The following is a 109419-nucleotide window of genomic DNA, read 5'->3' as shown; positions in this document are numbered from 1 at the left end:
TTCCACATGTATGACTGACGAGGGAGGGTGAGATAGCAGCATGGGTGAAGTACTCGAGAGGCACGCGGAAGGCCCGGCCAGTCTGGGGCTGAGGACGAGCTCGCAGTGGCAGGCGACAGCAACATTATCGCCGACATGCACTTGCATCTGGATGCTCGTCATTGGAGGTACAGTGTTCACACCTTGCCCATTCGACGCTGTGAGCGAGGCTGTGGCTGCAGTACAACCGGCGCGTTGCCCAAGCAATCGACGTGTGGCTTGGCATAAAGACAAATTTGAGTCGACGGTCACACATGGCAGTTTGGGTGTGTTGCATCGGGTGGTCGGTCCATCACATTTGAAGAATTGCGGTGAGAACTGACGCGGTGGCAGGGCGAGTGGCATGCCATGGCATGACATGACTCTCCTTGGTGAGTAGAACCAGCACATGTGTGTAGGATTGCATGGACAGGTACAAGAGACAACTGCGTAGAGAGATTTGATACGCCTCATGCCAGATGCTGTGGATATTCTGGCTTGTGCTAGATGCAGTGTGTGCGCTCTGGTTGTCGACTGTCCGACTACACAAGCGCCTTCTATTTCCATGTGCATTTCTACAGCCCCAGAAGCGGCCTCAAGGCGAGCCCAGGGGCCGGCCCACAGCCGAGCCGCGAGAGGAGCGGCCTGGCAAGGATACTTTGGCCGTTGGGTCGGCAAGATGACGGAGGGATGGTCAACAAGACTTGACTCGGGCGTACGAGGCGAATGGATCAAAGCCTGCAGCAAGCCTGCAGGTTGATGCACCTTTTGATGATGGTTCGTGTCGTGCACCCAGGGTAAGCAATAAATCGAGTCGGGTTGAGCAAGAGAAAGGCGACGAATGATGATGCGATCCTTCTGCTGCAGTGGTCTGGTTTAGGCGTCTTCCTCGGTGGCCCTCAGCCGGCCCGCAGCCGGCCCTGCCGGATTTAGAACGCCGTGGGGGAGGCTACATCCTGCGATGGTCGCTGTCGCCCTGTGGATACTGACCTCGCCCCAGAAATCAAGGGTCCTCCTGTAGGTACTGTGCCATTCGTTGTTTTCATCAGCACGAAATGCACCTGCGGGTTACAGGTGTTCTGTATGGCAGAGACATGCGCACTTTCTACACTTTCTACCTAGGTACATCATTGATGGCTGCGACACAGTTTGGTTGAGTGTGGCTGCTGACTGGCTGTCCCTGCCCTTGTAGCAGCCAACCAGTGATTGACTTGACTGACTGACTGGATTTGGTCGACCTGAGCTTACCTTACATCAGTGCTCTTGTCTGATCCCCCTTTGCCCCGCCCTGGCCTCTGTCCTTGGCCTTCAGTGTTTGACCGTTTCCGTTAATATAGATATGGATTCCGTACATCGTCGCCTCGTTCTCTTCCCCAGTGCCTTGTGCTGCATTCTATTCTCGCGGGTCCTTCCATATCATGTCCCCTAAATGCCACCACTAGGCTCTGAGCCGCCCCGCCCACGGCCAACGGCTCCAATCCCAAGTCTCGGCTCCATTGCAGCTGCAACCATTCCTGCCGCAAGTGGCACACCAGCCAGGCCTGCCGGGGTGTATTTTTTCCAGGGACCTTTACAGGTACCTGATCTGCAATGCAGCCATCTCCAGGGTCCATTTTCTCGCCTGAGTGGACAGCAGCCATGCGTATGTCCCGGTCAAGATGCTACAATCTCAGTCATGTACCAACCACACCCGTCACGTTGCTTCCAGACACGCCCGGATACTCTGCAATCTATGGTGCAACATCTTTCAGCCCATGCCTCATTCTCTCCGCACCTGCATCTGCGTGACTATCTCACTGCCTGACTGACTAATTGACCGTCGCCTGCCGACGTGCTTGGTGCCCATCGACGTTTGCCTTACCATAGGTCAGGGGCGGGGCCTGGCCGCCCGGCCTTCTCTGTCACCTCTATTTATACAACCATCCAGCTAGCCACTTGCTTACGCGCCGCGTGCCATTGTAGGAATTCATCAAGCTCATACTTATCGGCCCCAGTAATGGACCTTAGGAGTAAACGGTGCTTCATACCACCCTCCTCCGTTGATTTCAGCCCCATATGCGTGTTTCGCCTTATCTGACGACCGCTTTGTATCATTAAAAACCATCTCACGACTGTAGCATTTTCTTCCCATCGCCAACCTGGGTCTGATGAATTTCTTGACAGCCGAAATTTTCCTCTACTGCATATAGAATCCGGATCGGCTTTTCATTCTCTTTTCTTCAACTTAAGCGTTATCGTTGTCTTGCTATTTGTCGGGAAACAACCACATCGAGTCTCTACGCCGCTGGAAAGCTGCCGAGACTCACAATCGTCATCACCACGCTATAGACTCCTTATCGACAACAAAACTTCATTGGTCTTGCCGTACAAAAACTCTACAATGGGCAGGAAGAACAATTTCGACAATATGTCCTCCTCGGATTCGGATTCCGAGTCCTCCTCCACGCCTTCGCCCCGCCGCAATCGTCGTGAGCGGCGATCCCACAAGAGGACGCCCAGTTCCGCAGCTCGACAGCTTCAGGCTCCCGCACTGCAGGCCGCCGCCGGAGGTGCTTCGGAAGACAAGAAAAAAAAGTCAAAAGTTCCACCACAGGAGAGCATAGACGAGATCTGGGAGAAGTTCTCGCAAAAGAAATTCAGTAAAGCCTTGGCAGTGCTTCCCTTCTCTCCCGCTCCGGCGTCGACCGCCACCGAGCGTGGTAATGAGCTTCTATGCGCCGGATATGAGCGTGCCGCCGAGGAGTGCAGACGCAGAGTGCGCAAGATCATTGCAGAATGCAGGAGGATCAACAGCCGGTATCGCGACCCAGGTTGGGACATCGTAAGTACACGCGCAATCAGCCACTGGATGCGTAAACAACGGACGACGCCCCTCAGTCGTCCGAGGTTCTGCGCCTGCACCAAAATCCCACGTGTTCAAGCCGTAGCTGACACATCTTCATCATAGGATTGGGACTTTAAATGGGAAAAGGGCCACTGCTTGAACAGCCTCGGGTCAACCAAGTTCGACATCTGTTCTTCCAACCTCGTAAATCCTGCGGCGAACATACCAAAGGCCGTCAAGCGCGTACACGAAATCTTCAAGAAGCCTACTTTTATGGAGAGCGTGCTCCCCGGCGACATCAAACAAGGTAACCTTGGCAACTGCTGGCTCATCGCAAGCTTGACAGGCTTGGCGAACGTACAAGATGCGATCAAGCGTATTTGCGTGGAATATGACACCAGTAAGTGCCTTTCCCGGTTCATGCCCCATCGCCCCATTTGGAGGGTTGCAAATGTTGACACCTGCCTCTCACCCCACAGAGATAGGAATCTATGGCTTCGTCTTTCACCGTGATGGCGAGTGGATTTACTCCATCATAGACGACAAGCTCTTCCTCAAGTCACCATGCTGGGACTCGCCGTCCATGCAGCGCGTCCTGCTGAAGCAGATTGACCGAGAGGATGTCGAAAGTGTCTACCGCGAGACTTACCAGACCGGATCGAAGGCGCTTTTCTTCGGTCAGAACAAGGAGCAGAACGAGACATGGGTCCCGCTTCTGGAAAAGGCCTACGCAAAGGCACACGGCGACTACGCTTGTCTTGCCGGAGGCTGGATTGGTGAGGCACTGGAGGACTTGTCCGGCGGCGTCACCACCGAGCTTCTCGCCAGTGACATTTTCGACACAGATGCCTTCTGGGAAAACGAGATTAGCAAGGTCAACCAGGAATTTCTCTTTGGCTGCTCTACTGGTTTGCTTGATGGTGGCTATGGTGAACGAGATGGTATCTCTGAGGGCCATGCTTATGTTCTTATGGAAGCGAGAACACTCAAGGACGGAACACGCCTCTGCAAGCTCAGGTAAGTATTGCTTTGTAGTGGTACAGCTTCATGCGGTATCGCTGACATCCTCGCAGGAACCCATGGGGCCAAGTCAAGAAGGGCAACTGGGAGGGCGCCTGGTCCGATGGATCCAAAGAGTGGACCACGGAGGTGAAGCAAGAACTTGACCACACCTTCGGCAGCGATTCGACCTTTTGGATCTCCTACGACGACCTCCTGCACAAGTATCAGCACTTTGACCGCACTCGTCTGTTTCGGGACCCAGACTGGCGATCGTGTCAGCGCTGGGCCGGGGTCGAAGTCCCCTGGAAGCCACAGTACAACGAGAAATTCCACATCAAGCTGACCAGAGAATCTCCGATTGTTCTCGTTCTCTCCCAGCTGGATATACGGTACTTCCGTGGCTTACAGGGCCAGTACAACTTCCGCCTCCAATTCCGACTGCATGAGGAGGGCAGCCCCGGGGCAGAAGACTACATAGTCCGCAGCCATGGCAACTACCTCATGGACCGCAGCGTCTCGGTCGGCTGCCGAGCATGCTTCCCGGGAATTACGTGGTATTCATCTCCGTCATCGGCGAGCGTGACAACGACATCTGTAGCACGGAGGAAGTCATCAAACGCGAGTGCAAGGACCGCACGGAGAACGAGAAGCTCGCCCAGGTCGGCGAGGCGTACGATCTCGCCCATGCCAAGGCCTCCAAGCACCTGAAAAAGCTGGGCGAGGTCCGAAACAAGGCAGAGGGAACGAAGGCCAGCGAGTCTCGGAGAAAAGAGCGGAGGAAGAACTGGGAGAGAAGGCAGGCCGGGCGAGATGTCAAGGCGAAGCAAGCAAAGAAGAACGAGGAAAAGAAGAAAAAGCTGAAAGCCGAGAAGAAGGCCAAGGCTGAAGCTGAGAAGAAGGCGGCAGAAGAGAAAGCTGCAAAGCAGGCTGCCGAAAAGAAAAAGCTGGAGGAGGAAATAGCAGCGACCAAAGCTGCAGAACAGAGGCTCGCGGAGCAAGCGAAGCGCGCCCAGGCGGAAGCCATGGAGGCTGACAACGCTTCGGTTGCCTCAAGCTCGTCCAGCTCGGGCACAGCACAGTACACGCCCCAGGATAGCCCGAGGATTGAGCCTGCCCAGCCTGTGCCAAATGGACAAGACAAGGTCGAGATTCCCCGAGCCACCAGCACTGCCACTGCTGCTCCAAGCTCATATTCAAGCAAGCCTTCTGTTGCGGGAGAACAGTCGCAGGCTACCTCTGGAAACAAGCCAATGGAGCTCAAGATATCCTGCTGCTCCTGCAGCCACGAGACCAAGAAGGCGCCCGAGGCGGCGGCCGACTCGGACGGCTACTCCTCGGACTCGCCCGTGGAGGATTATGAGAACCTCTACGACCCGGACGACACAACCAGCGCCCTGTTATCGCCCTCCCCAACCACACCCACGTCCAAGGCCAAGGACACCAAGTCTGAGGATGAAGACGCGGACACGCCCGACCCGTGGAACGCCATCGCCGTTGTCGGTTTCAGGGTATACTCCAAGGACAAGGACTTGGAACTGCGCGTCATCATGGAGGGCGGGCTCCTGGAACAAGACGGGATGGGCACCCTCGGCGAGGCCGATCTTGACAACGGGGTTGCCAATGCCGGTGGCCAGCGCGGGAAGCAGGAGGAAGGCAGTGGAGGCAAGGACCCCATGACACCCGACGGGGCCCGGGGAGATGAGCCTGCGAAGGGCAAGGTCGCGGACAACGGCGGCGGTGACAAGAAAGAAGCTGATGGAGATGAGGAAGGCGACGATTCGTCTGTTGATGGGGACCGTGTGGCTCACTACCGGACCATCATCGAGAGGAAGACGAGCGAGTACGGCCGTGTGGTGGAAGATAAGGGCGAGGGCGACAGTGGCTCAGTTGAGCCTGTCGACAAAGCCTGAGTCTCTGAAGATATGGGCAAGAATGACAGGCACATGATGACGACAGATTCTACCAACGACTCTTCTTGTAGTTTTTAGAAGTTGAATTGATTTTGAGAAGAACAACGTCGATTGATATTAGACTTTTGCAGTGACACGGAATAGCGGGACTGAAACCACGCCTTGACGACTTTGAGATTGAAGCCTTGGGCTACACCATCGTGAACTTTTCAAGGTTTTGTCTATCATCAGACGACAGTAATGTCTTCGTTAGACCATGAGCCCAAGGTTCCGTGTTTGGGCTGGTCGCTGCGCCGCGTATGAGGTAGTCATTGTTGTGGGGCGTAGTGGGTTACATTCGCTTTTCCAGGGGTACAGGTATAAAGCCCACCACATGGCCGTTGCTTTAGACATTGTCCGCTCAGAATCCAATCCACACTTTTCTCTTAATCTATGCAGTATCTGCTGGACTTATTTCTCAAGAATCTTCTCGACTGTGCACTGTACGCCCCCTCCTATTCCTCTTATTTCTTCTCTCGCGCTGGAGCGCCCTCCATCTCTCGTAAAAGAGATCAGCAGAACGTGCACTCTATTCCATATGGGTGGCCCGTTTTCATCACCTAATCAGATACTCCGCTTTGCAGACAAGTGTATTCTGGAACACTAGCACGTCGATCACCGCTAATCACGAGGTCCATACGCAAAAGGACACGGATTTCACTTCAACTATCTTACACTTCTGGCGTCTTTATACCCTCAAGAGCCCCAGGCCACCCTGTTCGAGCTTTTTCAGGTTTTGGCTTAGTCTCTTCAGATACAATGAGCGTCACAAAATTTTCCCACGGCCAAAGTTGCCCCGACTTAGCTGGAGAGGCTCGTTCGTCCATTTGGGGGGGGGGGGGGGGGAATCTGGTTCCTCGTCGTTGTGATACATTGATTTGACGCCTGATTTTAGGGTGTCCTAACAAGCCCATCGCACTTCCAAGTGCTCTATCATTCATCTGCCCTCATATTCTGGTGAGAGAGGAAGTTTGGATGATCCAGGCCCTGCGATTCCGAGACGCAATTTTCACAGAGCACAGCTACAGCCTCCAGAAGATTCGTCTTTGTTACACCGGCTGCAACCATAATCTGAAGCTGCGGGTAATAGCGGGTTCCTCGGATTGTTGAATTGAAGGTCGGGCGCAGACAAAGGCACCGTGAGGCCATGCTGTATCGACAGTTCCGCAGCACCGTTTCCGGAAAGCACATTTGAGGTGGCCACAAAGGAGGAACCCCGGTCAAGGAGAAGTATAATTCATGACTGACCCAGTATCGCGACGACCCCGGCATTGTATGTCCCAAAGTACTGTGTGATGGAAGCTGCCGGGAGTATCTCCGATTTGTGCCCACCTTTGTAGAAAACGCTCCGAAATCCCCAAAGAGCTCGCTCTGTGACGCTCGACAAAATGTAGGATTCTGTCCCCCGGCTTCAATTTTTTGGCTGCCTTTGCCTATCTGACATGTGCATTACAGGTGCATCCTTATTAAACGTTATTACCAAGCATGCAGCCATGATCTCGAGAGGATTGTCCGTTGCGTAGGTCTACCATCCTAAGCTCCGGAGGGGGGCACAGGGTCATTGGCAGCTTGGCGACATGTTGCCTGTTATCATTGGGCTCCGGGGCATGCATCTGGTTGAGCAGAAACTAACAAAGTATTAAAACAGGCCTTGCCATTCTATTGGAAACAGGGTCGGGTAGATTCGAACCCAGATCAACCGTTTTTTGGCTGCTTCGACTGTCTCGATGAGTTTCAAGAAGAGTACTCGATTGCCTGCTCGGAATGGTGCGTCGCGATGAGGAATGAACTGGGCCCCGTCACAAATCTTACACACGTCTGCTGACTTGAAGGCAATTCACACAGCACGGGCGACGGCAGCGTCCACAGCAATGCAGACCTTGTATCGCGAAGCTACGTCAAAGAAGGCAGCCAGAACGCAGCAGCCTATGAATTGGCAAAGCAAAATTATCACCGATACCTTTCTGGGTTCCTGGTGTGGTATGTGTACCACAGAAGAAATCGTAAGTGTGCATCTGCCCTAGCCGCAGGGCCTGGTGGAGTACAAGCGGCCGAAAATACGTGTTTGCTAACGCACGCCCGGCTTTAGTATATCGGGTGCAGGAGATGACGTCCCGAGAATTAGCTGCCCGAGGCGTCTGGAATTTCGACGCGGACGTATACAAATTGATGATGGATGCATACGCACCCCTCTTGTGGGGTCCTCCAGGCTACTTGGGCCCGGTGCTTAAGTCCATCATGGAAAAGACTCTCGCTGAGCTTAAATGCCGGCTCAATAAGGATCACATACCTCAGGACCGCTTCGGACAGTGGCAAGAGAAAGAAACCCACCTGGCTGAGCATCGTCCGTTCCTCAACAATGTCACGACGTCCCTTAAGAGAGCCATCTCCAATGGTACTCTAGATGACATGTCGAATGATCTGAATGTTCTATTCGACTCTGTTGAGGGTAATGACATGGATGAAAATGGCGATTCGGAGGAATACAATAACCAGACCTTTATTGACGAGATGGGCACCTACGACGAGATCATGGATTATCTCGGATCCGACAACATTCGAGGCCCTACGAAGCCGGACGGACTTCCGTACGAAATATTGGAATTTGTCCCGCAGATGCCCGGAACCAACTTCAACTCTCGTATCGACCGACTTAGAATGGATTTGATAACTGAGGAAACACAGTGCGAGATCATAGCCCCCAAAGGCGACGACTCAATCCTCGGAGGGCGTAACCTCCAAGAATACTTGAGGAATGAGCAGTTTATCAAGGAGACGCTGGAATTCATCTTCGAGTTGCTGGCCCTCGACCCGGGGCTCTCGAGGACCCGCATGCTCGACATTGGGAAATTGTTCCACTCCCTCCTCCTGGAGCCCTGGTATTTTAATCATGGACACGGGGACAGGCAGGCTGGCGAGTCCGCCGAGGAAAACGAGCAGTTCAACATGGAGCTCCGAGGGGCCGTCATAGATCTGGACAACGTGACGTTTAGAATGCGACTTCACGAGAATGGTTTCGCCAGCAAGTGGTGGGGCGAAAACTGCTTCCACGTTGTGATCGACAACCCGAATGTTGTCAGACCTGGAACAATCGACCACGTCCATTCCTCAGCTTGGAACCACTGGAGCCGCTTCTACAGCAATTGGCTCCAGATACTCGCCAACGTCGAGCTGAGCCATTCGAAGCTGACCCAGGAGCAACTGGACGCCGAGGACAATAAATCCTGCCCCATATGCATGGAGGACTACGTGGTCGGCAATCCGAACAGCTGTGCGGTCTGGATTGAATGCGGAAACAACCATACATTGTGTAAAAAGTGCTACACACAGCTCAGCCTCACGCCGACGAGGCCCTACAACGAGTTGATGACGACCAGGTACTGCCCACAATGCCGACAAGAGTTGCAATATGAAGAAGACATGAATGATCTCACGGACGGTCTCAACTTGATGCCCTCGCTCAACACCGACTTTCCGTATCACAACTAGCCGAGCAAGCTTGATGTTGATGGAGTGGGCAATGATACAGCTTGGGGCTTCGAAGATCTAGTAGAGGGGAGTTGAGTGCACTCTCTCAAATCGTGCAATGTACTTTCTTTTGTTTCCCCACAACCATGCAGTGCTGCGAGTCTAAACTCTGAGGGAACGTACTGCTTGTGCCAATGCTATACATATATGTCCTGAGCACATATCAGACATTGGTATCCTTGAGACTACAAACATGGCCACGTGTGCAATATTTGCAACCCGTTTGGCTGCCATGAATAACTTGAATATCATTGTGCACGGCAAATTTGGCAAATACCTAGGTGGCATTGGTCGCGCAAAGACACACTTCATATGACATCAATCGATTGCTCTTGCAGGATGTCAAATCCAGCTACATTCCATGAAGTATTCCTACGTCCAAAATTACAAAGTTACATATTATCTGATCTGCATGATCTCAGTCTTTACGGTCATTGTTGCCAGGACGCACAGTTTTGTATTCGACGAATGCCCCACTCCGAGTAACCCTTCTCGACCCAACGTTGTCAACAACCCTCTAAGGGAATGTGGAGCCTCTGTTCCGATGCTTGGTGTCGAACAAAACATGCCGTCTCCCCACATGCGCTGGAAGCGTTGAATCATGATTACGGTCACTCGCGTGATCTTTCTCACGCCCACTTCCCTGGCCACCACATCCTGGAGACTGTGCCTCAACAACCCAAATAAATTCCCGTGCATTGGCAATAGTACTCCGCAGCACCTGATTTGGCCCGACAACAAATGCGTTGTGGTCAAAGGGGGGAGCCTCCCGAGGTGCAGCGACTGTGGCTGAGTCGCGCAGGTGCGCACTATTGATATGTATTAAGATTCGATTCTCGCCGAGTCATTACCTGTCCGGGCCGGACTTGGAGCGGTCAAAGATATCAATTTCGGGTGCCAGGCTTGCCTCGTGCCCTCCCCCATCACCTGGGGCTGTTGGCCATCTAGCCTCATCCCAGATCTCTGGGATAAACATTGAATCTCCCCCAAGAACCCCCCCCCCCCCCCAAAGAGACACCACGCGTTTACTCCTAGCAATAACCCCGAGGTCACCCTGTTTGTGCGCTGCCCACTCCAACCATGAACCGGGACCTTTTTCACCTCGATAGATAGTACCCATCCCACACACCTAAAGTAAGGAAGCCTCGCCCCCCCTGGGGGATGGAAACAAAATACACACAAAAATTGTAAGAGTGCGATAACAGCCGGGAACCCCTATCCCCAATTCCGCGCGCCCAAATCCCTCATGATAAAGATGTCATTATATCAGTTTATTGCCGGCGTGGCCGATGAATGGTTTCGGACAGGGTGGAGCGGCCCCACCCGTACCCACGCTTCCCTGACACTTGTGCCAAGAGACATGTCATGGCAGCCCGTCTCGGCTTTTCTCCACGGGGAAAGGAAAAATCCGCCGTCAAATCTTGTTCAGGAACGGGGGACCGGGGGAGGGGGGAGGGGAGTCAGTCGTTCGCCCCCAGGGTGCCAAGCGGATCCCCCTCAGCGAAGAAAAAAAAAAAATGGCCAGGGGATGGTTTTGGAAACGGTGGGTTCCTTCCTCCTTCCTTCTCCTCTTCATACTGTCACTGGCAGACGCTGCAAGAGTCTTTCGCAGCACCGTGGAATTTCGCAACCGGTGGTATCATCCGCTCCATCGTGAATGAGTCGTGCCATCGTCGATGTTTTGCTTGGCTGGCCTCAATGCCCTGCTTTCCAGGGAATGCCCAGTGTCCTCCCCTCCCAGCCTCTGCGTCTTGCTTGCATGCGAGCCAGTCAAGTCGTTCGAGACTGCATTGCAGTCATGATCATGTGTTGAGATTTGTGTTACTTCGCCATGCCTGGCACGTGTCTTGAGGCATACTCTTTAGACACCTTGGATTCTGCTTTTGATTTGGCGCTGGTCAGCATCGTGTCGGGTTTCTATATCGGGAAACAGTTCACGTGACGGGCGGCTCCTGCTGGAACTTGGTGCGTGGTTCGGAGCACCAGAAGTGGGGATGGCGTGAAGTGATGTACGTGTGCGTGTCGAAATGATTGCCCGGAACGGACCACCGGAAGGACCCGTCGGCCTGGCCGATCGGCGTGCCACCACGATCACGATGGAGATCACGATGGGGACAAGATCCGTGGGTAGATCTCGCGGGAAAATGGGGAAAGAGGCGCCCACAGCGCAGAGAGGAGAGGGAGAAGTGAGAGGGCTGTGTGTGTGGAACTTACCTAGACTGGTAGGCGACGACAAGGGCGTGCCGTTGCTGGGGGTCAGATACCCACACACCGAGTCGAGCTTCATCTCGCCGACGCTGTACAGCTCGCACTTGACGCGCTTGCTGTCGACGCCCAGGTCGATGAGCTGCTGCATCATGGTCTTCATGAAGACCTCGGGCCCGCAGATGTAGTACTCGGTGCCGCTGTGGCCGAGGTGCAGCAGCGAGGCCGACACCTTTGGCAGGTCGATGCGGCTGTTGTAGTCGTACGTGACGCCCTGGATGTCGCCCCTCTGGCAGACCGTCTTGAAGATGGTGGTGTTGAGGTTGGGGCAGCGGCGCTTGAGCACCGTCAGGCGCGTGTTGAAGGGCACGTCCTCGCGGCAGCCGTGGATCCACGAGATGTGCCGCGTGGGCTGCTCCTCGGTGACGGCGTTGAGGATCGAGACGAGGGGGCCGACGCCGCCCCCTGCCGAGATCAGCACGATGGGCACGCTGCTGGGCACTGTGGTGTCGAGGAAGAAGTCGCCGGACGGGTGGCTGCACTCGATGTCGTCGCCCGTCTTGACGCGGTCGATGAGGATGTTGGAGAGCATGCCCGGGTCGTGGTATGCCGTGTGGGCCTTGGCCCTCTTGACTGTGATGCGGTAGTAGTCGCCGCCCCGTGGCGAGTCCGACATGGAGTACTGTCTTGTCTGGTAGTAGCCGATCTCAGGCACGAACAGCCTGATGCTGATGTACTGGCCCGGCAGGAACTTGGGCAGCTGCATGCCGTCCTTGGGCACGAGGTAGAAGCTGAAGAGGTCGTCCGACTCGCAGACCTTGCGGTCCAGCCTGAACTTGCGCCACGACCCCCACTTGTATCTTTCAAAGTCCTTGTAGATGATCTTCTCCCTGCCAATCATCATATTCGAGAGGATCCGGTAGGCCTTGAGCCAGGCGGCCTTTGTGTCCGGGGTCAGGGCCGGGCCCATGACATCCTCAAAGGTCTCGATGAGCAGGCCGCCGAGGATCTCATAGTGTTCAGGTTTTATGCCGAGGGTGCAGTGCTTGTTGCAGATTCGCTCGAGCTTCGGGATGAGCTCCGAGATGTTGTTGACGCTGCTTGCGAAGCGCAGGATGACGACGGTCAGTGCCCTTGCCAGGCGGCCGTCCTTGAGGTGGATGACATTGAGGGTGTTGTTGAGCTCGGGATGCCTCTTGACGAGGGTGCTGTAGACGATGTCTGAGACGGACTCGCCGTGCTCCTTGAGGAAGGGTATGGTCCCCTTGACCAGCTGGGCCTCCTTATATGTCAACGCCATGGCTTTTCTCCTGTTGCTAGTGTAGTGCCAGCCTCCGGGTGGCCGTGGACTGGACCGTGGACTGGGACTGGACCGGGGCAGATGTCGGGGATGGTGGAGGAAAGTGGGAAAGAGAAACGGACTAATGCAGATGTGAAGATTTAGGATAGAGATTTGGCATGTTCTGGTTTATATCGTACGATTACACGTAGATTAGAAAACGTGGGAGCCACGTTGTAACCCACGCCCGCGGGCGATGCTTGTGCTTGTCAGCCCGGATGTAATGCTACCCCTGGACCCCCTATTCAGCGCGAAAGAGGTGACCGCCTCCCCCGGCCTGTGTTCCTGTCCCCCCGTCCCGTCCAATCCTCCTCCTCCTCCTCCTCCTCCTCCTCCTCCCTTCAACCCCGTCCCCTCGACGGCATGGCATCTCATCTCTGATCATCTCTTTTTTCTTTTCCTTGTTGCAATGTACTGTACCTTCTCTACGTACTACTCGCTCCCACCCCCTTCAGCTCAAATTACTTTTCCTGGCTCAATGCGTCTTTTGCGTGGCGTGGGGCTGCTGCCAGTCATGTCCGCCCATCTGAACGCGTACCGGCCCTGTTCCAGGTATGTTCGGGGAATTCTGACCGCGCACAGCCGAGGATGTCCCTGGAGGCGGAATGAATGATTGAATTTGTGGTGGCAGTGCGGCCCAGTCAGTCGCTCAATCAGTCAGTCCGTCTGGGCCAAAAAGCCGTTGGAAAATGGACCCTTGCCTGTCACAACATGACGTCGGGGCTTGGGGTGGATCCCTTTCGGAAACGAGGTCCTCTGCCCGGAGCATTGGGTTGCTTGAGGCCCAGCTCTGCCGCAAGCGAGTGTTACTTTGCACCTGAAGCGAGTGGCACTTTGGCGTCCAACGGGGTGCGATTGAAGCAAGACCATGCGACAGGTCATTTAAACATGCTTTGACCACCAGCCCCTCTCGATGCACACGTGGACGGAGGCTTGAAGCATTGACCTCTGTTGTGCGTGTGCATGTGTGCATGTGTGTGGACGTGTGTGTTTGTCTGTCTGAACGCATGCGTCTCTCTCTGTCCCTCTCTCCCTCGCCCCTCCCGCACACGACCAAAAAAAAAGAGGAGCGGGATTGACAGGCCCTCTCTCTTGGGTTCCCACTCCTCCCTTGTGAAACCGCGAGCCCGTCAATCCGTCTCCACGAGGATCGTCTTGACGACCACTGGGATGCAGGGTATTTGGTGGAATTCAGGAGCTGCTTGTCTCCATTGCCGCCGCTCCACAAGTGTCTGCAGATTACCGGGTTGACGTCCCATGCGAGTCATACAGACGCGCTGTCGGACGGGGTCGCTGCATTCTCCGCGTACCTCGTAGGGATCAGATCTGGAGTACCACTTGCACTTTACACTTTCGGTCCGGCTTTGGACCTGGTTCTGCCGGGTCGCTTTGATTTTTTTTTTATGATTTTTTTTTTTCTTGTTGTCCTTTCTCTTGTTCTGCCCTACAGTACGGCTGCTGCCCTCCGACGATCAACGGAGATGGCGGTCTTCGTGTTTGCCCTCGCTGTTACTGGCCGAGTCATTTTTTCCTTGGTGACATGAAGAGCCGCAAATCCGCAAGTCCCCCAGAATTCTTGAGACTTGGACACACCTTGGCCGGCCTTTCCGGCTCAACGGTGGCCATCCGCTAAGATTGCGACGAGAGTACAGGATAGTTTGTACTTGGGCAGGCCCTGCAGCTTCAAGGTTTGGGGCCATTTGTTCCTTCAGCGTGGCGTCGCGCACCGTGCCGAAGCGCCATCTCTTTGATTGACCCGGACGCTTGTCTCCTGCTGCCGGTCTCGAAGCTTGAGACGAATGCAGCGAAACGAGAGCCCTGAGCTCGACTCCTGCAGGCTATCAACCAAGCTCAGGCGCTACACATGCAGCGCACAGCGGTGTCTGGCCAACCACGTCAAGCACAGAGGGCTGTCGACGGGGATGACCAATCGAGCCAAGAAAGATCAACCTTGAGCCTCAGGGATGCCGGGTGCGGCTCCCTTGCCGAACCGAGATCTTCCCACCGAGGCACTCCCTTTAACGCGGCAGCTGCGCGGTACTCCTCTGTCCGGCAGCGCAGTTTTGAGAAGGTGGTGTGCCCGCTGGTGCCCAGTGCCTGGCTGCAGAGGTGCTGGAAATCACGGGGCGTTCCCCATTTCCGCCCCTCCCAGCCCAGTTCAGCCCTCCCACTCCCACGTCCCGTTCCCCATACGCATCAGACTATATAAGCGTGGCCGCACAACGGTTGGCCCCAGGGGCTCCGCGGCTCTGGGGTGCCGTGTGCTCCGGGCGAAGGAGGGGCGGGGCACACGGGATTTCCAAGCCGGAGGCTGAACAATAATTGCAGCGACAAAACGTCAGCGAATCTTCCGCCATATTGTTATTGATCCCATTTTTCCCCTCTCTGGAGGTCTGACCGTCCGAGCGGTCGACGCTCAAGCTCAGAACCTTGGGGAAAACCGCCGAACTACTGGTCCCCACGCCAAAATGTACCAAGTACTTGTACACAATCATTTGCCCCACTCGCCAGGCACACGCATGCGAGATCTCTCCCGGGTTCGTTACTAGTCACTTTGAGCATCGTGATTGGATTTTGGCTCCAACACCGGTCTTCACTGCGGTGCGGCCCAATCTTGGCGCTAGGTGCGCATGCACCCTGAAAATCAACACGTATCGTGAAGCCGTTGTGTCTGTCTGTTTCTGTCTTCAGAGAGGTGACCGAGATTTGCCACAAATCATCCCAAGCAGTGATGTGATTGAACAATCAATGCTGTAATGCTATCAGGCTCACCGAGCCATCACACTGGAGCTGAGGACTGCCAAAAACTCGCTTTTTTTCTTCGTCCTCAGTCAGCTGTGGAGACTGGTTGGTCACCTCGGCTATTGCATGGTAACGCTCACACTCGGAAGCGGCCAGCATGCTTCCTATGCTGCCGAAGTCAAAGAGCCAGAGCACGGTGCTGCTCCTTGAGAGCGATCCTGAGTGGTTGTTCAGCAGTTGAAAATTCTCTGAATCGCTTTCACAGCTTTTAGCCGACACCCCCGGCTCCACATCTTGACCCACGAAACTGGCAGACGTATAGCGAGCATAGGTGCGATGTCCGAGCGATATGGTTGGTTCCACTATCTCATCACATGACATTTGACCTCAACATTTGGGGGGGGGGGCAGCTCCGACCGTATTTATTCTTGGATTAACCCCCATTATGGAGACTGACTGACCCCACGCAGCAGGGCCGGCAGTTGTGAGAGTCAAGCTTTGGTCAGCGAGACTCGTGTTGCCCGACCATGCTTCACTGCACAGGACAATTATTCGTTTAGCCTGCTGTAGATTCGCGAAACTCGCTACCAGATGAACTTGGGCCTAATTTGTCAGCTCGTGGCCTGCAGATTTCAAGGGAACCGCGCACCTCAGAATAGCAACTGATCTCGGTGCGAGAGACGTGCTCCGAGGTGTGATCCCGTAAGGGAGCCGAGCCTTATCCTCCCCAGCTGAATACGATGACGTTACAACATATACCACAGCACAAGACTGCTGCCCAACGAAGCCCGTCTGGACTAGCCGGCACCTGTCAAAACATGGAATGAAACCTGATGCCATACTATATGGCAACTCATAAGTAGATCCGGTGATCGGCCCTGATTGCTTGTATATCGCCATGCTGGGGACTTCTTGAGACGAGCACACGATCCGTCACGATCCCCCGATGCTCACATGTGCCGGAATGCCGTGTGCTCCTCAACGCTGGCACGTCCCTTGGGTATCCACAAACTTTGGAGTCCCTGTGAAGAATTCTTCTTATGAAGCGCCTGTATGTCTGTGCTGCACACCACGAGAGGTGGAATTGTACCCGTGTTATCAGGTTGCGTTGGGTTTAGCATGACGCATGGGCCATTGTCCTGCGAGGGGACTCTCATCCATACTTCTCCTCCAATGTTCTATACTAATAGGATCTTCCATAGAAAGTTTCAACTTGATCCTACTCCGCTGCATCGGTGAGAAAAGACTGGCTTTGCTCACCATCCCCCTCTCAAACGTCCGCTTTTCTACACTATGAATACGACGCCGATCGTCCAATGCGGACGCCGATCAATGCCCGATCGATCAAGCTCTGTAAACCTTAATCGTGGAGGCTTTTGCTGTGTCCCGCAAGTGCATCCCTAAAAACCATGCTCCCCTCCAAGGTTTGCCCGCCGAACGTCAAGCCGTCCCCTCCCGGGGACGTCATCTCCTGAGTCTGTGCGGATGAACAGACGGGATGCGTGCTCGCGGCATGCCCACAAGTCAGCGCTGACTTGGGCGTGGGCGAACAGGAGCATCCCTAACGCATCTCGCTTCCGCTGCGACTTGTCTTCACACGTCCGCGGGCGGAGATTTGTAATCCCACTCGAGGGCACTGCCATGTGTCGGCCGAGGACGTGGCAGAGTGGGTGCTCCGTCATCGCCGAAGTACTCCGTACTGCGTACAGCAACATGACTACCCCATGCTTGGCCCCTTGCCTGGCACTCCCGACCTATTCCCTGCATCTTTCGTAGCTCATGTCATGATCAATGCACATTCTATCTTGGGCGCTGGTTTACAAAAGGAACTGGCACCGAATAACTGGGGCCCGGTGACGGCTTTGGGTTCACATCGACTTCACGATCAAAGTACTAGTTGACGGTTCTGCTCGCTGCTCGGAGCCCGCAAGTATTATTTCATCTCACGGATGCGCCCTGCAGCGCTAATTGGCCGAGGAGAAGAAGAAGAAAGAAGAAGACTTCGCTCTATTGTTCCGTGAGACGATGGCGATATGACGTCCACGAAACAGCCCGACCTGCCAGCGGCGAGTGGCCTCACTGGTCTCACCACCGATCTGCCAACGCCAGGCGAATATCCAGACCTCGATGCCCAGACGCAGAGGCCGGCCATAATCACTATCGCGGTCGTTCTTGTGGTCTTTTCAGCAACCTTGGTCCTCCTCCGGCTACACACGCGCTACAGGCTGATCAAAGCCGCGGGGTTGGACGACATATCGATAGCAGTCGCTCAAGTATGTCTTGGACTCGGCCGAAGACCTCACGTCCTGGGAAAGTAACTGACGCTATCGTCTCCAGGTATTATCCGTCGGCCTCTCAATTATCACAATACTGCGTGAGTACTTGGTCTACCCGGCCCGCATTCACTTTAAAACTAACCATGCATTCAGAGGCGGTATTTGGCCTAGGATTACACATATGGATGGTGCCAATAAGTGATCGCACCAAACAACTACAGGTAGGATCGTCCATTCATTTGCGATACCATCTGCTGACCCGCCTCAAGCTGTTGCTTGCCAACGAGATCATGTTCAATGTGTCCAAGACGGTCGCCAAGATTTCTTTACTACTTCAGTACCGTCGAATCTTCAGAGGCACCCACACAGCCGCCCTCTGTCGTTGGCTGATGGCCTTCGTACCAGTCTGGTGCATCGTCTCAATCTTCCTCGTTTCATTTGCATGCACGCCCATGGCACAGCTGAACACGAACCTTGAAGATATATGTCTGCCAAGCCTCACCATCTGGCTGCTTACGACCTCAGTCAGTCTTGTCACGGACTTTGCAGTAGTCGTCCTGCCCATACCTGCCACATGGGCGCTTCAGCTGGATAGGAGGCAGCGGACTGTTCTGATTGTTTTATTCGGTGTTGGGTTTTGGTAAGTACCTGTTCATCCCGATGCTATCGCCTCTCTCATGTCTAATCTCATACTTCGCAGCACTGGTGTCGTCGCGTTCGTACGAATATTTACACTCAAGACGACTCTGCTCAACCTGGACACATCCTGGAACGAAGCTCCAATCACATATCTTGGCGTCATCGAAGTCAACGTCGCCATCGCATGTGCCTGTGTCATCACATTGCGTCCCCTACTCGCCACGTGGTTCCCTACCGTGTTCAAGAGCTCATACGGGAACATGGACCGCTACTTCGCGCCCGAGAACAACAACGCCTACTTCGGGACGAAGAAGTCGTCGCGGGACACCGGCTCGCAGATCGCGCCCTCGGTCGAGATATACGGCCTAGCCGACCTGGAGGTGGCTCAGGTTGTTGGGATTACAAGCAGCCAGGAGGAGCTGACGAGCCCGGCATACTTCGAGCCCGCGCACCTCGCAAGCCACCGAAACACCCTACAGGCTGCCAACCCTCCTGCACAGCGCGCGCCTTCACGGGTCATCACCGGCGGCCCCTCCCCAGCAGGAAAGCTGCAAAACCCCCACGACATCATGGTCACGACCGAGACGACGGTCAAGGTGGAGACGATAGACGAGGGCAGCAGGCTCAGGCGGGACCACCAGAGTTGGCTCACCGAGTCGTCTCACGGGGGCGACGAGCGCTGATTGTCACGGATATACTGGTAGCGAATGTACGTATGCCCAGGTTTTTTCCCCGGTATCATTGGCAGGAAATGGCGGCTTGCCTGCGTCGAGGCTCAAGGAGCGACCTCTTCTGCGCTTAGAGAGATACCCAGATGAGCTTTTTTGTTAGCGTCTGCAGGGTCCCGAACGTACGACCGAAGGAGCGAACGGTTTGGTTTGCGCATGGGGGTAATTGTAATATCAGACGGATGGCCCGCGCAGGATCTAGTCCACCAGTGCAGGGCGCCTAGTCAACGCTAACATGACCGGTGTGAGGCACACCTCGGTGTATTGCATTGATTACCATTTTCCAATTTCCAATCGCACCTCCCGTCCGCTGCAGCGAGTGCGACGAGGTCCGTACTGGCCACTTATTGGGGCATCTGATGCGTGCCAGGGTTCCAAAAAAGCAAGGCCCTGCGACCGTGTTAACAGGCATTATTATGCTCTCGTGGGGCGGTCCGAATGTGTTACATCTACACCCCAACCCCTGAATTTTTTAAATTAAGTGACTTTTAAGGCGTTGGCGAAGAGTCCCCTATGTAGATTTTAATGAATTGCATGGCGTTCTCGGTCTTAGCGGTTAATGCATATTAATAATATCAATACCGGCTTATAAGGTAAAAAGATTGGTATTTAAAGGTTATTTAATTATAGCGTTATATATTGATAAACCCCCTATTTGCTATAATTACGGCCTTTAGCCATTTCAACATGCTTAAATAAAGGCGTTGCAGCATATTAAAGGGGATTACTTCCCAAGCTAAATTAACTACTACCTATAAATTTTTGCCCATAAGCCGTATTAAGTATCTTTCAATCCACTTCTTTATCCACGCTTAAATATGCTTAATAGGGTTGAGATTTGGCAAATAAGGTGGCTAATTAGCAATATAGGCTTTATAAAAGTACTATGCCATATACGCCTTTATTAACTTTAAGGCGTGTACTAAGGCGTTGTTTTGCTAAATTATAAAGAAAGGGTTTAATCGCCAAAAGGCTTTAAGCAATAATAATACCCTTTATTAATATAAGAGTAAGTTAATCTTTCCCTAAGACTTTTCCTAAATTAGGCACAATTCCTTCTTTTCCCTAGCAAAATAAGCCCAAAATATCTACCCATTGGATTTAAATTAAGTAAAGGCAAACTCTTAAATATCCTCCTTAGGGCTAATAGTTCTAAATTACCAATTAAAGCATAAATTATTTATTTACGTTTTATTAAATTAAATCCAAGCTAATTAATTAAAGAGCAGAAGGTATAATTATTGCAAAGCAAATTAAAGATAAGCCTGCTTTATTTTAAGTATAAGTAGCAAGCTAAAAGGCTAAATTATATATTAAAAGCTAGCTATTTTTATAGCATTATATAATGCCTTATAATTATAAGGGAATAATAATGGATTAACATTATGCAATATTGCATATATTAGCAGTCTTTTTATCTTTCTTAATATGTTAATTATATTATAAAGAAGAGTAATAATATCATTAAGTATGTTAAAGGAATGCCTATGGTGCTTATAAGGTTTGGTAATAAGGAGGGCATATTGCATTTAGGCTAGGGTTAACCCTATATACTAAGTAATAGCAATAAGGTTTTAATTAGCTTTTTCGCATAAGGTATATATAATGCTTCTCTTAATAATCATAATATTAGCAGCATGTTAATAGGGGCATGGCATGGTATATATAGCATTAAGTAATCTGCTTAGTTTAATTATTTCTACCTTAAGCAAAACTTTATTATTAAGAATTATAATAGGGTTTTCTTAAGATAAGTTAAGCTATAGAAAAGAGGGTAATTAAGATATATTATAAGGGATGATTAAGGCATTTTAAAGGGCAACATGGCGCTTAAAAGCTTATTAGGAACATTAAAGTTAGGTATATAAAAAGGCAGGTTTATTAAATATAAATAAGCTTAAGGGAACCTAAGCAAAATAGCTAAATTAATATAAAATTATATAAGAAAATAAGCTTAAGAGCAATTAGCAAACTAAGGGGCGCTATAATGTAAAAGCTGGCAAGGGCATTAACGCTATTAATATAGCCATAAACTGCCTTATAATCTTCTTAATTAATTACTTATTAATATTATTACCGTTATTATTAAAATTATTAAAATTATTAGGAAAAGCATTAATACTATAATGAATAATATTAATAAAGAAAGAAAGGGCTGGTAGGGTTGCTAGGTTGATCCCGCTAATAGTAAAAAGGATTTAAAGTAAAGTATATATTATTATAATAATATAATTATGCAAAAAGGAATGGGTAATTATAAAATGGGTTTAAAATGCAAAAGGAGCTTAATTTAGGTATATTTTTAACCTTACCTTTATTATAAAGCCTTTCCCTTCTTATAAATAGCGATGGCAATGATAAGGGTATTGCTAATTAGCTTTTAAGAGCCCTTAAGAGCCCTTAAGAGTTTTTTTTAACTATTTAATTAAAAGGGTAATTAATAAAGATTTTGCATTAATTGCTAATTCTTAAAGGAGTATTATAAAGTTGCTAGGCATTATGGCAATAAGTTAATTAAAATTTAATGGCTAAAGGGTAATATAATGATAAAAAGGGGCTAATTTAGTGCATAGTTACTAATTTAAGGTAATAAAAAGGGCTTATTTACTTATTTATTACTTTTTCTTAAGTTTTTTAATTGTAAGGATATCATGCCACTTACTATTACGGCTTTTAACCTATTTATTGCCATTTAGCCGCAGCTAATAACGATTTTAAGAGCATTTTTCTTATATATAAGCTTACTAAGAGAGTTATCCCTATAATTAAAAGGCAATTAAGAAAAGTTTTTTAATACCTAGAAAGTTAAATATGTAATTAAGAGTTTTATATTAGTAATAAATCTAAGTTAAACTTGCAACCTTAAACTTTTAATAAGGATTTAAGTAAAGGGCTGGCTAACCATAAGATTTATTAAATTTAAAGCTAATCTGCCCTATTATTAATTATAAGCACTAGCTAATTAAAAGAGTTAAAAGGGTTACTTAGCAAAAAACTACTTAAAAAAACGTAATGCTTATTAATTCTTATTAAAAAAAGATAATAACAAGGGTAAATAAAGGCAATAATTATAGATATTAATGCAAAATAGTGAAATAATGATGCATTGTGATATTATGCAATGTAATTGCTATTTATTACGTAATAAAGGGTATATAAGTTAATTAAGTGCTTTGCAGCTTATAGCTGCAAGGCTTAGGTGCTATAATTATCGCCCTTAACCTTTGGATTATAGGGGGGAAGGGGGGGTTAATAGCCAAAACTTACCCAGGGCTTAAGGGCATAAGAAAATGCCTTAACGGGGCAGTTAGCCCTCTAAATGCGTTTAGAAGAGTAAAAATAAAGAATTCTAATTAATCAAAATAGCGTTATATCGTTAGTGGGGGTAGTATTAACATGGATAAAAATTAAGGATGTGCACTGTACATGCATGCATGGCTGCCGACATATTAGTTCCCCTTTCCCTGCCCGGGGTGTGGTGTTTGTCCCATTGGGCACTTGCCTCCCAGCGCAGCGATTAGTGCGAACGGCATTAGCAAGACCTGTTGCTCTGTCCCTGCTCAGCCAGCCTCCATAACATCGTCTCTTGTCGCGCTCTTTACCGATACGGTAACACCGACATGTGGCGTGTGAAAGGCTTGCATTGGTGAGGAGGGGGTTGCAGCTGCCCATCACAGAAGTGAATGCGAATTAGGCATGCCTATATCCCGGGAGGTTGCCGCGAGCTATCGGGCCAGGCCTGGCCGCAGCTGTGTTGACGTTGCATGTGAGGGTGGCGATCAGCGGGGGTTCGAAGCTTTGCATCAACAAGCTACTAAAGGCAAGAAAAGTCTATTTGGGCCAGACGGAAGGACTCCCTTATTAGCTTCTGGCCACACATCATCCACCAGCTTGCATCACCCCGCAGAGTGGGTGAGTTGATCTTGATTTAGCCGTGACAGAGTTTTGCCCTCGTGGACGTGCACGAGCTCACTCCCTGGCATCTGCCCTGTGGTCAGCCCTCACTAAAGGTACCAAGTACATGATTCTATTCCACACTAGGCGGCAGTCGTTTTTTTGATGCCCAGAGGCTGGCGTACACCGCTGGGAGCAGGTCGTGCACGGTCAAGAGATTCTCCTCACCGAGGCCGGTGCCGGAATAGACAGTGTTGAACCAATCATAGTCATCGTCTTTTTTCAACAACAACTACCACTATTTAGCTACAAATTTTTGTTCGCCTCCCTCAAGTGTCACCTTTCTACTAAGGTATGTGACGGAGCTTAGCTGTTCTGTCTTAGGTATATCCAGTGCAAAATCGGCTGCATCCTTAATTCACACCAAGGGTTCTATAGTGTAGATGGTTATCACATCGGATTCTGACTTCACAATCATTATTCCGGGAACTTGAGTTCGAGTCTCAATAGAACCTACTTTTTGTGGACTTTCCCTTTTGCTTTTTCGCGTCTCTGATACTTGCATGAGCTTTATATGTTGTTCCGCGGTGGATGTAATTATTTTTCATTTTTTCCCGGCTCGTCCGGGACTACTTGAAAACAAACAAGACTCGCGCAATAGTTGAGCCTCCAGCAGCACATCCCGGGCTGTCTATACGCAAAACAAGCGGCCCAGTTAAGATCTAGAACTGGGCTACTCGGAATTTTGTAAGCAGCTCCTTCCATTGCATCACGCTCCACCAAAAAAAGCCTGGCCTAACCCTGCGGCGTCGTTGATGTTCCGAAGGCTGGCCGGGGATTCCGAACAATCCTTGCCCTGCCTCACTCTGCAGGCGGGCCTGGCAGCTGTCTTCCCAGAGAACCGGGACAACTGCCACGGATCCATTAATGGAGGTCTGCATGCGGGTCCGGTCGTTGGGTCTAGATCCGGAGAAGCCTATTTCAACCTCATGCCATCGACGTCGTCGTTGTTGTTGGTCTTTTTCTTCTTACTGCTCCGCCTGCTCGTCCTCGCGGTCCTGGGAAGGAGGTGAGATAGAAATGGTGTGCTGTACAGAGCTCTATCATGATCTATTCAATCCGGACCTAAGTGAGACGTATTCGCTCTCGATTGGTGCGTGAAAATGTGAACCAATGACTATTAAACGGATGTGAACTTGTTCATGCGAGCCTAAGCACTATGGTCACTACATCCGATCTTCTATAGATTTTTGATCAGAATCCTCGTTCTCAAAATTTATATGAATACGGCTTGCGGATCACGCATGATTCACGAAATGAGGACGGTAATTGGCAAGTCTTGTCTCCCATACTGGAATTTGCTAGATGATAGGTTTGCTACCAGGCCTCAAGTGCTCTTCAACAAGAGACACTTGGGCAAGCGCTCGTCCACTTTTGTTCTTGAATTTTACGCCACTACGTGAGTACATACCCTCCCGTCTTCGTCTTTCTATCCACGAGTTCTGTCCATCGCGCCAGGACGCCTCTATTTACTTCAGAGGGATCGGCAGATCGGTGTGCCAACACTATTCTATTTTGTGTTTGGGGGGGGGGGGGGGCTGGGTGCCCGTTTTCACAATCTCTTCGCTATTTATCAAAATTCCAGCTGATGCTCAGGAGCAGTACTATTGTAACCATCGTTCAGATTCCGTATGATAACCCAGAGGATCTTCCTTATACCCTCCTCCTCCTTGTCGTCTTTCCGCTTATCTTTCTCAACAGACCTCATCTCTTTCTCGTATTCTTTTCGCACTTTATGCCTTTCCTTCTCCACCTTTCTCAGTTCGGAGTCCAATTTCTTCCCTTTCTTCTTTCTTTCTTTGAAAAGTTCACGTGTCTTCTTGTCAAGTTCATATTGCGCTTTCTTTGAGTCCTTGTCGTAGTCTTCGTGAGCCTTATTTCGATCTTTGAGCAACTTCTTCTCCTCTTTACCCCGTTGCCTCTCGCTTGCCTTGGCATGCAGCTTGCTCCATATATTATCTGGCGCATTCACTTCTGGCAGTGGGGAGACGTCCAGAGGTTGAATCCACGGTACCATGACCTCAATCCGCCTCTGCTGCACACTGACCGGTTCTGCCTCGCAGCCTTCCGTTTCCACGATTGGTGCGAGTAAGCTAAGGTTCTTCTCCGCTTTACCCGAAGCATTCAGGATTGGCATTCCCGTCAATTTTGCCACTGCATCGAGCCTTGCCACTCCCACTTTCAGGCCATGAGGAGCGAAAAGAGTCTCGTTCGCGTTTCGGAGAAGTATCTCCGTCTGACCTTTGCTCATGGCGTACGTAGATAGATTTGCGGCGGCGTTGACCGCGCCACCGACTATTTGGGCTGTATGGAGGGGGACAAAAGACACTAGACTCCTCGCCAGCCCAAGGACTTGCACTGGTGGTGAGGCAACCGAGACACGGTTTAGTTTGTCGAGGAATTCGAGGAAAGTGTCTTGGGACATATTGTATGTTGCCAGAACTGAAGGGTATGCTCGCAAAAAAGGAGAGCCAAGTTTGTGCGAAGGGGCTGGTATTGCGATTGGTTTAAGAAGGCCCCTCGGCTGTTCTTCCATAATGAGGCCATGTGACTGCGATGCCGGAGATATAAGCTGTTCTGGCTGCTGCGAGACTCGAGACGGCTGGTGTGGTCGATCCTGAAAGTTGGATTCCATTGTGACGAACAGTACACGAAGTTTTGAGAAGGAGTGTATTACTTGTGCAATAGCGACCTGTTTAATCGTACGTAAATTAGTGGTCGTGGAGATAGTGCGTGCGATGGTAAATTGATAGAATTTGTTGCATCTTTCGCCCTCTTAGCCATCATGTGTATAAGTATCTCATTCTGCGCAGATCTTGCGCGTGTTTGGGTTCGCGCCCACAGCCTCAGCACATCATATAGACTATACGGAACATTTCTAGCATGGCCAAATTATCACTTCATTGTTCTAGTGCTGCATAGCATAGATCCGGCCATGATAAGTGCGTAAGACGTCTGTGGCGAAGCGGGTGGAGGTGCGCACTAAATCCATATCCGTTCTCGCGTCAATGACAATATCCTTGCGCTTCGTCAAACAAGCTTGCCGAAAGCTTGTGTTCCAAACGCTAGTGTTACGAAAAAGTTACCATGCATGGGCTCCATCGACGTGTTTTTAGGAAGGTCTGAGTTCGTCTGTGTGGAGGAAACGCTGTAGTGATCAATCAGGAGACTGGAAAGCGCTCCCTTAAACAATTAGGAGACGCTCCTGCTATTGCAATCTACCTTCATCGAGAAGCCTCAATTAGTAATCATTAATTTCAACATTAGATATCGGTCAGGAGGAGACACCCGAGAACCTATCGCCGGCTCCTCCTTTGTACCCATCAGACTCTCTTCCCAGCCCGGCGCCCGCCCTCGACGGGACAGCCAACTCCCAGGATCACGCGCCAGTGGTGGAAAAGAGTAAGTATTACTTTCAAGATTACACGCGATATTGGACAATCTATTACAATAGACAGGCATATAATTGACCAGATGTCTCCACTATAGATGCCTACACAGGTAGCCTCGTACTTCTGGGTTGCCATGGGATATCCCGCCTCCGACTTTTGGGCGGAACGTCACATTAACTAAGTCTGTTGACGACGTGTCTGCTATGGTCCAGACATTATGAAAGCGGATGTATAGCAACCGCAGGGACGCCGAATGCGCACTTCATTTAGTGTTGGCGCGAATATATACTAGGCCGCCAGTCTACTGAGATCGAAATTCTAATAACGACTAGGCTTGTAACCATTAAATTCGATATAGAGCTGGTAGGATGGACAGAACTCGATGGCTTAACTTCAGCTCGGGCGGTTGAGAGTGATGCTCGATACTTTGGATCTGGACTATGCCTCCTGGTCGAGACATGGTAATCAGATGGGAGCGCATCGCCCGAGTATAAGTCGCAGCGATACAGGTGTGCGTATTTTAAAGGACGTCATGAAAATACTGGGACAAAACAATGGGAGTTAAGTCAGCCAGTCAAGATGCAAAGTAATTTGTCAAAAGACTGCAGAATGTAGAAGTAGATATCCGTTCCCTGTAGAGCAGATACTTTGCAGAGAACCGTCTCTGTGACGCAAACCACCGAGATACCATCTGAATTACTGTAGTTTATCGAGTGGTACCCTTGTGGGTGAGGAAATGGGAGTGGTGCGAGCCTCAACGGCGGTGAAGAAGCCTTAGCAGCCTACTCCAAATTCGAAGGGCTGTATGACTTCGATGCGCCTGCTGCAGCTGCTATCCGCTTCCTTTTCCCAGAGGACGGGCGAAGTTTCAAGTGGAAGACTTTCCAGTACCAACACCTGTGAGACGCTGATAGTTTCAGGGAAAGGTGCTGGCTGCTTCAGCGTGCCCAAGACTACAAACATTGGTGCCGTGATCATGTTCATTTAGAAAACAAGTAAACCCCCAGTCCCTCTCTCGTCACAATTTCATTGTCTCGCTGACGACAGGTGGTGATCTTAGCATGTGGGTATATCTCTCTACCTCTTTCAAACTCTGTTTTATCTTTCGCAATCAATTGTGTGGTTCGGCGGCGACACGAGGCAGGCGGTTGGAGACAGGTTGTCCCGAAGCCTAACGTCAAGAAAGCAACAAGAAGAACAGTAAATCCAGAGCAGATAAGCTAATAGCACCACCACTTTCCGACCTTTAAAACTATCTGGATAACGGATATTCGCACAGAAAGAAATGGATGGTATACAGATACATTACACGCGTAGTACATTCACACCCAACACACCCATACCCAATACACCCACACCTAATTCACACATACCCAAGCCCAATCCACATACCAACTCGTTCTGCAGCCGCTGTGACATACGGCTCTTGGCGGTCGCGACCAACAGGAAAAGTCGCTCCTCAATGAGGCAATACAATGGTCTATCTTGTACCGCATATCACGGTAAAGGGTTTGCGAATCAGAGCTATGGCCATTCAAGAGGGACGGCAGATGTCATGCCTTTGACTTGCGCTTTACTGTAGTGCTGTAAGGATTGCTTGGCTGCGGCCATAACCACAACACCTCGCCTAAAAGCATTTAAATAACTATCAAGGCAACTATTTGTCTGGCTGTTTGCTCAGCCACTACACCAATATCGACACTCTTCTTGCGTTCTGAAAGCATACCATAGGGCTGCTACATTACCTCACGAATAATCGGCGTAATAGGAATAGGGGAACAGCAATAAGGGAACTCGGCTCATCCATCACTGGGACCGTGACATTAGCCTAAGAGCAAAAAGGTTAACGATCATGGATCGCGATGGTCACGGTGGAGAGATACGAACTTCCCTACGAAATGTTTCGCAATTTATGAACACTGGCTCTGTGGCGGCTCCCTGAACATTAGGGGCAGAATCTGTTTCTCGATTATATTAAAGGGTAAATACTTCGAAGGCGAGAGGAGTTGAATCCGTTCTCAACAAATGTACACGAACTCATCATTCTGCTTGTCGGTCAGATCCGCAAACGCGAAATTCCCTACATGGTGCTCATTATCCACCGTAATATCCACATATTTCTCTCTCATCGAGTGATCGTGGAGTGTCGCTGGCTTCTCGTGTGCGAGCCTCCGTTTCTCCTGCGCCCCGTTCAGGAGTACGAGATTGACCACCTGCACAATTACCGCCCAGGAAATTCCAATGTACACGCCGAGCGTAATCTTGAGCGCAGTATCATATCGTGGCGCATCGCTGGACTTGAATAGTAAAGGCCCAAGAGCGATGCCGGTCGACGAAGCAGCGCTGTAGAGGGACAGGGTGATTGACTTCTTGGTCTGGCCCGCTGTATTTGCCATTATCCAGGACAGTATTAGACTGTTGCATCCGAATATGAATGCGAAAAGGTGGTAGCCGATCAGAAGCACTGCGGTATTCGTACTCCCTTGCGGGAGAACAAACAGAATGACGAGCCCTATGATGACCGGTACCAAGGAGCTGCCCAGCGTCAGGGACTTCCATCGGAATTTCACGGCCAACCAGGAGACTCCGAGAATAACAATGTACTGTAGCGCACCGAATGGCATGTTCAGAAGTAGTGTGGTATAGTTGTCGTAACCAAGACGTTTGAGGATCAACGGGCCGAATGTACGAGGGACCTGGGAACCGAGGCTATTTCCGAGTGACATGATGAAAAAGAGACAAGTCTTGACGTCTTTGACTGCCTCTTTGACCTGGCCCCATCGCACCTCTCGTGCGTCGGAGGCTGCTTGGTTGGCTCGCAGCCGTTCGATCGCCATGAATTGTTCGTCTTGTGCGAGGAACGATGCAGTCTGTACATCGTTTTCGAGCTTGCCGTAAACAAATGGAACCGTCAGAATAGTCACCAGGCCAGTCGATAGAAACATACTCAAGTGCAATGTTAGCGACCCCCGCAAGACACAGCTATGTCACTATTGACTCACATTCTCCAAGGAGCTAACTGTGGCGATTGGATTTTCCCGAACCCATACGCGAGCAAAGATGCAATGATTGTTGCCAGACCATTCGTTCCATACCAGGCCGCAATCCGTAATGGCTGTTCTGCTCGACGGTACCATGCTCCGGTCATGATGGCGAAGAGAGGGAGGCAGCCGGCCTCAAATATTCCCAGCGCGGCCCGGGCGGCCATGAGTCCTCCAAAGCTGTGAGCAGCCGATGAGCAAGTTTGTGCAATGCCGCATCCAAGTATCATGGCTGGCAACAAGGTCCTCGGCGGGGATTTTACAATCAGGAACGCGGAAAAAGGCAACGCAACCAACTGTGCGATGAGGGCGATAGTGACCACCCAGTAGAAGCGGTTGCCCATTAGAGCCAGGTCTGCCTGGAGCCCAAGAATCGCACCATGGCCCACGACCATTTTGTCCAGGACCTGTAGGCTAGGTCAGTCACTGCACTCAAGTGTGACCCGGATTCTGGGGATATTACTTGGAGAAAATAGACCCATACCAGGATAACAAGGATCCTCTTGTCGATTCTGCGGCATATCCTACGGCTGTCCTCATTTGTGAGCAGGACTCGGCTCTCCGAGACATGACCTTGATATCGAGGACCCTGAATCCAGGACGATTTCTTCCCCTTGGACTTGTCGGACGCACTCCATACCGAAGTTGTCCAATGTATATCCGAGTTCCCTTGAGCTGCGATTTCGTCTTCCGCCTCTTTCTTTGGCATCTCTTCCCTCCCCCAGGTGTCATCTGGAAGGATTGGTAATGCCATGCAGGAAAGACGGTCGGAGAATTGAGATCATGAAACGATCATGAGATGGACAAGGATAAGTGTCAGGCCAAGAATTCAACGTCGCTCGTAGCCACAGGGCCGAAAGGTTCCGTCTATATCAGGACGTCCTCGCGTGAAGCTTACGCGCGAAGTCTGTGCACGGAAGACCATCCGCTGTCACCGAACGGCAGGCAGCACATGGAGGGCATCATGAGAGCTTAAGCGGTGTCTGTGCAAAGTGACATGGGCGCATTGATAGCCATAGTGTTGGGTGACAATGCGGGGTCAAGAAAGTGAACATTGGTGACCATTTCAATTCGACGATACCGTACATCTTGATTTCAACGCTGCCGGCTCAAATTGCCGATCTTCCGATGCAAACTTGCTCCTTGGAATGTGTTCCAGAAGAAAGAATCTTACAAACTCCGAAAGGTTGCAGAATCATCCAATCCACCTGTAGTGGGTTTGCTCGTAGAATAATAGCTTTCAAAATGCAAGAAAATATTAGTAATGTATGCATCATATGTTGGAGTCTGCGAACACGAACGCCGTGGAGGCAGGGGTCTGAGAGAATTCGCCGCATTGTTCAATAGTTTCGCTGGAAATCAATGAGGTAGGGTGGTATCAAACCCAGTGAGATTCGCGTGTCATCATAACTCAATCTTGTCCAATGCTCGCAGCACCTAGGTTCATCCTAACCACAACGCACAAGCCGTCTTTGCAAACTTAGACAAAGGTCAACACAGGTTGTCATGATTCGGTGCGTGGAGATCCCCAAATCTTTGGCCGTCACTTGTGCTTTGACCCAGCCTAACTGTTGGGATCCTGATGTCGCTGTCGGCACAAGATCTAAACACTTCATCGGCGATTCTTCCAGACTGAGGAATATAGGCCGATCAGTCCATTGATGGCTGTTCTCTGAAGTCATGCTCAGGAGCCTGGTGATAACACTTCATGACCCAAAGCTTTCGAATTTAACGCTGGATGCCTGAATGGAATCTGCCCAGGCCCTCCCTTTCCCACAACGCAAGGCGTTTTACTCGTCGACCATTTTTCTTGGTACTATGATGAGTGTCGCGTAAGTGACGGGAAGGCACCCGGTGTTCTGGGCGTTTCCCGTTGCATCTGTGACAATTGGTCCGGAAACGCTGACAAGCAGAATGGCAGTGTCACTCTTGTCTGCAATCACGTCTCATTTAATAGACCAGGCACATCTGTCAACTCAGATGTTGATCTACACCTGCGCAACAGCCTTCCTACATGGGGGTGTCATTTGCATTGGTTTTTCAGCATGTCGGATTTCCGATATGTCACACAGGCACGGATCTGTATCATCGACGGGGCTTGGTACTTCTCATCAGAAGTGACCACGATTTGGAGAGCTGTCAGTTAAAGTTTGGGCATTGCCAGATCTGAGCTCAGCTGTCACATTCCAATGTGACATCGCGATGGTGCATCTAAATTCGAATGCTCACTGGCAACGCACGGGACTGCGAGAGGGGGCGATGGCAGGGTTGGCCTTGCCGTCTCTGCCACAAGAAGGAAATTGATGCAATCGCACCTCAATATTCAGCCGCTCGAGGCACCCCCTATAGCAGCTACTTACTATTACAGATCTGAACCCTGACCCCTTCGCTGACCTGAGCCTCCTCATCTGCCATCCGTATGGGACTTTGAGGTTCTAGAATTTGTACGCATAGGAATTGTGAGCACAGCGCTGGACAACGAGAAAGAGGCTTGAGCATAATGATATGATTATCTCGTAGCTGCTGGGCTTCAACCGAAGCCGGTGGTCAGACAGTTCCTCAATAACAAAGTACAGAGACAGGAAGCTATGGACTGGCGGCTGGAAATATGGTATGTGACATGGGGTTTTACGAAATAAATCAAGTAGTAAAGAGCGTGAGTTCTACCAAGGGGGCAGGCGAGCCTTTTCACGGCCTCTGAGATGTCGTCGCGGAAGAAACCGCACTAATAAGCGACAGAAAAACGGTACTTTGTTATCAACACATGCCCTCAGCGTGGTCGTAATAGTACATGCGTTCGTCTTATACGGATCATCAAGACAGATCGAATAGCACAGCACAGGCTACCCCGATATCAGCAGTAACTAAGCCATTTGTGGCGCATTCATGGGGCAAAATAGAATGTTATCATATGCATGCTGACTCTGCATTCGCAAGTCTAGATGGAAGATATTGTGATTGTAGCTGCACAATCATCGTGACCAACATGCCATCATTGAGGAGCGAGTGGATCCGTAGCAACCCCGTGATCTTCCTCACATAGAAATCGATCGGACTAAAACAAGGGTGACCCACCAAGGTCCTACAGTTGCCCCGATTGCCCGTTGCGAGTGGCCTGGTAGCCCAGCCACTGCCAAATGCGAGATCGGGAGACCACACGCGGCCCAGCTGGCTCTGCTGGGTTGTGAGCTGTTCGGCAGAATGCATCCTCAGCCACCGATTCGTCCGATTTCACTGGGGCTGTCGTCTCGGGAGGCGCAGTCTTGGCAGGGTCGATTGGATCCCGGCCGCCTCGGGACCTGTTTGAAGCCGTCCCGCCATGCCTGTCCTCAAAGTTTCCCCTGAAAATATGGGCCCTCCCGCCACAAACCGGGTTGTGTACTGCTGAACATCAAGGCAATCTGGCCGAGCTGTTTGAGACTCAGGGGCTCATTTGCTGACAAGTCCTTGTGAGGTCTCCCATATTCCCTGCGATTGCCGCTGTCATCGCCAGTGCCGTGTCCGAGGCGCTGGGTAAGCTGTCTAACTGCGGCATCAAAAGTGGGCCGGCCACCACCGGTTTGGTCGTCATGTCTGCCAGACAATCATTCAAGTTGTTCGATTAATTCGCCGTCTGGAGCTCAACGCGTGGTTTGTTTCGTTTCGTTTGCCTGTTTTCCAAGTGAATGCGTGCATCGGATACCTAAATGCTTTTCGAATCGTGACTCCACCCTCTTTTGCTTCCTGTCTCCTACACTTTCCTTGACTTCCATACTTCCACCACAAGGACACCCTCATACGCCCTCTTTATATCCAGCAAGATGCACTCTGCTTGCCTCATTACCGCTGGTCTCTCCCTGTTGTCCGCAGTAGCGGCGCAGACTTCGACGGAATGCAACCCTACAGAGAGTGAGTCTATGCTCTCCCTGATTAGCACCGACTGACTACAAACAACATGCTAACATGATCAAACAGAGACTTGTGGTGCAGACCAAGGCCTGAGTCAGGCGTCGTACAGCGTCGACTTCACCAAGGGCGCCAGCGACGACTGGAACATCACCTACGGCGCTCTGACCTACGATGACACCAACGGCGCCGTCTACACCATTTCCAAACCGGGTGATGCGCCTACGGTCCAGTCCAACTTCTATGTCTTCTTCGGTGTCGTCTCTGTTGTGATGAAGGCCGCGCCAGGAACCGGAATCGTGTCCTCGGCCATTCTCGAGTCCGACGATCTCGATGAGATCGACTGGGAGTGGCTTGGAGGCACCGCAACCGAGGTGGAGACAAACTACTCGGAAAGGGAAACACATCCACGTACGACCGCGAGACATACGTCCAGATGGCCGACTCCCAGGCCGACTTCCACAACTACACCATCGTGTGGACTAAGGAGAGCACAATCTGGATGATCGACGGCCAGTCCGTCCGCACCCTGGCTTACGCAGACGCCAACGGCGGCTCCAACTACCCGCAGACGCCCATGCGCGTCAAGCTGGGCACCTGGGCCGGAGGCGACCCGAGCAACCCGGAGGGCACGATCCAGTGGGCCGGCGGCGAGACCAACTACGACGACGGCCCCTTCACGGCCTACATCCAGAGCGTCTCCATCACCAACTACAACCCGGCCAACTCGTACACCTACGGCGACCTGACCGGCTCGTACGAGTCCATCGTGCTGGGCGACACCGACGTCAACACCACCACCAGCTCGGGCTCCACCGGGTCCGACTCGTCCGCCGACGACGGCTCGGCTCCCACCTCGCCCGTCGCGGCCTCGAATGCCTCCGGTACCGCGACTGTCCGCCCTTCGGCGACGGGCGGTGCGTCCGGCATTTCGGGCTCGGCCCCGTACAGCAACGGCTCCAGCTCGACCCGGCCTGGCGCATCATCCGCCACAAACGGCACAGGCTCATCGTCACCGACCTCCCCCTCTTCAGGGGGCTCGGATGGCTCGGATGGCTCGTCCAGCTCGTCGTCTTCATCGTCGTCAGCCTCGGGCTCATCTACGGCCGCGGCCGAGGCCAGCGCTGCGAAGCTGACTGCCAGTAAGGCTGGTAGTTCGGTCCTCCTGGGTGTTGTTGGTTGTGCCTTGGCCCTCATCTAGTAAACACAGGAAGTCTTTACTATAGACCGCAACTTGTCGGCGACGGGACTCTGACATCTTCAATTCATGGCTGGGTGGACCTCAGATGCTTTTGGGATCCTTTCAATTTCACTTCACGGCGTTGGGAGCCTTGATACCTCTATAGACGTATGATGAGACCTTTATAAATAAAAGAGCCTCTACAGTATCACGTGCCACCTGCTCGCCTGCCTTCCACACTCTATGCTTCCATGACCACGCAAACACGGTGTGATCATTCACAATTGGGGTCTGAATGCTACAATTTGTTGATTGGATGTATAGAATCATTGTTGCCTCCTCACCTACCGATCAAGGGATGCAGGCCCCCACGTTTTATCTCGACACTCTTGTGCAACACCAGAAACTCAGATGCCTTGTCATAGGGGCGATACCTATGTGAGCCCAGCCGTTGTACATCCCATTACCGTGTCTTCACTCAGTCATCCAGATGTTTTCTTCCACACAAGATCTGTTCTTTATGATCCAGACAAAGGAACAACTGTAACTATGACCAACCAAATCCCACCAGCTGAGAATGACAGTCATATCAGTCCCTCAAGCATTTCACACGAAGCTGAATATCTTGCCTCAAGGCATGCGTTGATTTTCACGATGTTCCCAGCGGTCTCACCGGATACCTCAATATATCTCACTACCACCAGGTCTTCGCCTACACATTATGCTGCTCCCGACTGCGGTGCCGTGCACAGCCTAGATGGGGGGATACAGCTGGTACTTCGCACTTTTCAGGACTGACAAACTCGGGCCGCAAGCTGTCGCAAGAAAGCACTTCTGAAGGCCAATCTTCTATTTGCAGTGCAAAAAGAACAATGTTCCGCTCGTGGTGGCGGGAAATTGTTGCAACCATCTTCAGGACCACGAGCATGGCCTTGGTTCTGCTACTTGTCCTTAAAATCAACAACACGGCGTTAGGGTCTTGGAACTTTCGTGTGGGAACTCTAGAAATCCAGCCGAATACACTCATCTCTGTCTTGACTACCATCGGGCAAACCCTGATGATGTTCCCAGTCACAGCCTGCATCGGCCAGCTGAAGTGGAGATATTTCCGGCGTGCTCGTCACCTTCACCACATGCAGCTGATGGATGACGCTTCTCACGGCCCCTGGGGTTCCCTGTTGCTGCTCTTTCACTTGGCATCCACAAAGGCCGCTACAGCATCCCTCCTTTCCCTGGTGACAATCGTGGCACTGGGCATCGGCCCCAGCGCCCAACAGATCTTGGAATTCAGACCCGCACAAGTACTGCTCAAGAACGCCACGGCTGAGATCGGACTGGCAACTAATGACTCCTCGAAATCATATGTGTCGGGGTTCGGCGGCGGGCGCGCTTATTTCACGACGTCCTATAACTCGGACATATTCAAGCTTCAGTCGAGCGTCATCGACGGGATTGCGGGCTCTGTCTTTGCCCCCAACTCTGTCTGCCCAGGAGATACATGCACCTGGCCAGATTTCACTAGCCTTGGGGTTTGCGGCAGCTACTATAACCTTACGGACAGTATTGAGGCCGACTGCACCGGGGACAGGATTCTACTCAATTGCACATATGAAGTGCCACAAGCGCTGACATCGGTGGGGGCCACAGAAACCGTGACAGTGACCTTTTCTGATCAGACAAGCCCAATGTGCCCCCCCCCCCCAACAACGATTTTCCAGTCAAATTCGTTCGGTATTTTCTACGAGCCCGATTCGGTCGGGATCTTTGCGCTCAAAGTTCCGAACGCGAATGAGCGCCCTACTTACAAGCCTCCGGCGACCGAGGTTTCATTCAGCAAATGGAACTGGTGTGCGAAGACATACAAAAATGCCCCCGCGTCACCAGCGGGTATCACAGGTGGGACAGTCGAGTCCGAGAAGCTAGCCCCGATTGGATTCTTGAGAAATGAGACGGGAGACTCTGGATCCGGCTCAACTATCTGCACGACTCAATCCGGCTTGGAGTTCTACGTCGACAGCAATTCACAGCTTCAGCTATTCGCTTGGCCGGGCTCGCTCCTCGAACGATCTATTCAAGACTATTATCCCCACGCGGGAACGCAGAGGGACAAAGACTCCTTCAATCTCGGATTCTTCCTCCACGCATCAGACCTGAGCGTGGTAACGCAGGACCTGGCCAACACCTTGACGAGCCAGATTCGGAGTGCAGGCCCAGGAGATAATCTCAACGCAACCAGACTGGCAGGGCAGGCATATGTCACAGAGACGTATATTCGTGTCCGGTGGCAGTGGATAGTCGTACCGTTAGCAGAGACGGTGCTTACATGTGGCTTGTTGGCAGTTTCCATTGTGACCACTCGCTCTGAGCTCCTTCTCAAATCGTCGGCGCTTGCTTTTCTATTCCATCCGCTAGAGGCTTGAGGATAGAGAATCTGAAAACGAATGAGATCAACACTTCGAGTAAGCTGGAAGAGGTGTCGAAGACAATGATGGCAAAGCTCGAGACAGGTAAAGATGGCCGTGTCAGGTTTTGTACTGTTTGATCGAAGAATCATTGTCTGCGAATGTTATCTAGCCAGATCTTGTCAGCTTTCTTTGATTTGTCCGGCAGGTTTCTGCTCCATGAAGTTCCCAGCCTGCCGTGACCGATTTATTGCGAGCTTGTCGGGTCCTGGCGTGAGAATGCGCTGAAGTCGAAGGACGCTGTTGAGGAGAACTGAGACTTGCCTTGCGCAGACCTAGAGGTAAGCTAATATAAGAAGCTTATCTGAAAACAGGCACAGGCAAATATCGAAATTGGTGTATAGTTCATCAAATTCTGCAATCGAAAACAACTCAAAAGAGTATGTCTTCATCATGCACATCACAGCATAACATATACTAGGTACAACCCCTCATGGATCTCATCATGTGGTCATTGCAACATCTCTTTCCTGATCCCATCATCCTCCAGAAACGGCCGTGGGAGATATTTAGGCGATGGTGACAGTGTTGTCAGGGCACTTCTTGTTCCACGTGCCGCCAATCAGCTGCCTGCCAGCGGCGTCGCCGCACACGGTGGTGCCGCCGACGACGTTCTCGACGGCGGACTTCAGGTCCTTGTTGGGGCACCAGCAGGCGGTGTCTGTTTCCAATTGTACGTGTTAGCCAATTATCCAGTCCAGGGTCCCAAAAGCCGGCGGGGCCACCAATGAAAGTGTGTGGTGTTTGTGTGCACGAATGGGCTACTGATTGGGTATCAACGAACCTGTCTGGGAGGTGCAGCCGGTGGCCTCGAAGGCGGTAGTGAGCTTGCTCTTGGCGCACTCAGGGAGCAGGGAGAGGGGGTCGTCCTGGGCGATGGCTCCGACGATGGCGACAGAGATGGAGAGGAGGGTCTTGAACTGCATTTTGGCGGTTGGAACTTGAAGGTTTGGTGTCTGGTTGTACTGGTGGTGATGTTGTTGTTTGTTAGGTTGATTGAGTAGATGAGTGAATGTGCTGATGGATGAGCCAGAGAAATGATGGATGTGGTCGAGAGTGTGAGCTCATTATATATAGTTTTCATGTTCACCTTCTCTCGAACTCCCGTCCCTCTAAAATGCCAACTTTGGTTGATAGACTTGGCCCCCATCCCCACAAGGAGAGGGATGCTTTCGAAATCCACTCCAGGAAGCCCCGTGTGGTGGTGCTTGATCGTCGTGCAAGTGCGTAAACCCTACCCACGTACCGCGCAGGTATTCTGATGGGTCCAGATGCCAGCGGCCCCATCATGACGACGCCGCGAGATGAACCACCCCCTGGGGACCACCGACTGCCGAAGAGGACCCTGGCCACCCTTTCCCACCACAGTGAACTGACAAGCCGACAAGCGAATCTGGAGTGATTGATTAATTGGCATCTGCAGGTAGCCTTATCTGTATCCAAAGTCTATTCCGATGGGTCGCAACCCGAACCTTCAATTACAACCTACACGATGACACACACACACATTATCACCCATTCATAAGTGCACATTCTTGCCGCATAGCTAGTTCGACTTGCCTTGGCTTGAGATGCAACAAGTGTAAATGTGAGGACATTGAGGATAGCATCAACTATTACGGAACCCTAACCTCGTCTAACTCGCCGTTTACCAGCCTTTCCCCACACCATGCGTCGCAATCTATCTCAGGGTCTAGATTCACCGGGAGCCACCTCCTGAGGGAACCCGTCGATAATCAGGGGCGGAACTTAAAAACTGCCCGCGAGATCCAGGGCGCTCCCTCCGAAGAACCCCATCGTGCCTGTGCCATCAACAGCTCATCCCTGCTGATAATGCTCTGGAAAGCCTGCACGTGCGGGTATCAAGGCCCTCCTGCGGGCCGTGGGCGGTGTAGCGAGGGACACTGCTCAGAGAATGAGATGGTCCGTGTAGGCGTTCAATTCCCACTTGACCTGGTTTTCAATTGCGTAACCACGTCGACCACATGTACCGGGGTTCAATGGAGTGGGAATTTGGACTCTGGCATGTTTGTACAGCAAGTGCCTCGAGCGTGGCATATGAGTGGGTCGCGGGTACGGGGAGTTTCCGGGAGCAGTCATTGAGGGCTTCGCCGACGTCAATCAAAGACTCCAGTCTTGTTGAGAAACATGATCAACGATGCCATTACAATGGGACTCCCCAATGTCAGCTGATCCGTCCAGGAATGCCGGTGTCGAGTGTTGATCTTACCAACTGAGTCACGCCAGGGACATCCATGAGTCTCTTTTTCCAGCGACAGCAGTGAAAAGGGGTTGAATAGTCAAGTTCCACTTCTTGCTGGCTGGCATCTGAAGGGAAGGGCCAATTTGTCTTGGTACATCCAGGACTTTCGAATTCTCACCGACATCATACAATGCTTAGTTATCAGTAATGGCTCTGGCAGGAGGGGAACCCAGGGGTTATTCCAGTAGAGAAGAACGGACGCACCCACACCTCATATCGTCCATGCAGCCAAAGATTCCAACTCTCCCCTTCAGGTCGTCGTAAAATGTTGAGCTGGACATAGGATAGCCCTGAATAAGATGCCCTCTTTCTCTGAAGCTCTTCTTGCCCTTGCTCTTTCTCTCTAATGTAAGCCTTCTCCTGGTCTGATACTGGCTCCTAGAAAGTGTTTTAAGTTTGACAGCCGCTACAGAGGAAAATGGATGTACCTATACCTCCGAGTATGGGTTCACACTTATGCCCAGAGACTCCAGCTGTGCTGTGGCAGTTTGTGGGATCAGCAGCTTTGCTAGATTGAGACAACGACCAATAATCCTGTCACTTGGGTGAAAGATTGTTCTGGATCGTGTTGATAGGGCTGGAGATTGGCGATTTGAGAGCCCAGGATGGAAAATTTGACCTAGAAGGTCTTGTTTGTAAGTGCAAAGATCCGTCTTCGCAGTCGTCAAAGCTGAGACACCTAGTTGCCGCTCCCGGTGTTGAAGCGACATCGTGCTCGGCAGAACCACATCAACTTCATCGCTGCAAGACACTTGCAGATTGCCTGCATGTCTCTCACCAACACGACAGATGTTCATGGCGGCCGGCAGCAAGGCCCCCGACTTGACCGATCATGTGAACACCGAAATGAAAGATGAAATATGAGCTCTCATCACAAGACCTCAATTACTTCCAGCAGGTGATGCAGATCCTCGTTGCTGTGCTAGAGCATCGAGGAGGCTACACTCACACTGAGGACCGGGATGTCGTGCAGCCGCTGCACAAGGCAGCTGAGGCCGAAGTGTGGTGACAGGGTTGCCCCTGGCTGGACTCACGGCAAAATCCTCGGCTGCCAAGCTGGGCATGGCGCGACATTCGGACCTCGCAACCTACACTCGCCTACACATCTCATGTTGAAAGACACGTGAATCTTACGCGGCCAGAGTTACTTCCTCTTTCTCTCGAGATGAGAACAGAGATATCGTTGCTCCTTGGATGAGAGAGGCGTGTCCTCGAACCTAATGGCGCGTGCCTCGCCCAGAGAGGATGGCGCGGGGCGTGAAGCACCGACGAGCCCAATGGAAGCGCCACCCGCAAAGCCCATAGAGGGGGGCCGGCTGGCAGTCTGGATACCAAGAGCAGCTACTATAGGGTGCATGGGTATGGCTTACTGGCTTGCCTCCCGCAATGAGGGCCTACGAGGAGTGCACGCGTTGGTGTTCCCCTTCTTCGGTGACGATGTAACCAGTCGCTCGCAGGCGACGTACCTTGTCTCCAACCTGATATCGCCCGTCTTGATCTGGACGGTCGAGGCAAACCGCGAGGGTACCTCGATGGCCAAGCTGGCATTGTGAGTGTGTTATGAAGGGTGTCAAGGGCGCATTTGCTGACATGGGTCATCTTCGTCAGGCAATCGCTCGCCGGAGCAGCTGTGCAGATCAGTGGCATTGAAAGAATTGCACCAATGTATTATCTCTTCAGCATGGCTACTTGGGGCTCTGGATCTTCCGTAGAAGGTCAAAATATCCCCCCAGAAGTGGCCAAGGCCGTTCTGCCAGCAACCCTACTTGGCTACGTTCTCCCGGCCGCTCTCACCAGCCTTGTGCCATTGACAGCGACTGGAGTATCCCAGTCCCATTTCAACATTCAGTCCTCCGTGGTCTACTCCTTTTTCTTAGCCCCAGTAACGGTGCCGGTTTTGACGACACTGATATCAAGGGTACTGTCTTATGTTCACCGCAAGGTTGACCTGGTTGGACAGGTGGACAAGGCAACGCCTGAGGCGAGAAGATCATCTCAGAGTCGGGACAGCGTCGACGTCCTACGCTCCTTGAGACTGGCCTATGCCGTGTCATTCGCCATTCAAGCTGTGCAGCACATTTATACCATTACGCGCAATGTCATCCAGACACCGGGAGGCCGGCGGTCTCTTAGTGCTGCTGTGGGCAGCCTGTTGACTTATCCAATGGTTCCGGGACAGAAGTATTCCAGTCTCTCCCTCTATGCAAACGCCACTCTGAGCTTCTGCCTGTACACAGTGATGGATCTTCGCAGGCGCGGCATGGTAACGAAGACAGACACAAGGAAATTGTCGATCGGGGTTCTGGCCGGGCAGGTACTATTTGGGCCGGGGGCTACGTATGCTGGGCTGTGGTGGTGGCGGGAGGGCGTGTTGGCTAAAAATGCCACATGGGGCATGAGGTCCATTTGAACCTTTTACCAGTCATTCGGATTACCTCGTCCCAATATATCGCCTGGCTACGCAACCTGTTGGCCCGTCTGGTCTCCCTCGCCTTCTGGTGCCCTGGTGTCACTCGCACCAGCGTCAAACGCCGCATCAGGCGGAGCGTTCAACAGTGCTCCTCGGTCTACCCTCCTCCTCCAGGGTCGGTACACTATCACCGAGCCCAAACCGACAATGAGGAACAGCCCACAGATACTGCCACCAATAATTTCGAAGTTGTCTCCGACGGCCCCGACACCGTCCCAGAAGCTGCCTTCCGGCTCAGCAACGTTCAGCACCAGCGTCAGAACCTGAATGACTCCAATGAAGGCCGAAACGACAATGGTGATCCCTGTGAGAACAATCGAGTAATACAGGATCGCGATATGGTCCCTTGAGAAGGCCTTGGAGGTATACAGGGCCATCATCAGAGCTCCGTCTGTCGTGTCGAGGAGACACATGCCAGCTGAGAACAGGATTAGAAGCTGCGATGCAGTGACGAGGAGCCATATACACTCACCAGTAAACAGGACCGGGAACACCAAGATCAGCCACAAGCTTGTGCCAGCGGCCCCTTGGATGCTGGCAATCCCAAGTATGGCGATCTCAGAGCTGGTATCAAAGCCCAGACCAAACATGACGCCAAGGGGGTACATCTTCCACGGGCGGTCCACAATGCGGAATAGCTTCCGGAAGACGTTCGACAGGAAGCCGACGCCCTCGAGCGACAGCTGCGCGGCCGCGGTGTCCTCCTCCCCCGGGCCCTGCGCCTCCTCGCCGTCCCGGATCTGCCGGCGCTGGCCCTCAAGGAGCGTCCTGAGCCTCTTGACCAGACGGAATAGGACCCAGGCGTTGCCGGCGCAGAGGATGAGCAGGAATGCGGCGCTGACGCTGGTGCCCACGATGTTGCCGACTCTTTGGAAGCCGTCGAAGCGGTCCCTCAGTGCGCCGCTCGTGGCGGCGACGACCACGCAGGTGATGATCACGATGGTTGAATGGCCCAGGCTAAACCATGTGCCGACGCTCACGGGACGCTGGCCGGCCGCGATGAGGCGGCGGGTCATGAGGTCGATGGCGCTGATGTGGTCGGCATCGAGGGCATGGCGCAGACCGAGGGTGTATGATAGGACGGCAGAGGAGATGAGCACCGGGTAGAAGTGCAGGATGATACCGATGACCACCCATACGATGATGTTCACGGAAATCAGGAGCAGAATCTGCCATACCACGGCCGGAGGAAGAGCACGGAGGGGCTTCGGCAGAGGCAGGTGGATGTCCGGCCGGGACAGGGCGAAGCGGGGCATGGCGGGCCGGTATCCGCGGGCGGGCGTCCGGGGTGTTTCCGACCCTGAAAGAATTTGGTCCAGGCAGAGGGAGGTTAATCAAATATGGGATGAAACAGGATGAATTGAAATGTGCACGGAGACCGGGCTCTGGGATTAACTCCGGCCTCTATATGACGGGGTTCGTTGAAATATGCACGGGAAAAGCCCTCAAGCTGGCGTTATCGGAGGCACACACAATTTTTCCAACGTTTGCTGGTGACCATGTGCGAGTGAGGGGTTCTGCATCCAACATTCTGCCGCTGATAAGCCTACTAGTACTCCCACGCCTTACGTGACCGACTGACTAACTCATAACCGAGGGCCATCATGTGTGGAGAGCTGCCTGCAGGCGTTAATCAGATTACACGATTTTCAACAAGAGCCAGCCGCCAATCTAGTCTCGAGAGTAAATCGTCCCGTAGAGCGGCCGTAGAGCGGCCTCTGTTCTTAAAAGATCTCCACGACATTGTGATATTTCAGGGATGGAAATGCACAGCAAAACCCGGCAGGCCATTCCATCCCCACCCCACTGCATTGCAGCCAACCAACACCAGGTGACGCTCAGTGTTCAGTGGACTGGAAACAGCTTAGTTCTGTCACTTGTACGGGATTAATATCAACTACTCACCGTCGTATATCCCAGGCACTGTAGGTGCCCCGTTTCACGGTGCTCACCTGACTCCCGTGTCCCTTCATAACGGCAGTCATCCTCCGAATCATATTCAGCCGCTGTCTTAGCGCTGAGCCAGCTTCAGACCCCTGGACCTCTCCAAACAACATCCCTGGAGAGCCATCAAGGCGCCAGATTAACACGGCTGTCATTTGTCGATCGCTGCGGCAGATCAGCCGAAGCCCTCGACCTGCAGGCTTGATCATGAAGCCGTTAGCGACGAAGACAGCGCATTCAGCAAATACTGGCCGTCTTAACGTTTCGGCATAAAGATTTTACTCATGAGCACCAATTCGAGAGGCCACAAGGGAAGATTTCCCTTGCGACAGAGTGAGACACAAAGGGCCTCCTCGAATGACACTGCCCTTGGCCCGGGTCAATCACAGGGATTACTCCATATTGTTTGCTTGAAACGCCCATACCCAGACACTCGTTCTTCCTCCGCATCGCAAACATGGAAAGATCGACGCCGCGTTCAGGACATCCCGTTTGTCATAGCTTGGCTGCTGGTCATCTACCTCCAGCACGGCTGCATGGAATCCATGGAATCCCTGGGCGATGCCTGCAACCTGCTTTGACGGCAGGGCAGTCTTCCTGAGGTATCATATGGGCCTATTCCTGTACAAGACCTGATATATCCTGGATTGCTCACAGGAGTTTCCTTTGATTGTTCACACGCCAGCTGCTCCAACTCGCCAGCCGGCATGCAACTTGTCACCGGCGCGATGACTTCCCTCCCCTCCTATTTCTTCGTCGCTGTGCTTCTGGTGACCACGGTGGCAGCACACTCTCACATCGACTATGTCACTGTTAACGGCCTCATGTATCCCGGTTTCATCCCCAGGCTGGGGGCAGACAACGCACCCGAGACCGTAGGCTGGTCCCAGACCGCCCTGGACGACGGATTCGTGCCTCCCTCCAACTACACCTCACCCGACATAATCTGCCACAAGGACGGCTCTCCAGCAAGAGCACACGTCCCAGTCTCCCCCGGCGACGTAATCCACATGCAGTGGAACGGCTGGCCGGCATCCCACGTCGGGCCCATCCTCTCATACCTAGCGCCCTGCGACTCGACCAACACCAACAACAGCGACGGCTGCGCGAGTGTCGACAAGACAAAGCTGGAGTTCACAAAGATCGACGACGCTGCGCCCGTCTTCTTCAACGAAAGTGGGGGCCCGCCCGGGTTCTGGTCCACCAACACGCTCATCGCCAGCAACAACAGCTGGCTGGTCGGGCTGCCGACCACGCTGAGCCCGGGGGCATATGTGCTGCGCCACGAGCTGATTGCCCTGCACTACGCGAACAGGACGGATGGGGCGCAGAACTACCCCCAGTGTGTGAATCTATGGGTGACGGCAGCCGGGGCAGGGAAGGGCGCTGCCGTCAGGTCACCGCGCAAAAGAGGGACAGTGGGCAACGCTTTGGACAGGAGGGGAAAGGGACGCCTCGCGACTGAGATGTACCACGCGGACGACCCGGGCATCAAAATTGACATCTACAGAAATTTGACGACGTACCAGATCCCAGGCCCTACACTTGCCAGCAACGCGAAGCCTGTCCCTGTGGCGAGCCAGTCAAATATGTTGGCGCAGGCAGCGGGAACACCTGTGTTGGTGTCGGGAACCACGGCCGTTCCTTTCCCAAAGGCTACAGGGAGGTCTTGATAAGATAATAGTGACAAGCGTGGCCAACAGAAAGACTGTGTATATACCTCACTTCGAGATCTTGATCAAATTGCCCACGTAGCAAAGATTCAGGCTAATGTACATACGACAATTAATGGCAAGTTAGTTAGACCGGACCATGAATGATTGAAGAGCACCGAAAGACATCATTGACACCTATAGTATGGTCCAAGGTGTACGTGCTTATCCATTTCCGTCGTACGCTGTCGTCGAATTGTGTCTGCCAGTCCCTGTCGACAGCCAGCCATGCTCGCAGTCAGAGTGCAGGCTCAGAAGTGATGACATGCTGGCGGTTCGCATCTGCTCTCCAGATAGTTGCTCTTCTGAGACTGTTACTTATCCTCGCCAGGATCTTGTTGGGTGTTCTTGTCTGCGGTCGATAGCTGGTGCAGATAGACTGCATGCCCTTGGCTTCCTAGTGTCGATCTTGGTTGGTATCTCCTCTGCCGCTATCGCAATGCCTTTTGTCTCTTGTTCGACTTGAACGATGCTGCCTTTAGTTGTGCTCGCCGGAAGTCCCCCCACAGGCGTCAGAGGAACTCGACCGACGCCGTCCGTTTGTCCTCTGAGCGAGACCTCGTCACAAGTGCCAGTCCTTCCAGTTGCAGACGAAAGCTTACGAACCAGCCATCCCCAAAGGTGGAGTAGGCCGCAGCCCAGAAGGCACAGAATCCCAACAGCCAGCACGACGAGCCACAGAAAAGCCGGAAAGTAGAGAACAGCCTGGTACAAAGAGCCAGATCGGTTGTTGAACCAGGCGGGTGGCCAAAGAGGTTTGTTGCTGAATTTCAGCAGCCCAGAGCAATGTCATTGAGGCCAGGACCCCAAAGGCGTAGAAGGCTAGGAAGGGGATGCACCATGTGACCGATTCAGTGTCGGCCGCCGAAGACGGCTCTTGATTTGCAATGGCCGTCGTTTGTGGAGCCATCTCAAGAAATGGGGGTGAAAAAGTTTCCTTGGGATGTTTGGGGATCTGATGAGATGGTTGGAAGAGTTCTTGGGCAAAGAAGAATGGGCCGTTGACTGGAGAGCCACTGATAGATGCTGGCTGTTATTTACAGAGTTGGTTTCGGGCATGGGACAGGAGGTGTTGTTGCCCTTGCGGTGGGTTGTCTTAAGTGAAGGCTGCCAAAGGCGGCGAGATGTTGTTTGTATAACCTCAGATGAGTTAATACAGTGACAGACTGGTACATAAATGAAGCATGCATACCATTCAATGTCACAAGCTTCCCTTCCAGGTAAACGAGTCTTATGATAGCTACGCCGATATCCACCGCACGGTTATACATATGCACAACGACATACCTACGTATATAACCTTTCGAATATCAAGCTTTCCTTTCAAGCCATCGAGCAATCTCCAAGGTCACTCGCTCGGGTTGATCGAGCATGATGAGATGACCAGCCTCCGGGACTGTAACAAACCCTTTGAGCCTGTCTCCCAACAGCCTTGCAATGCTCTGCATCTTTTCGTACGGGATCCATGCGTCTTTTTCGCCCCAAAGAACCTTGATGTCGCAGCGGACCTTCGGATATAGTCCGTTGTCGAGGAGCTCAGCCGTGTGACTGTCATCAGATTGCTTGATCTGCCTGACAAAGTTCTTCTGTGGATCATACTGCAGACTGGAGTCAGATGCAGACCCTCCAGTCAGCCACGGCCGTGCGAGAACATCCTCCCATTCTAGGCCCAGCCCATTCCCTTTGACCCGGGCGCTCTGGATGATTGCCCTCAGGCAGCCCTCGAACACGACAGCCGGGAGCTCCTCATAGACGGCTGCATTGGACCGTATTGAATTGTAAAGTTTGTCGCCCCACGGTAGCACGCAGTTCGTATCCAAGAGGCACAAACTACGATATTCGCAACCATGCAACAGGTGAGCTCTCAGGGATATCACCCCAGCGATGTCGTGAGCAACGACGTGGGCGCTCGTGTTTCCGTCCTTGCCGTCGAGACCGAGATGTTGCAGTAATGCCGCAAGAGACTCTGACTGGGCCTTCACGGAGGTGTCTGGCTGTGAGTCGGCCTGAGAATTGTTGAATGTTTGTGACTGTCCGTATCCGGGGAGGTCGTAGAGAACAACGTTGAAGCTACCACCCGCCGACAAGGCATTTGCCAGAGGCCGGAAGACGTCTGAGGACCATGGGGTACCATGCACGAAAACGACCCAGGGACTTGCTGCTGCAAACGAGTCCACGTACTTGGCCCGGCGTGCTAGGTATCTGATGGACCAGCCGTTGTGATGAAACGTCTCCGGAAGATCGAACATATCTGCAGTTGGCATTTTGGTTGTGGTAAATCAAAGAAGCAATAGGAATTTCTCAGGGTCTGGGGTTGGAATCCTCGCGATGTTGGTGGTGATATCTCTGGCTCTCACTCAAAAGTTGAATGAGCACCGAGGGGAGCAATGATGCGAAAAGGCGAGCAGGACAGGAAACTGCATCGACGTAGGGAGTTGAAGAGTTCTTAGAATGGTTGAAATAAGGACCTCGACATTTATAACTAAAGGACGATAGCGTTGAACTGCGGGCTGTCTGGGCGCGCCCTGCGCTAACTGATGTCTGTCTTGTGGAGTCGATAGGGCGCATTCGAGGTCAACGCAGTAGGATTATCCGATCGACATGATGTCGTCACTCGCCGCCCAGACGAACAGCCATAGTCATAGTACAGTTGAGTGGAGATAGATTTTGAAAAAAAAAAAAAAAATTGATAAGATGATGGAGATAAACACACTTTAACACTCATGACAATCACAGCATAAGCTACGACCATTTCTTCCGGCAGGCCACTATGCAGCAACTGAATATCATGCTCAACACCGCCCTCCGACATGGCACCTGGGCCATTCTAAACAACACTGGCGGGTGACCCTGGAAATCAGATTTCGAAAAAGGAAGGAGGGGGATAATGAATCGCTCAAAGCGCGACGGTCGCTTCTCGCCAATCTTCCCAACCCAATACGTACGAGGGCAAATAGCACTGCCAATTCTGGTGCTAATTTTCAGGGAAATAACCGTGTCCCAAAAAAGTAGCTCAACGCCGACTTCTTCAGGTACTCCGACGTAGCTGCTGCCCTCGGCTTGCTCAACCCGTGCTTCGAAGGCTGCCACCAGCTTTTGCAGCAACAAAAACAAGATCATTCTCATGATAGGATCCAGAACGATCTGGTTCGAAGGCGTGACTTCTCGGTTGTCGCTTTCATTGCCTGTGCCAATGGACTCATGGGAGGATGTCGAGGTCCCCCTGTTCGGGCCAACGTTGAACTCTGCGTGGACGGCCACCCACGACCTCCACTTCCCTAGCTTACTCCTTTGGACCGAGTACCGCAAGCTGTGCGGACCAAGGATTTTGAGGCTGCATGCGGAAAGGCCTTTCTCGAGAAAAGCGAGGAGCTCATCCATGTCTATCCCCCTCTCGAAGGTGCCCTTGAGATCTACCCGAGATCCGTTGTTCCTGCCATGGAAATATATACCTGAACACCTCATTATGCCTTAATGAGTACATGAAGTCACACCAACCAAGTTCACAGGTTGAACAAGTGTCGTCCCTTACATTGTTGACTACGGATCTCTTTACTGATAGCCACATGATCTCCAAAAAGATATAGTCCCATAAAATTGGTGGCCTCCGTACTGCATACGGCAATGGAAAGGACTTGGTATAGGTCGTGCCGCGATATACATAGAAAATGCCTTTGGACCATCGTGCAGTGACTCTTTGGATGTTCGTCAGCCGACGAGCACAGTCAACTTGAGTGGTGACGAACACGAGATTGACTGCAACCCTGCACGTCCACCCACATATGTACGTACGGTTCACGTCCCTAGGAAAGATTTCCTCTTGGATTCTTCCTTCTGCACCCTTTCAAGTCAACGCTGATAGCACCTGTGTTAACTACTGCTGGAGAATCATTCATCGGAGCTGATCGAGGAAACGTGATCACTCTAACCACACTCTACTCATAAGAAGCCATGAAATCCCCTTCGACTCTCATATTCCTACTGGCTCTGATATCAGCAAGGTGAGCATAAATAAGAGACGTGCCTTGAGGTCGTGTATATCCGCTGACGTGAAAACAACCTGGTCAGAGCCACTCGCGCCAGCATTATCACCAGACACTGCGAATGCCAGTCCCCTCTCAGCAAACTGAAGGATCTTTCGGAGGCGGACATCGACGCTATGCTCAGCGGCACGCTTGCCTTTCCAAAGGATAACTCTACCACTGCCACCTGCTGTAGTGAGGTCGATCCGGCAGGTAGCGTCAACGGACCCGGCGATAAATTCGAGGTACGTTATTATCTTTGTAAACGGTCTTTGGCGGCGAGTTCTGACTTCTCTTTCTCCAAGAGTGTGTGTTCAGTTCAGAAAGACCTCATGGCGGGCACCAGCAACGCCGCGGTTCAGTTCTTGATCTGCTGCTATTTTAGGAAGGGCATGATTGGGGATTGCTACGATTGATACGCATGCGTCTGCCGGGACGAGAGGGCCAGTGCTTTAGTGCTCGCGGTATCTGGAAACGGACGGTTTCGCGGGGCAGGCTGGCTACTGGTTGGAGATATTCAAAATCTACAGATCACTTGAATACGAATTTTCAAAATTGTCCAAAATATGTAGTGAGTGACGAGGAAACTTTCGTACAGTTTGGGGTGGACAAGACCTCTACTGCCCCAAGGGCAGGTACCTCGGTACCTCCTTATCGATAAGTGCTGGTGGCGGGGTGCTAGACATCCCGCCAAAAAAGTCGGCCGGAGTGACGCATACCACAATTCTTTTCTGTGACAACACAATTTCCTCAGTCCACGCCGTACGCAGCCATCATGGCCCAAGAACCAGTATCAGATGCTCACAAAGAGCCCATAAGTCAAACGACAACCGCAGAGGAGGTGGACAACGAAGAAGACGACCTTGAAGACATTTTCGAAGAAGACGATTTCGACCTCGATGGCGCCGAGGGCAGGTCATTCGAGGGCAGGTCATTCAACAGACAAGCGGCCAACGGGCCAGCAGGCGCCGTGTCAAGATCGAGCAAACCATCTGCGAACACACAGGCGAACGTGGACGATCAAATATCCGCACTCTCGAAGCATGCCGCCAAGATCCGTCTCGACGATGTCAAGCAAACGCAGGATCGCGACAAGGACAAGGCCGACCGCGCCACGAGCGAACTGGTGCTGGACCAGCGCACGCGCATGATCCTGCTGCAAATGATCAACCGCGGCGTCGTCTCCGAGATCCACGGCGCGATCAGCACGGGCAAGGAGGCGAACGTCTACGGCGCCGTGCTGCACCCAGAAGATGGCTCCGAGCCCGCACAAAAGGCGATCAAGATCTACAAGACGGCGATTTTGGTCTTCAAGGACCGCGAGAGGTACATCACTGGCGAGCACCGCTTCAAGGGCGGCTCGGAGAAGGGGAACAACAGGAAGATGGTCAAGCTATGGGCTGAGAAAGAGTTCCGGAATCTCAGGAGGATACACTCCGCCGGCATACCGTGCCCAGAGCCGATCTCTCTCAAGCTACACGTACTTGTTATGGACTTCCTTGGCGACAAGAAGGGGTGGGCGTACCCAAGGCTACGAGATGCGCAGGTCTCGAGCGACGACGAGTGGAGGGATCTCTACATTCAACTGCTCGGTCTTATGAGGCGCATGTACCAGGTCTGTAGGCTTGTGCACGCCGATCTGAGCGAGTACAACATTCTTTACCACGACCAGACACTATACATCATCGATGTGTCCCAGAGTGTCGAACACGACCACCCTCGATCGCTCGAGTTCTTGCGCATGGATATTAAGAATGTAGGCGATTTCTTCAGGCGGAAGGGGGTCGACACTCTGGCAGATCGCACAGTGTTTGACTTCATCATCGAATCACAAGGACCGGTTGAGGGAGCCGAGATGAAGAAGAGCGTCGAGTTGCTTTATGAAAGTAGGTCGGCGGTTGGCGAGGACGATCAAGCCATCGCAAACCAAGAAGTCGACAACGAGGTGTTCCGGAACCAATACATCCCACAGACACTCGAGCAAGTGTACGATATTGAGGCAGATGGACAGAAGCTTGGCACAGGGGAGGGCGACTCGCTGGTCTACCGAAATCTCCTCGCTGATCAGGTTGTACCATCCAAGGACGACAAGGCAGGTGCAGACGGAGCTGCTCAAGGGAGCGCCGATTCAGTTGACGAGTCTGACGACGGCGCATCGCTGAACGAGAGCGGAAGCGAGTCTGACGAGGGTGATGGTCGACCACGTGGAAAGAGGTTCCTAGACAAGGACGAGAAAAGGGTAGGCTACTTCGGGCTCCGGCACTTCCCAGCGATTATCGGATCTTTGCTAATTTGATATGCAGGCCCACAAACAAGCAGTCAAAGAGTCCAAGCGGGAGAAGAGGAAAGAGAAGATGCCAAAATCTGTCAAGAAGAAATTGGTAAACTCGACATCTAGAAAGAAGAAATAAACAAATCGGCCTGTGCCAGGCAGTTTGCCTGTCTCTCGGCAACAACGAACATTTCTCTACAATTTACCATTGTCTGCATCAGCCATTGCCGGCGGGGAAGGAATTGCAGCACTCGGATGAAGAAGCTAAATCAGCTGGGACAAGCTTGTGTAGGAGCGTTTCGACTCCGAGTTGGAGCATCCACACTTGTTTGATCCTTGGTCTGACGGCCTGACGGCCTGCTTGATGATCAAAGAGAGCCCTGACGATGTGCTGATTCCCTTGGATTGCCCCCCCCCAACTACTTGCTTCTGCTCCGTCAACAGTTTTAAGAGCACTCACAAATTGTGAGTGTTTTTCTTTTGTTTGTTTTCTGGTTCTTTATAATTGTCACTATGGCTACAGGAATTTTCATTTTCGTTCCCTCTCTTTTCCCCTCTTCTTTTTGAATCAGAGGAAAAGGTCGATGACAAATGAGAAGCTGTCTGGACTTCCTGTGATACACTGTGTCGCAACGCTCAAACTCATGTTTGGGGTATTAGGTATGAGCGATGCCATTACATTCGCAAGCGATCATCCCTTCACTATCACGGCCTACAAAAGAAACTTGGCTGTTCGATGATAAAACTCTCAAATCCCTATCACTCCTACCCAAGAGACGGATTTCGAGAGATACTTTTCCTCCAATAACAATCCTCTGCTTAGAGGTTTCAAAAGACCTCTGCCCATCCAAATCATCACTCAGGCACTGGTCACACCAGCCTCTTGGGTCTTCTCCTGCTGAGCGGGCTCGGCCGGCGCAGCAGCAGGGGCGGTGGGCGCATCCGGCGCGGGATACGTCATGCCGCCCTGCATCTGGTACCCCTGCGGCACGCCGCCGGCGAGGCTGATGAGGGGCTCGCGGTGCTCGGACTCCTTCTCCTGCTGGACGAGGTCACACAGCACGCAGCAGCACGCGGTGGCGATGTCGGTCGCGCAGTTGCCGCGGAGGTGGTATTTGTCGCGCATGTTCGCTCGCTGCATGGACATGGGGATCCAGTGCAGGCCGAAGCAGCCCGACGCGCAGAATAGGAGGCACTGTTGTGTGTTTGTGCATCATCAGATCACGAGCCCCGAGCGAGGATCTGGTGGCTTTGGCTTAAGCTAGTCGTTACTTACAGATGTGTTGATGGGCTCGTAGCCCTCCATCTTGCCGTTCTTGCGCAGCCTGTGGTGCGTCTTGCCAAAGGTGATGCACGGCAGGCAGTACGTGATGAGGCACAGGTCGATGGGGCTGCAGCAGCCGAACAGGGAGTTGTGCCATGCCTGGGCGGTCGGGGGCGAGGCGCTCTTGACGTGCTCCGAGGGCTTGGCGAGCACGGTGTTGAGGCGCTGCTTCCAGTCCTCAATGTCATGGTTGTCGATCGGGCCGGAGGAGGCCGGCTGCTGTGCGGTCTGGGAGTAAGCTGGGGCTGCCATCTTCAAGGTGTGTGGGTCTGTGATTGACGATGGTTTGTGTGGGCTGTGCTCAATTGGGGCATGAGTTGCATAGATTGAGAAGATGAGCGGGCCTGGAGCTGAAATTTAGGAGCTAAAGAGCCGGGAGGCAGGCCTTCTAGAGGTTATCGCAGGTTCAAGAATGCCAAGGAGATGAGACACACAAGCAGACGGCTCGTTTCTCGAGTGACATGTCCCTCATTTAAACACTTTTGTTGCCAAGGAGATGGAAGCCATGGACTTCATGCCAGTCGCTCTCCATCAGGCGTCAAACCCTTTCACGTGCAAGATTTTGTGCGGATTCGTTCACTTTCCATCCTCGTTGACGCCTCTCGACGAGCCCCCGGCTGCGGTCGCACGTGCAGTGCACAGATCCAAGAAACAATGGAGGCGCCCTTTATCTTTCAGCCGCGGAACGCTACAGCTGCTTGGGATCCGAGATCGGTGATAGCGAGTCCAAGCATCGACGCCACGATCTGGTTTGTTGCGGATTGGTAAATTTTGGCTGCATTCCTTCCTGTTCGAAGTCCTGGGTGACCAGAGGACGCCCAGCGCCGCTCTCTATTCAAACCCCGTTTCCAAGTGCCACCAATCCGCGAGCAAGGGCTTTCCACTACGCCTACTGGAAATTGTAAAGCGTTGCTCTGTTTGGATGGTTCAATAAGTGTGGCTTTGACAAGTGAAGTCATCTAGCAAAGGCTGGAGCTAAAGTAGCCGCACCCCAAGATTAGAATTCGCTCCAAGATCTATCTGTTCTGCTTTGGCAACCCGCGGCAGCTTGTTGTTAGATCACATGAGTATGTCCGTCTACTTCGGTGAAGTCTCCCAAGACCCCGGCACGACATGATCACGACCGGTGCAGCCACCAACGGCTCGACATGGAGAAACTCATCAAAGCCGCTTTCCCTTTCTCGAGATGGCTGCTCTGTCCCTCATCTCTTGCATCGTTTCTTTTGCCAAGAGCCTGTCGGTCGTGACAACTGATACAAAACATGACCTTGTCTTTCCTTCACCCTGGTGTGACAGGCGGCGGGTTCCAGATTACGTCCGCAACCACGTTCCTTCGTTTACCTCTTGAAAAGAGCCTGGCATCAGGGCGTCAAGCTTGTCTGCTCATGTGATTGACAAACAGGCTCAGCAGTAAGCAACGAGTCCATGTCAATGCCTTCGTCGCTGCCACAAGCGTCATCAACGCCCACAAATCCCGCGTCCAGGCCGTTTTGAAACCTGACCCTCATCCGACTTGCTAGCTCATCCAACTGATCCAAGTCCACCACAGGTTGGGGTTCTTCCGTGTCCAATGACAAAGATCTAACATCGATTCCATAGAAGATCAAAGGTAACACTGAACTTTTCCAGACTGGCTGTCTGTGTTCCCTGAGATTCTGAAGCACGGTCAAAATAAGCAGGACAGCCGTCGTGGCTACTAAGGATAGGGGCAGTAACAGCCATTGCCAGTCGAAAGCCGTGCAGATGGTCATTCTGGTCACCACACCCAACGCCTCGTCCTTCTGGGAAATGTCGTAATTGGTACTGCCGGAAGTGCGGAACTTGTTGGTGATGACCTCTGCGAACTGGTCCATGGCATCGGAAATCGTCTCAAAAGTTGCATTGAGGGAGTTGTAAAGAGGTGAGAGCCACCAGGCCTCGCACATTGCCTCCATTGCAGCACCTGCTGCGACGCAGGTGCCTTTGAAGAGTACACTCTCCATAAAATTTTGCATATCCAATCCGTAATCCCAGTCAAGCTTATATAAACATTCCTCTGGGGCTGTATAGTTCACGCCGTCGATGCTGATGTTGGTAAAGGTGCGGCCAGCCGTCCGTGGCACATTGACGAGGCTCGCTGCATTATACTCGACGTCGGAGATGACGCAAGGATCTCTGAGTACTGTGAAGTTTGTTGACATGCTTTGAGAGTACCGGAATCCACCATTGAGCAGGGTCGGGGCGGTCGAAACGACCTGTTCGTTCAGTACCCCTTGTTGCACGGTAGCTTGGTAGTTTTTAAGGCAGGGATACAATGTACAGGATGTCGCCACGTAGTCCAATTCCCATACATACACTTGATGTGGAAACTCTAGAACGACTGTAGTGACATTATGCGGGCATGACACGACGCCCGAGACGTTGGTACAAGGTGCCCGGGTGAAAGTGAGGAAGCTGGTGTTGAGAATACTGTTCGTCACAACCCCCTTGTAAAAGTCAGTAAAGGCCGATGCGGCCCAAGACATATCCCGACTAGGCGTGGCCATGAGGAATGGTTCGTTGGGGACGAAGGCCCGGATGGTGGCGCCCGAGCCTTGGGGTAGGGTGTAGTTCGGTAGATTGTATAGCAGAGGAAGTTTATCATCGGTGCTAATGATCTGTACCAAAGGCGTTGTATCGACACATGCGCTGCATAAACCGATGGACGAGTAGCTGACATTAGAGTTGGACTGAAAAGTGCAGTTGCCGGTCTGGCAAGTCGCGGTGATTTTTGAGTCGTTCCCTGTCGGATTTACTAACCCGTTAATCATCGCACCCTTCATGTCAGCCCGTAAATCCCCAAGTTCCGTGACGAGGCCTCGCTGTCCAAAAAAGTGGGCTATGGGAACGGAGGCGTTCATGCTGCTAACATTCTGCAGACAGTCCACTGATTTAATAGCCTGTTGGGAAAAGGGGCCGATGGCCAGTGAAAGAACAACGACAAGACTGCCAACGACGGCAACGAGGTTCTTGGAAGCAACGAGCGGAAGACAGAGAGAGCCGATCAACCCACGACTGGCCTTGTCGAAGTGTTGGAGGTTGTTCAATGGGCGAGGCCTTGAGAACCAGGACCATTTGACTTGCCCCAGGATTTCTGCAACGGCCGCGAGCATTGCAGCCCGCGCAATGGTCGCTAACAATGCAACAAGCGTGTTGAGATTGATGCTGAATCGCCATTGAGGTACAATTTCCCCATGGAAGTGGCTTAAAACCAGCACTATAGCCACCAGCAGTCCGATGGCCAAACAGATCGAAAGGACTTCCCAGATCCAGAATCGCAAGACACGATGCCTCTTCCTTATGGGAAACGGTTGGTGTTGGAGCGGCTCTCCTTGGAACTTGTCATGAGATTTGTTCACTTGTTCGTACTCTCCTCTCGAGGAACGCTGGCGGTCAGCTGGAGCAACATTGCCTATGGTCGTGTTCGAATCCAGGCCCGCCCTGTCGCTCTCTTCATGGAATATCTGATTTCGCTGTTGCAAATCAGTTCCTGGGCTGATGTTTCCCGTTGGAGTGCTTGTTTCTGTATCGATTCTGCCTTGGTCAGAGACGGAACTTGCGTTCATGGAACCCGAGTTGTTGGCTGGGCTGGAATTACGAATGTCAAGGTCTTCACAACGACCGTGGGCAGTTAGTCTAGGCTGCTCGTCTTGTGACATAATGACATTGGTGCCAAGAATATCGAGGAAGTGTTGAATTCAGAAGTTGTTTGACATTGACCGGAGCACAGAGGAACAATAAATGCCAGAGTCAGGCTGACAGCAATCTTCAGAAATCAAGTCGAACCCAGCAAGAGAAAGTTGGCAGGACGAGGGTGTTTTCCAAAATTAAGGGATAGCTGCAGATGACTCAGAATTCATTAACGCTGCACAAAGCCCTGCACATACCTGGGTATTCAGACCCCATATCTGGGGCTCAGCTGGCGCAGTCAACCGCTGTGTAATACAGCGTGCGACAGAAACCTGAGGACTTGAGCCATTGGCTCTCTGTAAGCAGTCCGTATACCTCGTGCAACCATCCAATTCACATGTAGCGTATCAACTGAATCAACCGTGTTGTACCGATACTTGCTTTTTCGTGGATGTCTCGAAGACTCACATCCTATTGATCTGTGCTGATGCTCTCATCAGGCACCGAGATAAATTTAGGGGAAGCTCCGAGCCAAGGAGTAAAGCGGCAGTGAAACGCACTAGGCTTGCTATACACATTGGAGCCGTCGCGTCCGGGGATGTCTGGTGACGGGGTTGGTGGCGCATGGCGATGCACTTGCAAACCGGCCGGTGTGATGGCGCTTGAGATGGAGGGCGTCGGGGTCTGGCACGGGCTGCTCCCCTGAACAAAGTGCATGACGATTCAGCATTGGAAACGCTGAAAAGCACTTCGGTATAAACATCCTCAGATGAGTGGCGCCGCATGCCCATGTCACATTATTCCCCGCCGAGTACACCCGCCGACCATAGGGCGAATCACGGTGCGCCCAAATGACCTGTCCCAGCCCAAACATGGTCCTCTCCATGGCCCCCATGACCTGCACATGATAGCTCATCTTTCCTAACTTCCGCACACTTCATTATCCATAAACAATTATTATTTCTATTAATCTATACATCATGCCCTGTTACTAAAGTTCTCAGAGTCCCTTACTACAATTTCCAAACATCGTAGAAATGGGTGTACGTAAAGGATATCAAACAATTAAGCAAGTCATCAATTTGAGTGATCTAGCGAAATCAGGAGAAAACTTTGCCTCGGTTTCTTTGAAGTTGAAGCAAAATTAGAAACAAGAAGAGGGTTCAGATCGCTTCAGTCATCAACCTGACTAACCGACGCCTGCCACCGCGATGAAACCAATATCGTCTAGCATCAATAACCCGGAGGTCCTCGGTGATCCCATGCAGTAATTGTATATCAGAAGAATTAATCTCCATAAATCTGGCCGACGCGGCGGTAGCGTAAAGACGGGTTGGTGTCTAGGAAAATAGGTCAGAGGCATTGGTTGCAGCTCCGGTCCGAAGCCGAGCGCCGACTCGCTCCTGCGCAGGTGAGCGTGCTCAAGAGCCAAGTGGCCCTGGATATTCGTCATGGGCAGGGAGGAACGCCCGAAAGGGTGTCTCACCTCATCGTAGCATATTTAAGGAGGCCTTTACTCAGACAACCTGCATACATCATTCCACAAACATTCTACTCATCTCGCCCTCCGTGCAACCCTCACCCACGCCCATGGATGAGTCACGCAGCCTCTCACCCTCTGACCAAGCCCTCGAGATATCTCCATTCATGGTCAACACCTCTACTGTGTACCAATCTGCCCCTAAGAATCTGCCAAAATGCCGGAGGCATCAGTTTTCCATTTCCCAGTCTCCACGCCCATCGCCAACGACCGCGTGAAGCTCGTCCCGTTCGACCTCGACCTCCACGGCGCCGCCTTCATCGCCCAGTCCGCCGACCACCCGGAGCTCTACGCCAACATGTCCTTCATACCATTCACGACGGTCAATGAGCTGAAAGCGTCATTCACCAGGCCCGACACCATCCTCTCCCTCTCCAACCCGGCCCACACCATCCTCGCCATCATCGACAAGACCAGGGACCGGTCCCCCGAGGACCCGGAGGGCGAGCTCGCGGGCATGGTCGGCTATATCAACACGTTCAAAGCCCACCTCAGCAGCGAAATTGGCGCCATCGTCGTGCTGCCACGGTACCAGCGCTCGCACGTGACGAGCAACACCGTCGGCCTGATGCTGCAGTACGCGTTCACGCCGGCCGAGGACGGCGGGCTGGGGCTACACAGGGTTCAGTGGCACTGCAGCACGGCAAACGCTGCCAGTGCCAAGGTCGCCGAGCGGATGGGTTTTGAAAAGGTCGGCAGGATCCCGTACCACATGAAGTTCCCGCTGGGAAAGAGGCACGGGAAGCTGGGGAACGGCAAGCCTCTCCCGCCTGGGAGCCATCCGGATGATGTGTGGAGGGACTCGTTCTACTACAGCCTGAGCTGGGATGTGTGGGAGGATGAGGCCAGGGAAAAGGTCGAGAAGGCGATGAGTCGCTAAAGGTTTGGGCTTTCGGAAGGACTCTTGCTGGTGGACTGAGGTGAAAGGGCTAATTGATCCAACCTTCCTAGTTTCAGGCCGTGACACCACAGAATGGTGGAAATCGATATTCATGATCCTAACCCAATTCTCACTCCAGCAATTGCAACAGGACTTCAGACTATTTCATCCCGAACTGTCCTAAGCACACAAGATATGACTCAGAGATAGTGCTCTTGCTCGTTTCCGGCAAGTGTCCATCGCGTGGTCCTCCGTTGCGGCCCTTTTTCGGGTCGACTGCCCCGGCTTCTCCTCTTCTGAGTCCGACTCCAAATCAGATATCACTTGCCTCTCGTCATGGGGTCGAGCAGCGTCCATGGTCGCGGCGGCCAAACCCATTTTCTCCATCAGCATTGTGAGACTGTTCCCCGTGGACTCGCATCTGTCCGGGAAACCACGTCTTACAGCCATTTTGAGATCAAGCCAAGGCCAGCCAGAACGCTCCCACGGTTTTTTGATTTGGCGATACTGAGAAATCATGAATCTAAGAAAGTCCGCAGCTTGTGTCATGCTGTCGGTCTCGGGCCTATCTCGAAGATTGGTGACTTCTTCGCAAAGATATTCCCAAAAGTCTGGGCGCGGTTCCAGCTTTGTCATGAAATAGCTTTTCCAGTCTGAAAGTTCAGGACAGTCGTATGCAGATAGGAAAAGTCGAATAAGGAGTCCAGGCAATCCATGTGATAGAAGGCCGGCAAGGACGTGAGACGAAGGCAGCTCTGCACCCATGGAAGACAAAGTTCGAATTACCGTGGATACTGTTTCTGCTTGACTGTACTCCATTGCAAGAATAGAACGTACAGGGTCGGTCGTCGGACCAACGGTGTTCTGGCTCAGCAGTGAGGCCAGGAATGACGCGACGACTTTCGAACGAACGCTTGCCTCACGGTCACTCCAGGGATCCAGACAAAGGTCTGGGTCAATATCCATTGGAAGTGGCAGTCTCGCTAGAACGTCCAAAAAACCGGGCTCTCCGTCCAGTTTCATCGAAAGATAATCCCACAGCCCAGATTCAAATAGACGGGCCTTGAACGCAGTCAAACTGATGGTCTTCCCAGATCCTCGTGGCCTACTATTGCTCAAGCCAGGCAAATCGAACTCAAGACTGTCAAGGTCCGCGGTGACCGAAAGGAATTCGTCCAATATTCCGTTGGCGATGCTGGTGCCGTTAGTCTCGTTATATTCGCATATGAGGTTGCCATACCAGAGTGCCGAAAGTAGTGGCTCCGAGATCTAATCCTGAGATCTAGGGCATTTATACCAGCCCAGATGGCATCGGAGGAGTGAAACTGTTCCGTCACAGTCCGCTCTGGTCTTGTGCTTCAGGTATATCTCCAAAGGCCCAGACATCAACCAATCTCTGACCGTCCTGTGTATGAATTGTACCTCATCATGTTTGTCAATCTCGAGCAGACCTTTACAAAGGCCGTTAAGTCGCATGAACGTCCGGCGGCGGAGGTTCGCCGCAGTATCTTCATGAAGAAGAGAGACAGGGGTCCTTGCAACAAAGTTGACATCGTCGTGTTCCTTATCATGGTAATGGTAGATCATGAAATTCAACGGCCTTTGAGCAACTAGGGACAGCCTGAGGAGCCCAGCCATCTGGCAGTGGTAGAATAGAGTGACGCAAGCATCTGTTTGAAAAAGGGGTCCAGTTCTAGGGGGGAGGCCTGAAGCATTGCTTGTAGGCTGCCAAACGTGTCGCCGTTGTCGAGGCCTTCACGCAGGTATTTGGTAACGAGGAATACCCAGAGGAAGACGCCCTGAGTCCGGTCAGTCACAGTTGTAATAAGTCTTTCGTGTTCTTCCGTGGTGACAGAGTGCGTCCAACTATTCCTTGACCGCCATTCTAGACGGCTTCGGGTAAATTTGACAATATCCTGATGGGTAAGGTCTTGGATATCAATTTTGTGCCGGTCTTCGCCCCCAAATCCTATCTCGAACACATTCAACGGTCGGCTGGCGATACACAATTTCAGGTGGGAAGATTCCGACAGTCGAAGCAGAGTCTCAACCATATCTGAGTGGTCGCCATCAAATTCGTCCAATCCGTCGATGAAGATGCAAAACCTATGCCCGGTCGGGGAGAGCTTGGAGAAGCATTCGAGACTCTTCCGACGTTGACTGAGACTCCAATTGTGACTTTGCCTGTCCACATCATCCAACGTGTCCCACAACTCCTCACATACTTCTGGCATCAGATCTGGTGCTTGCCTCAACAGTCCAAGTAATAATGACCGCCATAGGCCGTGCTGTGATTTTTAGATTTGAGAACCTGTACTCAAAAAGTAATGGGTCAGGATAGCCACGCTTTTGCCTGTGGTCGCCGCCCAAGTCTTCAGGGCCTGGGGTGTAGCAGGGTGGTCGGCCACGTATTTCATGAAAGTAGACTTCCCTGAGCCTGGCTTTCCTGATACCCAGAAAATACCCGTTCCTGCCTCGAGCCATTTGAGCAGTTTCCCTTGATTTGAATCCACGACACTGGTGCTTCGAGTCTCGCCAATCCAAGGAAGAGGCCGCCTCAGAGCCCACCCGAATGTCTCCGCGTGGGCCTCTGGAATGGCTCCGTATCTAGCAGACCTTTGTGGGCATCCCAAACTGGAAAGTACATCTTCAATCTTCCTTGAGTCTTTGACACGCACTGTGTCGAGTGACAACTCCTTCAGTCTCGCGGCCAGCTTGTCCATTCCCACGCTCGCATCGGCACTGCCATCATGGCTTCCGACCATACGTCGAATCGCTTCAAGGGTATCGGTTACATTGCGGCTGATAGACGTTAACCGTCTATCAAAAGACGAAGCTGAATCTTCGGTCGCCAGTAGTATAAGCCTGTCTATCTGTTGCTGCAGTTGCTTTCCGCTCTTACTGTCATGATATCAGCGCTGGCCTTGTGTATCGCAGCGAATCGAGGCATCAGACTTACACCATGACTGCACACATATGGACCGTCAAGGTAGACTCAGGCTGCTTGATACGGTCCTGTATCTGACGCAGTGAGTCCTGCCCCGAGTATAGACTGCCGTTCAATGCATCTCTAAAATTCGCCCAGAATTGTCGCGGCCCACTGCGGTTTCGCAAGAAGCCCAAACGGTTCACGAGCTTTTCACAGTCTTGGCGACAACTCTTCGCCAAATCACGCAAAAAAAGAACTCCGCTTTAGAATCATGCGCGCGTGGCAATATTGGCTGCCGTTCCGACCCCGCGGCGGATTGGAGAGAGTCATCGAGCTCGTTGCTGAGCACTTTCAGCCTCTCACAGATTCCATCCACATCATCCCGTTGCGGAGTCTGATAAGATCCGCACGCTGTCTTGGTCTGAAGAGAACTGGACAAATTGTAGAATGCCCGCGGCTAGGCCGAAGGCTGTGACGGGGTCCATCCCAGAGGTCGCGGTTTTTGATTCCGTGGGCAGATGAGTTGTCTCGAGTGGAAAGTCAAGGGAATCAAGGAACAGTCAAAGAAGAGTAGCAGCCAGAAATAAGAATCCCGTTTGAACACAGCCAAGGCACTGCACCTTTCTGATGGTGGCTTGTTCTACGTGCAGCTTGGCGACATCACTCCAGCGAATCACTTTCCGTGTGACCTAGTGGGTGCAACGCTGTGCTACACATAGGCAGATTCCCCAGGCTGGACGTTTCCAACAGTAATAGCTCGGTGTCCTTGGATGAGTGAGAAGCGTTCTCAAAACCGCGCAAGGAAAAAAAAAAGAAAAGAATTAGGTTGGGGGAGGGGGGGGAGGGATGGTCATTGTCTAATCAAGTAAAGCAAACAGAGGTTCAATGTCAACAGTCTCTTTACTTCATTCTTTCGCACATCTCCGAGGTCCCAAGATTCAGTAATCGATGCATACAAAAGAATATGAGGAAATACAAGGAAAGATTGGACAGACAAATACACTTCACCTAGACCTTGAATCTGTACTCCTTAAACAAGTTCCATGTTGAAATAGTCTTGTTGATTACAACGAGGTATCTTCAGGAAAGCCACTTCTCGAGCTGCGGCAGGGCACCTTGAGCCCCTGCTTCAAGGTCGTGCAAACTTCAGAGAGTCCAGTCGTGTATCAGTGGGAGATGGATTAGGGAAGCACGGAGTCTTGCATCATCTAGTTGCGAGGCAGTTGCGGACGGTCTGACTGGTAGTCCATAGGTAGATAGTCAGCACTACAAGAAATAGAATATCGACATATATGGTAACCGTCCCCAGTGCTTCAAAATATAGACATAGGTCTTGCATTCTCAAAGCCTTTACTTTTCTTCAAAGTTAGGGATGAATTAAATGGAGTGTTATCAGTATTGTTTTCTTATCTAATGCTAGTGTATTGGGTAAGTACTAATATATTATGGGACCGCGGACCCTTGGGTCTGATCGGTCTTTCGGTTGTGCACTCGACTCTGGGCCGGTTAAATATGCCACAGGCTGGAACGGTAAAGTCGTACTGCGCTTTCTAGGTGAAGACAGGCTCCTTGTGTGTATCGTTGAAAGTAGTGGGAACCTATGCTCTTATGCAGTACTTCCTCCGAAGGGGACGTATTGCTGTGGGCAAGTGGTGTTGGAAGGTGGAAGAATGCCTTGAAAATATGCCTGGATAAAGCCAAAGTAACAGGATGACGCCCCTAGTGCCATGACCGTGTGCTGCAGTTAATGAAATCATTCGGCGAGTTAGCTCGGGCTCTTATTTCAGAAGGTGGCGGATGTGAGTAGGTGAAACTTACACCAACACCTTCTTGTAATAGTAGGGCTGACCCCGGAAACTGAGCAGACATCTTGCGCGCCCTGAGAAGATCATAGGTTCATTAGCTACGTGCTAGATGGCGTGACGTTTTGGTCGAAACGTACGATATAAGGGGCGTTATTGGATCGATGGTGTTACTCGTGAACAAGATTGGGAAGGACGTAGGCTTGTCCGGTGACCCTACTGGACCTGAATATACGAAAACCTAGTTAGACTTCTGAATAACACTTGAAGAGAGAGATCGGGGGTTACTATATGAGCGCTGCTTACCTTGAAAAATCATGCTATCAGGCAATTGCGGTCGGAACGAAGAACAAACGACGCCCCCAATGAGGTTGGGGTAAATGTCGCCGAGGTACTTGCTGCGGGAAGCCGTGTACTCGGCAAAATCCTTGAACTCTTCGATTGTAGCAGCCTTGTTTCTCCGATATGAGTCGACGCATTGGATGGTGAGACGGGTGTCCGATTTGATCTTCAAAACGTCCAACATTCCCACGAGAGCAGACGCGTCTCCACCCTCGATCTGGCGGAGGATGTCGGCCATGACCGGGAAAGCCGCGGGCGGGTTGTAGACGCTGTTGATGAAAAGGGCCTTTAGGTCTGAATAGGTGACTAGCTCCGGTAGACCTTGATTCTGAACTCCGCTCAGGGGAACCGGATGGTTACGGAGCTGAAGGATGACGTCGTCCAGTCTGGCGGTGATGTTCCCCGGCGTAGGTCCCCAGAAGGAGCACGCCTCAGGGCCTGCAGAGTGGCAGAGGCTGGAAAACTTCTCCAAGGCCTCGTCCATTTGATCAGAGGCGTCCCTGGGGTCGTTATCATAATGTTGGTCAGCGTTGACGACACCGTCGAGTATCATTCTCCCAACGCGGTCAGGAAACATGGAAGCGAAAGTGGTGCCAACGACAGTGCCATAACTGACACCGTAAGCCCATAGTTTCGAATCTGATGGTGGCTGGCCGGTTGCCTCAGCCTGAGCCTCGACAAATGTGAGCAGATCGTGAGCGCTCGCCGGCGTGGTCACATAGTATGCATGAGGTGAATCACGTTCGACGGCATTGTTGCACCACTCTCCGTAGATAGACCCGGAATAGTACTGTTCCTGAAACGTTGTTGAGGAAACATTGGTAGCTCCTGTGCTGTATAGTCGATTGAAGGCCAATCTTGCTTCTGCGTTGCCTGAAAAACAGTCGAGCGTCAAACCGCTGTTGTTCACCCCACGAGGGTCAAAGGAGATGAAATTGTATTGCTCCCCGAAGATTGTCCCTGCCAGAGACCGGTAGGAGAGGAGAAGGTCGATGCCGGAGCCACCCGGACCACCTGCAAATGTTAATCCATTTATATCGAGCCAAGGTCCTCTTTTGTGAATGGATCTGATGGAGGTCTTACCGGGAATGACGACAATGCTTGGGGACTCGACGGTAGCATTCTTGCCTGCCAGCTTAAGAAAGGCGATTGATGTTGTGCCAAGATTCCTGTTGGAATAATCCAAAGGAACCTCCAGCTTGGAGCATTCGAAACCATCGAAACATTGCGTCCACGTGAGATTAGCTGATGATTCAATCTGGATGGATAGTCAGAAAGCTTGAAACCTAGAAGCCTTGGAGGCTGTGGTTTGTTCAAGTCCAAAACTCACGGTGTCAAATCCATAGACCATCACCGGCTCCTGGCACCGAACGGCTTTACATCCCAACGTTACAAAAAGGATAGAAAAGCTCAGCGTATCCGCAAGAAATCCCATGGTGCTGGTTAATCGATCTCTCGACTAACTCTCCGGCTGTAAAAAGATGAGTATTTCTAGATGTGCCTTGTCGGTCGTTCGCCCAGTTTCTTCATCACAGACGTTGTGGTGCTTCCGAAGCTCCTTTTGAAATAAATGGCCCAGTCGAAGGATCAATGAACAAATCCCTCGGGGATGCCATTACGAGCTTTTTGCTTAGCGCTTACAGTAATGAACATTGAGCTGGTCCGTGCACTGACTTACAAGCATTCCTTCGACCAACAGCCTGTTGCCTAGATGGGAGTCCTCACATTTTACTCACCTTTCCCCCTTTCCCTCTTCCTGTCGAAGAGATTGAATTCAGCTCATAATGCTTACCAGCCACGTTGTCGGACCAGCAGAGGGCCACGCCCACACCCACACCATCATATTCCTCCACGGGCGTGACAGCGTGAGCGCAGAGTTTGCCAGCGAGCTGTTCGAAAGCGAGGCCTCGGAGCCGAGGGGCAAGCCAAGGACCTTCCGGGACCTATTCCCGACGGTACGATGGGTGTTCCCCACGGCGCCGATCCTGCGGTCGGCGCGGTTCGACACGGACATGTCGCAGTGGTTCGACATGTGGTCGACCGAGGACCCGGACGAGCGGCCTGAGATACAGCTGCCGGGCCTGAGGGCCAGCGTGTCTGCCTTGGGGGACGTCGTCCGGGAGGAGGAGGGGCGCGTGGCCCGGAGCAGGATCTTTGTGGGTGGTATCAGTCAGGGAAATGCCATTGCCGTGGCGGCCTTCTTTGCCGAGCAGGAGGAGTGGTCTGGTCTTGGTGGAATGATCGGGCTGTGCGGCTGGATGCCTCTGCGTGGCATGGTGGGTGCTGAGGACGGGACGGTGCAGCTAGGCAGACTGTACCGGGGCACCAGCAGTGATGCGCCGTCAGAGCCAAGAAGTCCTCGTCCCTTGCCTATATTTCTAGGTCATTCGAGGGATGACATTGTCATCTCGGTGAGCCATGGCAGGACGCTGAGGGACACTCTCGAGCGGTTCCCCGATGAACTACAGGTAGAATGGCACGAGTCCGAGGACGGGGGGCACTGGCTGAACGAACCGCACGGTGTGGACGACATTGTTGCATTCCTCAAGAAACACGGCCTATGAAAAGGGGCACAGATGTAAGTACAAGCAGGGATGCACATAGCTACCGTCAACAGAGACGATAGTGTGTCCAGTGGACGATTGGGTTCTCAGTAGACGGGCTTGGTTGTACGGAAGTAGCCCGACCCATGTGTGCTGAAGCTACCCCGCCATTAGACCCTGCTCGTTCCTGGCTAGCGTCAGGACCGGTTGGAGCTGCAGATCTGCAATTGACCGATCTGAGAGCTCCAGGTTATCTTATCGTAGTACTCGAGGAAAGTCTAAAAAAAAGTTCGAGGCTTCCACACCAAGAAAACTCATTTGCGTCGAAGCATGTGAAAGGCATGCGACACCGCGCAGTCGCAACACAACCAACATGGCAGAACCTCAAGAGCCTGGCAACGCCCCCCCGGCGCCTTCCAATCCCCCTCCTGCTGCAGCAACCACTGGTCCGGCCGCCTCGGATGCGACAGCCAACGGCGACGGGTCCGACAAGCCTGATCACAAGAAGAATTGGGACGACAGGCGCGGCCAGAGGGGCAGGGGGAAGGCCCGCAACGGTCGAGGCGGGCGAGGCGGGCGAGGCGGGCGAGGAGGCCGGGGTGGTCCCGACAATCGCGATCGCGATGGCTCAAGGTCAGTCAGCTTCTTCTCCCCGCCCTCTCTTCTTTCCTTCCCTCCCCTGCCCTCTCATCACCTGTGCGATCTGCCGATTGAGGATTCCCGGGCGACTGACCCAAACCTCAGGGGCGAACATGCCCCCAGGTCCAACCGACGCCCGCAGGAGGCCAAGCCCCAGCGCCGATTTGACCCAGCCCTCACGACCGGCGACGATGGCGAGCCCAAGCAGACCAACATGAGCATCCCCTTCTCCGCTGAAGAGATCGCTGCCGAGGACCGCCGCCCTAAGCGCAAGGTCGCTGTGCTGATCGGCTACGCTGGCACCGGATACAAGGGCATGCAGATGAACCACCACGAGAAGACCATCGAGGGTGATCTCTTCGCCGCTTTTGTCGCCGCTGGCGCCATCGCCAAGAGGAACGCGGATGACCCCAAGAAGTCGAGCTTCATCCGCTGCGCAAGAACAGACAAGGGCGTGCACGCCGCCGGCAACGTCATCTCGCTAAAGCTGACCATCGAAGACCCCGACATTGTCTCCAAGATCAACGAACAGCTGCCCGAACAGATTCGCATCTGGGGCATCCAGAGGACCAACAATGCCTTCAACTGTTACCAGGCCTGCGATTCGAGGTGGTACGAGTATCTGCTGCCCAGCTACTCGCTCCTGCCACCCCATCCCCAGAGCTACCTGGGCAAGAAAATCATCAGTGCCGCCAGCGAGAAGGGCGTCTCCGAGGAGCGCTTCAAGCCATGGGACGACATCAAGGATTTCTGGGACGATGTGGAGAAGAATCACATCCAACCTATTCTCGCCAAGTTGGACGACAAGACGCGTGAGGAGGTCATACGGTCCATGCACCTTATCACCGATGAAGCACCACCCGAAGATGAGGACAAGGAAACGTCATCCACGAAGCGAAAAGCAGAGGAAGAGGCTGGCCCCGACGTCCCATCCAAGAAAGGCAAAACCGACCAGGATAATGTTCGAGAAAGTGCTGAGCAGCTGGAGGGAGAGAGCACAAAAGCTACACCGGGAAAGGCTGAGGTCATAGAAGGGCAGGCCGAAGAAACCAAGCAAGAGGAGGACCCTGCAGCAAAAGCAGACCAGATGGATGTCGATGAAAAGCCAACAGATGCACCTGCAGAGGCTGCCGATGGCACACCGGCCGAGAAGCCCAAGTACCAGCCCACGCCGGCCGAGCTTGCCCTGCGCGAGATCAAGACGGCTTATGTGGCAGCCAAGCGCAGGTACCGAGTCACACCCGCGCGCATCCAGCAGCTTCAGGCCGCGCTAGACCAGTACCGGGGGACCAACAACTTCCACAACTACACCATCAAGAAGCCCTTCAAGGACCCCTCGGCCAAGCGCCACATCCGCTCATTCGAGGTCAACCCCAACCCCATCCAGATCGGCGACACCGAGTGGCTGTCGCTCAAGGTCCACGGCCAGAGCTTCATGATGCACCAGATCCGCAAGATGGTCGCCATGGCCGTGCTGTGCGTGCGATGCGCCGTGCCCGTCTCCATCATCAAGGAGAGCTACGGCCCGACGCGCATATCCGTCCCGAAGGCCCCCGGCCTCGGCCTGCTGCTCGAGCGGCCCGTCTTTGAGAGCTATAGTAGGAAGGCAGAGGGGTCCTACGACAGAGAACCCCTGAACTTCACAAAGTTTCAGAAGGAGATCAACGAGTTCAAGCAGAAGCAGATCTACAATCGCATATATGACACGGAGGAGAAAGAGAACTCGTGAGTTTGCACCTTCCAGGGTGGCATTGGGTTGATTTTACGCAGTTCGCGCTGACATTTTCTGGTTCTCAGGTTCCACATCTTCTTCCACCAGCTCGACAACTTTGAGACCGACTCCTTCCTCTGGGTCACAGCACACGGCTTCGAGGCGGCGTTTGAGCCTAAGGAACGGCGCGACCCCAAGCTCGCCAAGACCATGCCCAAGGAGCTGCAGGAGGAAGGGGAGGAGGACGACGAGGACCCCGAGAACGGTGAGGGCTAGATGGCCGCGGCCGTCATGAACTTTCGGGTCACGCTGGTCACGCTTGCCAAGAGACCTGTCGAGCGTGGCAACGGCTGTTCCGCCTCTCCTACGCAGCTCATGAGCGTTATGGACTTCCACCCAGTTTGCAAATATAGCGTCATGAGTGGCAAAGGGTACATACCCAGAGGGAGTAATGCCAGGCACAGTAAAGCAGGATACCGGGCTGATACGGGTTCTTCGCTTCAACCTGCTACCTTCCGACTGATATGGGAAGCACCCAACTCAGTTATCACTGACTCCAGGGGATAGCTATCGGGTGCCTCAGAAACTCAGTCATCGTACAGTAGCGAGAGAGTCCGGCGAGTACCATTGGTCTGCGCGCGCACGCCACCCAGCAAATCGACAAGTCTTACTTTGGATAGTGTGGCACGCGTCGAGTCTGGTCTTTGTGCCAGGGCTGTTACGATTTAAATCAATCCAAATATTAACTCGGCTGCCCTTGTGCGCCATCCAGACCATTCGACCCACAGAGTGATTATTGTGAACCAGACTAACGTGATGACTGGCGTCGGTTTTCGAGTGCGTGTTCAATCAAGAGGTATGTATATTGGATAGCAGGCTTGCACCCGTTGGCTTGGATACATGTCTGACCCCAGCACAGTCTGATCAAGGCGCGACATTCACGTATCTGTTTTGTTGCAGGCCTCTTCATCTTCAAATCAGATATTCAAAATCAATTCACATTTTCTACAATATCTGTTCTACATGGTCGACCAACTGAATGGACGCCGGATCTATACACACCAAGATGCTTCAAGCACACTTGCCGGCGCGTCCTTACATCCAAGGAGGGCGGAAGACTTGAAGAGAAAATTTCTCAATGTCTCGCCTCCCATCATCCGAGGAGCCGCCACTGCTTGAGCTCGAACTGCTCGGACTCGAACTGCCGGCATCACTCGCATCACGCCCCCTGTGACGTCCCTCTCCCGACGTGGACATCGGCCAAGGCACAGGGCAGGGAAGCGGGGGAATAGGCGGCAGCATAGGGAAAGGGACCGTCGGAGGCAAGGGCAGCGCGGGAAAACCGGGCGCCACCATCCTCCCATGACTGCTCCTGCTCCTGTACCGTCGTCTTCTCCCGTGCCTGCTGCCGTCCCGCGGCTGCCTCGCCGCGTCGGCCTGCCGGGCCAGCACGCACCCGCCGTCCTTGCACCACTGGCACCACCGCGCCGGGTTGGGACACCCGCCGCCGCCGTGGCGCCAGTGGTATGTGCTCCTGCACTGGCATGCTACCATTTCCGTTGCCTGTGTCGGGTCCGGTGCCTGTGCGGTTTCGGTTACCTCTGTGACTTGTTCGTCAGCCATTTTAGTTGTGTGCTGTTCTGGTTTCAATTCTTTGTGAAGTTGTCCACGAGTCTGTTCCCTGTTTCCTTCTGATGATGTGATAGCCAGAGTGGGAGAAAGTTGAAAGGTGGAAAGAATTTATATTCTACCGGCCACGCTTGTGACTTGGGGGGTCGATGTGATCTATTGTCCAGTGATCAAGAACAGGCTCATCAGAGGCTCGACCGAAAATGATACTCACATCGATTGAGTGACTCGTTGTGGATTTAGTAACAGTTAGTGTCTCTCAGCCATCGGAGAGCATGGAGCGGTTGATACTCATACGTTAATCTGACTTTGGCAAAATTTGGACGCAGTAATGATGCATAAGCAAAGCCTAGCATCGGAAGCCTCAATCTCAATGTAACTCGGCACATGTGGTCAGCTTATGTGCACCGTTTGATTCAAGTGCCGAACTGGGAGCTCAATGCTGACATCTGGAACCGCATGCACACACTGCACTGGTCTATGAGGGGGTCACGCAACTCTTCTCACACTTTAAGTTGTGCTGCAACTCAATTTATTGGTGTTTTGTATCATATCATCTATCATTGCAAATTGACCTCACGATGGCGCCGGAAGCCGATCCTCACACAGTGGCACCCAGGGACGATTACATCTTCAGCCGAGACTTCCTGGACATCAACCGGTACGTGACAATGTACTCATTCGACTCTCGTCAGAATATGAACCTAGTCTAATCATGGCTCAGGATGAACCTGCTGCACAGTCTTTGGGTCAAGATCTTCGGCTATGTGATTCACCCAAAGATTCCCAAAGACGGACAGGATCTGCGAGTGGCAGACATCGGCACCGGTACGGGGTAAGCCGAGCTTCGCATGATGGCCCTCTGGTCGTCTCTATCCACTTTGTCACCTAACTGACAACTGCGCCACCAGTATCTGGCTGCTCGACGCCAGAGACTCGATTAGCCCCTCCGCCCGACTCGATGGTTTCGATATCTCGCTCGATGGCGTACCCCCGGCCGATACGCTTCCTTCAAACGTGAAGTTCAGGCACTGGGACCTGAAGGAGGACTTGCCTGAGGATCTTGTCGGCGTGTTTGACATCGTCCATCTGCGCTCGTTGTCCTTTGTTCTGTTGAATGATCAGGTTCCAGCTGCGGTGGAACGAATCGTCAAGATGCTTAGTTGGTCACTCTCCTCTCAAGATACTCTTTATAACATCTTAAAGACTACACGTCTCACGAAGTGTGTGAATTTCAGAGCCGGGTGGTTATATCCAATGGGGAGAGCCCGACTTTGAGTCGATCCGCACGGACAAGACCAGTCCGGAGATCAAGACAGAGGGTCTATCCGAACTGCACGAACTGTTCTCTATCCAGGATCCACGTGCAAAGCCAACATGGCTCGCTGGTCTACCCGCCACCTTGTCGGCAGCGGGTTTCGTCCAAGTGGAAGTGGACAAGAGCGACCCGCCTCCGCACATGGCGTTTGTTCTACACGAGTGTGGGCTGATAATGTATGAGATATTCCGCCGCAAGACGCAGAACGAGAAGGTACGACAGCAGCTCGGTCGGATTCTGCCCTTGGCAGTTGAGGAGACGAGGCAGGGGGCTTACACAACCGCTGTGCGGTGGACCGTGATTGCTAGGAAGCCTGTTAGTGAGGCTTGAACCGAGACACAAGCTGGGTCATGATATGGAAGACCTTTTTGGAATGGTATGGTGGCTATCTCTGGTCCAGAGCAACAGCGCAAAGATCAATGTTCATACGAGACTGGCTTCATTGATGCCTTCAATTTATTCTCAGAGCACAGTCTACATGAAAAATGCTCGTGAATATTGAATAAACATTAGTCGATTTCGGTGAGACTTTAAATCAGTTCATTGACAGATTGCGGACTTGAAAAGGGGAGGAAAAAACTTGTGTGCCACAATGAACGAACAGTCTCTTCCTAGCAAGGGGTTTTGCCGCAGAACTTCACTTTCCCAAACCGAGTTCTGCCCTTGTGGCATCGTTTCAGCTGGCTAACAGCCCATACTCCTTAACACCCGACATGGACGGAGTGCAAACTTTAAAATCGCTCAGTGCATCCCAATCCCAGTCATGTCCAAGCTCGAAATAGTATCATGAATTGGTTGGGAGTCTAGCGTCGAAGGTCTAAGATCCTCCAACCGTGGGGCGTTTTGAAGTGTTTGTTGGTCAAAAGTAATTGTTCTGTGTAGTTGGTTGGTGGCTGGGCCAATGGGCCTGGCTGGTGAAGCAAGGGCTGGGCCGAGACCGTCACGGGTTTCCTGGTTACCAATCTCAGCCCAGACTAGGGAATGAGATACGCCGGGAGACAAACGAAATCCATGTTTTGGCCAGCGGGCTGGTGTGTAGGACGTGATGATCGGTATTTAAACTTCAGGCCGTTTTCGTGGCGGCCTTCGACGTGGACCTCTTGCTCAGATGATGCACCATCCTGAGGCCGTTGGCTGTGTTGCGACATGGCTCAGTGCATTCTCAATGCTTTGCAAAAAGCAACCATTACAAATAAGGGTATGAGCGCCCTTCCACAGATGCTGGGACAGAGACATCCATCGCGTTGTTTCAACTGTGTCTGCACGCAACGCCTACTATCTAGTATTCATCCACCCTTGCTACCCCGTTTTGCCAAGACAAGAAAGAAAGACAGACCAAAAAGAAATTCGGCACTGCATCAATCAAGCCGACACTTTTCCAAATTAATCGGCGACATAAAACACTTTCATCGTATTGCATGCCGAACAGATAATCCAAAGGGAGCAGGGATTCAAAAAATACCCTGAATCAGTGACGTACAGTGGCAGGGTTCAGAGTTACGAGCTGCAATACGAACTCTTGTCCACGCCATCCGCAACGTCAACGCCGGACAAACCTTGATTTCTCAACCTCTCAACCTAATCAATGACTTGCCAAGACCCGCCGACCCGCACCGCGATGTCGATTCCTGCCCAACTCGGCCTTGGGAAAACAACCTCGCGTGTAGCTCCCAGACAAATGCGAAGAGAACAATCGAAGAAAGGTGCCGTGGGCGCAGAGAAGATGACCGATAAGCCGGAACCGCCTGCGGAACGTCGGGCCAGAAAGCCAGTCAGTCAGGCCAGTGCAAATTCAGTCACGGCATCGTCCAGCAAGCCAGGCTCAGCTTCTTCGTCGCCGCAAAGGAAAAGACATATTGTCCTGACGTACAAGGCCCTCGACGGGAATATCTTGCGCAGAGAGCTACACCAGAACTATCCTAATGAGCGATGGTTTGATAGCTACGATTCTTTGGACAAGAAGCTGAAGAATTCGAAGGGCAAGAGCAAAAACACCGAGCACATTCTGTTATCGAATCTCCCAATCCTGGTGGGAGTCAAGAACGGGATTGAACACGTGGTTGGCCTTCAAACAGCTGTTCGGAACACAATCTCATATCTGCTTGATATCGAAGCCGAGTGGAACCCCGTTACGGAGATCAACCCTCGGCCAGAAGGGGTGTCGTCTGCGTTATGGAATGGAAGACTCTGGCTTGGTGGTATCAAGGACTCAATCAACGAGATGGGCGTCTTGAAAAAGCATGCTATCAGTGCCGTCGTGTCTATACATCCCGAGGACTGGCTGGCAAAGGATAAATGGGAGAAACTGTACGAAAAGTGGAAAGGCCAGCCACTCAAACCGGGGTGGACAGGCGGGAAAAGGGGCCAATATCTCATTGAGTTGGAGGACAACTCCAGTTCAGACCTGCTTGCCTATTTTCAAAAGGCGTTCAACTTTATGGACTACTACCTATCACGGGGCAAGAATGTGCTGGTTCATTGCAAGATGGGCCAGTCCCGCTCAGCCTCGCTCGTACTCGGTTACATGATGACCAAGTACTACAAGCAGAACGGGTCTAAGAACTCCGAGAGGCCGGAAGATGTGCTGAAAAGGTTCACCGGCGACATCTCAATGCCTACAAACGAGCCCAACAAAATCGCTCCGCGGACAGCAACATCGAAGCGCAGAGGGGTCAATACGGAGAAATTCAAGACGCAGTTATTGCGGCATTTCGAGCTGCTATCCAAGGAACCTGAGAGCCAGCCCTTCACGAGCGAGTCTACACAGCAGCCCAAGCCTGTGGACAAGAAGGCCGGAGGAGGGATAATCAAGAATGCAATTCTTGTTCTGTGCTTCATACATGACCTGAAGCCGACAGAGGAGATTATGGGATATTGGTCATCGCGGATGAAGACCAATACGCACTACTGGATCCAGGCATCAAAGGATAAAGCCGAGAAGAAAGGCATCAAGGTCGAAGATCACTTGGCTGCATTCAACGGGTTCTTCGAATCCCATACCACATAGTGAACTATTATCGCAAATCAACCCCATTACTATAATACCGCAGGCAGGCCAGGATGGTCCAGGCCCACAAGGACCATTTCCTCTTCGGCTACAGCCGCAGGACCTGGGATGGACTTCCGCCCTGCTCGCGACGGGGAGACGTCCACTACCTCCTTCATCAACGAGCTGTCGTTTCCGGACCCCAGGACGAAGCTACTCATGAGGGCTAGGCCCAAAGTATCAAATAGGTAGACGAAACGGTTGGTCACTTGCAGAGAATGGCGGCAGGACTTTTACGTCTTGGGTGCTTAGCGAGCATAGTTGATTAGCTGAGGTAGCAAGTCGAATTGGACGCCAGACATCCCGGAGCAAAAAGTTGATGAGAATTTTATTTAGAGATCTCAAGCAACAATGGGATGGTGCTCATGGCGCATATCCACGGAGACAAAGCTCGTGAAAATACAAGGAGTAAGATAAGTACTACGTCGGAAGGCGCAGAAAGATATATGAACACACCAACCTGCCCTAAGTCAGCCTCATAGGTATATGGGTCGTTGGCTGAAAAGGCAAGCTATCCCTGCACCTATATAATCGCCTCCTGTTCAGCTGACCCTGGATCTGGAATGGATCTGAAGTCAGAATGTGATTGTCCTAAAATTATGGTTATATGAGTCTGGAGTGATCTGTTTGGAGTTTTGCTGGTTTTGGTTAAACCTGTCCTGGACGTAATTATTGCGAGTGACTTGGGCGGTTGGTTTAGGCGTGCTGCCGGCCGTCCCCGTAGCGCGCTTAAGCCGGGATTGCAAACGATGCTCAAAACAATGCACTCGAGGCGTGATCTTGAATGTCCTGTCGAGGCATGTGTTAACTACCTGGTCCTGCTGATCTGGGGTTTTCAAGTGGTCCTGATGGACCAGTCTCATCAAGCTTGAGGTGAGTATTCATTGTAATTAGTGGCAATTTTCTTTCCCGCGAGACGAGATTGCTGAAGACGTACTGAGCCGCGTTTACCACCCGCTTTTGGCACATTCCGTGCAGAAGAGCATCAGAAAGACGGCGCCAAAACTTGCGATCCTGCGCCCAGGCCCAAATTTTCCTATCCCTCTGGAACTCTCTTGGCTCTGTCAGAATACCTTCGCGTCACGAGCTGTCCCTGTTAGTGCTTATGCTTGAGGTTACTCCAGATATTGTGTCTTACAAGGCCTTCGGGGGAAGTTGACTCCCTCATTTAGGTAGTTCACGATACCGTGTCGGCGAACAGGCAATCTGCACTAAGCTCCAGGCCATGGCATGATTTACTGGTAGAAGAGCATTCCCAGCAGTGCGAGACGTCCTGTAAATGGCTGTCAATGGTGAGGACTGTCTCATACTTTCTCATTCCTCAGCTTTCTCTCCACTGGCCGATGATACCAAGCTAACCAAAGCTGCGTCGAGAACCAACGACGTGGTGTTGAGCTTGCCGGAAAAGGAAAACGCATGCCAAGGGGCTATACCCCAGGCCCAGCCGGGCCAGTCCGTCTTGGAATTCTTGGCCTGGGATTGCACGTTACCTGCAGCTGGCACCCAGACACCAAGGGATAGACCAGTCTAGAACTAGCTCTATATTTCTTCCTAGGATGTCTGTGTAACTCGAGGTGCGTTCCTTCGTAGTCGAAGTCGCCAACCGGCGCGGCAGAACCATACAACTGGTACCAAGACATCAGAAGGAGCAGCTTCAGAGCAACACGGTGCACATTGGCCAGCAGCAATCGTATGCCTTTGTTTGTTTTTCGTGAGCCGGATGACGAACTCCTAATCTTTTGTGGAATGTCAGGCGAGGACGATAATTTCTTCGCTCATGGAACAGCAAGCAGGTGACTATGGGAGATTGGACATCGGGTGGGACGTGTCCCTTGGGCGAAACAAATCCGTCGATAATACGGAAAATCTCCACTGAGAACTGGTAACCTTGAACGCATCACGAGCAATAATATAAATATTTCAACTTTGCCCGTATGTCGGCGTTTTTAAACCGGCTTATTCACAGTCGTCACTCTTTAGCCGCTCTGGCGGGCTTCATTCTCTAATAGTACGGACACAAAAGATAGTCCGCCTCTTTCAGTCCTTCTTTTCTCCACCCTGAACTTATTAATTCTGCTACTATGTATGTCAACTCTATATCCCTTGGGGCCGTTGCCCTCTGTCTCCCTCTGATCGCCAAGGCCTCCCCGTTGCTCACTACAACGTTCGACATCGAGGGGACCCCGGTCGTCGTCCTCGAAGAGATTGTTGCGACCACCACCGTCACGGTCCATGACGGTGCGCCAACTGACTGCGCTGCGGGCCCCCCACCGCCGACCTTTTCGGTCGTCAAAGGACCCAATACATTCGTGAGCGGGCCATATGTGGCTCCGAGCGGTCCAGTTCCTGATCCCACTTTGCTCGCTCCGGCTATTCACCCAGATATCGACCCATCCAACGTCGCCAACCTCCGTCTCGACAATAAGGCTAATCTATTCTATTCAGCTCCGGAACTATCCAGCAATGGTATGATAATGATTGTTGGCTTTGAATCTGCTTTTTACGGTATGGCTGACGGACACTTCAGATGTTCCTGTTGCCTTCGTCATCATCCCCCAGATGGCCTATCCCTGTGTCGTCTTGGACCATTCCTCTTTGATAAGTGACCTGACATGCGATTCTACGAGCCTGTCGGTCAAGTTCACTAGCCAAGTAGCCTTCGACACAGCCCAGAGTCATTGGACAGCTGAGGCGTCCTCTTTTGTTGCCATCACTTCGAACCCTGCCTGCGCTTCTGCATCAGGTGAGCATGGATATGTTCTTGTCAACAGTGTCACGTTCTCGCCAGACGGACTTAGTGCCACTGCCAGCATCTCCTTGATCGATCTCACAAAGGCTGTCGGTGACAATAACCCCGTTGAGGTCCAGCTCGGGAACTTCACACTCTCAAATGGGGACGGGAGTGGCTCTTTCAGTGCTGGTGGCCCTGGTGGCCCTATAACAAACTCTTCTTCGCCGCCGCCGTCGTCGACCAACCCAGATTCCTCCTCGCCGGATTTCGACGTTGCCCTGGACGAGCTGATTGGCTTCTTGGACGTGGACGACGAGGCATACTGGCCGCAGCTCTACCCTGGGGTCACCGGCGAGACATTTGCGGACTTTGCCGGCGAAGACATCGGACCTGCCCTACCGGCCCAGCCTGAGAAGAGGCACCGTCCTTCCAAGACGCACGTCTACACAAGACTCGAGCGTCGTGGATGGTGGAGCTCCGTTGTGAACACTGTGAAGAACGTGGGAAGCACAATCGCGAACACTGCTTCCAACGTCGCCAGTAGCGTGGCCAAGGCTGCGGCTGATGCTAAAGACAAGGTCGTCGAGGCTGCCGCCAAGGCCTATGACTCCCTCAACCCTTTCACGCCACGGACCTTTACCCCAATCGACAACGACCTCAACTTTGCCACCCCCAAGGGGTCTGACTCCACACCGTGGGGTGTTGGCAAGCAGCTCTTGTCCAAGACCGAGAACGGCGGAGCCATCGCCATCTACTGTGTCGGGTGCGGCGTCTCGGGAAAAATCCACGTTACGGGGACCGTCACTTTCATCGTGGGCAAGCTCTCGGTCAGCGGCAACCTCAAGGCAAACGGTGCGGTGCAGGCAGCCCTTGAGCTCGGCATCGTCGCGAGCTACAAAAACACCTGGTCCTACACCCGAGACATCGCCACCGTGCCACTGTCGCCTCTGAGTGTTCCTGGGATCATCACAATCGGGCCCCAGGTGACACTCTCAGCCGGCGGCTCCCTGACTGTTGACGCGGTTGGGCAGCTCCTTGCTGGTGCCGTGCTTGACTGGCCAGCCATCCAGGCCACCATCGATATAGGTGACCTGGGCGCTTCTTCCGCCAGTGGCTTTAAGCCACACGTCAACCCCGTCTTCGAGGTCAAGGCGGCAGTAGCAGCGTCAGCCGACGCGTTTCTTACTCTCGCCGTCGGGTTCGGAATCGACATCCTAGCAGGCACCATCAAGAAGCAAGTCGCGTTGGTGGAGAAGCCAGACATCAACGTCGCCGCCAAGGTCAGTGGCCAGGCATCGCTGTCTGGTGGCAGCGTGAGCGGAACGATAGGAAACGGCCAGTGTGCCGGTGTTACGCTGGATGTGACATTTAACAACTACGTATATGCCGACCTCGCGGGCAGCCAGAAGGACATCAACACGCTCAGCATCCCTGTCCTCAGCAAGTGCCTCACCATCCCGAAGCGCCGCAGCCTAGAGGGCTCCGTGACAGCCAGGACACTGCACTTTGGACACGGGCCCGAGACCCACGTGCCAGCCGAGCCGCGAACAACCGACGAGAACCTCTCCAACATGACGACACCGGTCCTGAATTACACCGTGCTGAACGCCGCTGACGGAGGTCTGGAGGTGCACTATGCGGACAATGGGAACCTGTACGCCATCCTTGACGACTCCACCACGGCCCATGGCATCGATGACACCATTCTGTTCGCCGAGTCTGCAAGCGGGAATGTTGTTGGAGATTCTGAGGGCCGTCTGCTTCATGGCTATGTCGATACACTGGCCAGCCTGGGTGTCTCTAGGCTGCGTCTTGCTGATGGAAACCACCTTCCCAAGACATCTGTCATGCTGTAAGTTCCTCTCCACATGTCCAAAACCCTTCCAAAACCCCTGATCAAACTATGCCTATGAGGTTATTCGTGTCAATGCTAACGCTATTTCGCAGGACTCTGGCCCCTGTGGATCCCGACGGTTCGGGAAAATCCCTGATGATGGCGTTCGACACGGCGGGTAACGCGTATTACCCCTTGCTATGTGTCTACGAGGATCTATACCCCAAGCTCTTCATAGCTAAGGACCCTACCACCGGCGCCTCTGTGCTTGAGGATCCTGCCCAGAGGGCCGCGCTGACGGGTGGTGCCGTGAAGGAGTGCGGCTTCTTTGGCGTGACGGATGGGGTCAAGGGCGTCAACGATCCTTAGTTGTATTTGGACAAGACACGAGTATCGTGGATACTCATATGCATACAATTATTATATCTGAATACTTGACAGTATTTATATGCTTATTGTTTGATGTGGGCGATACCAAAGAAACTACTTGGCTTCTAGTACAGCTACCATAGTTGAGTCTTTCAAAGCTGGCGCGGCATTGAACGTGAGTGGCATGCGTGGTACCGCTCCTTGCTATAAGTCATCTCCCTTTGGATCCATCCATAAAATTGTCGAACACCTCACTCTTGCACCTTTAATCATATTCAAGCGACAAGCAAACGCGCGTATAACCCGACTTCGAAGGATCGTCATGGACGCTGCATCTACCAAGTCCAAGCTCCAGGAGAGATCTTGGAGGAAAGACCAGTTCCTCATATCAACAAACCCCGCTCACTTTCCCATTCCGACTCTCATTGACATCTTTGACAGCAAGTACTTCTACTGGGCCAAGCCATTGCCAGCACAAGACATGCGGGAGATGCTCCAGAATTCGCTGTCCTTTGGTTTATACGAGCAACGTGACCATCAGCCCCCAGATGACTCTGCATCAGAGACCACGCTCATTGGTGTCGCCCGATGCGTTACCGACTTTATTACTTTCGTTTATCTGACAGATGTCTGGGTTGATGCATCATACCAAGGAAAGTGGCTGGGGAGCTGGTTGGTCACCTGTGTGCAGGAAGTTGTCGAGGAGATGCCGCATTTGAGACGGAGCATGCTCTTCACAGCAGACTGGGGACGGTCAGTCCCGTTTTATAAAAAGCTTATGGGAATTCAATTGATCGAATCACGGCGGAACGAAGGATTGGCAATCATGGATGCCAAGGGAAGAGGTCACCCAAGTTATGGGTGTCAAGGCACCGGTTACAACTAGGTCTTAGAATTCTTTTGTTGTGTGTGACCAGATGCAGTGAGGGATCGATTTTGATTCCGTGACCAAGCATTGGTACGATTCAAGGTTTCCTATAAACGTTAAAAGCTATCATAGCTAGTGCCTTACATATTATCTATTTTGTACCCTGTCAAAATTTATTTTCTTCAATATTGCCAAACCTTAATGGCACTTCCCATGAGCTTTGTCATCAAAGAAGTCACCATATTCAAGAAATAACAGCGTCCTAATATCTTTGGCATTTCCACCTATTGATCTACCTCTTGAGTGGTCCAAATTCCCACGAGTCCCACTTGTATATGTGGCTGAATGTGCCTCTCTTCAACAGTTGGTTGCTTGATCCTGCAGGACTAGCACGGACCTAGACCCACTACGCCGTAAAAGTTTTTAAGTTCCGAGTGGTTGAAGTGTAATAGAGACAAGGCTTCCTCACACCACTCGCTTCAAACGATTCCCACTTAGCCTGCTATGTCCGAGAATGAACTCATTTCAAGGTACCACCAGGCACGCCTGCTGCCATTGCCAAACTGAGGTCCTTACAATCAAGGGCAGCACGCCTGCAACCACGGCCGACAGGCAGAGCACAAAGTGGCGACTGCCTTTAAAACACAGCCCCAATGCCATTGAGCAAGCAGCCCTGGAAGGCTGTCCGTTCTTTGTCTGGCTCTGGAAAAATATTAAGCAGCCCATACATAAATATCACCTTTCACCAGATAATCTGAAAACAACAACCATGGTTTTCGAACTGAAGGCAGTAAAGCTAGAGCATACACCTGTCGTTGAATCCAAGTCTGCTGATGATAACTTGCTGCTACCAGCCCCCGACTGCCCAAGACAGGTGTTCTACGACATCACAGGCTGTAATGTTGCAGCTGAAAGAGATGGATTCCGTGCACGTTACATGAGCTGGAGACCATTTACTGTAATCTCTGATTGGGGTAGGAAATTCCTCCTCTGACTTTCCTCTTCAGTATTTAACCTACCTCCCATCTTGCTCACATTCAGGGGACAGATGACCCCAGCGCCAACCATGCCTTAGCCCGGTCGATTGACGGACACACATCATCAAGGCAGGCCATAGGACAGGTTCGACGGTGGCTGGAGTATTGTCGGGCAAATCATCAGGATTGCAAGATGGTATCAAATGGCGTTAGACCATGCCGCTTCTTTTCAGTCGGGGGGTCAACAGACCCCGCCGTGAAGGTCATACGAGCACAGAATCTCGACAACGATTCAGAGCCTTATGCTGCGCTCTCCTACTGCTGGGGCCAAGATCAGCTTATGAAAACTACGTCGGCAAACAAAGCCGAAGTGGAACATGGTATCCCAATCAGTTCGCTCCCCAAGACCATCGCAGACGCTATACGCATAGCACGTGAGCTCGGTATCAAGCTCCTCTGGGTTGACAGCCTGTGCCTTGTGCAGGACGAGGAGCACGAGTTAGCCAAGGAGATCGCGAGGATGCATCATTACTATGGTAACGCCTACTTTACTATATCGGCAGCGACGGCATCATCTTGTAGCGAAGGTCTCTTACAGGATCATGCAATGCCGCGTGAGGACAGACGCGGTGTGACTGGTCCCTTCTATTTCCCAGTCAGCCCTGACATCCCGGAACAGTCTTCCTCTTTGGGAATTCTCAGGTTCGACGTCGTCCCTGACCAAGCCATTGACTCACGAGCGTGGACACTGCAGGAAGGACTACCTTTCCCATCGCTTGGTCACTTTTACTCCGCGCATCATCAGATGGTCTTGCCGCACAGAGTCATACGGGAAGAACCTTTATGATGTGTTAACTGATTTGCACGACTCACTGTCCGCTGTTTGCCGAGCAACGGCGGGGCGATGCGATCACCAGTTGGTTTGGAGGAAACTAAAGGTCTGGAGCAATATTGTCAACCATTATGTGACCCGGGCTCTGTGTCACGAGAGGGACAGGCTGCCGGCCATATCTGGGATTGCTTCTGTTCTGTCAGCGTCGTCGAATGACTCATCGGATCAGGGGCATCGGATCGAATTTGTGGCTGGCCTCCTTGTGCACTATTCACCTGCATATTCATCCAGAGTGAAGGACTCTTCGGGGCTGGAGATCAAATACTATCCCCAGGACCATTTCGAATCAGGAATACTAGCCCTCCAGCTCCTATGGGCCCGGGATGGGGATCACTGGACTTGGGCGGAGGAGAACTGGACTTTGGCGAAGTATGGCTGGACTTGGGGGGAGGATGACACTGGTCGAGTCGAGCCCGAAAGTCAAGGACAGGACTCTCAACTGCCATCTTATTCCGCCCCTTCATGGTCATGGGCAAGCCATGAGAATCCAGTCTATATAAAAACTCCTCAAATGAAGGACGAAGTCTTTGATTTCGTCAGCCTCACAGCCTGGGAGCAGGGATTGAGGGTCCGCGAGGTCTGCGCTATTCCTCGCAACTCTGAAGCACCGTACGGGACATTGGCTAGGGCCTCAATAACTGTGGACGGCTGTGTTTTCCTCCTGGAAGAAAAACATGACAAGGTTTACTCGATTCGATTTTACGAACGGAGACAGGATATCGCCCCTGTCGACTGCACAAGTCTCTTCTGCTTGCCAGTCGTCCCGAAATTCCCGCCGAACTTTCCCGACACCAATCTGCTCGAGTGTGGCCCGCAAGGCCTCGTGCTCGAGCCTGTCGAGCCTGGGGGTCGATGTCTGGGTGATGCAGGGGCATATCGTCGGGTTGGCGTCTGTTGGGTTCCACTGCCTGAATCTTGGCCTCACATGGACAGGAGTCGTGTAGAAAACGTTCAAGGAGGGGTTGAGACAGTTACAATTTTTTGAGGAATTTGTTCTGTGTGGGCACCACCAGCTATGACTCGAAAGCAGTCATCACAGGTGAGGCTTTAATTGCTCCTTTTTTTTGCTTCGACCTTTCTTTCATCCGCCGTCAATTCTACCATTCCAGGACACCTTTCATGTGTTTGGCTCAGACATCCGTTTTCACTTGCAGGGTCTAAGTGACTTTTCAGGACCTCATATAGTTCGAAGGGACTCCGATGTGATCCTGGACTGAGCAGGAATATTGAAGACCCGAGAATGACAGGATAGACCCTCTTACACTCGTTTTAGGGGCAGAAGTGGCTGGACATCGAGAGAAACGAGCGTTATGTGGCTATTTCGTTGTGTGGACATTCTCCAACCCCCGATAAACCACACTCCAGGCCACACAACTATCGGGTCACCATATATACTAGGGGCAGAAACCATTCGCAGAGTCAGGATCCACGAAACCCTGGTCGATCAAAGCCTCCAAATTCCAATAATCAGTCTGGGTCCCTTCGCCATCGACAGGAGCAGTGCCCAACATCCGCGCCGTCCATGGTGCGCTTCCCTGTGCATACTTGGACCACACGTACAGGCCCTTGTTGAAGTTCGACTTCCGGCTGTCGAGTGTGTTGTTGGTAGCAGCTTGAATCGACCACTCGCCGATGAAGACAGGGAATTTACCGTCTCCGGCTGACTCCTTCGCGTCAGCGCAGAGATAATCACCAACATTTGCTGAAGTAGTGGGTCGGCCGGCAAAGTAATAGTTGTGAGTGTCAAATACCAGGTTACTCCCAGCCGCGAACTTGGATGACCAATAGGATTCCTTCCTGAAGGATCCTTGGAACATGACAGGAATGCCGGCATTGACCGCAGCGACCCGCGAGAGAACGCCTTGGATAAATTGGGCGGTATACTGGGCTCCCGACTCTGATAGAGCATCTGGAGTGCCGAATTTCGAGAAGTCGCGATTGTCGATAGGCTCGTTGATGGGAGACAAGGTGTATGATTGCGGGCTGTCGCTGCTCTGAATAAACTTCAGCACTGCATCGACGGCTTGGTATGAGTAGTCAAGAGCAGTTTGATTGTTGAACCACCCGTAGTTCCCGTCCTTTTCTCCGATACCCTCTGCAGCATCAAGAATTAGCTATCCAAGCATGATGGAAGAGTATTGCAACGAAGTCACATGTAGGAGAGATACCGGGGGAATCAAGACTCTATTTGCTAATGGCCTGATTCAAATTCTGGACCCCAAGAGATCGCTCCGAGGCAAGTATTGTAAAACGCTGAAATCATGTTCAAAAGACACTTACGGCCGTTCACACCCCCGGGCAAAGAGTGCAAGCCAATGATAACGTGCATGCCATATTTGTTGATGGCATAGGTCGAAATCGTCTTGAGAAAGTTGACTTGGTTTCCCGAGTAGAGCTCAGAGCCTGGCACTTTAATCCAGGCCGCATAGTGGGTTGGGATCCGAAGGGAGCTGAATCCTGCCTTGGCTAGCTTGTCAATCGTCGCTGTGGTGATGAAAGACGCGTATCTTTGCTCGAGCACCGGTCCACAACGGGAACCAAGATTAACACAGAGGCCCCATTCGTCAGTGGCATTGCCGCCATACTGGTCCCAAAAGCCAGTGTCGAGAGACTTCTCCTGGACAAGCCATGCCCCGAGGTTGGCGCCGTTGGATTTGAAAGTCTTCCAATCGACGTAGGTCGCACTGGGAGCAGCAAGTACTGTACAGACAGCTGACAAGGCCGTCAGAATTAGGCTGAGGCAGGGCATAGTGACTTGCGTTTCGAAAAGATCACTGGAGAAGATGAGGACACTAGAAAGTGGTGATCTGGAGATGAGAATTGATGAGGTGCCCTTGATGGGGGAAGAGGTCTTGAGCGTGAGGCTTTACGCGTATTTATGGGAGAGAAATCCAAGCCATTCCAGCCGTTTTCGCTCCTAATAGTGCTCCTACAGGAATGGAGTCTAAATCCTCGGCAGAGCTCCACCCGATAGAATGAGTCTCTCGTATAACGACAAGGAGGGGTATTCGGACCGCAGGATACCATTGATCCACCTGGGCAGCAATCTATATCTGACGTATTATCACTACCACCCACACCGATGTATGCCAATGAAAAGTGTCTTGACGTCAAGAGGACCCTATCCCAAGGGACCGTAAACCCAGCACCGTATATAAGAATGTTTTATTGTATATTTGAGTAGAATGTTGGCTAGCTTGCTTCCGGGTGAACAAATATCCCCATATAAACCTTAACAAAATCAAAAAAAGCCCTGAGAATGTGACATACTTAGAAGCATGTACGTCTTGTGTAGTCCAAACTGCTCATGTTATTACGAATCTGTTCAAAACCACGATGTACTGTGAACACGATTTCAGCGGTGAAGAGGTGTGCTCGCACGCGCGGATCCTGTAGTAAATTAAGTCCCACAGCGCATCATATTCTTGGCATTTGCGGGGCCCCGCATTTCATGCCAAATACTAATGATTCAAGGAATCTGATGTTGAACAATCATCTTCGTTTCTTGTCGTACAGACGGCCCCACCGCCGGGACCTCCACCGGCCCCTCAATGACAGAAACAACGTGCTTCCGTTTCCTGGGCTTAGTCCTTTAATTTACGTTGGAGCCAATCTGGGGGTGGGACGCTGGTGCAATCGAGTCTTCTGTCAGATTTCGAATGCTACTGCACCATCCAACACTGCACCACCTTTGCCAGGATCACATACTTTGAGGACCATGCATTGCAGACTGGCGGATGATTCGCCCGAACAATGCGTATTAGTGGACACAATAATCCACCCATACCCAGGTACTTCAGTTTGAATAGCTTGGGCGTCGGAACAAGAACCACTGCGATGTCTGTGGGTTTGGGAGACTTTTTCTCCCAAAGGGTGATGGTCTGAGTACAGAGAGAATTGTGACAGGATATCATAGGCATCAGATAGAACTAAAGAAGTGTGAGAGACCTGTTATCAATCTGCAGCAGGATGACCATGTATAGTACGGTAGAAGAAAGTATTCCACGCCATCAGTATATTTTGTAACTCGGGCCACATGAGGGGCGGCCGTACTATGGTGCACATCTACCAGCATTGGTAACATCTTAGCAAGGTGACAAGACGAAGGACCCCACAGATCTTGTACATAAACTTTCCCGGGCTGTGGGACCACTTCGCCATGTTTTTAAAATGGTACCAAGGGAAGTGCCGCTCGTTAGATCGGACACCCTTGAGGCGTCTTTAAAACCAAGGGCATTGACAATATTTCGATGGCCAGTATCGGCGGTGACTTATGCTCTACCCTGCCTGAGTGCATGATAGCAAGTTTGCATCTCCTTGCACGGAATTACATTTATCAACTTCTAGATAGGAGCCTGGCCGCTGAGTCTAGCATGTGCTCAACCGATTCTCGTTCTCTTTTAACGCGAGCTTTGGTTCACGTGTACAAGTAATGCCCACCTTCAAAAGCGTTGGCTGCCACCCGAAGTTGGGTTTCGGCCCCTCCCGGAACTTAAAGTGCCGTGGAGCCGGGAAGAGCGATGAACGGCTGGGGTGACTAAGTCTGGGCAGCGGAACGGTGGGGTCCCTTGCAACGATCGTGTGTTTGGAGAAAAGACAACAGGAGGCTCAGGTCCCCGTCGAAATAAGTACATACGTGTCTTGTGAGAGTCGATATAAGTTCGTTCTCAATTTAGTTAACAGACGTTAAAAATCGTGTTATTGGGAGCAGGAGAAGCCAGAGCGGTATAAACGCATTGGAACTAACTATGTGGCCATGTTGATAGGCAAACTTGTCTCTACACTGCAAGGTGACTATAACTTTTCATCCGCGTCAACAATGATACTGGATGGCACAAGGAAAGTGCAGGTCCGGACATCTATAATTTCCCCAGTGACAGTGACACAAAATAATCCGGCACAAACCGAAGTTTAAGCCAACGTCCTACCGGCTTCGACACTAGTTGTGACCCAAGAGATATCGTCGCCTCCTGAAACAGTCACAGCATCCGGAGAGACTGTCACCGCACCGGGCGACAAAGTGACAGCATGTGCTTAGACGGTAACAGTGTCCGCAAAGCAAGAGACTGTAACAGCTTCGAGACCAGCGGAAACAGCAACAGCTTCCGCCTCAGCATGAAAATCACTTGACGGGTGCTAAGATGTCTAGAACTGTAGTGGTAATTTTCAACTAAATCACGTGTATTGATAGCACCCTGCAGTTCTCGAAGAATTTCCAGTGCGAAAATTCATCATCAAGGGCCTCTGTTGGTATGCTAAAAACTCCAACGCGCAAATACTCCCCATTACCAGGGGCAGGATGGAGGACCAAGCCGAAAGGGCTCTTGATCTCCCTTAGTGTAATCCCCTTGTATTGCCTCAGATAGTACCAGCCTCCCTCGTCAGGGGTGGAATTCCCTAAAAGTGCAAGTGTTAAGCTGTGCAAGACTTCTTTGTCGCCAGCGAAGTTCCAGTCGACTTCGAGTTGACACCATGGGCCGTCTTTATCTCCTAGATAAATCGACAGTCCGTTCCTCAACACATGAGAATCAATCGGTGGCTGTACATCTGGAAAATGGACCCCACTTGCGAGAGGGTAAACGGGCGTCTCCAAAGTGAGTCGGGCAGTGGATATTCGGCCGAAGATGTTCTCTGTCAGCGGCGTCACCGAGGGCACCAGACTTTTGTACGTAGGGAATGATATGGCGCTCTCTCCAGCGCCAACTATGTCGCCCGATGTGCCACGAGCACAAGGTTGTATCCTTTGTCCACGGCCGACCCAGCTCCACGACGGACCGATGTATTGCTGACCACGCAAACCTTTTAGCAGGGATTGGAATGACAAATTTGCATCTGGAGGTTTGATTCCTTTCGCCTCTACTCGCCACATCAAGCCTTTGAAGAGTTCTTTTCTCCATAGTCCTGTGACATATTGGTGGCTGCCGATTTGAAGGGAGAACTCCTTTGCCAGCCCGGAAAGGGCCGGAAAGAGGTCTGCGGCGTGTGTGATTTCGCGTCTTGAGTAGTCATATATGACCTTTGCCCAGGCCAAGTGGACACTCTCTTCATCCCTCGGGTTGGCGAAATCATCGCGTAACAGAATTCGTGTGCTGAGGGGCGACGGGCCTTTGGATCGTGATCGGCCTACGACGCCAAGATATTCTGAGCATTCGAAACTAGAGCAGCGAAAGTGCACCCCAGAGCGGCAAAAAAGCATGCAGCGGGTTGAAAGAACGTTCTCTTGATACGTCCAAGCACGGCGAAGCCAAGCGCTAGATCCCAGCTCCTCGGTCAGTGGTCGATGTAAAGGAATCCCGTGGGAAATGATGGGTAATGCCTGGATGAACCACGAAGAGGCTGTCTCGTCTTGGTTTTCCAAGCCAAAGGTGTGAATGGGGATTCGGGTTCCATCGCGATGTAGGTATCCCTCTTGACAATTTGTGGATGACACGGCACAGATAGTGACAAAGGAATTAGAGTACACTTTGTCCATGAGCTCTACTTCGTGATCCCAATCATCATTGTCACCTTGACGTATACAGAGGGCATCTATCCAAATGCATGGAACGGATAGTGCTTTCGCGACGGAGACCGTATCGGCCTGTACTGGCGTCAAATCGTTCGAGCTGAAGCCGGACGACAGCCATGATTCAGTCGAGGCATTGAATGTGAGTTGTGACATGCCACCCCAGCAATAGCTAAGGGCCAGATATCTCAGATCTCTGTGGCAATCCGATCTGATTTCAGTTTTTTTGACGATGCGGAGTATATCACCTCTCACATCAACAAGCCTGGATGGGAGAAACGGTTCGTTTTTATCGTGGGAGTGGCTGCAACTCAGGGTACACCGTTGTATAGCAGACTTCATCAGATTGACTGGCCCCTGATCAAGGGCATTTGGGTGCAAAGGTGGCGGGAGCTGCTGTGAAGGGCCGGAGCCTGGCCCAGACGTCAGAGGTAAACTGACCCAACAACGAGCCATAACAAAGTTCATGTATGATTCGTGATTTGGTGTGTACACCCCTCGGCGAAGGCCGGATGTGAGGATGCTTTGCTCTCCTATAGCGAGGTGGAAGGTCAAGTGAGCGCTCGTAATCCAGTCATTGGATTCCGTGTCTGAAGGTGTCTCTCTCATGCTGTCTTCTGCTTGATTTCGTATCAAAGCTAAACCCATCTGGATTCGCACCGTGTGCGTATCCTGAATGTTGACTCTCTGATCATTGAAGACATTGATAGCCTGCGTTGAGAGCGCGGCGGCATGAAGCAACCGGCATAACTCACAACCAGCTGCTGCAGATTTTTGTAGGCCGGCTAGTGCAGGGTAATCGTCTACACGGATGCGATCGAACCCTGGGCGAGAGTCAAAGTACCCAGACCTTGGGTTGATTGGTTGGAGTTCTCGCACAACCCAAACAACGCCATCGCGACAGTCCTTGCACGTCGGTTCGGGTAGTGTATTGCGGTCCATGCTTTGATCTTTCAGCCGTCATGAAAATTTAGATGAAATAGGCGCGTAAGGATCAGAATTCGTTACATATAGTTCAATGGGGGTTGCAAAGAAAGCCGTAATGTTTCCGTGGGGCGTCAAGGCAAGATAAGGCGACGACGCGGGGCGAGAGGGGTCGGGAATGCCCGACGTGTTGGAGTTTCTAAAAACATGTACCGGTGAGTGCTGGTGTGCGCTGTGCCGTGGAGCCGTTGCTGCAACTGCCGGCAGCCACTCGGACCCTATCCCTGGCTCCGCTGTTCAGCTACACCAGCCAAAAGTTTATCAGTAGATAGCTAGCTCATCTTTCAGCATGTTTTCAGAGCTAATCCTCCAGAATACAGTCGAAAATGCAAAGTCATCAATAAAACATTTGACTTTGTTAATAAAAGACATTTAAAATCAATCTCTAGAAATTGCAAAAAGGCAAAAACATATAGCGCCAGGTATTTACTAGTCATTACTAACCCAACTACTAATCCAGTGATATAGAGATTCAGCACCTGTGCAGTCACTCTAGTGATCAGACCTCACATGAGGGTGATCACCAGGGACCAACTGCGATCCTCCAAGCCAGTCTCTGCGACGTGCGCACTGCCAGCTCGTCAAAACCATAGATCTCGGCGGCAATGATGAAAACGGAAAGTTCCCGCTCAATGAAGGGTATTTCATCCTGGACCCGGTCCGGTTCGATCTAGGCTATGGCGTCTTCATCAAGGCCGTCGACAAGGCCGTGGGCGCCCGTTCCCTTTTGGAACGGAAGTTCAACAATAACACCGGCGATCCAGATGTCCAGCCACGGGAACGAGCCCGCCACCTTGACAACCAAGTCATACCAGCGGCGTGCTTCGACGCGTGCAACAACCTCTCCCTTGAGGCCCAGTTAACGGGCAGGAGCCCCGGGCTGTGCAGGCCTGGGTCGGCCTTTATGTTCTACTACCTCGGGTGCGACTACTGCATCGATAGGAACGCCGAATAGAAGACCGGCACTCTCAGCTTCACCGTGGGCTCGAGTTACCTCTCCGAGAAGTCCTCGCAGTTCCTGCGGTACTGCAAGATGTCTGGCGACATCGGGATCGGAGTCTTCGCCGGCGACCACGTCGTCCACAGTCGACGATGACACGAGCAGATCATTACTGCGAGTGGCTTCGGCCACACTATGTTTTTTTTTTTTTTTTTGAAAAAAAAAAAAGAAAAATCAACTGTTTATTAATCTATCTGCTATTTACTTAGCTTTCTAATTATTCCTTAGCAGCCTTAAGCTAATACATAAATTTACATATAACTTAATATATTTATTTATATTTTATTAATAAAGAAATCTTAAAACCTTCTTTTTTACTTTTTATTCTTAATTATTTATTTAAAAATTACATTTTAGCTTTTTTCATTTAAAGCTTTAAAAGGCCTTAAGGGGGAAATATAATGGTATGGTGCTTATAAACTGCTAGGTATATTTCTAAGGGATTGGAAATTACTGGTCTTTGGGCTGAGTAGTTTATTATGCCAGTAGTTAATAAGTCATCTCACGCTGCAGGGTCGGGAACAACCATGGAATCAGCCCCGGGACACTGGGCGCGCTCCCTCCCCTGGATCCTCCCTCCCCCACATCCACACCGTTGCTTGACAGCCCGGACGGTGACTTCGCAGCAACGGGCCACGATCTACCCTCGTCGAAAGACGCCCACATCTCGGGGGTCATCAATAGGCCGATATGGCTAGTCGTGGCCGTTGCGGGCTCTCCCACGCACAGGTCGAGTGTTCTCGGGAATTTGGGCGTGGTCGTGATTGCAATTATGTTCTTCATTTCATAGTTATGAATCCGTTATGCCCCGAGTTTAGGGGCAAGACTTGCAGCCGACCGATGTCGGTTGCACCCACAGTTCCACTGGTCTCTTTTCTCTTGCCTGATCCAGAGACATTTGACTTGTTATGAGACCGCCGGCGGTGGAAATCCCCCGAAGTAATCTAGCCGTGTACCTAAGTACGGAACTTATTCATACTAAAGGTTAGCATCGCCCGACATTGCCTGGCGCGGCCCTCTTTAATCAGGCTTTCATCTGGACTTGTTACGAGCTTGCCCTTGCTACATGAGTGGGTTTTCAAATCCGCCAAAAAGGGTATCTGTTTGTGTCATGAGGTAAATAGACCATGATCGTGGTAATGGAGTCGGAGTTACGACCGCATACTCCGAGCATTGGTTCTTCTCCTGAAAAGGACCTTATTCTGGCCAGTAGACAGGATGTTGACCTTCCCAGATTAGCTAGGAATGCCCCGGGTGAGACGGCCTGGTCCGAGGTATAGTTCTCCAGATGCAGCGAAAAGGGAAAATATCTTCTTGTCAGATCCCACTATGTGGAGTGATGTGTGAAACGATTATCTTATCTGATCTAAATGGACCCTCACCGAGATCCGTCAATACGAAGGACACCATCACCTGAACTGCACACTAGAGCATTTTGCTACTTAACAACTTTTGGCTGGATAGACCTGAGGCTCGAGTATTTAAAGTCTGTTCAATTCTTCTAAAGTGAAAAGGATTCAAATCAGCCTAGAGCTGAGAACGGTGAGCTCAATGCATTCCAGGCGGCTGATCATGAGATCCCCTATTTTAGGGGATGCGGTGGTGCCTCTATGCAGCAGGCTGTCTGCCAGGCGGACTGCCCTGTCACATGCGTTAAGAGAAACCCTCTCCGCCCCCTGTGGGGTTGCAGTTGCTAGAGGATTTGATGGAAGATCTTGTGGGCTGGCATCCTGAAAGGCCAGTCGCTTCTACCGTGTTGTAAGAAGCGAAGAAGATTATAAGACTGTAGCAGCGGTATGTCCTTGTCCACAAGACCGGATCCTGAACTCCAGCGCAATTACAATTTGTTGAAAAAACCTGAGGTCTTTCAAATTTGGCTGCGTACTTGAGTCCTGTGGTTTCTTTGGGCTGAGACGCCAGTGGACTGTATTTCAACCAAGTCAAACTCAAACAGCGCTCGAGATTTCCGGGACCCCTTTGGCGCCCGTAAGCTATTCCTGTGAACCCTCCAAGCCATCTGACAGTGTACTGGTGTACTTCAGTTGATCAACTACACCATGTAAAAATAATACGGTGTACGGCGCACAATAATAATACGAACAGGTAGGGGGGGACCTAGGCAGTTACTACCCACTTCATACCCTGCACGAAAAGCCGTGAGCTGGTCAGCCCAAGCTATAGAGCACTGCCAGCGTCGAGGACGCTGTCGTGGCATACAAGCCGTGCTATGTGCCGGACTTCGGCGAATGAAGTGACCATCGACCTGCATTGAGCCATAAAGCCGCCACACCAAGAGGTGAAAGCGACCGCCCTTGTTGCAATGAGGTGCCACTGACGGTCCTGCCACGAAGAATCGACCCTCCGACGAGCAGCAGCCCAGAAGCCTACGCGATCACCAGAAACATTTGTACCGGCGCGCGGATGGAGAGTGGGCGTCGGCGCGGTCTTGGACACATCCTGGGTGGATAACCACGGGCAATGCGACGTTCACCAGGTTCCGTACCATTACATGCACGTCAGCCTGTGCTGGTCATTACCAGAGTGCTTGCTGATATGTACGAACCGCAAAGTGAGACGCCCTGCCGAGGAGCCCATGGATGATGAAAGGTAAGGGCAGGGCCATGAGAGTGTAAGAGCGTATAAAGGGGGGGGGGGTCGCTTGCTTCATTTCCTAAGCCGTGACATGAATGAACGAATTAATATAAGACAGTTATTTTAATAAGCGGGTACTTTAAAAGTAGGTATGCCCGAGGCTTGAGGCTGCTGTGCATAATCGTGCTTCAAAGACGGTCCCGAAGATATGACCGATTCAGAACCTGCCCGAGACACGAGTATGAAATGGTGGCGGTACATGAAAGTATGTCAAATGCGAAGGACTGTGAAGCACACATAGACCTCACGAAGCAAGAGTGGGAGTTTTGTATGAAACTAGACCATGGGCTGTCCAGTATGTATTAACAGAGAGATGAATCGGTACGAAACATGTGTCTCGTCCCAGGGTATCCCTAACCTGAATCCCAAAAAAGAAGGCAGACCGTTGTAGTCGCGTCCTCGCCGTTCCGAAAAAGCCCCTCCATGATACATACATCATTAAAATCACGTTATTTAGTTCCTCTGCGGTGTGGGTCTCGGGCGAAAACTCTATGAGCCAGGCCTCATTACGCCTAGATAGATGCTTTAGATCTTCTCGCTGGGAACCTCGCTCACCGGCTCCGGCTCCAGCGACTTGTCAGCAGCCGTGTGGCCCGCATTCGGCTGCTGGGTGCCCTTGTACTCGGACTTCTTGAGGTTGTTCCACTTGTCCTCCTCCTTGTCGAGGTCCTTGAAGCAGAGCCAGAATCCCACTCCGCCCGCGGCGGCGATGATGGCGACGGAGCCGTAGTTCCAGACCCAGTGGGGGTCGCCGGCGAGCGGGGTCCAGGCCTGGCCGAGGGCGGAGGAGATGGCGGACATGGCGAGGTTGACGCTCATGACGACGCTCTTCATGTTGTCGGGCGCCTTGGAGAAGGCGTACTCGTACGAGGTGGTGTTTGTGAAGATCTCGGAGAGGCCCACGAGGACGTAGGGGAGGCACTGGGCCCAGACGTTGATGGGCGCGACGCACTCCTGGTCGGTGGTGTACTCGCCGCAGGGGGACATCTTGTAGATGTAGTACTGCATCACGGCGGCGGCGACCATGGACGCGGCGGAGAAGGCGAAGCCGAAGGCCATGCGCTTCAGCGGGGTGAAGTTGATGCCGATCTTGCGGAGGCCTGGGTACACGAAACGGTCCAGGATGGGGATCATGATGACGATGGAGATGGGGTTGAGGTTCTGGATCAGGTCGTTGGGCGCGCCGTTCAGCTGCATGGTTGAGGCTTGTCTGTTCGGTTGTTAGCTCGCAGTCGCAATGAAATGGACACCACAACAGAGGCACTTACGTGGTGAGGTTGTTGGTCATCTGGTTGTAGGCCAAGAAGAAGATTGGCAGGAAGAGGAAGACCTTGCAGGCCTTGAGACCACGTCGGACCTCGTCCACCCACTCGTCATCATAGGTCATCCATTTCGGCCGCTGGTCGACAGGAACGTTGGACGGGCGGACGGAATCCCAGGTGAAGCTGCGCTTGAAGCTGGCCGGGTTGAATATCTTGGCCCAATTCCCCCTCATGGCCATGCCGAACATCTTGAAGAACTTGCCCAGAACGGAACCGGTGGGAGGGCTCAGGGTGTACTTCTTCTTCATCAGGAACAAGACGATGGGGCAGATGGCGAAGATGGCGGTGGGGAGCAGGAAGGCCAGCCAGAAGCCGACGTACAGCTCGACGTAGACCATGGAAATCTGGCCGGACAAGGAGCCGAGGTTGATGGCCATGTAGTAGTAGAGGAAGATACGGGTGTTGGTGACGGCGGGATCGACAATGACTCGCTCGCCAGACTTCAGCGTGTTGACGTACATGCGACGGTCGTGGTTCTGCTCAGCCAGCAGCGGTGCCACGTTGGCTTTGAAGAGGCCGGTACCGATGCACAGAACAAGCATACCAATGACGAAGGCGCCAAGAGCGTTGTTTGGGTGGGTGATGACGGAGGGAGCTGAAGCGGCCACGAGGATAACGTGAGCAGTCATGGAGACACAGATGGCGATGTGGAGGACCTTGTACCGCCCCAGTTTGGCGTCGGCGAGCCAGCCACTGTCGCAAAACAGTCAGTAAATTTCCCCTCACTTGATGCAGGTGGCAGCCGCAGCAGCGATGAACTTACCCAAACAGAGGAACCAGGTAGGCAAAGAACTGGTTTGTGAGTGAGATACCCTGACCAGCCTTGGAGCCGAGTCCCAGGGCGCCGGACTGGCCTCCCTTACCGAAGCCTGCACCGGTGTTGGAGCCCGGGGGAAGACTGTGGACAACAAAGTTGGTGTAAAGAATGCTGGAGCCGTAGTAGGAGAAACGCTCCCCCAGCTCACAAATGGCGACCGAGTAGGCTGCCCAGTTGATGTGACCAGAGACCCTGCGAAGCGTGTGCAGCTCCTCCTCGGTGGGCTTCGGGTAGTTGACGTCGTCGTCGTCCAGCAGGTCGCCGTGGGAGCTGTCTGGGACGTTGATGACATCCATGCTGGCCTTCTCGGGCTTGAGCTCGTCAACCTGGCCCTTAGGCGGGCCAGGCTCGAGGCCATGCACGGCCGCCTCGGCCTGTGCGATCTCAGCTCTGTCCAAGTTCACGGTCTGCGACATGGCTGAACCTGATCAATGGAGAATTGGGGAGAGAGGTTTGGGTGAGGGAGGGAGGAGGAGGGGAAGATCTGCGAGACACAGACCTGGGACATGCCAGGAACTTTATCTGGCTTCGGGGACCACTGGCAAGCTGCAAGGGCTCGGTCGGGATCATCTCGCCCCTACTCAGATGCCCATGTCGTCTATCACTCTATCTAGGCCAGACCAGGTAGCTGGATGCAGCCAGAAGTGACCTAGCCGCGGTGCTGGAACCTAGTGCAGGAGGACGATTCAATGTTAGTTCCGCCTCCGCATCGTCTCCACCCTGACAACCACCATGAAATGGCGACATGCAGGGGCCCCTGGCAGGTGAATGGAGAGAGGCTCAAGGGTTCGGGCGATGGCAGCCGAGGTGTGCTGATTCGTTGGTACGCGGCTTGGGGGCAGTAGGCGTGGCGGTCCATAGGCTGACCAGGTGGCCAGGACAGGTCGCGCACACTACTGCAACGTTAAATCTACGAACGAGTCCACGGGGCGGGATTCAGACCACAGAAGCGCAACACATCTGTTCAATGCTGACATCTGGTGAGATTTTGCGAGCACACATGGCTGGGCGTTGGTTCATCATCTGCATACGAGCCCCTCGGTTGCACCTCGGCCATTGCTATACTCGGGCCAATCTAGAGTTGAGACAGCCGGACGGGGTGCCCGGCGGATGCAATCGAGGGGCAGAAGGGCAGAAGGGCAGAGAGAGGGAGGCAAAACTCAGCCGAGCCCCATGCAACCATGCCAGTGGCCACGGTGATGGAAACGACCGATTGGGGGAGGGGCTGGCTAGTAGAGTGATGAGAAACGGCACAGTAAGAGCTAACAAGACCCCAGGGCCAGGGGCCATGGCGGGACACTCTTCGGCTCAGGTTCTGGCGTTGGGGGGATTTTTGCTTGAGAAATGCTTGGACTGCCTCCAATCCGGTCCAATACGGATTGGTGGCTTGGCAGTCCTGCTACAATTGGCAGGTCGCCCCCCACTGATAAGAGTTGCGTGCTCAGTGGTCGCGTGAAGAATTTGTCGACGGGTCAAACAGACCGACTCATCTTTATCAGTATGCCTGTATTTCGTGACTGATGGATTAACGATGGGCTGGGTGGGCGCACTCACGACTCACGCGGCTTACTGCCGTTTTCTTGGGAGGGCCAGTGTTTGCTGGAATATCAGCAGATGTCTGCACTTGGCGGGCGGCAGCTGGCGATATGAGGCGAGGTGAGCTAAAAGGCGACAGACATTGGGGATCCTCATGGTGCCGGTTGCCCGTTGGCCGAGACAAAGGGCAAGGCCAAATCCTTCACGGACATTTGCATGCGTGTCGTGTACTCTGTCGAGGCAAACTACTTCCTGTGCGATCGAACATGTACAACAGACCTCGGCAGGGCTGGATAGACGCTGCCTCGATGGTCCTGGGAGCCGTACCATAGTGCGCGGCTGCGCGGCCAGAAGCAAGACCGGGGACTACTGTAGTGCACTCCAAGCCGCTGCATGCAGACCGGCACACCCTCGCCACCTGGCCAACCCATGCTGCCGTGCCAGTGGGTGGTCGGTCTCTGGCCTGGCATTGGCCCTGTCGTTATCACGGCGGACCTGGGGACTGGCGTTCTAGAAGGATTCTAGTGCCATCTGGCCCAGGGCTTGCATGCTCGCAGTCGCAGGAAAGGATTCCAGCTCGTAAAAGTTTCAAGCTGGGGCTACCAGGCTAGGTTCGCGGTGGGCAAGAATTCCAGGCACCTTCTGGATCGGGGCAAGCCGAGGGATCGCCAAGCTGACAAGTGTGCCGCACGAGGAAGTCTGTGGAGGGTTCGATTGTCGACAGAGTGCAAATCGAAACCGGTGATTGGTGCCGGTTGTCGTCCAGCTCGTCTGGCACATGCGCAGAATGTTGCATTGCGCGGGCTGCGCAGGTGGTGCTCCGATGTCCCGTCGGATTGACGAGCGATGGATGATGCGCTGGCTGGTTGGCTGATCTGTTGGTCGGTTGGTGATGATTGATTGATTCATTGATTGATTTTGATTGACTGGGTGACGGTCACGCATGTCGAGAAACCAAGGTCAGGTAGGAGGGTCCTCAGGCAATCAGGCTGGTCACACTCCAACTGCCCGGTGCCTTCCTACAGAATTCCAGTTCCAACTCCAACTCCAAGCCCAACTCACCTTCCTTGCCCGTTTTCCTGCCGTTGATATCCCCGTATTGCCGCACCTGCACTTTCAGTCTTGACGTCTCTTTTCGTTCCGCCTCGTTCCGCCCCGTCCTGCCCGGTCGGAGAGCTACCGTTGTGTCGCTCTTGCCCGGCTTTGTGGCTTGGCTGTTGTTCCCTCCCCCACACCGACCTGCTGGTAAACGAATCTTGTTGCCCCATCTGGAAAGCGGCAGGGTGTGCACTGCTCACGCGAGCAACGGGCAGCAACTGCGTGCTCGGTCTAGCAGCTTCCTTCCGTCTACCGACCTTCTAACTTACTATCGCATCGATAAGCAAAGGAGAGCATCGCTGCTGCCTGGAGTTCGCCTGCCCAAGGCATCATGATCATGGTGTGAAAGAGAGAGTCTGGCCTAGAGTCCATAGACGCGGGGAGTTGGCGGCACAACGCGTCAAACATGCTCACGTCTCGGAGGCTGGGCGGAAGGGATCAGCACTGCTGGGCCAAGACACACGGCCGGTCCCCGTTGCCTCTGACGGACACTGCTCCGAAGCTGTCAAACCAAGACAGCAAGCCCTAGTTGGCATAGGCTTTCTCAGCCGGACAGCCAAGGACTGCATGAGGAAGCTGTTTGGTAATAGCCCTGAAGTGCATACGGCACTCATTTCGTCCCCCGTGTAACCCTGACGCCGCAAAATACAACCGCCGGACCTGAATACGCCAACCTTGATCGGGCGGCATCACACCCTCCCCATTTTCCCTGTGCAAACGCCATCTCAGCCATGTCTCGAAGCCCTCAGTTTCAGGTAGTTGTGCCTGATTCACTGCCATGACAGCAACGCCCAAAACTACCGCGGCCAAGACATCAAGTTGTTGTCCGCTGTGCGCGCCCAGTCGCGCGATTGCTTTGCCCCAAAGCTTGTCCGCGCCCAAGCACCCATCGCCTGCTTGGCTGCCGTCCTTGTCCTGCTGGGCGAGGCGCAGGGGGTTACATCGACCGACCGCCAGCTGAATTGAAGCTGAAAGCCGTTTGGCTACGATTCTATGATTTCACAAACAACTTGGGCGCAATATCTGCCCAGGTGCATTGCTACTAATTGCGCTTTCGTATTGATTCAATTGGACTTGATGGATTGGCCTGATGTCTTTCAACAAATGCCATCGTACATGTCCAGGCTAAATCGTGTACCCGGGCGCCTGTGATTCACGAATTCTGGCCACTGGGGGAAATATGTGCACCATCTTGGCGAGAACAGTAAACGACCGCCTGCCGTTGATTTGACATCTTAAAGTCCTTGAGAAGGATCTTCAGAATGGTATTTGGACCTGTGATCGCATCTCTATACCGTTGAATTCGTGGGGTCCAGATGTCACTACATAGGAAGCGTTCAACTTATGCGGCCAACAGCAAGGTCTGGAGTTTCCATGCGGACGAGCTTTGATATGAGACAGACTGCATGTATATGGTGCTCGAAACAAAGTCATCATGGCCAGGACCCGACACAGTCTATTTCTCTAATAAAAGGAATTGGAAATGGGTTACATTGACCACGGCCTTTCCACTTTTTTTCTGGTATTATTAAGTGGACCGCATTCTGGAAATATCTGTTTGCGAGCTACGCCAGAAAGTTTCTCCTCAAGAATCTCACTGCCCTTATAAAGACCTTGATCAGACCAGTGCTGGATATGGTATCTCGCCGAACAGACGCATGGGCCGCCAACAGATAAACAGATCAGCCAAGGCACAACAGACGAGCCTGTGGCGGCGAGGTCTGGATATATTCCAAAAGTCTGCGTGATAGCCCTCATAATTCTGCACGTATTCAAGTCATAATGGTTTCATCTCTTGCTACAGTCTATCTGCTTCAAGACTGTATTCATGAAATGGGCGAATCTATCCCACAGTCTATAAAGTCTGGCTCTGAACTACAATGTCGATGAGAGAAATAGAGGTTGCAGATGTGTTTTATACTGTACAGCCTCCGCATCTTTTAATAAGGAGTGTTAAGAGAACTATTTGTGAGGATAGGGTCTGTTCTATCCAATAACGCCCAGGTTTCATGAGTTGACCGGCGGCCTTTACCCTGCCTGTATAGGCCCATTTTACATTGTGGAGCTTGATCAGATCCTGTGTGGCCCTTTATAGAAGACGGCGCCATGCGGTCCAAAAGCATCATCATGAGATTACGAGTATATCTACCCAAAACTTGGGAATCCCAGGTTTCGTGCCCGAGAGATCAATGGGAAAGTGATCGAGATGACCTGAGCCTGTAGACTGAAGTATCCGGCCTGCATATTTTCATGGCAAGCTCCCCATCTAATCATTGTTCTGGACCAACTCATTCCACTCGCTGTCGAAATCCTTGATTTCTTTAGTAGAATTCCAAGGCCGGAGGCGCATATAGTGCTCAAAAGATGTTTCTGATCAGAGAAATTATACACCTCGCAGCAAAGGTGTGTTCTCGCCCGCTGTCGTGTCACCCCCAATTGCTGTCTCCTGCTTCCTAGCTTTGCGGGCCAATCTCGCGCTCCAAAATACAGTCGGATAAAAGAAGACGCCTTGGTGATTTGTCAGCTAAAACACATCATGCAACACAGACTCTAGCCAAGACAGGACGGACATAGGATAGCGAAAGAATTTGCGCAAGTGACTATCCTTATTTTCCTACGCCTGCAGTATGGGTCGTAGTCAGGGATGTAGAGGATGGCATCCAGAAGCAGATAGAGCCACACGGCGGTGGCGAGCAGTCCCTTCGCCAGCTCAAACCTGGCGGTAATCTTGGGGAGCGGGTCCGGATACTGCCACTGAACAATGACAGCATACACTATCACGGCTGCAAGGATAGCCAGGAAGAGTTCCTTTGTGGCATGGTAGGCATCGGATCCGTAGCTGGGGTTACGGGTCTCCCGCAATATGTCGACGGCCCAGAGGAGAGAGAGGAGACCGCCGGTAAGGGCCTGGAAGAGCCAGAGAGTCCGCACCGCTGCACGTGCGAGACGGTGGGTGCTCTCTGCGTCTGCCATGATGACTGGGATTTTATCTAGGTTGACTTGGAATGGAGAATGAAACGCGCGGATGAATTAGAGAAACGATGGATAGATTGACTTGAGATTGATCCAGTAAGAGGTGAGTGGAAAAGTCGCTGACTGCCCAAATACTGTGGGAGGCTGGGAGCTTGCTGACATGCGGAGCCGGGATGTGAACATGTTCGGCGACACTCAAAGCGTTCACAACATGCGACAAGGCTTGGCGAGACTGTGCTGCTCCCTAAGCTGGGCAATTAGCCTCTTTAGGTAATATATCCCTGTTGTATTTTAGCTAGTTACCTATGCATCCTTTCGTGGTGAATAATCTGGTCACGGTCTCGGTGGCTTTGGTTGTCTTTGCTACCACGCTTTCGATTGGAATCAAGGACTCCAATATCGAATTGTTGGTTTCCACAGCGACGTATGCGGCTGTGTTCGTCAACTTGAGGACTATTCCTTCTGCGGGATAGAAGTGAGGTAATTACTTTATTAGAACTTGTGGAATGAAAAAGCCAGCAGTCACAACTGCTGGAATAAGAATGGGAGCTTCGTGTAGATATTGAGCTAGGTTTCTCACTGATAGTAAAGCTGCTCACTACTCCCGCGTTCTCCAGCACCCAGGCAGCCACTGACTCTACCTTCACGGGCGCATTTCATTACAGATTGACGGCCCACGGACTGCATGTGGCTATCACAGGCCGCAGCTGCAGTTCACCCTCATGTCCAAATGACGTGTTCATTGTCTTCGCGAGTCGATGTTGAAATGAACCTGGTCACCTGAGTATTCGTCCTCATCTCCGGCTTTTCTGTTTCATAACCCCCTGTACCCCTGTCCCTCTTGGGCGGTGGGAGAGGACTGCTGGCAAGACCATTTGCGGCCACGAACGGCAGAGCACTGGTCTTCAGAGCCCCGTTCCCAAGGACTTTCTAGTCCGTCGGTTGTGGACGCTCTTCGACGTGCTCTTCAACGTGCTCTTCGCCTGATATCTCATCTTTTCGGTTGGCGCTGGCACTCGGGGGCGACAGCTTTACCGAGGAGTGCTCCGTTGCGGCCTCACCATCCCGGTCGGTTGGTGATGTCAAAGACGACCCAGAGTCGCTGGACTCATCTGTCGCAATAGGCGCTGTGGGACTGTCAATTTCCTGGTCGGCAGAGGCATCCTGGGCCGGAGCGTCCGCTGCAGCGCTAAGCGCTGTAGGCGTAAATACTACGAAGGTCGGCCATGTCGAGTCGTCCGCAGATTCCTTCCCAAAAGTCTTTCCCTCGTCACCTGGGGCGGTAATTCTAGGCACGAAGCTGATGAGATTCAATGGTGCGGGCTTCGGCTTTCTGCGCCTGTGCTCTTTTGTCTCTCCTCTTGCCTGCGCAGCGTTGGCGCCATCGGTGTCACCAAGTCGCTCTGCTGGGGCATCCGAGTCGTTCCTCACGAGCTCGACACCCTTTCTCACGGCCTCCTCACCGCTGTCCCTTGATGCGTCAAATTTGAGGGTGCGCGCCCGCTCAGGTACCTGGCCTGTGGGCTCTGCCTCCGTATTTGTAGGCGCCGCTCCATCCAACTGCATCTGAGTTCCCCGCACGCTGCCGTCAGCTGGTGAAACGACATTCTAAGCCGTCTCGCCTGTCTGAGGGGCTGTGCCGTTTGTAGGAGCTGCCGTGGAGCCTGCACCACCAGGCACGTTTGGCTGTGGTGGTGGTGCCAAGTCGCCGACCTCAAACTGGCCGTAGCCGCCTCCCTCGCTGACAAGCTGTTGTCGCTTGTTTGCGCGCAGCTGGTTGAGGATACCGACCACCTGCTGCACCTCGGACTCGATGGTCTCCTCGGTGCGGTCGCCCTCGCCGGGTTTTCGCAAGGGTCCGACGATCCAGAGCTCACGAATGCGGCGGGTCAGGGAGAGGAGGTTCTCAACTGATTTGATCTGTGATGACGTTAGCCATGACTTCGCAGCGCACGAGTTCGGGAAGTCACATACTAGGGTCTGGGTCTCGAGGTCCATGGCCATACTGTTGTACGAGGCCTGGCCGGTAGAGGTCTTGTTGGTGATGGGCTCAGTGGCAAAATTGACGAGGTCACGATAGCTGGTGAGGATCTCGGCGATGATCTTTCCCTCCTGGTCTAGTGAGGTAGCTAGTTAGCATCCGGAAAAGCTCTCGAAGAGGGCTGACGGTAGGTGAGTGCTTCGCGACATTGGGCGCCCTCGTGCCAGATGCATGCGACTTGCTGCAGTGGTTGACATCTGACTGACTCTGCAAGCGCAGGAAATGAGGGACACATGACGAAAGCCTCGTGTCGATGTCGAGCCTCGGCCGCAGTCTGAGCCCAGCGATAAGGAAGGCGGCGACTTACCCAAGAGGCTGGCCGCGGCGGCGGGTTGATTGCGTTCCATTGCCGTATTAGCCTCGCAGGCACGTCCAAGTGCACTTAGAACATGCAGAGGGCGACGCAATGTGAGTTAGCGCGCTGTGATGTGTTGTGCTGAGTTGGCAGATCGAGGTTGAGGCTGAGATTGAGATCGAGATTGAATGTCGATGTTGAAGTTGAGTCTGAGCTCTGAGCTCTGAGGTAGGGAGAGAAGCTAGAACCTTGATGGGCAGGGAGCTTGGGCCGTCCGGGATTGGCACACACTGTGTTGGCACACTGCCAAGGATGTCACTCCTGTTGCGTCAGTGTCTGTCTCCTCCTCCCCTTCTCCCTCCTTCCCACCACACGTCAAAATCATAACCAACAAGCTCAATTCTGCTCGCGAGCGAATGTTCAGATTCATCAATCAATTTCACATGCCATTTTGGAATCTATATGACGCTGATCCTAGGGTGTCAATATCATCCGGATGCTACGCTCCTGCGCAAACAAAACAAGCAGCCGGGCTCCGTGCAAATGCGACCGACCTCATGCTACCTCGATGCCTCATACCCTTCGTCCTCTTGCGGCTCTGTGGCCGTCTGAATCATAGCTGCTGACAGTCAGTACCTGAGAAAGGTTTGCGGGTGCAGATGAGGGGTCAGCGAGCGTACCCTCAGAGGCTCGTCAAGGTCGTAACGCCCGCCACAGCTCAACTGCGGGATCTGCTCGTAATTTTCCACCAGCTTCCCGCGAGTGGCCAGCAGGATCTGCTCGTCCGTCGGTCAGTCTCCATCCATACATAATCGCCAACACTGGCAGTCCCAGGAGGAAGCAACATACATCTCGGTAGGTCAGGTTTGGATCCTCTCTCATCGTCCCAATGAAGGCCCACGACATGGCTCCAGTCGCAGCCCCGGGAGATGGTCGCGTCTGCAGACGTCTGGTCGTCGCGGCAGCCCGAGAACATCCACACATCCTTACCCTCCTTGTCCCAGTCCTCCTCGAACTGCTCCGCGGCCAGACCCTCCTCGTCCGCCTCGCTTTCGCGCGCGTGGTGCAGCCCGTTGAAGAAGTCCGTCGCACCACCGAGCAGCATCTTGGCGTCCGCGATCTTGTCACGGCTGAACCCGCCTCGCATCAGCTGCCCGGCTGCGTGCACCAGCCCAATGCCCTTCTTTATGTGGTCCATCAAGTTGATGTTGCCTTCCCTGTCTGGCCGGTACACAAAAGGCAACTCGCAGGCCGAACCTGAGTGACAGCAGTCGAATAGTATGGTCAACCTTGCGTTCGGGTTCATGGGGCTTATGAGCTTCCTATGCAACTGAACGGGAATGTCGCGTCAGTGGTGTTCAGCTACGCAGGTAGCGTCTGCCGAGGCTGGGCTGTCACTCACAATTTCGCTGGATAATTGGCCGTGCTCTGTGAAGTCCACAGGGCAGATGGTGTCGTCGAAGCCCGTCGGCCGGTTATCGTCAGTGTCCTTGACCTGACCTAGCATCTGTCGGTCAGCCCAGATCTTGTCTCTGCCCCTGCACCGGCAAGTCGGCCGCGCCCATACCTCCGTGCCCCGAGTACGACAGCCACACAATGTCGCCGTCTCTGTTATACGACGTCAGCCACTTGAACGCGGCCAAGATGTTCTCGCCGCTCGGCCAGAACGGCGTGCCCTCGTTATCTGGCGTGTCCGTCATTATCACCATGTCCTTGGAATCGTCCGAGAATCCGCGGTCGTTGACAAGGAAATCGCGCACGTTTTCCACGTCGTTGTGGCAGCCGTTGAGCTCGTTCTCGGTGCCGGCATAGTTGATGCCGATCAGCAGTGCCTTCTTGCGAGTCATCTTGTGGTACGATTCGGTTTGGTCGCTCGAGGCTGGGCAGAGATTCGTCCGATGGCAGCGTACGCGAAGGGTTGAGCAGGCAGTGCTGGCAAGTGTCGCTAGAGTCAACTAAGGACGGCACAACAGCACGAGGGAAGAGAAGAGCACATCACCACATAAAAGACAGAATTCGTTTCCACAGCTTCACGCCGTTGCTGCTCTAGCTTGCGACGCGAGTCACAGCCCCTCGCACAATGCTGGCCTCCCCGCCAAACATTTGAGACTGAACCCCTGATTCTGTGGGCCATTACGTCGTCGACGGGTCCTGTCTGGTGGGTCGGCCCGCTGTCACAATCGGCTCAGCCCCCGTACAGAGTACAAAGGACCCTTCCAGCCCCGTGACTGCCGGCTTTGGATCTGCTTCTCCTCAGCCAAGCTTCCATCGATCGTGCGTGGAGGTTGAGCGCTATTCCGTGTTCGTCCTTGATAAACTCGCCGGGTTGTTGGCTGAGGAGGTCGCTTAGCTACTTGCCTAGGCTCCTGTCTCTTAGTTTCGGCGACCACTAGCTGATAAGTGTCATTGGAGGGCCTCAGTCGCTATTCACGGGCGCATCTCCTACGAATACTCGGGTGAGTGTGGTGGAAATTTGAGGTCTGTTGGTCATTCATAAAATATTAGTGTTCGTGGTGCTTCGGCAGTAACGGCCGCTGTCGTCTCAGGAGCACCTGAGGTGGGCCCACTACCGAAACCCTGATTTACAGTACAGTTCCTTGCATTCACGTGTTTCTGCCCGCTCCCTGATGTCCGGCGCCTTCATGTTCCTGCATTCCCTGATCACAGTCATATCGATACAGAAACTACCTTCGAGACGCATGCGATTCGATTTCCTCGGTGCTTCATAGAAGACGATCTCCACCAGACCGAGTCTCAATCCAGGGAGCTGGCTCTGCTGTAATCCCACTTTCCATCGGCTGGATTATACTGGAGGTCATACATGACTGATCCGTCAGCTTGGCCGACGTGATCATGGCTTAGCAACAGATTTGGTTCGCCATAATTGCCCATGAACTCGAGCTCGAGCTCGACTTTCGTCCCTGGATCCAAGTCACCGCGGAAGTCTATAATGAGAGGCTCGGCGCGGGCGACACGTCTGTTGTTGCGACACCTGACCGACCGGAGAAACGTACTGGGTGTTCCGTCGACATCCACGCCAGTGATATGGATTTGGAATTTTCCTCTTGCATTCTGTCCATTTTTAATGGCCAGCCGGCGCTGAAGAATGAAGGCCGGAATGGGGATGTCCAGCTTTTCCATAACGCGGAGCATTAGATCGTCGGATTTCGCGAAGACCCTGATGTCAGCGAGAGCGTCTAGCGGCGTCTCTTGGAGATTGCAAATCGCTAGCAAGGGACTGAATTTCCGGCCTGGAATTTCTGGGATTTCATTCGCGGGGGTCACCGTCAATGAGGATCCCAAGACGAGGAACACATCGGACTTTTGAGCATTCATATGTGCGCGCCGAAAGTCTGTTTCAGGCAGATCCTCGCCGAAGTTGATAATGCTGTCCAGCAGGATTCCCCCGCAGATCGCACACTTGCGACCTGTACGATGGTCATGCACTGGACTCTCGTCAGGCGCAGTGGCTCGAAAGTCTGAGAGAACAAGGACACGGTCAGTGTGTGTGAAATCGCCCACCCAAGGTAGACATGTGAACATACCTCGAATGTATTCTTTCCCGCAGTCTTTGCAATACTCGCGGTTGCTATTGCCGTGGAGCTCAGAGATCATGCCCTGAAAAGGTTAGCCAAAAGTTGTGCTTGCGGCCAGCTTCAAAGAGGCAAGAGTCGTAGGTTACAGGCAAGATCCCGCTCCTTCTATGCAGGCCATCACAGTTCTGGCTGATGAGATACTTGAGCAGCCCGCGGCTCTGAAGCTCCACGAGTGCCATGTGAGTCGGCGTAGGTATCGCCTCCAAGGTATCTATGGACCGCAAGTCGTGCTCGCGGCCCTGAGCCATCAACGTCCAGGCACCCTGTGGCCCTCTGAAGTCGGCTATCCCCGCTGACGTCGAGACGCCGGCGCCCGTGAAGACGACCAGGTGTCTGCTCGTGCGGATCTTATCTGCGAGGGCCTGGGCTTTTTTGTCGACGGCGGCGGGTGCCTCCTCGCGCTCGACCTCGGCGACTTTGGGCGCGGTGTTGGCCATTTTGGTTTTGGGGCGCGTTGAAGAGCGCGTTGAAGAGAGCGTGGGGAATGGGGTGCATGAGGAGAGAAAACAACAAAGGTCATCGACATGCCGTGGCCAAAAGGCCTCAGCCCATCTGTTATATGGACGACGACGACCCAACAAGTGTGTAAGCGCGTTACGGACGTTCACGCGCTAGGCAGCAACACCACCTGGCTATGAATCCAACCCTGCTTTATCTCAAAAGTTCAGGTATCCTTTCACACGCGTAGCCAGGCCTGCGGCCTGGCCGTGATATAAAGGCATAGCCTTCCTATTTATATTAAGTAAAAAAGCTATATTAAGGAATTAATTATTATAGCATATAATGCTAAGCTAAGGATATATATAGCTTAATATAAACTCTTTATTTATTTTAAATAAGAAAGTTATATTTTATAATAAAATTATAATTAATATAATTATTAAGCTAAGTTTAAATATATATAAAAAATATTTAAAATTAAAATATAAAAAAAGTTAAATTTAAGTATTATTTTATATAAAAATATAAAAAATATTTTAAAAATACTTTATAATATTATTATAATGCTTTTTATTTATATTTTTAAAAATTATTATTTAAGTTTTTATTTTAAATAAAGATTTTATTAATATAGTTAATATTTTTTTTTAAAATAAAATTTATTAAATTAAATATACTTAATTAAAAAATAAAATTAAAAAATACTTTATATATTATTAATTATTTATATTTTAATTATTAATAATAATATATAAAAGTATAAAAATTTAATAAAAGATATAAAATTAAGTTATAAAACTTAAAAAATTATTAATTTATTTTTATAAATTATAATTATTAATAAATATAAATATTTATTTAAAAGTTAATTTATTAAATTATAAATAATTATTAATAAAAATTTTACTTATTAATATTATAAATATAATTAAAAGTATAATTAAATACTTTTTAATTTATAAAGAATAAATAAAAGTTATTATAGCTTTATTTAAAAATTAAAATATTATACTTATTATAATTATTAAATATAAAAAAAATGCTTTATAATATATATTTATTATATTTTAAAAAAGAATTATTATTTACTTTATATTTTTAATAAAGCTTAAAAAAAAGTAAATTAAAGATATTATAAATAATATATAAAATATATATTTTATTTTATTTAATATTAACTTATATATATAAATAAATTTAATAATATAATATTAATTAAAATAAACTTTTTATTAAATTTAAATAAAAAGTTTATTAAAAAATATAATATTAATATAATTATAAAACCCT

At 52.0% G+C, this 109419-nt stretch overlaps 32 protein-coding genes and 1 non-coding gene across 33 annotated transcripts; 18 read left to right on the top strand and 15 right to left on the bottom strand.

The window, feature by feature from the left end:
- Nucleotides 1–2398: 2398 nt before the first annotated feature.
- Nucleotides 2399–5754, top strand: INS49_005883 (uncharacterized protein; the record flags this gene model as incomplete). The annotated part of the gene is made up of 5 exons (XM_043166659.1): nucleotides 2399–2839; nucleotides 2966–3242; nucleotides 3322–3859; nucleotides 3916–4398; nucleotides 4443–5754. The coding sequence occupies 5 exons, from the start codon at nucleotides 2399–2401 to the stop codon at nucleotides 5752–5754; spliced, it is 3051 nt and encodes a 1016-aa protein (XP_043027803.1).
- A 1766-nt stretch (nucleotides 5755–7520) lies between these two features.
- INS49_005882 (uncharacterized protein) lies at nucleotides 7521–9282 on the top strand (the record flags this gene model as incomplete). Its single annotated transcript, XM_043166658.1, has 3 exons — nucleotides 7521–7560; nucleotides 7626–7796; nucleotides 7883–9282. 3 exons carry the CDS (start codon nucleotides 7521–7523, stop codon nucleotides 9280–9282), a joined length of 1611 nt encoding a protein of 536 aa, XP_043027802.1.
- A 1619-nt stretch (nucleotides 9283–10901) lies between these two features.
- Nucleotides 10902–12826, bottom strand: INS49_005881 (uncharacterized protein; the record flags this gene model as incomplete). The annotated part of the gene is made up of 3 exons (XM_043166657.1): nucleotides 10902–11106; nucleotides 11180–11201; nucleotides 11536–12826. 3 exons carry the CDS (start codon nucleotides 12824–12826, stop codon nucleotides 10902–10904), a joined length of 1518 nt encoding a protein of 505 aa, XP_043027801.1.
- A 4814-nt stretch (nucleotides 12827–17640) lies between these two features.
- INS49_005880 (uncharacterized protein) lies at nucleotides 17641–19205 on the top strand (the record flags this gene model as incomplete). Its single annotated transcript, XM_043166656.1, has 5 exons — nucleotides 17641–17880; nucleotides 17945–17981; nucleotides 18037–18104; nucleotides 18153–18523; nucleotides 18584–19205. 5 exons carry the CDS (start codon nucleotides 17641–17643, stop codon nucleotides 19203–19205), a joined length of 1338 nt encoding a protein of 445 aa, XP_043027800.1.
- A 4367-nt stretch (nucleotides 19206–23572) lies between these two features.
- Nucleotides 23573–23659, top strand: INS49_005879. The gene has a single exon. It is a non-coding gene; the product is annotated as a tRNA-Gln (tRNA).
- Nucleotides 23660–24777: 1118 nt separating this feature from the next.
- On the bottom strand, nucleotides 24778–25629 carry INS49_005878 (uncharacterized protein; the record flags this gene model as incomplete). Its single annotated transcript, XM_043166655.1, has 1 exon — nucleotides 24778–25629. One exon carries the CDS (start codon nucleotides 25627–25629, stop codon nucleotides 24778–24780), a length of 852 nt encoding a protein of 283 aa, XP_043027799.1.
- A 2985-nt stretch (nucleotides 25630–28614) lies between these two features.
- INS49_005877 (uncharacterized protein) lies at nucleotides 28615–30346 on the bottom strand (the record flags this gene model as incomplete). The annotated part of the gene is made up of 3 exons (XM_043166654.1): nucleotides 28615–29466; nucleotides 29931–30044; nucleotides 30122–30346. The coding sequence occupies 3 exons, from the start codon at nucleotides 30344–30346 to the stop codon at nucleotides 28615–28617; spliced, it is 1191 nt and encodes a 396-aa protein (XP_043027798.1).
- Nucleotides 30347–33437: 3091 nt separating this feature from the next.
- Nucleotides 33438–34723, top strand: INS49_005876 (uncharacterized protein; the record flags this gene model as incomplete). The annotated part of the gene is made up of 3 exons (XM_043166653.1): nucleotides 33438–33525; nucleotides 33592–33896; nucleotides 33959–34723. 3 exons carry the CDS (start codon nucleotides 33438–33440, stop codon nucleotides 34721–34723), a joined length of 1158 nt encoding a protein of 385 aa, XP_043027797.1.
- A 2950-nt stretch (nucleotides 34724–37673) lies between these two features.
- On the bottom strand, nucleotides 37674–38090 carry INS49_005875 (uncharacterized protein; the record flags this gene model as incomplete). Its single annotated transcript, XM_043166652.1, has 2 exons — nucleotides 37674–37825; nucleotides 37949–38090. The coding sequence occupies 2 exons, from the start codon at nucleotides 38088–38090 to the stop codon at nucleotides 37674–37676; spliced, it is 294 nt and encodes a 97-aa protein (XP_043027796.1).
- Nucleotides 38091–40788: 2698 nt separating this feature from the next.
- On the top strand, nucleotides 40789–41837 carry INS49_005874 (uncharacterized protein; the record flags this gene model as incomplete). The annotated part of the gene is made up of 2 exons (XM_043166651.1): nucleotides 40789–40976; nucleotides 41036–41837. The coding sequence occupies 2 exons, from the start codon at nucleotides 40789–40791 to the stop codon at nucleotides 41835–41837; spliced, it is 990 nt and encodes a 329-aa protein (XP_043027795.1).
- A 47-nt stretch (nucleotides 41838–41884) lies between these two features.
- On the bottom strand, nucleotides 41885–43153 carry INS49_005873 (uncharacterized protein; the record flags this gene model as incomplete). Its single annotated transcript, XM_043166650.1, has 2 exons — nucleotides 41885–42315; nucleotides 42370–43153. The coding sequence occupies 2 exons, from the start codon at nucleotides 43151–43153 to the stop codon at nucleotides 41885–41887; spliced, it is 1215 nt and encodes a 404-aa protein (XP_043027794.1).
- Nucleotides 43154–44548: 1395 nt separating this feature from the next.
- INS49_005872 (uncharacterized protein) lies at nucleotides 44549–45514 on the top strand (the record flags this gene model as incomplete). Its single annotated transcript, XM_043166649.1, has 1 exon — nucleotides 44549–45514. The coding sequence occupies one exon, from the start codon at nucleotides 44549–44551 to the stop codon at nucleotides 45512–45514; it is 966 nt and encodes a 321-aa protein (XP_043027793.1).
- A 1349-nt stretch (nucleotides 45515–46863) lies between these two features.
- On the bottom strand, nucleotides 46864–47817 carry INS49_005871 (uncharacterized protein; the record flags this gene model as incomplete). The annotated part of the gene is made up of 1 exon (XM_043166648.1): nucleotides 46864–47817. One exon carries the CDS (start codon nucleotides 47815–47817, stop codon nucleotides 46864–46866), a length of 954 nt encoding a protein of 317 aa, XP_043027792.1.
- A 1687-nt stretch (nucleotides 47818–49504) lies between these two features.
- Nucleotides 49505–49991, top strand: INS49_005870 (uncharacterized protein; the record flags this gene model as incomplete). The annotated part of the gene is made up of 3 exons (XM_043166647.1): nucleotides 49505–49554; nucleotides 49622–49820; nucleotides 49881–49991. 3 exons carry the CDS (start codon nucleotides 49505–49507, stop codon nucleotides 49989–49991), a joined length of 360 nt encoding a protein of 119 aa, XP_043027791.1.
- Nucleotides 49992–50350: 359 nt separating this feature from the next.
- Nucleotides 50351–51986, top strand: INS49_005869 (uncharacterized protein; the record flags this gene model as incomplete). Its single annotated transcript, XM_043166646.1, has 2 exons — nucleotides 50351–51814; nucleotides 51879–51986. The coding sequence occupies 2 exons, from the start codon at nucleotides 50351–50353 to the stop codon at nucleotides 51984–51986; spliced, it is 1572 nt and encodes a 523-aa protein (XP_043027790.1).
- A 720-nt stretch (nucleotides 51987–52706) lies between these two features.
- On the bottom strand, nucleotides 52707–53423 carry INS49_005868 (uncharacterized protein; the record flags this gene model as incomplete). The annotated part of the gene is made up of 2 exons (XM_043166645.1): nucleotides 52707–53042; nucleotides 53124–53423. 2 exons carry the CDS (start codon nucleotides 53421–53423, stop codon nucleotides 52707–52709), a joined length of 636 nt encoding a protein of 211 aa, XP_043027789.1.
- Nucleotides 53424–54532: 1109 nt separating this feature from the next.
- INS49_005867 (uncharacterized protein) lies at nucleotides 54533–56848 on the bottom strand (the record flags this gene model as incomplete). The annotated part of the gene is made up of 1 exon (XM_043166644.1): nucleotides 54533–56848. One exon carries the CDS (start codon nucleotides 56846–56848, stop codon nucleotides 54533–54535), a length of 2316 nt encoding a protein of 771 aa, XP_043027788.1.
- A 1668-nt stretch (nucleotides 56849–58516) lies between these two features.
- Nucleotides 58517–59239, top strand: INS49_005866 (uncharacterized protein; the record flags this gene model as incomplete). Its single annotated transcript, XM_043166643.1, has 1 exon — nucleotides 58517–59239. The coding sequence occupies one exon, from the start codon at nucleotides 58517–58519 to the stop codon at nucleotides 59237–59239; it is 723 nt and encodes a 240-aa protein (XP_043027787.1).
- A 4535-nt stretch (nucleotides 59240–63774) lies between these two features.
- On the bottom strand, nucleotides 63775–65663 carry INS49_005865 (uncharacterized protein; the record flags this gene model as incomplete). The annotated part of the gene is made up of 6 exons (XM_043166642.1): nucleotides 63775–63906; nucleotides 63987–64047; nucleotides 64111–64195; nucleotides 64277–65326; nucleotides 65396–65570; nucleotides 65643–65663. 6 exons carry the CDS (start codon nucleotides 65661–65663, stop codon nucleotides 63775–63777), a joined length of 1524 nt encoding a protein of 507 aa, XP_043027786.1.
- A 433-nt stretch (nucleotides 65664–66096) lies between these two features.
- Nucleotides 66097–66876, top strand: INS49_005864 (uncharacterized protein; the record flags this gene model as incomplete). Its single annotated transcript, XM_043166641.1, has 1 exon — nucleotides 66097–66876. One exon carries the CDS (start codon nucleotides 66097–66099, stop codon nucleotides 66874–66876), a length of 780 nt encoding a protein of 259 aa, XP_043027785.1.
- Nucleotides 66877–67228: 352 nt separating this feature from the next.
- On the top strand, nucleotides 67229–69481 carry INS49_005863 (uncharacterized protein; the record flags this gene model as incomplete). The annotated part of the gene is made up of 3 exons (XM_043166640.1): nucleotides 67229–67488; nucleotides 67600–69219; nucleotides 69292–69481. The coding sequence occupies 3 exons, from the start codon at nucleotides 67229–67231 to the stop codon at nucleotides 69479–69481; spliced, it is 2070 nt and encodes a 689-aa protein (XP_043027784.1).
- A 1934-nt stretch (nucleotides 69482–71415) lies between these two features.
- On the top strand, nucleotides 71416–72482 carry INS49_005862 (uncharacterized protein; the record flags this gene model as incomplete). Its single annotated transcript, XM_043166639.1, has 4 exons — nucleotides 71416–71495; nucleotides 71559–71669; nucleotides 71746–71996; nucleotides 72073–72482. The coding sequence occupies 4 exons, from the start codon at nucleotides 71416–71418 to the stop codon at nucleotides 72480–72482; spliced, it is 852 nt and encodes a 283-aa protein (XP_043027783.1).
- A 1348-nt stretch (nucleotides 72483–73830) lies between these two features.
- Nucleotides 73831–75159, top strand: INS49_005861 (uncharacterized protein; the record flags this gene model as incomplete). The annotated part of the gene is made up of 1 exon (XM_043166638.1): nucleotides 73831–75159. One exon carries the CDS (start codon nucleotides 73831–73833, stop codon nucleotides 75157–75159), a length of 1329 nt encoding a protein of 442 aa, XP_043027782.1.
- Nucleotides 75160–77279: 2120 nt separating this feature from the next.
- Nucleotides 77280–80132, top strand: INS49_005860 (uncharacterized protein; the record flags this gene model as incomplete). Its single annotated transcript, XM_043166637.1, has 3 exons — nucleotides 77280–77664; nucleotides 77726–79781; nucleotides 79877–80132. 3 exons carry the CDS (start codon nucleotides 77280–77282, stop codon nucleotides 80130–80132), a joined length of 2697 nt encoding a protein of 898 aa, XP_043027781.1.
- Nucleotides 80133–80454: 322 nt separating this feature from the next.
- INS49_005859 (uncharacterized protein) lies at nucleotides 80455–81025 on the top strand (the record flags this gene model as incomplete). The annotated part of the gene is made up of 2 exons (XM_043166636.1): nucleotides 80455–80885; nucleotides 81019–81025. 2 exons carry the CDS (start codon nucleotides 80455–80457, stop codon nucleotides 81023–81025), a joined length of 438 nt encoding a protein of 145 aa, XP_043027780.1.
- A 1145-nt stretch (nucleotides 81026–82170) lies between these two features.
- On the top strand, nucleotides 82171–82824 carry INS49_005858 (uncharacterized protein; the record flags this gene model as incomplete). The annotated part of the gene is made up of 1 exon (XM_043166635.1): nucleotides 82171–82824. The coding sequence occupies one exon, from the start codon at nucleotides 82171–82173 to the stop codon at nucleotides 82822–82824; it is 654 nt and encodes a 217-aa protein (XP_043027779.1).
- Nucleotides 82825–84263: 1439 nt separating this feature from the next.
- Nucleotides 84264–85618, bottom strand: INS49_005857 (uncharacterized protein; the record flags this gene model as incomplete). The annotated part of the gene is made up of 2 exons (XM_043166634.1): nucleotides 84264–84964; nucleotides 85150–85618. 2 exons carry the CDS (start codon nucleotides 85616–85618, stop codon nucleotides 84264–84266), a joined length of 1170 nt encoding a protein of 389 aa, XP_043027778.1.
- A 3787-nt stretch (nucleotides 85619–89405) lies between these two features.
- On the top strand, nucleotides 89406–91454 carry INS49_005856 (uncharacterized protein; the record flags this gene model as incomplete). Its single annotated transcript, XM_043166633.1, has 3 exons — nucleotides 89406–89516; nucleotides 90936–91279; nucleotides 91331–91454. The coding sequence occupies 3 exons, from the start codon at nucleotides 89406–89408 to the stop codon at nucleotides 91452–91454; spliced, it is 579 nt and encodes a 192-aa protein (XP_043027777.1).
- Nucleotides 91455–94535: 3081 nt separating this feature from the next.
- Nucleotides 94536–96565, bottom strand: INS49_005855 (uncharacterized protein; the record flags this gene model as incomplete). Its single annotated transcript, XM_043166632.1, has 3 exons — nucleotides 94536–95220; nucleotides 95279–96025; nucleotides 96096–96565. 3 exons carry the CDS (start codon nucleotides 96563–96565, stop codon nucleotides 94536–94538), a joined length of 1902 nt encoding a protein of 633 aa, XP_043027776.1.
- Nucleotides 96566–101166: 4601 nt separating this feature from the next.
- On the bottom strand, nucleotides 101167–101756 carry INS49_005854 (uncharacterized protein; the record flags this gene model as incomplete). The annotated part of the gene is made up of 2 exons (XM_043166631.1): nucleotides 101167–101291; nucleotides 101402–101756. 2 exons carry the CDS (start codon nucleotides 101754–101756, stop codon nucleotides 101167–101169), a joined length of 480 nt encoding a protein of 159 aa, XP_043027775.1.
- Nucleotides 101757–102686: 930 nt separating this feature from the next.
- Nucleotides 102687–104144, bottom strand: INS49_005853 (uncharacterized protein; the record flags this gene model as incomplete). The annotated part of the gene is made up of 4 exons (XM_043166630.1): nucleotides 102687–103322; nucleotides 103470–103676; nucleotides 103731–103873; nucleotides 104105–104144. 4 exons carry the CDS (start codon nucleotides 104142–104144, stop codon nucleotides 102687–102689), a joined length of 1026 nt encoding a protein of 341 aa, XP_043027774.1.
- Nucleotides 104145–104652: 508 nt separating this feature from the next.
- INS49_005852 (uncharacterized protein) lies at nucleotides 104653–105939 on the bottom strand (the record flags this gene model as incomplete). Its single annotated transcript, XM_043166629.1, has 5 exons — nucleotides 104653–104700; nucleotides 104773–104868; nucleotides 104994–105422; nucleotides 105495–105592; nucleotides 105660–105939. 5 exons carry the CDS (start codon nucleotides 105937–105939, stop codon nucleotides 104653–104655), a joined length of 951 nt encoding a protein of 316 aa, XP_043027773.1.
- Nucleotides 105940–106846: 907 nt separating this feature from the next.
- INS49_005851 (uncharacterized protein) lies at nucleotides 106847–108125 on the bottom strand (the record flags this gene model as incomplete). Its single annotated transcript, XM_043166628.1, has 4 exons — nucleotides 106847–107037; nucleotides 107107–107520; nucleotides 107638–107710; nucleotides 107775–108125. 4 exons carry the CDS (start codon nucleotides 108123–108125, stop codon nucleotides 106847–106849), a joined length of 1029 nt encoding a protein of 342 aa, XP_043027772.1.
- Nucleotides 108126–109419: the final 1294 nt, after the last annotated feature.

Source organism: Diaporthe citri (genome assembly GCF_014595645.1).
Source record: "Diaporthe citri strain NFHF-8-4 chromosome Unknown scaffold_2, whole genome shotgun sequence".
In the NCBI taxonomy this organism is placed as follows: Eukaryota; Fungi; Ascomycota; class Sordariomycetes; order Diaporthales; family Diaporthaceae; genus Diaporthe; species Diaporthe citri.
Note: the sequence above shows the minus strand (reverse complement) of the source record. Positions and strands in the feature narration are given on the sequence as shown.